Raw genomic sequence first — 144179 nt, 5'->3', positions numbered from 1 at the left:
GAGCGAAAGCCCTATAGTCCATAAGAGAAAACACAGGAATTAGCCCTAGATTAGGGATCTAAACGGCTATGCAGCCCATGGTGGCTGGAGATGTACTGGTAGGCTGTGTGGGGGCTAATTCAGCCGGCAGTGGGAAACCCCACTTTCTGCCAGGTCATAGAGCAGAAATCCACAGACAACTGACAGGAGCAAACATTATGATGTTAGCTGGTGAAAAACATAGATTTTTTTTTTTTTTGGGGGGGGGGGGGGGGGGGGCGACAACGTGATGAATGACATTAATTACTCCACAGTTGAGAGCTGGAGAAACAGCAGAAAACACACTGTGGCGGTGGTGGTGCTTTTAGTGCTCAACATGGAGCACGCAGGCAGCAAGGTGCTCTTCATCCGTCCTCATGCCTCAGTGATGGCTGAGGGAAACTACAATACGGAGCGTCCACACGCATCGCTCTGCAAAGACAACACAAAGACGGTGCAGCCGGCGCACGATGTGCCGCTGACACCCGTGATAATCACGAGAACATCGCTCATATTTAGGTCAGCCTGAAAGTAGCCTAATACCATTTTCACATCAGCCAGCCCCCTCCCTCCTCCGACCCCCACACTCCCCGGCCTGATGGATGGACGGCGAGTGAAGCTGAAATATGGGGGTTCCATTTTCATTCCACGAGCAATGCAAGCGCACCACAGCCCTTTATCGCATCATGCCAAAAGCAAAACAGACACACACACGCGCGCGCGATCCACACCACGCCTCGGAATAAACTGACACAAAAAAGAAAAAAAAACCCCACCAAACATCTGGCACACACTTCGACACACACACACACACACACACACACACAATAAAACATGCAGCCATATTCCCAGCACGCTGCCATGCTCTGGCAACAAACAAAAAAAATTCTAGGCATTTGCACAAATGGGAGGTGTGAGACGAGCGGAAAGAGGACTCTGGAATGACATTGCGCCTGCTTACTGTAAAATAAATTCCCTCGGGGAGGATGGAGAGCCTCCTTTTTTCCCTCTTGACTCCCCTCCTTTCCGACGTGCGAATTTCCCGAAATTCAGACCATGCAAAACAGGTAGTCAGTCATTCCACCCCTCCGAAGTATTTGGTCCTGCTCGGCGGTAGTGCGAAAGGAGAAGGCACAACCAGCATCCGAGAGAGGAGACAGCCAGCTGTGGGGAGGAAATGAGGAAGGAAGGAAGGAGCGGCCGGGCCGGAGCACTGCGCACAGGAGAGAAGGCAAGGAAAGCGGCAGAGGTGCTCTCTCTCTCTCTCGCTCTCTCTCTCTCAGTTCACAATACAACATCACCCTATCCTTGCTAGACAGACGGACAGACGGCTTGAGTACCAGAGTCCGCAGCGACACCCACTGGTGATGAGAGGAACTACAACATGGAGATGATAAGTTCCACGGAAAGGCAGCAGCAGCTGGAAGAGACAAGCATGTCTCACTTATGTTACTGCAGGTACTTTTGTCTTTTAACAGTATATTTCACTAGAAAAGGTCACATTTTATTCTGTTAAATAGGCCGAAGACACTTATTACACATTTGTGTCTTGATTTAAAGAGTTGGCTATTTTGGGGGTAGAAGACAGCCCTAGAGACTGCCATGTATTTCACACTGGTTTTTATTTTTCTATGTATTTCCATAAATGTCTTTAAACAATCTTCCCACTGGCACCCTGAAGCCTGAAAGGTATTAGTCCCAACAAGCTGCAACTGTAGAAAAGTTTAACTGTTTTCATTAAAGTAAACAAAACATATTTTCCATAACTTAAGAACTTCCAGTGGAAAACAACAAGGTCAATGCTGCCTTGGTTATAGAAAAATTGGAAAGATGATTAAATTATAGATGGTAAAGCTGCAGCACAACAAAGTAAGGGTTTATAAAGTATATTTTGGTTTCCTAATCTGTAAAATTGTACATTCATATTGTTCAGTTGTTTACACAGATGCCATTGTAGGAACAACAAGGAAGCCTGCAGTGCGAGAGCACTAATGGGATCATTAAGATAAGATGGGGCCTGATTATTTAAGACCTTGTATGTGAGGAGCAGGATTTTGAATTCAATTCTGGATTTAACAGGAAGCCAATGAAGGGAAGCCCAAACAGGAGAAATCTGCTCTCTCTTTCTAGTCCCTGTCAGGACTCCTGCTGCAGAATTTTGGATTAACTGAAGGCTTTTCAGCGAGTTTTTAGGACATCCTGATAATAATGAATTACAGTAGTCCAGCCTGGAAGTAATAAATGCATGAACTAGTTTTTCAGCATCACTCTGAGACAGGATATTTCTAATTTTAGAGATGTTGCGCAAAGAAGAAAGCTGTCTTACATATTTATTTAATATGTGCATTGAAGGACACGTCTTGGTCAAAAATCACACCAAGGTTCCTGACAGTGTTACTGGAGGCCAAGGTAATGCCATCCAGAGTAAGAATCTGGTTAGATACTATATTTCTACGATTTTCAGGGCCGAGTACAATAACCTCAGTTTTATCTGAATTAAGAAGCAGAAAGTTAGCGGCCATCCAGGTCTTTATGTCTTTAAGACATTCCTGCAGTTTAACTAATTGGTGTGTGTTATCTGGCTTCATGGATAGAAGCCAGATAACACACACCAATTAGATGGGTGTCATCTGCATAGCAGTGAAAATGTATGCTATGCCTTCTGATGATACTGCCTAGGGGAAGCATGTATAATGTAAACAGAATTGGTCCTAGCACTGAACCCTGTGCAACACCATAGTTGACCTTAGTGTGTGAAGAGGACTCTCCATTTACATGAACAAACCACTGCAGCACAGTACCTATAATACCTACAGCGTGCTCTAATCGATGTAATAGGATATTATGGTCAACAGTATAGAACGCTGCACTGAGGTCTAGCAGGACAAGCACAGAGATGAGTCCACTGTCAGAGGCCACAAGAAGATCATTTGTAACCTTCACTAAAGCTGTTTCTGTGCTGGGATGAGCTCTGAAACATGACTGAAACTCTTCAAATCATTTTTTTGATATGAAAGGAAGGTTGGAGATTGACCCGTAATTAGCTAAAACCGCTGGGTCAAGAGATGGCTTTTTAAGTAATGGCTAACTACAGCCAGCTTGCAGACCTGTGGTACATGGCTGATTATGTGGGTCCATTTAAGGGAAAATAAACTGGCTTTCTGACTGTATTAAAACCACTTGCCCCACATTGTGTAGGTCACAGACCTAATAAATAAATTCATTAATTAACAAACAATACATTTTTAAAAATACTTCAAAGTTACAGAGAGAGACTAAAATGGATTATTTCCATTGTTTTCCATGTTTTCCATGGTTTGGTCCTTTGACCTAATCATTAACAACAAAGTCTTTTGTGAAAGCATAATAAACCAATATTGCTCCCATGGATTCTGCATGACTGCATAATTTCTAGAATAAACCTTTGCCCACAGTGCTCTTAAAATATATTCTCCTGTATTAGATTTTATACAGTAAGCGTATGTCTCAAATGTAAACTGAGGTGTGCTAATAAGCCAGCTTTAAAATGCCAATAGTTAATACTGAAGGGATCGTTCACTCACAGTATTGGAAAACAAGAAGAGAACATCTCTAAAAGGCAAGTGAATTGCAGAGAGCTGTCTCATATCAATAAGCTCCTCATTTGCTGGTGCAGCTGTTTTGCACGGCTACGTTTTCCTGGGGAGAAGTCTAATTAGCCAAACTTCATATACCTGTGTGAGCTGGAGTGTAAAAACAGAGCGCTATCAAAAACAGCTTTCAGTCAGAGTCAGGAAACATTTTTAATAAGCTGTTTGTTTAAACTGTCTCGACCTGGCTCAGAAACCGTGGCGAAAAAGAGTGAGATGCAGGGAAAAGGTAAAAAAAAATACTTGAAATACTTCAAAAACATGAAAGCAACATAAAACAAAGAAAAAGTCAGTGTTATTAGTAGTGAGGATGTGTGAGTGGATGGGTTAATAGTGTGGTGTTGGAGATGCTAAGTGGTACAAACTAAAAAAAGATGCACGTGAGACAAGAGCTTCACTTGAAAACTGCTTATTCTAATATTGACTCTTGTTTGGTGTGGTTTGTTGGATTGGATGATTGAAATGAAATGGCAATTTTACTATTAATTCATTAACAAACAGAGGGCACAGTGGTATGTTGAAGAACCACACAGGGCCACAAAAGCCTGGCACCTGCTCCTCACTGGTCACCAGCGTTTGTTGCACACTGCTGTGGGATGACATCCCAGTCTTCAATCAGTATTTGTCGACAATGTCATGACAAGTCAGCCAATGTGGATGTGTTGGTCACTCTTGCATGAACATCACGCCCAAGCTGATTCCACAAGTGTTCAGTGAGGTTGAGGTCCGTGCTAAGTTTACATGGCTAGCATCTACATGGCCTTTGGAATGAAAATGTGTGGCAGCCTGGGCCGGTTCTAGACAGGCAGAGAGAAATGTAAATATTAACAAAACTTAAAAAAGTAGGCCAAGTTACAAAGAAAAAGGCAATAAACCAAGTCTTGAAAAATAAAACTGAAAAATAGAAATACAGAATAAAAAAAAAATCTCCATCCGGATCTTTACAACCAAAAACATAAAATCTATCTTAATTAAATGGCCTAATTCTCAAATAAATTTGCAAAATAAAGTATGAATAAAGACATTCATTTCATGGAAGCTCAAATTAACAGAGTCACATTAAATGCACATCATTGCCTGTTACACTGCACCTTAAAGATAGGTTAATAAATTGAATTTAACTTAACCACAATACTTTCACATGGGTTCTTTCCAGCTTGAAGGCGGTGGCAAGATGAGTCAAAACCCGCGGTCAACCCGCTTCGTTTGATTGTTGTCAAATGCCACCATATAAATGAAATTCATTTGACCTGAATGATCTGTATGGGTGCATATGTTAGAAAAAGGCAGCACAATAATAATATTACAGCAGTAATTAGTGCTATATGACAAACTAATAAAATACTAGAATTGTATCTACCAAAAGTGTCGCAAAGACTTCTTGGTTAGGTTAAACTGCACTATAAACAATGTTATTTGCCACATAATTCCATGATTCCAAAAGGCACCAACACTACAAACATGGCTGAGCGGTTCAGTTCAGTGACTCTGATTCATAAACGTGCAGCCTAAAAGACAATGACCAGCTACAACTGCTGGTGCTGACACACTTGTCAGCCTTATGATGTGCTGGTATACCCCATATGTGTTTTTTTTATGAAAAGGAGAAATATCCATAGAAATCAAAATGGCTTTTTGTGTCAGCTGTAAAGTTTTTGTGTGTGTTTATGGGGATTGACAAACTTTTGAAGCCACTGTCAGTGGCTAAAGAGAGCTTAGTTTTGCTGTAGTTTTTCAGTTTCAGAGGTTGTAGCTTGGACTGAAGCAACCAAAGAGGCAGAGGAAACAGTTTCTTTTAGTGGTTCATACAAGGCACTGCTCTACAGCCTGAACTTTGGCCTTGACAGGACATGCTTGGCCCGTCCGTCTTGTTCGCTCACACACTCATAGTTTTCAAGCTTGAACCACCAAATCAGTGAACAGCTACAGGTTTAAGGTGAGCATCCCAACTGAAAAGCCTTGCATGTCACCAGTGACCTGTTCAGTGAGACAACGAAACGTAGCAGGTGCCTTCCTCAGCCTGTAAGCTACTGGTTAGATAAGGGTGGAAAGCAGAATGGTAAAAACTCTGTGCAAACACTGACAGACCAGGGTTCAAATTCTTGCTGGAGCAGAGAGGTTTCACCTTCAACTCAGAAATCAATCAACAGCCCAGGCAGCGATGGCACTACATCCTGCTCGGTTTCGCTCACCATGAAGCAAAAACTCACATCATAAAAGGCCTCACTGATGCCTCCTTAACATATTTCACCCCACTCTGCATCCCAGCCAGCAGAGACCAACCCCAGCCGCTTTGTTAAATTATCTGTAAAGACTATAATACATGCACAGAGACACATGCCAAATCAGGACAAAGCCTTTCCTAGAGGGAGTTTGAACACAAAAGGAGACTGGAAAAAGTTTGTAACCCAGTTGAATTGAGTGCTGTATATCCCTTCCATCTCTGGGTCTGTCTATATTCGTCTGCCTTTCATTCAGTTTGTCTCTTTATTTTTTGCCTCTGTTCCTCTTTGTCTAGCATTTCTTTGTTCAGTCAACTGTAAGCCATTTCTAAATGCCACAGTCAGCGGCATCAGCAGCAAACTAAATCTCGCACACATTGTTCTCATATGCATCGTTTGCTTCATTGAACAAGAAATTACTTTGGATGTTCAGATTATCTACACGTCACAACCAAAATGTCAGACCACAACGCTTGAAGAAGCAGAAGCACAAAATATCACTAAATAGAATCAATTTATTTAATAATGCATTTATGTTGCCACGATGTTACTTTTCCTGCAATGCACGTTTCCCTTGTAAGTATGTATTTATTCATGTGTTTGCTGTATCACCGCAAGTATGCAATCTATTTCTGCACTACACTCCATCTGAGCTATTCTTATCTGTAGCCCAGCCTCTGCTGCTCTAATGAACTGACATCTCCACAGGGATCATTAAAGTTTCATCTGACCTAATCTAAAAATTGAAGTCCCCTAAAGCAAGGCACTTGTCTGCTCCAGTGGAGCTGCTCGGTGTCCATCAGCGGGAGAATGTGCTGGTACTGAGAAGCCTCTCGCAGGTGTCACGATAAGCATGTATGTAAAGCACGATGCTGAAGGAGGGAGCATACAGACACACACACACACACACACACACACAGACTAAATATATGAACCCATGTGACTTGGACTGAAAGCACAGGATGGTGGTAAGACTTGTGATTATGTAGCCGTGCGGTTTTTTGAGAGGCTTTTGAAAATGGCATCCAAAGTGAACACAGAGTGTGTCCAACACACTGACACACAGTCACATGACAGGGAGACAGAAACTGATACAAAGATACAGATACAAACACAACAATGACAAAAAGATTTATCGTAGCTAAACATTCGTCGCCATAAAGGCCCATTCAGGAACTTACAGATGCACACGTATATGTGTTTTGAAGATTTGATCTACAGACCCTATTTGCATGGCTGTGATACAGACTGACCACATTTGATCACAGGCTTTTGCATTTATGTGGTAGTGATGAGCATGTGCATCATCATCATCCTCATAAGACCCACAAACTCTCCAGTTATCCATTTTAGGTTTGTTGAAAACTAAACAAGCACATTTTTAGACACTTCTTATACGTGCATTTTGACCTCACACTTTTTCTTTGCCAAGTAGGAATAACACATAGTGGGTTCTCTGTTACATAGTGGAAGACACGTGATGCATCTTAGCCAAATTGTGCTATCAGTATGCAGAGCAGGTAAGCAGAGCCGGTGCTGGTGTAGCAGTGTGCAGGTGTGAGAGTCCGCTGTGTGGGCTTTACTTTTTGTCCCTGTTTGAAGCCATGCTACAAACGTGGCTGTACGCCTCTTTGATCCAAACTCAAATCTCTCAACAACAACTAGCTCAATCTTTTGACTTTGACAACTACTTTTCCTCTAGCGCCACCTTGAGTCCTTTTTTTTTAAACATTTTGAATAAAATGTCTCAGCAGCTGTTGGATGGATTGGCATAAACCAAGCAACCCCACCCCCCACTACCACAGGGTAACATTTCAGCTAGCATTTGTCCAATAGCTGGTTTAAGTCCAAATCCCTGCAAAGCCAATGTCATTCTCATCAGCCTCAATTGTATTTTTGTGTTACTGCCATAGTAACACATGTCTAAGATAACCATGATCATTATTTCATGACTATGCCAAAATTATAGGTTTGAACTTTACAAAAAGCAAATATATCTTTTGTACTGCACAGTCCAATAGATATATTTGCAATTTATTTTGGAATGAAAGCTACAACAAATTTTTTTTAAAAGTGCTATGAAGCAAAATGTGCCTTTCGAAAGGAATTACATCACATGTCAAAAGGGTATGGAGAACTCAAAACCATTCCCAAAGGGCTTGCCAAGATGAGACTGTCCTCTAGCTGCCAAGGTGGCCAGCTGGTGTTACCCAGCCAGCCTCTTCACATCTAGTTAGGAAAATGATGACAGCTTTTAGCCTAACTCAAAATCTCTGCCATGGCTGCTGGATGGTACCTTCTGGGAACAGGGAGCAAAAAACACTTTATTTAGACTGGCTGTGGACTATAGTGCAGTTGAAACACTGCATGGGCAGTGTCAAGGTGTCATGAGTTCAGCCAGTAATGCACATTTCCAAAACTATTACACATTCTTAACATTAGCTTGTTAGCACTGAGATTTTTGACCTAAATTTTTGATTATATTATATTAATGATAATAATAAATGATGATTTAATAGCCTGTCAGTCCATTTGACAGTTTTCGGTTAGATAACATGTCTTGGATTGAATTACAGAATGCACCTTTAATTTCTAAGCAAACTAGTGCACTGTATTTGATTCTAATACAATTTGATGATGTTATTTTTTAAACAGGTTTTAATTTAATTCAGTTTTATTTATATAGCCTAGTGCCTGAAAACCCAATCAGACGATCCCTTATGAGCAGGATTTGGCGAAAGCGGGAAGGAAAAAATCCCTTTTAAAAGGAAGAACCCACTGTCAGAGCCAGGCTCAGGGAGATTCAGCCATCTGTCACAAAGATAAAAGGAGAGTAACTTAATGCCTTTATCAAAATATCTGATTTTAAATAAACACTTATATCAGACACCTTTAATCTCCTCCCTTGCAGCAACACCAAACAGCAGCACACTTATAACTGCACTACATCTTTCCATATATAAATATGTATTCTTCCAATTCATTGTAGTGTGAAGAAATATTTTTAAAAAACCCAAACAAACATATAAATACAATATTCATCTGCAAAAATAATGTCTTTTACTTGGATCTATTATCTTTTTTAACCTGTTCCATCTGTGTCATTAAAAATTCACAGAAAACTGAGATACCATAAAACAGTAGAGCTCCTGGTTGCAATTAAAATGTAATAGACAAAACTGGAGAGATGAATGTTTAGATTATTTTTTATCAGCAGAGCTGCTCCTCCTCTGATAAATTCCTGTGCAGGTTCGCAGGTCTACTCAGATCATCGCCAACCTCGTCTTCTGTAGTGAATAAAACATGCCACTGCTTTCACTGAGGTCTGAATTGTGTCCTTTTCTGCGGAAGCAGCTTGTAAGGAAGGTTAACCTCAATGTAAAAAGAAAAGAAAAGAAAGAAGCTCGTGGAAGAAGGTCGCATCAGGAGAGGCTGAACTGCTATCTTATTAAAGATACAGCAAGAAGATAATGCAGGTTTTATTGATCCACTCCAAACTAACACAAATCATACACAGTTGTTGAGATGTGCAAGACAGCAAGCACAGGGACCAGACGTCACTCTTTGTTTCAGGTAACCCGTACAGATTTGGCATTGCAGTTGTCGGGTATGCTTGTTTTTGCAAGGTTTTGACTCTAGTAGTAGTAGAGCAGTATCCATGCAGATTACTTACAACAAAAATCAACTACCACAGAGATGTAATGAACCTTTAGATGGGTTTTGTTACATGTGGTATAAAACTAACACAGAATTCCATAAAAAGAACATCATACCAGCAGTAAAACACAGTGGTGGCCGTGTGACGGTCTGGGGCTGCTTTGTTGTTTCAGGGCCTGGGCGACTCTCTGTAACTGATGGAAACATGAATTTTGCTGTCTACCAGAAAACTCTGAAGGAGAATGTCTGGTCATCAGTTCATGCCCTGAAGCTCAAGCACACATGGATTATGTAGCAGGACAATGATCTGAAACACACCCAAAAGTCCATGGAATGGCTTGAAAAAACAAAAAGGTTTTGGAACGGCCTAGTCAAAGTCCAGACTTAAGTCCAGTTGAGATGCTTTGACATGACTTTAACCTCCTAGGACCTGGTGTCCACATATGTGGACATCACATTTTCGGATGTCTAGACCAAAATACTCAATTTTACAAGGGCCTGATATCCACTTACGAGGACATTATACTGCCACTTTTCTATCGAAATTTTAAATAAATATCCTCATATGTGGATCTAATTTTTGTCAGAAAAAAAATCAGGTAAAAAATCAGGAAATTCTTTGTTTTTACAATCATCGGGTCCCAATATGCCCAAATATCAAAGGGAAATTAAAAATGCATGCCATGGAAGAGTTCGGGTCTTAGGAGGACAGGTCGTTCATTCTTGAAAACACTCCAGTGTGGTGGGCCAAAATTCCTCCACAGTGACATGAAAGACTGAGGGTGGGTTTAGTGATACTTTTTCACATAGGCTAAGGTAGGTTTGGCTGTCTTCCCTGTAGTAATAGAAATATTAATTTAAAAACTTTTGTATTTACTCAGTTTATATTGGTCTAATATTAAACTTTGTTTGATGATCTGAAACATACATGTGTGAAAAATATGCAAGAAACTAAGAAATCAAGAAGGTGACAAATACTTTCCCACAGATATGTAGCGATGTACTTTAAGTATTCTTAAGATTATTAAAGCCGTGCCACAAGACTCTTTTAGGAGGAGGACACTGTCACATCTCATCCAAATCTAGTCAAACATACAATACAGTTGCTTAGTTCAGATGAGGGATTGTTAAAGGTGCTAGACCAGAGAAGAGAGCCCTACATTCTTACATGGTGCTTATGTTCACACCCTTCAGTAAAACCTTTGCTAGGCAAACAGCTGTACCATTCTTTCAAATAAAGTCACATAATGCTTGAGATTTTTAAACGTCCCCTTTCTTTTGAGAATTTGTAAACATACTCAGGAATGTAACTTGTAATTGTTTTTTATTATGTGCAGTCGCTTTTCACTGTATATACAAAATGTGCATTTGCCGTGTCTATTTGAAATTCCCTGTAGGTCCAACATTAAGAGTCCACATGAAAACCCTTGTAGTTGATGTGGTATGAGTTCAGCTTGGCACTACACATTAACAGAGAGAATTTTTAACATGCTCCTCTGAGAATTGTTCCTTGAGCTGGAAGCCCCTGAAGAAAGGTAAAGCGCAGCAGTGCAGACTGTCAGTGAATAAGTGAGCTGAGCCTCTCTTTGCCATCACACAGAAGAAAAAGAGGACTACTGACATTGGTGTCTGAGTGCCAGAACAAACATCGCACCTGATGCATTTGTATGATTTTTAATTTGTATTTATTTATTGCCAAATTATAGATAAAAGCTGATGTGGCATTAAATGTATTTGCTCCCCCAAAGGCAATGAATGCTCCACGTCACTGGTTACATGTTGTATGCTATATGGTCTGTATTTCCACACAGCCTGTTACTCACTGCTGAAATTACTATAGAATTTTAAGAATTCTTTATCTGTTTCATAATGAAGGACTCTTTACTCCCCACTGACACAGTATCAAAGGAATACCTGATGCACATTTGGCTGATTGTAAGGCATCGCTTCTTATTCTCTCTGACAACAGCGCCATCCTGTGGTTTGAACCAAGCATTTCCAACGATTATCTCCTGGCCTTGTCATGTTTAAAGAGCACCTTTCAACAGGAATTACAAAAGTAAAGTTACATCTAATGACATTAAGCTTGCTTCCCATCATGTTCTCTGCACTGAGATCTACTGAATCCAAACTCCATTGTTTGGATTTCATATGGACTTGTTTTTCATCTTAGTGTGGCAGCACCTGCCCAGTGCACATGCATCAGTAGTCGCACACTAGCAAACCTCCTTTTGAAATGATTCATTTAAAAATGGAGAAATATAGCCTGCACTGAAGCATCTTCAAAATCAAATCAAATCACCTTTATTGTCACATCACATGTGCAGGTACATTGGTACAGCACATGTGAGTGAAATTCTTGTGTGCAAGCTTCACAAGCAACAGAGTTGTGCAAAATACAATAATGTAAACAAGCAAAATACAAGAATGGCTACATCTGAAACTAATAAATATATGTACAATATATAATAGTATATGCATTTCTGGATGTGTATACCAAATATTTTTCTACGTGTGTGTGTGTGTGTGTGTGTGTGTGTGTGTGTGTGTGTGTGTGTGTGTGTACACATATTTTACAAATTAAATAGAGTAAACAATAAATAAAATATATAAAATAAATAAAATAAAATATACAGAGTGAGACATGTGCAAAACAGTGGCATTACTGTACAGTATGGAGTGCATAATGTTAAAGTTCCAGTAGTGAAGCTGAGGTGTCTATGAAGTGTTCAGCAGTCTGATGGCCTGGTGGAAGAAGCTGTCTCTCAGTCTGCTGGTACGGGACCGGATGCTGCAGAACCTCCTTCCTGATGGAAGTAGTCTGAACAGTTTATGGTTGGGGTGACTGGAGTCCTTGATGATCCTCCCCGCTTTCCTCAGGCAGCGCTTCCTGTAGATGTCTTGGAGGGAGGGAAGCTCACCTCCAATTATCCGTTCAGAGCACCGCACTACTCGCTGGAGAGCTTTGCAGTTGTAGGCGGTGCTGTTGCCATACCATTTGTTGCATCTTATTTCTCTAAATGTGTTTTCCTAAAGTTCTATGACTCACACGGCATTAAGACTAACTAATGAGTCAGTGACAAGAAATCCAGGGAACATGTTTCACAGGTAAAATATGTATCTATCATTTAAAAAATATATATATATTTTTTTTTTAAAAAACAACAAAAAACATCAGTTTTGATCATTTTATTACACTACACGATCCTAAAATCTTAAACTAATTTCTAAAGTCTTACATAATCTGGCCCCTAAGGCGCTCAGTGATCTTGTGGTTCCCCTTAAAAGCTTTGGATTCAGTAACGAATGGAGCACCTAATGGAAACTGCAAGATTGCATTATACAAATCCTCATTTGGACAGATAGCATTTTCTATTTAGGGAATTGGCCTGATACAGGACCCTGACTGGGATCCTTTTTTAAAATTAAACTTCTTGAAAGAGGAATCTGTCATGCAGTCATGAATAATCTCTGTATCTTGTTTTATGCTACTTCACTATACTGTTTGTCCCCTGTGCTGCCCTATGCAGTATTTATTTTGCAGATTGTAGATCTTATTTAGTTTTGTCTGTATGTGTTTTGAGGACAGGGATTGCAAACTAGATTAAACCCACAACACGTGTCATTTAAATCAGCTTTCTTCCCCATTTTGATGCTCAGATTGAAATTCAGCAGGTTTTCTTGTCCACGTTCACATGTCTACATGCGATAGATATTTACATTAACAAGAAGTTGGACAGGTGTAACTAATAAAGTGGCAAGTGAGTGTATATTTTCAGTATATTTTCTTTCTAGTCTTCACTGTTTAAAATGAAAAAAAAGAGTGCTTTATGTCTGGAAATATTTGATAAATAATATAGGCCATTTACCTTAATAAAAAACAAAAAATTGGACTGCAGCTAACTTTTTTTTTCAATAAATAATTAATTATTTCCATGAATCAATTAATCTTCTTTTTTTTTGTCCATAAAGTCTCAGAAAATATTGTCATTTTTATCTCGGATATGTAAAAGCCTTTCACAACAAAAAGCTTGAGGCATTCAATGTTGCATGATAAACGAAAGTCATTTCATAAATGTTATTCTTCTTTTTTTTTTTATTAAGAATAAAAAATAAAATAATAATTTAAATAACAATAAAAAATTTTATAAAGAACTAACACTGAATAAATTTCGAATGAACCTACATTATAGTGTATTTATTTTCTATGTTAAATAATGGATATATTTGAGTTTAGTGTTTTGGTTGTCATTTTTACGAGGTGACGTGAAACACATCATAAGCATCGGTGCTGCTCAGAGCTCTCTCCTCTCATCCTTTTGTGCCCGCTGTCCAATGAGCGATCAGATACGGATTGCCGTCTGCTCATTGGTCGCGAAGGAGGAAGATGCGGCGGCCATGGAGAATAGATTAAGGACTTTTCAAACCGTCCTGCTGGTGTGATTGATATTCGGTGATTTCAAGCCCGGGCACATCGCGCTATGTAGCGTAATCTCACTGTGTTGGTACCGAAGTCTCGTTGCTTGGCTTCGGTGGTTTTTTGGCCACATATACTTGTAGTTTATTCCTTTGGTTTTGTGTTGTTTGTTCTGTTTGGTCGTTTGATATGATGTCGGGCCCGTTGTGCTGCTTTGAGTGAAGTCCCTCCCTCCCTACACAATGTAGCGCCGAGTTCTTCCAACAGATACGTCATCACTGAAGGTAAGGAAATACTGAGAACCGGACTTAAACGGAACGAAATCCTGTCACGTGTTTTTGTGGTAGACGGACTTCACCTGGTTCTTGACTTGAGGACTTGAAGGCCTGCTTTATGGCCGGATTACCAAAGGACCGAATAGCTGTGCAAATGAATGACACAAGATTGTTCAGGCTTAAGACAGAGAACACTGACACACGTGCCTCCCTGCGCAGGTACAGATATTTAATGGTTGAATTGACTTATTGAAACAACACATGGTATCCTTATTGCCTCTTTTCGTGTCGTTTGTAAAGTAGCACTATCATAATATCACAAGACCTTTCAAGCAACCCTGCATTACACAATGAGTTGCAAAAGTACACACTGTGGTGTGTGTAGGTGAACCACTGAGAGTAAATGTACAGCTGCTCTTCTTGTAGGTGTTGCTGTGTGAACAATGCGTGAGCGATGTCTGATGTTGAGGCCACATACGCAGACTTCATCGCTTCTGGCAGGACGGGCCGGAGGAACGCCCTGCATGACATCCTGCAGAGTCCCACCGACCCTGAGGGAAGAGAGATGCCCCTCACCCTGTCTCTGTCCCAGCTGCACATCAACGCAGGAGGAGGAGGTAATACGCTACACTGATTTGTTTGGGGTGTACCACCCCTGGGATCGGAATCAGAATTTAATTGTCTGGTCGCACAAAATCCTGTATATAAATTCCACTCTGTTTTATTTATATAGGGCCAATTTACAACAAGGTAAAGATGCTACTGTACTACTACTGTAATCAAACAATCCTCTGTGAGCAAACACTTGGCGACAGTGAGAAGAAAGAAGTTCTTTTAAACAGGAAGAGACCTGGCAGAATCAGGTTCAGGGAGGAGAAGCCATCTACCATCTACGCAGGAGTTTAAGATGGTTATCAGAATAATTTTTATTTGGCCTAGTTTGTGCACATAAACAAGGAATTTGACTCTGGTTCACTTTAGTCTCTGTATCCAAAAAAGTTTTTAAATAGGCAATAGATAAATAGGCATATATCTATATATACAAGGAGAACATACATATGAGGACATGGTTAAAAAAAGTAAGGAAAATAGAAGTTACAGAACATCTTAAGAACTTATACAAACTATAACAAATTTAACACCTTTCAATTTCAACGGAAAGCTGAAAAGTAATGCTGCCTTAACACATCTAAAGCCATGCACCATCCCGAGGAAGTCCAGAGGATCTGAAAAGGTAATGCTTAGTCTTCACTGTGAAAATGAGAGCCAAACTTCTGAGGTGGTCTGTACCAAATAGCAAACCATAATAGTGATCAGATAAATGCTCCAAAAGGATACAACAACACACACAGTGAGGAGGTCCAGTCTAAGGACTCAGAGCAGTGGACGTGTCCTAGCAGGCAGCGATCAGCTGCAGCTGCCTCAGTTATGCAGGTGGATGAGTTATAAAATATGGGAAAACTACACATGGAGATCAAAGCCATCTTTGAGTGTACTCACTTTTAGAGTCAACCTCATCTAGTGCCACCTGGAGGAACTGCAGTTTTTGCCACTCCCTTGTTGGCTTCATTTTTCAGCTCTGGAGGGTGCTCCTTGCACCGACCTACACTAAAAACTTTAAAATCATTATTTTTGTACTTTAACTAACCCAAACAAAGGTAGAAATGAGCCCTGCTATACTTCCTACCACCAGGAGAAGTAATTATCTTTTGGTTATATAAAGAGGGCGAGGACAAATGAAGTGGTTGTTCCAGTTGAAGAACACATCTAGCAGAAGAGATAAGTTATTGCAAACAGTGGATGTTATGGTGTATTTTACTCTTTTTTTTTTTCTTTTTTTTTTTTAAAGCAATAATTACACAGCTGATAGCATCCAGAAAGTGTTCAGAAAATATTGTCATTGTGTTAATGTGGTGTTCTAACCTGCTTTCTTTTTTTTTTTTTTTTTTTTTTGTAGATGGAGACGACACTGAGGACAGCCAGAGCTCCTCCTCTTCGGCTCAGAGGGAGGCGGAGCAGAGGAACAGCTAACCTGCAGCACACTCCAGCCCGCAGACAGAGATTTGCAGGATGGAGTGAGGCTCCCACCATGATGAACCTGTTTGTCCAAAGTGGGCTGGTGGCTGGAGGGTAGTACCGTCACTGCTGATATGCCTTCAAGCAGGGCACAGTCTTCCAAATTCAACTCGAGAAGTGCTGTAATGTGAACACCCAGTGTGGCTCTGCTGTGCACTAGAATAACAGATTGATTGCAGGGTGCTTTTCAGAATCGGGGGTAAGCAGAGAGGCCAATTTGTAGCTCTTGTAAAGCTAATTTTATTTTCAGTCTTAGTTACTAAACAATATAGGTTGGGGGACTGAAATACAGGAAGAAAATAGACGTGGCTCCTTTGTGAGTTTTATAGTAGTTGAAGCAATTTGTAAGACCATGTGCTGAAGTAATGGCTCACAGTGGGAGTAGCATGTCTGTAGAAGTAGTGGTGCTGATAGATTGTACTGCCAGTTAATGGCTTTATGCTAACGCTAAGTTGATAATATTGCAGAGGAAAATGGATTGGGCTGAAGTAAACCTGAGAGGACAATGCTGCGGTTTGACTTCTTGTTTATATGCTGAAGAGTGTGTTCACTGTTCTGTACTGTAGAAAGCAGCAGGATGCAACAGAGCAGTAGCCTTGTGGTCTGTTGACACCAATATTACTTAATATTGCACTTTCAGTCAGTTTAAATGTCAGTCGCTCAGTGATTAAAGATTGATGATATACATGTTTAAAAAAAAATGTTTATACTTACAAAAGGGTTTTTTGGTTTTTTTTTAACAATTTCATTATCACGACCTTTGAGGAATGGTTTGACATTTTTGTAAATGCATTTCTTCACTTTCTTGCTAATGAAATGATAAAATGTCTATGTGCTATATAATGCATGTAGCTAGAGTTTGTCTTAATAGCCACCAGGGGGCAATAGATGTGGTTGCAAGATCTCAATCTGATGTCTCTGTGCTGTGTTTTATGTACATCATAATAATATTGTTGGTCCAGGATTAACATAGCAACTGAGCATTCAGTTAGCACTTGCTAAGAAGCTAGTGAATGCTGTTAAAAACTGTCACTAGTAAACCACGAGTCATTTGGCTAACAGCAAACCTAACTTGATAATACAGTTATTATTATAATTATTTAATATATATATATATTATTTAATATATGGTATTTAAATAATAAGTAAAGCACTTGAAATTTTTACCATTTGATCCAAAAGTTGTTTTTTTCTTGACATTGTAAAGCTATGACATCACAAGAACATGACTGGTCAGTTGCAATGTTGATCCCAGATGATGCAGGAACAACACCGACACGAAGTTATGACATACCCCTGTTCCAAGACGATTTCTAGTCCTATTGAGGTCTTTAGTGGAAAATGACCCCCAGACATGGCCTCTAAAAACTTTCCTGCTGTGTTTATGGGCTCAGCCCCTCATATCAGGTCATACCAGATAAAACACTGAGTCAGTTTTGTAAATTATGGTCATTTTAAGTCTCGGAAGGATTATTAGGATCTACTCACTGACTAATAACTCGTTAACCACTGAGTGTTTGCTTTCACACTGACATCCAATCCTCTCTCTTAACCTCCAGTTTCAAAAGACCAAGACAGTGATGACAGAAATGCTTAAAGTAGGAATTCAGACACATATGGGTGATGTTGTCTGGTCTATGGTTAGCGCTGAGGTGGCCTGCAGATGGACATATTGACTAATATGAAGTAAACAAATGAATTAGATAACAGAAACGTCCTTACAGGTTACAATTAAAAGATTAGCATAAAAAAAATTCACCCAAATCTTACATTTTGCTAACTGTCAGATATGCACACAGGTCACTGATAAAAACCTGTTGCATTTGAATCATGTTAAAATAGTATAATGTAATATCATATATGGCATTGATGAGCTGTTTTGTCACATAATGTTGCTTGGATCAGAGCTGTTGGCTTCACATTATAATACACTGGCCCCACATTACCTTCACTTTTTAGCGTGCAGGGGGATGAGAGGCGACGTGACCTCCAGGGAGTGCGTAACCAACTCTATGAGATAATTAAGGATTCTAAAAATCATAAATCTTGCAACACTACTCTAGTGTACCAGTGAGCTGCAAATTAGCATAATAAACACTCTTTATACTTGACAGCTAAGCTAATTATCTGCAGGCTCCAGCTACATTGTTAAGAGATTGATCTTGTCATCTGTCATCAGTTCACTAAGAAAGTGCATTGCCCAAAATGTCAAACTGTTCCTTAAATGTAGATATGCAATACACCGCGGAGCTTCCAGGATTTATAACATTGTTTGTTTGTTTGTTTTCTGACACTGAGCCTGAGCTATGTTCCTGCTACTGTGTGTAATAGCTAGCTGATGTTATCATCTGTACAGACCACCACGCATGCACAAAACTCTGTGTTGTCATTTTCTTCACCATTTTTGCGAACTATAACCTTCCTGTAATCCTCCAGCTTGACAGTAAGTCAATCATACTGAAGATAATGTAGCTATAAATGTTTATTTTGTAATCCTCACTCAATCAGGTGTTTAGATTGTAAACTGCCATGTAACTGTTTCGGGGCTCACTCTGGTTTCAAATTAGACTGTGTAAATGCAGCTGTTCAGCATGTTGGATTTTGGCAGGTGCATGATTCTGTGAAATTTGTAGATGTTTGTCTGAATGTGCATAACCGTATTTTCTACTCTCCGTGTCAAACAAAGTGAAATAAACTGGACAAGAGGGAAAATGCAAGTCTTCTGTGCTGCTGTACGCCTGCGGTTTGACCAGCAGGTAGCACTGTGGGAGAATTTATGAAACGTGCATTAGACTTCAACTGTGAACAACTAATGTATATATATATATGTGTATAGAATGACTTATTTAATTATTGTTTTTTCTAAAAAGGACATGAGAGGAATTTTTAAAAATATTTTTTAAGAGGATTAGATTAAATTAAAGGGATTCTATGACACACTGGAAAATTCTCCCCCACTTCAGGTTAAACGTATAGTATTTCCATACGTGTAGCGCTGAAAGGCCATCTGTCTGCTGTGTCTTTCAGTCTCTTTCACTCTGTGTGTGTGTGTGTGTGTGTGTGTGTGTGTGTGTGTGTGTGTGTGTGTGTGTGTGTGTGTGCAGTGCTGATTATGCAAATAATCATTAGACAATTGTACCAGGAAGTTTCACTAAGAAAGAAAAATCCCCAACCAGTTCCTCATTCACTCATTGGTATAACAGTCCAGGTCGGCCAGCTGACCCACTTGTCAAACCACCTCAACACCAACGCACTGCATGTGTCACCCACTTCCATGTCAAGCACAGAGAGGACGTAGCTGAGGAGTGAAACGGCTCTACATTTTGGATTAACCGTTTTCTTAACCAAGGATACAGACTGAGACAGGTAAGCTGTAATGTCCAAGTGACATCAGGCAGACGCATGCTTGGTTTACACAGACGCATTAGGAGAGGTAAAAGTGTATGTAACTTTTTTTTATTAGTAGGAAAAAAGTAAATGTAAGAAGTTTTATTAAATTGATTTTTTTTTTGTTCTGTGTTTTTGTGGACGCTTTATTCATTAAGCACAATCATAACTCACATTAAGTATAATTAGTTTAAGGAAAATTCTCTACAGTGCAACATGTTTAAAATCAGTGCTTTATTTTCTATTATAAAAGTTTTATTCCTATGGTTTCATGTATGGTATAGCCACGGATTAAACATTAAAATTCACTGCATTTATTGACGTATCCAGACTTTTCCTCAGTCTATTGCAAAAGGAGGAAGTGTGTGTCTGTGTGTGTGTGTGTCATAGTCCAATATATCATGCGTGTGTGCCCTTAAGCCTTTCAGACCCCTAGTTTCCGGCTGTTTGCTGACAAGTTAAAAATATAACAGAGGCACTGAACCAACAAAGTGCAAAACAAGCCTGTGCAAACCTGCCAAACCGCTGGCTAATGCATTCACTGACCTTTTTCTACCAAGAAAAATATGGTTTTACCATTTTCTTTACATTTACTCCCTGCCATCTCAGTTCACAAATGTGTTGTAGGCTGGTTTTCAGGTGTGCTTGCTTTGTATTTGCATTAGGTTAATGGTGTGTCCCCCCCCCCACCCCCTACTCAAACAACTCAATTCAGGCCAGCTAGGTCCAGCAACTTTATTCAGCACTCAGTCTTTCCACATGAATATAAGATATTAACTATTTTTAACGTTATATGGTAGGATAGCTGTGCTTTGCTATCACCGGCAGCCTAGAAGCAACAGAAGTAAATGCTTTTAGCATGCAGAATGCAAGGTTTTGGTGTTGGTAAAGAAAAACTTTGGTATCAGATCAAATATTTCCAGATGAACCCTATTGTTGGGATTTGTCATATTTTCTTCCCTAAAATGTACTACCTTACTATTACTGATAATAATGTTATCAAGTCAAAATTTCATTTAAGCTGTTTGGCTTGGTCGAAAACCTAATATGCCTCAATATAATAACCTAATAATATTTCTGCCAGCCTAAGCAGTGCTTTCTCCAATTAGCATACGTACATTAGCATTAGCAAAATCAACATGTTAGCGCCAGTATGAAGAGCATGTTAGCTAGCACTAAAAAAACAAAAAAAAAACAAAAAAAAAACAAAACAACCCACGCTAATTCATTTTTTGTGGGGGTTTTCTTTCTTGTTTTGTCCTGTTTTATTTTCTGACTTCCCTAACACAATTCATCAAAGAATATCTCATCTCCTTAGAACTTCTGTTCTAGCTTTTTAAAAATTTTAAAAGGCTATTTGCTGACCTACAGGACTAGTTGAACATGTTCCCCTTTTCTCTGCAGTTCAGCTGTGCACTTTAGTTTCCTGGAGAAGGACAGAAGCTTTTTATTTATTTATTTTTCCGTTGTACTTTGAATAACAGATGTTAAAAACCAACGTGCACTTCTGCTCTACAGCAACATGTTTTGTTCTTTTTTTCCCCTTTTTTTTCCCTGTAGGGAAGCACTCAAAGTTGATTTGACCTGGTTTAATTTTAGTGCTTTATATGTTTGTGCTTTTAAGCCATATTGCTTGACAATCTAAGTATAAATGGTTTTAAAGGTGGTGTTTCTCACGCTCATAGGAAGTTTAGTTTTAATTTAGACAGTTACTCATATATAAAAATCCTTTTTATGTTCACACATTACCTTTGTAAAATATTTTAATTGTTAAACTCAAGGTACAAATATCACTTTGTTTGTCCTTAAAACTACAATATAGGAGATACATACTTTTAATGTTTTTGACTTTTATACATTTTAAAACTTATAACACCTCTCTCTCATAAAAACCAACATCACCAGTTAAAAAGATGTTGTTTTTTCTTTGCGACTTTGTCATCTTTGTGGGCATGTGGTCAGTATGTGCGCATGTAGAAAGCAAGTGCACATTGGTGGCGGTGGGCTTCATGCTGGTTAGCTACCCACACAAAAGTCAAAAGAAGAAAAAACAATGCAGCAAACTGCAGCAATACATGTTTGATTTCCCTGAACAGAAACCACCATTGGATAAATTGCAGCCATGTCAGAATACAGGGAAGCAGCAGTGACATTGTGACATATTTTTTTCTAAAGAACTACTTTGAGACATTCACATTTTTATTGAATTTTCGTTGAGTTACAGCAGTAACTCAAAGTTACTCAACTCAACAAACGTAGAATTTTTCACCTGAAATATTAGAGTTTGTGTAAGAAGTGCCATGGCTAATGACATTTAGACTACTGGAAACATTGGTTACCATGGTGTTGCTGAAAGTTAGATTAAAAGACTGTTACCAGTTGTAATCTTGTTAAATATATAGCTGAATCCAGCAAGTCATTAGTCTAGCTTAGCATAAGCTTTAATGGTGAATAATGGCTCTGCCAGAAGCTTGAAGGTGGCATTCAAAGCTCACAAATGAAGATATGCATTTTGGACTTATATGTATTTTAAACCCACCCAGGTCTGATATAAATGATACAAAGCGTGTGCTCAGTCCACAACCTGTGCATGTAAAACCTCATCAGGTCTTGTAAGACGCTAATGCTATGGATATAGAGGCAGAAGTAGCAGAATGTCTCATTCAAGTCTATTTTGGCTACACTGCATCATCAAATCCTCCCTGTTCTGCTTCTCGTTTTTACTGAAAGCTCTTTTCCTGAAAGTGGCAAAGACAGCAGCAGCTTACTTGGTCACTGAAACATCCCTAAAAACAGAGCAAGAAATTAAAATGCATTGTAGACAGAACAGTCTGTGTTTTGAGCAAAATGGTGGAAAAAAACACCCATCGTACTGGACATACTTCCCCATATAAATATGATAAAAGTTGGGTTTTTTGTTTACACCTTTTGATGTATGATTGAAAGAGTATTACTCAGCAATGCCTTTGCACCCCTATTATGTTAACAATCCAGTTAGAGGTCGACATCATTATTTTTATATATCTGGTGCTAAGTGGTGCTGCACCTTTCCTGTGACATTCCCATAAGATGTAAATCAGAGTGCAGTATAAAAGTCAGTACAGTCAGTGGTGTGGTGCGGCTGCGAGGGAGGCAGCTGGACAGCATGAGCAATCACGCCACATTCACTTATAGGTCCTGATGTGGTTGGTGTTAGTGTGTTTGACTGCGAACTGCAAAGCTGCAGCCACGTGCAAGGACAGCAACGGTGATAATAAAGATGCTGAAAAGCATGGAACCGAGGACAGGTCTGCCGTGGAGTTATTACAGTTACATTTGCACATGTGCAGCAGTTTGTTTTTGTGAAACAACTTATTATTCTCACTTCTTGTTATCTTCCCCTTTATGTTGAACTTATAAATAACACTGGAAACATGACACCAGTTTGGATCTTTATTTTCACATGTAAGAACTGAAGAGTCACAGGTGTCTGCTGCCACACTTTATACGCATTGTGTTTTTTCAGCAGGTGTAAATGGTATATTTGTAACAGCTTTTTTCAATCTTTCTTTTTCTCACTTCCTCGTGCAGACAGAATGGGCTGCATGAAATCCACGCTAAATCAAGGTCTGAGCGGAGGTGTGGACCAAAAAATGGGCCAACATGCTGTCCATTCTGAACAGTCACGCTATGTTAGAGACCCCACCTTTAATCCAAAAGTCAACACGGTAAGTAGTAAGACTTGGGTGGACCTTACACTCAAATCTCAAGTGTGGTTGAGTGTTAACAGCAACAAAATCGTTAGATAACAAAAAGTCAAATCATAAATGGAAAGCATGCTATTGTTTTCATTCAATCAAAAATTGACTTATAATCGTCATTTGGTTTTTTCGTCATTATTGTATTGTATGAAGAACAGAATGATTCAGTTTTCTTTACATATTGCATCAAAGATATGACCTTTCTTTTTGTTTTTGAAAAAAGTTGCTCAATGTTTCCTGCCTAATAGAATTTCCCATTTGCAAAAGATGACATCTATTACAAGGAAATGACAAAAGTCTGTGCAAAAATCTCTATGTAAATAATGTCTGCCTTAAAATAATGGAAGTAATGATGATAGAATGACACTGTGTAATTTTAATATTGTTTCCTTTTGCAGAATAACTCACTGTTACCGGGTCAGGTGTTCCAAAAAATGGAGGGTACGACCCTTTCTTCCTTGTTTTTTGTTTATTTATCTGCTGTCTGTTCATTGTTTCGTACTACTATACCGTACTTCTGGTAACACCTGTATGTGGTAGCTTCTAAGGTAATAGGGAATTCACTCACCTCAAAGTATGTATAGTGAAACAGTTAGGCCCCAGAAGTCCTCATAGTCATGAAAGACAAAATCTTCATCTTCTTTTGTTAGTTTTTTAACTTTGACTCATTTTGAGATTTCACCGGCAAATTTTGACTGATTCAAGGTTTATTTACTAATTTAGCAAATTCACTAAGAAAATTATTCTAAAGCTAAACTTTAGAATAAATAAACCAGTCAAATATATGAGTATAGGTTAAAATAGAAAGTAATCTTAGTTATGATAGTTTTTATTTAGAAAAGAGATCCTTATAGGAAGGCTAGTCACTACATTTGACCATGTAATTTTCCGCATTATATTAAAACTCTTTTATCTTAGCAATGTACACAAAGGCGTTTAAGTACATCCAACGAAGTTGCAATTTAAACATAAAATTATCATTAGTCATTACTGATTGAGACTACAGCTACTTATAAGTAGGTTGAGTAAACTGATAAGCTAGGTGCATGCCCTATAATTGCTTCTGTCTGATGTTTCTGTACATGTTGTCCCCCGTGTCTTTACATAGTTTAAAAATAGAACAACCTTTGTATTGATCTATGAGCCTATTTGCATGTGTTAAATGATGACAATTTTCTCTTTCCTATTTCAGAACAAAAGGGGGTGGGTAAAATAGTGGTTGCCCTTTTCCCATATGAAGCTGTACATCCTGATGACTTAGGATTCAAGAAGGGAGAAAAGATGAAAATTCTAGAAGAGTGAGTGTCTGGTATTTATGGTATACTGATTCATTCTCAGAAAATGTGTCATCATTTCTACAAATGGCAAGAATCACTTCCACTGTTATATATAGCCCCCCAGTTTTAGATAGACAAACTGACACCCTTTTACATATAAAGATTATTTTTTACTATTTGAATAAAAATTCTTTGTAGTCTGGATTTTTAATCAGGGGCTAGAAAGTGAGAGCGTATTTCTCCCATATTGGCTTCTCTTCATTGGCTCTCTGTTTAATGCCGATCTAAAATTCTTCTCCTCACATTGAAAGTGCTGGACGATCAGGTCCTGTCTTATGTTAAAGACCTCGTCGTACCACATCATCCCAGTAAAGCACTTTATTGTGGTTCTTAGAATATTTAAAAGCCTTCAGCTTTCAGGCCCCCTGTCTCCCTGTCCTCTCCCCCAGTCCGTCAGATGGCTTCTCTCTTCACTTCCCAACTCAAAAAATTCAAAGCAAAAAATCCCCAAATTTCTTTTTATTCTTTTTAATCATGGCCTGGTTCCTTCCTTCTCTATATTTTGTTTCATCTGTCCAAATTTTGTTTAGCTTTTGTGGCAAGCTTAATCTATCCCACCAGTGACACTCCCTGAGTGTTCTGAACCCTCTATATTTTCATTTAGAAAGCCATTTCTCAATTGCAGACTATGGCAGTTATACAAATATCCTCACTGCGTGTTCTTCTTGACTTGGTTGTGAAGCTATTTTTCTCAACCATGGGAACAATCTTTTCAGCATGCGCTTAATTTAGGATTTAGCCATTGCTAAAGTTTTGTGCCATCTCTCGGATAGGCTTATTATGTTTTTTCAGACTAATGATGGTCTCCTTCACTTGCAAAGACATCTCTTTTGGCTTCATAGTTGAAATTACAGTGACAAAATATAAAAGTTTAACTTGGTAAATCAATTTCAGATATTATGTCTTCTTCCTCTGTGATGTCCAGTAACTTTTGAGCCTCTGAAAATGAGGCTGAGGATGTATGAAAATGACTGTAAACTAAACAGTTAATGCAAAATTTTTGTTATAAAAATATCATATACGTTTTATAAAAGATTTCTGCAATGTGTGAATGTATTTTAGGCTAAATTACTTGCCCATGAGACAAAATAGCATTTCAGTTCAGAAATAATATTTCTCTGAATATAGGAATTACACTAAGTTAAACGATGGAATTTAATTTTAAAAAATCATCTTTCAAGACCTTTTCAGAACATCTCTGTCAATGCAAATGATTGTTCTAAAATGTATATGTATATTTATGAACTGACAGACATGGTGAGTGGTGGAAAGCGAAGTCTCTGGTAAACGACAAAGAGGGATTCATCCCGTCCAACTATGTGGCTCAAGCTGACACCATGGAGACAGAGGAGTATGTACTTGTTTCCTAATATTACTTCATGTTATTCAGATTACATTATTCATTTTTGCATTCAGCATCAACATTATGTATGTTACCAAATATTTATTATGTTTTTTGTTCCGTGCAGTTGGTTTTTCAAGGACATCACAAGGAAGGATGCAGAGAGGCAGCTGCTGGCACCGGCGAACAAGCCAGGCGCTTATCTAATCAGAGAAAGTGAAACATCAAAAGGTATGGCTACCATGGTAGCTCTGAGATACCGACATACATTCAGCAGCATTCTCCACTTTGGACACGTGGAGTTGTGACATTGTGTGTGCTTGATTTGAATGATCATGAATCACCAGTCACTCTTTTTTTTTTCTTCATGATTTTTCCACAGGGAGTTACTCGTTGTCCATCAGAGATGTGGACGCCCAGGGAACAGACTCAGTGAAACATTACAAGATCAGGATGCTGGATAATGGCGGCTGCTACATCTCTCCTAAAATCTCCTTTCGGGATATTAGCAGCATGATTAAACACTATCACAGTGAGTACAGTGCAGCCAAAAGTCTGTTTTCACACTAAAACGTTGTATCTGTGAAATATTATTTTATATGGGAAAATAAAAGATTAATTTCTACTGCAAATCCATTTACAGTACTGACTATTTATTACTGCAAATAAAAATAAAGTAATAATAATGTAAATTAAGCAACCTAATAATGCTATAAATGTAAAAAAAAAACTGTAAATAAAAAATAATCTATTATTAAAATACTGAATACTGTAGAGGAAAAACAGCAACACTGTAGCCACTTTTACAGTAACTTCCTTAACAACCTTTTCACGGGGTAGCGTGCTCATACCTCTTCTAATAAATCTCATATATTCTGTTTGTCCACATAAACAAGTTTTAGAAACATACAAGCTGTGGCCTTATGTAGAATTATGCTTTGTATGTAAATGACTGTATGATTTCTCTGGGTGCTTCCTTTTTGCCTAATAATGTGAAACAAGTGACAAAAAAGAGCCAGCTTTGCTCCCTCCACCTGCTTCCTATGTTTGTGCAAAGCAAAGCTAGTTGGTTTCCAGCTTTTGCTCTACACTTGCTGATCAGAGAACAATGTTGATCTTCTCATTACAAAAAGATTACACATGCTATGTTATTGATTAGGAAGACTGAGCACTGTCTGTGTGTGTGCCTTCCAGACAAACCGGATGGCCTGTGCCGTAAACTTGAGCGTCCTTGTGCAAAACCCAAAGCTCAGAAACCTTGGGATAAGGATGCCTGGGAGATATCCAAAGACTCTATTAAGATGGTGAAGAAACTTGGAGCAGGCCAGTTTGGAGAAGTCTGGATGGGTGAGTAGAAATGACTTTTATGTCCAAGAGTTGACAAGGGAAGAAATTGCCAAAGAAAGGGAACGCACAATGATTTTTACCACTCTAGCCCTTCAAATAAAGACCACAACGAGGTCCCTTTAAGATACACGAGAGTATTGTTTCACAAAGAGCACAAGAGGTAGGGCACGTGGCCTTTTATCACTTTTAATTATTACCTCATGAATTCTATGACATTCCCAGCGTTATTTCCGAGAAGGCAGCCGGCCTGTAAGTGGCAGCTAACATGGATTTGGCACTTGACAAGAGAAAATCAAAGACTGGGAGACAGCAGATAAGTAACAAGGGAGCATATCTTTTTATGAGCTCCTTTATGAAGGAACAAGATTTCTAATTCCCTTCTATCATTTACAGTAAACACAGACGCAGGGAAGTGAGCGTTACAAGGAAGTTCCATTTCCCTCTAATTAAAACAAAAATGACTTCCTACTTTTGTTGTCCATGAGGTACAGGACCGTGCTCTGTTGCAAAAAAAACCCCAAACCTCGACTGCCTGCATGTCTGCCTCTGCTCAGACCATCTCATTGATGTGTCGATGAGTGCTGTCGTCTGTGGAGGAAATGTTTGAGTCCGCGGGGTGATTTGCGTGTGAGGTTTCAGAGGAATGATCACAAACAAATAGATGCGTATCATTTGTAAAAAGCGCTACCGCAGAGAAGGTTTTATTGCACAGTTTCATGAACAAACCGAAGCTGACTTTGTTTTACGGCTTTTAAGTGCTTTTTTCAAAGATTTTTTGTTTTTTGTGGCTTCTGACTTACACAACTGCTTTTTCACTTCGTTAAATATAAGGGGAAGTATGTGAGAACAAGTGTGTTGCCATTTGTGCCGTCTCTGTTAGTGGGAAATTATGTGATAGTTACGTCAATACTTCGAGGTATAATTTTAACTTCAACGACGACAACTGTGTCTGACATCACTAACAGCATCTTTACAATTAGATTCAAAAAGCTACACGTGATGAATTTATAGAGGTGTATTCCCTGTGGTTTGCACTGAGGTCTGGGATAATAGAATAGAATAGAATAGAATAGAATAGCACTTTATTGTCATTGTACATGTACAACAAAATTATGTAAAAAACAAACAAACAAGCAAGTGCTACCATTACAGAAACTCCGCTGACTAAATTTACCAGTTGGCAGTACATCCATAACTGACTCTGAAACAATAAAACTCTGTGAATTATACACAGAGGGAGTTATAATAAAAGTTCAAACTGGCCACAACTCACCTTACATCTTTGCATTCAAACTGTACGTCAGTTTGAATGCAAAGATGTATGCAGTTTACACTCTACAATGTGACATTCAATCAACCCATAAATCATATTATTATTATCATTATGTAAGGCAACAACTTTTCCTTTGTTCTTGAACCAAAGTCACAAAAATGAGGTTTTTGTCAGGATCTTATAACTCGAAGGGAACAAAGCTAACACAACCTGACCCAAGGGTGGCCCAAAGGATCTTTAGAATAGCTCTTCCAACAAGTCATGAATAAATAATGAATGCAATGGAATTTGCGCAGCAGTTGCATTATCTAAAGCAGATATAAGAGATAAGATAAGATAAGATAGAACTTTATTAATCCCTCGGGTGGGTTCCTCTGGGAAATTCGATTTCCAAAAAAGCACAGCACCGACAGAAGTTACAGAGTTATACACACACACATATATATAAATACAGAGACAATATAAATAAAATATACGAAGGGGATAAATAGAATAAATAGGAATAAAAATAAAAATACAAGTGAATTGCACATTTCAAGTATTGAGTCTATTGCACCGTTGACTATTTACAAAAGTATTGCACAAAAGGTATTGCACAGTGAGGTGAAGAGGCACTACAGCTTAGTTGTTCCCTCCTTTGTCCTCCTGTTTCCCCTCCCTCTCCCCTCCAGAGAGGAATTAAACAGTTTGATGGCGTGTGGGACAAAGGAGTTTTTAAGTCTGTTAGTTCTTGTCTTTGGGAGAAGCAGCCTGTCACTGAACAGACTCTTCTGATTGTTTATGGCCGTGTGCAGAGGATGCCTGGCATTGTCCATAATGTCCATCAGTTTCTTTAATGTCCTTTTCTCTGCCACTGTCACCAGAGTGTCCAGCTTCATGCCGACCACAGAGCTAGCCCTCCTGATCAGTTTCTCCAGCCTGGATGAGTCCTTCTTTGCTGTGCTGCTCCCCCAGCACACCACAGCATAGAAAAGTACTCCAGCAACCACCGACTGGTAAAACATCCTCAGGAGCTTCCTGCAGATGTTAAAAGACCTCAGCCTCCTGAGGAAGTACAGTCGGCTTTGGGCTTTTTTATACAGGTGCTCTGTGTTGCATGACCAGTCCAGTTTATTGTCCACCCACAGCCCGAGGTACTTGTACTTGTTGACCACCTCCACCTCCTCCCCCTCTATCTGAACCGGCAGTGGACCTGCTCTAGACCTCCCGAAGTCCACAACCAGTTCCTTAGTCTTTGAGGTGTTGAGTTGCAGGTGGTTTGTGTGACTCCATGCAGATATGTTACTGCATCTGCCAGGATCTGAATAAAAGTTATGCAACTTTCAATCTGGGTGACAGATAATATTCACACCTACCTGAATTACCAATAACAGGGTGTTTAACGGATGGAAAGGGTGTCATGCCTGACTTCGTAATGACACTGAGTGTTATGAGTAGCAGCAGATTCCAACATTTGTTCCGTGGATTCTTGTTTCCTTTATGCAGTTTTGTGGAATATTCATTTACAGATATGCTGCATTACATCATAACTGAAACCAGCTTAAAATGGAAACAAAAATCCACCTTTACAAACACTGTAACATGCAAACAAATGTGTCCAGTCATGCATCAGTGGTCAGCTTTTGACAACATGGCATATTTTTCTCACCTGTCACTGAACGTTAAACAGTAAACACAGTGTTTTCCTTCCCGTTCTTTCCTTTAATTTGCATTTGTTTGGTGTAGTTGTTTCAGTTTCCTCAAAAATTTTTGTGGAAACGTATTTGTTTCCACAGGGAAACATTGAAAACAGTCCAAAGCCATGTAGCAGAGCATATCATGCTTTAAAGTTCTTCTTTCCCCATGCTTACTCTTCACGTTCTCCACTCAGCATACTACAACAACACAACCAAAGTGGCAGTGAAGACGCTGAAGCCGGGAACCATGACGGTTGAAGCTTTTTTGGATGAAGCCAACATGATGAAGACTCTGCAGCACGACAGGCTGGTGCGGCTCTACGCTGTTGTCACCAAGACAGAACCCATCTACATCATCACTGAATTCATGGCAAACGGTAAATGCCAAAAGTCTTTAGAAAAACTAAACTGGTTATTATGAAATTTTGTGGCCTAATCACAGAGTCGACACTCCAGTATAGGCATAGATGCAGACATGCAAAGCACTGACGCTGTTTTCTGTTCTGTCTCGTCTTTAGGGAGCCTGCTAGACTTTTTAAAGAGCGACACAGGATGCAGACTGCAGCTGCCCAAGCTCATTGATTTCTCTGCACAGGTGATTACACCAATATGCTTCTTTGTGACCTCGCTGCTCACTTGTCTCACTACTGTGAACCCTGCATACTTTCACTTTCAAACATGAGGTTGTTCTGTCCCAGCATCACACTGGCAGTGTCCATCCATCCATCCATCCATCCACATAATCTAATAACAGATTGTTATTATTTGCTTGTAATTGCTTGTAACGGGGGTGATTATTTTTCTTTCACATTTCTTCTGTTTTATGTAGGTTTTGATTGTTTTCCCTTTCACTCTTATGCTTAAGACTACACACCTTCCTCTTGCTCTGTTACAGATAGCAGAGGGCATGGCCTACATTGAGAAGAAGAATTATATTCACAGAGACCTCAGGGCGGCTAATGTCCTGGTGTCTGAGAGCCTGCTTTGTAAAATAGCAGATTTTGGCTTGGCGAGAATCATTGAGGATAACGAGTACTCTGCCAGAGAGGGTAAGTGTGTATGTGTGTATGTATGGGTATGTGTGTTTGCGCATATATGTGTATGTGCGTGTATGTTTGTGTCTATGTGTATGTGTGTGCGTGTGTATGAGAATTTGAACACGTCTCCACTTTTTCTGTGGAAGGGGGCTTTCCCAGCACAAATGAGACACTACCCTGGCTTGATGCTTGTGACATAGGGAAACAAAAAGCCCCTTTTGAGAAGTGGAAGCACCCGCAAAAATTTATGTTGAATCAGACACTTTTGGTTTCATGTACCAGTCGCTCCACTTTTGTCTCACTGAAATCACACCACAGTGACCAATACCTCTGATGCCCCCAAACTACACTACCTCCTTTCACACTCTCACAAGGTTAAAATGAAGCAGGGAGTCCTTTTGGTACAGCCAACATTTCCCCATCATTCGATTAGAAAAAATAAATAAATAAAATGTCAAAAATTAAACATAGTTTTAGAACTATTTTCAGTCAAATTTTGGAAAACTGAATTGTCTTTTCATAAAGTTTATACCTACGCAGTATGGTTTTGATTTCACACCTGTAACATGCCACAAACTGGAGGACAGCGGAGGACCGGAACCGAGCTAGGAGACTGATGTGTGGGGTTAACCACCATTTCCAAAACACTGACCATTTAGTGATTGTGACATTTCAAACATTTGGAATGAACAGGGTTCATGCTCAAATTGTGTACTTCAGAAATAAAGTCTCAGTCTCAGGGAGGTGACCGAGAACTGGGCTGCTTCTGCAGCTGAGCTTTAGAAATCGTTTTGATAAGCGGAACCGTATGGCAGAGCAGCTAGACAGAAGCCAGAGTGACTTAAAGACAGCCCACACCCTGCCTTTTTTCATACAGTGCATTTCAAGAATTACAAAAGGATGAGATAAAGATTCTGTCGTCAGCTGAAACAGAGTGAAGTGTTTAGGCAGCAAAAACAAAAAGTGTGGTAAACAACAGACATTCTGAAGAAACATCCTGCAGAGTTCAGAAACCTGAGACTTGGATGTCAGTTTGCCATTTAGCATGGTGGTGACCATTTCACTATAGCCAAGACAAGAGTGAAATGGAGTAGAATTTTTGTGGAAAGATGGCAGATGCTTGTCGTGTGCATTGTATTGGGTGAATCCCTTCTAATATAATGAAGAAAGGATTTACCAAAAGAGTCTGTGCAATGTAATCAATGAAACACTGAGGACGTGGAGTTCTTTTTTTATGAAAGGAGAATCAGGCAACAATGCTAACCACTCTATCACCATGTCATCGATGACCGCTTTCATTACTTAACTTTTAACTTATATGGTGGGAATTTTTCAAAAACCTGTTTTGGCCTTTTTAATTGTGGGGGGAAAAAAATCATTCATAGTTCATATTTTTCAAATTAAAGTAACTGTGCAGTAAAGTGCACGAGGAAGTGTCTGAATGCTATTTCTCAAGTGACTCATGAAACCTTATGAAACCCGTGTGATCACTGGTCTGGACCCAGGATGCTAAAACTATTTGCAATTGACGTTTTGAAATAAATCCAGCTACACAGATAGAATCTAAAACCTCATTTACAAAAACAGAACAGGTGATCTTTGGGATTGTGTGAGGGAATAATAGAATTATAATTTCACAGTGTCTGTTTGTGTGTGCATTCCACAGGAGCCAAATTCCCCATCAAGTGGACTGCTCCAGAGGCTATTAACTATGGCACCTTCACCATCAAATCTGACATGTGGTCATTCGGAGTCCTGCTCTATGAGATTATCACCTACGGGAAAATCCCTTACCCAGGTAAATATTAACTGCAGCACTGTTGATAACTGCTTGTGCATTTTAGTTTTTGGTAAATAAATAATGACATGGTGTCATGCTTTGCTGTTCTTCTGCACTTAAATTTACCTAACTTTAAGACCTGCTGATAACCAGGTTAGTTTTTATTATGTCCTGCCATGTCTTTTTATCATGACTATATAAAATGTAATGCATTGTCATGGATTAAAGGGCCTTGACCTATTAAATTAAAATATTGGGTTCAATAATATGATGGAAATTCTAACAATACAGAGTTCAGATGGAGAACCGTTTGTATTAGGTATGTTTTACAAGTAATATTTATTCATTTATGGTTATTACAGATGACTGAAGCTAAACTAAAAGCTGATACTACTTGTAAAAAAAAAAGCACTTTAAATAACTAAAAATAATGCAAACTCAGAAAAAAAAAAGAAAGCTAATTTAAATCATTGTGCACTTATAAAATGTATTCAGGAAATCATTTAAATTTAGTCCCTTTTTTGAACCCTGTAAACACATAGGCATCACAAGCCAATGTTTATTGAGACTCTGGTATATGTTTGTCGAGACTCAGGTCTCTACATGACTGAGTGAAGTGTTTGTGTTGATATTTTTATTGTATTATACTGGTCTGAACTTCATAAACCTCTCCCCTGACACAGCTAACTGTAACCATAACTTTTATGACCCAGCCTCACTGAGCAGTAAGGCGCTATGCTGAGAAAGACTGCCCTCTGCTGGTGACTTTTGTGTTCTACTTCGGGTTGAGAATGTGACGGCGAGTACAAAAAGGTTCTCATTGGAAGCCTTTCCAGCAGTATTTACACTAATTTGGTGTCTGCAGGCATGACTAAAGGAGAGGTGATGTCCTCAATACAGCGCGGCTACAGGATGCCTCGGCCCGACAACTGTCCCACTGAGCTGTACGATATCATGATGTCCTGTTGGAAGAACAGACCTGAAGACAGGCCTACATTTGACTACCTACAGAGTGTCCTGGATGACTTCTATACCGCCACAGAGGGACAGTACCAGCAACAGCCATAGATGGAAACAAAACTGGAGAGACTTTTGGCACATAATAAACTAATAAAGGTTATCTTATCTTATCTTATAATGCAAGCAGCTTGTAAATAGCTTTATGTTTGGACCTACTGGAGATATGTGATTGTATTTTCTATGTTTATATTCATGTATATATGATACATTCTGCAGTAAGCTGTGTGATATATTCACAGTGGACAAAATATAGTTTGCATGTTCCAGAATATAATTTACTGCAGATTTTCAGGGTGTGTAAATATGAGGTTTTGTGCAGTTAAGCCTCGGTGATCTGGAGGAATTTTACAGAAGTAAAATTGTATCATATTATTTGTACTTTTGACACTGGAGTCTTGTTAATAAGTGTTTCAATAATTAGGGTGTTTGTGAGAGTTACTGAACAAACAGCAGGCATTATACAAAGAATTTGTGAAGCAATGATATGTAGGTTAAGAACACACTTTGCACGCAGTGCAAATTTTAAGTGGTGATATTTTGGGTTTACAAGCGATGGGATGAGTTTCTATGAGTTTTTGAGCATTGATTTTTCATAAATTTTAATTACTTTACAAGAAGAAATGGTAAATGAATATACACATTTTTACTCAGCCATACCACTCTCTTCAAAAAGATTTACATGACGATTATGATTACTCTGCATTTTTATTTTGGCATGAGAACTTACTTCTTCACAAGCTGCTCTTACTAAATTAAAACAACGGTTTTCTTGTTTTTGTTGCTTACTGTTTCAGAGACTTGTTGATGCCCCACTTCATATTGAAGTGCTCTAGCTCTTGCTTGTTTTTTTCTTCATCACATCATCATTTCAAGTAGGCTTTGTTATTAAAAGGAGATTTATGTTTCTTTTTAAAAAAAATAAAGTGCAGTAATTGTTATGCTGTATTGAATGCCTTTGTACAAATGTGAAAAGAGCTTTAATAAATGCAGCAGGTAGCATTGTTTCCTTGGTGACAAATTTATACACTCTAATGAATTTATAAAATTAGAGATAATTAATATATTCAATTATAATTCAGTTAATTAATTCTATATGTGCTTGTCAAACGTAAGTACTGTACCTCGATAAGTTTTTTTTTCTTTCCTTAAGTAACACAAAGATGAAAAGAAGGAGAATTACTACTACTACTAATGATGATAATAATGATGATGATACAAACTGTACTGAAGTTTAAGGGAACAAAATGTAGATAACGACTAAATATGGAAAAAGACTATTATTTTGAAGCGTCATCTCGTTTCCTGCTATGGTCACGTGGTTTTTCAAGATGGCCGCGCCCACAGCGCTGTAGCAGCTGATTGTGTCCATGCGAGCGGGGTTTAAATGACAGTTGAGGAGCAGCAGGTTACAACTGACATCCCCGCAGAGAGACAGAGGAGTTTCTGAAAGGCTGTCCCATCCTCAGCACCGCCAACATGAGCAAGCAAGAAAATCTAATCCTGTGAGTACTTCCTTCTTTGTTTCTCGAAACAAACTGCCGCTTGTTACATTGTTACATTTAAGGTTAGCATTTTGGCTGTTTAGCCGTCTAAAAAGTGACCTTATGAAACCCCCCGTTGTCATTGTTATGAAACATTTCTTCCTATTATGGGTCAGTTATAGAAACACAGGCCTCATTCCTTAAAGCTACGTAATCCAATGCCAGAGCGAAGTCGCTTCCTCTTACAAAAAAACAAAAAAAACTCATTCAGAAATCCAGCAGTCTAATAATCTCTTGTTCATATTTAGAGATGAACTTATTTTGCAACATGAATGAGTGCTTTAAGCAAATTCTGTGGATCGTCTGATAAATTCGGCAGAGCTAATAATGTAAAAGTCTTATTAATCTTTTGGTTTGTTCTATTTAACTAGCTTCAACTCCGAGAAAGCCAGGCGTCATTACAAAACGTATGACGCCTTTTGTATGGCCTGCTTTAACAACGTGCTAACCTTATTTACAATCAATATTGTATGGATGTAATAATGGTGCTAAAGATACAGAGGGCTGTTAAAAAATAAAAAGAAAGTTTATCCAGGTCATTTTACTTTAAGTCAGTTTACTAAAAGTGAGTGATAGTGTCAGCTGAACACAAAAAAAAACTCCTACGGTTCTGTCACTCTAATGGGAATAGTTTTTTTTATTCTGACATTTTTACATATAGTGTGGAAGCTGAAGCATCTAAATGATCCCATACAGAATCCATGACAAACTCTGATAGTGTGTTTTTATAACCCACACGTTTAATTCTTAAGAGTCTAACAGCAGACTTGCATCTTTTAAAGTTAAGTGTAGCAAGCTAAACATAATTGGCTATCTGTGAAATGTTTTTGTGGTCCGTCTAACAGTTTCATGTCAGAGTCTGAATTAGATTAAGGTTGTGATACATTACTGATCCATCCTAAGCACTCCTGTATTTAACTGTCATTTCTCCTGCTGGGAGAAGATAAGAGAGCAGAGGACTGTTATCTCCCAGAATCACTCTTTTGGTGAATGCCCTTCAGCTGGATGCCCAGAGTGATTGCAGGGGAAAGGGAAGGGTGGGCCTTTATTTTTAGATAACTCAAGTTTGCGGCTGTATTGTAAAGAGGTTATGACACTATCAGCTAAGCTCCATTCCCTCAACTATGTAATATAAATTGAAATTGCCAGTGTGCTTTGGCCATGCCACAAATATCTTAAAATTCTGTCTAAATTTGTATTATTTTTTATTTTTCGATTTTTCGATTCTAACATGAAGTGCTTTCTACCCAGCCCCAAAGACTTTCCTCAGCTAAAGAACGACACATTCCTGAGAGCGGCACGAGGAGAGGAAATCGAACATGTCCCAGTCTGGTGTATGAGACAGGCTGGCAGATATCTACCAGGTACAGGCTTCAGATCAGTTCTTTCGTCTCTTGTTTCTGACATGAATAGTAGCACTGTACTATCAAATGTGCTACACTGATTACCCTTAATATTCGTGATCATGTTTTCAGGTTTCATATTGTAGTATTTCACTTTCTGCATGACCATAAGCATGAGATTCACATCCCTGATAACCACTAACTCCCTGTTATTGAGTCTTAATGCTGATCTGTAGTGTTTTTTTGTTTTTTTTTTTACTCTAATCTGCAGAGTTCCGTGAGTCCAGAGCAGGGAAGGACTTTTTTGAGACATGTCAGTCACCAGAGGCTTGCTGTGAGCTCACTCTGCAGGTACAGACCTGGATTCACAGGGGGGAGAAAAAAAAATCTAATTTCACAGTGTTAACATCAAGTCAGCAACACCATTATGTGGTGTGAGATGATGGAGTGGTTGTTACACCACCCACAGGGTACCAACAAGAATAACTTATCCCAATTTTTTTTTCTCTCTCCCCCCCCCCCCCCCCTCCAGCCTCTGAGACGTTTTCCCTTTGATGCTGCCATAATCTTCTCTGATATCCTAGTTGTCCCACAGGTAAGTCTGTTCAGACCAGGCTCAATTGCTAGCATGTATAAAATGTTTACAGCTAGTCTTTTGCTATATTTTTGCCAGATGTACAGTAAAAGAGGTTTTCTGTAATCAGAAAAATATACATTTTGTGAGTAGAAAGTGTGTTTAGGGTTTTGACGTTTATTAATATTTAAATAACCTCTGACATACAGTACAACCAGTGTCTGCTATGTCTTCAGGAATGAGAAGAATTTTCATGTGTGGTAACAAATGGCTATGTATTGATGTAATACATGTATGTGATGTCCACATGTTTTAATTGTTAATTTAACAAATTACCATTAGTCAAGTATTAAGTATTAATTTTTCAGTTTGGTTCAAAACCCCCAACAATCAGATTACCCCCCTATGACCAGCACTTGGCGACAGTGGGAAAGAAAAACTCCCTTTTTAACAGAACAAAACTTCCAGCAGAACCAGGCTCAGACTGGTTGGGGGTGAGGGGAGGGTGACTGTACAAAAGACATTCTGTGGAAGAAATAGAGAAACGGTGTTCCTCCACAGTGGACGCAGTGTCTCAAAATGTTTTTGACAAAATAACTCTTTTGATGACACTATTAATTAATTAAATAACAAGATATATTTTTCATCTATTCAGGTGTCCTGAATCTGTTTTCCACTCATTCTCTGTACAGCTGTGACCCTCCCTGATCCTTCCTTTATACTCAAAGCCTTCTTCCTGTTAGCTGGGAGTTCTTCCTCCCCACGCTTGCTATTATTTTTTTTCTTAGAACATCAGTTGATAGTTGGGTTACCCTCTTTAATATGTCTTACAATATAAAGAGCCTTTGGATGGCTTATGTTGTGAACAGAGATGGGCAGTAACGCGTTACTGTAATCTGATTACTTTTTTCAAGTAACGAGTAAAGTAAGGGATTACTATTGCAAAAACGGTAATCGGATTACCGTTACTTTCCCGTAGGAACGCTGCGTTACTGCGTTACTAAAACCGTGATTTTTTTTTTTTTTTTTTTTTTTTTTTTTTTTGCAAGAATGTCTCATGACAGTGACGTAAGCGAGTGCAACGTGTGACAACAGCTGTCTGCAGATCAACAATGGATCATATATCGAGTGCGGGAGAGAGTATGAGCATCAGAGGCGGAGCCAGACATTTGAAACACCCGGGGCTTAGCCCTAAAGGGTAGTAAGCATGTGGGATTTTTTTTTTTTTTTTTTTTTTTTTTTTTTTTTGGGGGGGGGGGGGGGTTAGAAATGACTGAAAGATTAATTGGCTCTGTTTTGAGTTTTGTTCAAAAAAGAATGACTTCATATAGGGAAATATATATATCACATGTGCAGGACACCTTAAACTAGTTTTTTTATTAAGCAGCAAGGCAGAACAAAGTCGGGGCTGTATCAAGACACGAGGACTAAACCCCGATTCAACCAGACCCAGAACTGATCCGGAATTAAAACAGGACTGCAACAGTTCAAAATCAGGACTACCGAGGACTTAACCAAGACAGAACCAGAATCAGAACTAGATGATAGTAGCACTAAAAATCATCATAGACCTGCACTACACTTGTTTTTTTTTTTTTTATTCTACCAAAGTCCACTATTTAGATTGAGAAAAGTTTATATAATTATTTAGCCTTGTTGTGCAAACAAGCCTGCATAACTTAATAAATATAGAATTTGAAAAATAGCAAACCTAAAAAGAAACACTAGGTACGAGATACATGAGGACCTATGATACGGTGATACTTTTGGTAAACAACCATTTGACTGACATGTGTGTCTCACCTGCTCTTGTTCCATCTCTGTTCTGTCCTCATTCTCCATCTCCCTCTCTGTTCCTCTCTCTCCCTCTTTGTGCTGATAATCATCAAATATACAGTTGAAACCAGATATTTATGTACTCTTCAGATTAGGGCTGAACGATTATGGAAAATAATCTAATTGCGATTTTTTTTTTTTTTTTTTTTTTTTTTTTTTTTTTTTTTTTGCCCCAATATTGCGATTGCGATGCGATATGCGATTATTTTTTTAAGGTCTTTGTCTTCTGTATTATTAAACAAAGACAAGCAATACATCATATAGTATGGCCAATACTATATTACATTAATTTTAAACTGTTCTTTCCTGGAAGACAGACCTCTGTTATGATGACATGAGGTGATGCATGAATTGATGACTGACATTTTTATTTAACTTCTTCAATCACAACAGTATATTTGAACATACACAATAGTTTATTTTTAGCTTACAAACATCTGAGCATAAAGTGCTGACAAGGAACCCTGGTGTAAACATTAAAATGAAAGTCAGTACAATGTGCAGATTGCAGAAATATACATAAACAAAATCAGTGGCTTTACCACACTCAGTTTTTCGACATCTGTGAACTACTAGACAGTCATTCAATTAAAAAATAATATTAAATAAATAAAACTAATAAATAAAAAATACACACATCTTACTGATCTCTGCAGTCAGTAACATTACACATAAAGTGCAAACATAATAGCAATTGTATAAACACACACACAAACACGCCTTTAAAATTTAAAGGCGTGAAATTGGACGGTCTAGCCTTCTGAATCAGAAGGCTAGTTCTGATTAGCGTCACCGCTGTCTCGGTGGAGTTTAATAAACTCGGCCGTCTGCTTCTTGCTATCTAAAATATAACCAGACACTGGTGTAAATTCTCGACTGTCTCATACTTCTGTTTAATAAGTTTTCTGTTTGACGTTTAGTCAGCTGTGTGAAAACCAAGGAGGAACCCACCCGGGGGATTAATAAAGTTTTATTTTATCTAATCTAATAATTTTAATCTCAGCCAAACCGATTTACTCACGAACAAACAAAACACTGAAAAAAGCCCAACAATAACATTTTTAGGTTGTCTAAATGACTTGTATATTACGTTTAACCCGAGCAGCGAAACTCCGCGGTGATCTGAAAATGATGTGCCGGGAGTTGTGCCGTTCTCGGCCGCATCAGTAACCCTCGAGCTCCCGGCTAGCTGTCGAGCTGGTGGGTAGCAGACGCCTCTGAAAACGTCAAAGCACTTTTGCAAATATGGGATATCTTGATAAACCGAGCAGATATTCGATGTTTACACAACTACTTTCTCGCCTGAAAATATGTTAAAAGTTTATTTTGTGACCCAGAAAGATTAGTATGAGTAATTTTAAAACTTAGTAGCGGCCGCCATTGTTGGAAACTGGAGTTTGGCTGGGATATGAATTCTGGGATATGGTAGTAATTTGGACAGCCTTCGGCGCGTCGCTGTGACGTAATCGGTCTACAAATGCGGCCTCAGGAGGATGCAGCCCATGAATTTGGACATGTCCAGAGTATAATCGCAGCCTTTGCGGTTAGAAAATTGCACTTGATCATGTCGCGATATTATCGCAAATGCGATATATCGTTCAGCCCTACTTCAGATCAAAACACAAACACTTTTTTAATTGTAACATCAAATCAGACTAAATGTTTATTTTTTTAGATTGATAAATATAAAAAACATATTTGTTAACTTTAAGAGTAAAGAGAGAAACTGTCTGTATTTCTTAATTGCAAATGGCACCAAATTGTATTCAAACTGAGCCACACTTATGGAGCTCCATAGTTCTTTTCCTGGTGTTTTGGTTGACATCTCTTGATTTTCCCATGTCAAAGAAACAGGCTCTGTGTTTTGCCTTATATGCATCCACAGCTGTGCCACCAATTTACTCACATGGACTCTACGAACCTATCAGAAGCTTCTTCAGCTCAGAATGGAATCGTCTGGAGTTTCTTATTAATTAACAAACTTAGTGTACATGTACTCCTAAATTTGATCAAAGTGATAAAAATAGACAGCTCTGTCTCTCTTTATTCTGACATTTAACTAATTCAAAAGATATTTCAATATTTATCTAAAACAAAAGTTTACTCTAAATTGATGTTGTACAGTAAAAATGTTTTATGTTTTCTCCCTAAAGTGTATGTAAATATCTGGTTACAAATGTGAATATCCTGCTGTGTACTGAAATCCCTCTTGTTTTGCATAGAAATATACTGAACAACATACAAAGCATAATATATAAAATAACATTTACCTGAGTTTTTTCTTTGAAAGAAGCCTCTAATGTCCATTCTTATATTTCAGTACATAACTGAAACCGATTTAGTCGGGGAGGGTAAGAACTGAAAATATGAAATAAACACACGTAAGATAAGACTCTATTTTTAAAAAAAAAAAAAAAAAAAAAAAAGCATTTGTTCGGCTTTTCATTTCGCCATTTGTTGAATAACTTGAAGAGCAGGTAACGTAATATTGGTCAAGTGATCAGTTTGATATCAATCTTTCGTGATTCACCGTCATATTTACATTATTTGTACGGTATGAATGGTTTGCTTTGGTATCTGGTCAAACTTAAGCTCTCCTTAGTATGGCTGGCTCCGTTTCTCCAACAGCGCACTCACAGGCGGCAGCTGCCCCGCCCCTTCGCTCAGTCGCTTAGTGCCTGAGCTCGGATCATACCAATATCAGGGGGGATTCACGCACAGTCGTAAATTCCCACAGTGTGCACTATGTGCTTCGAATATTGTCTGTACTTTTTGTTTTATACAGTTGTCAGCCAGGCATCTAACTATGAAAAAAATTACACTCCAAAAGACTCCGGGCTTCTGACAAAACAACCCGGGCTTAAGCCCAGTAAGCCACCCCCACGCTCCGCCCCTGATGAGCATGCAGCATTTAAAGCTTGGAAGTACTGACCTTACTTTGAGTTTGATTCCATAAAAAGTGACAAAAACATTAGCATCTGTTGTGCGTGGGAAGAAAACTTCTTTTTACTCCGAAAAAAACCCCTAAACAAGCTCCGAGTGCGCAACGACGTAATGGGAAATTCACAGAGAAACTCGCGGATTCTTCCACTGACTGCTGCGCCACACCTGCACTAGAGCACACCTCCGCCTACCCTACTCCTGCTTTACAGGTGAAAATAGAGCAACAGGACTGCTAGTCTTTGATTTTATTTACTTTCTGCTGTGTTTTACTTGCATCTATTTGAAAGACTGAGTGTAAACACACAAAATATTTTATTTTATGTGCTGGAATGTGCAGAAAATAGGTTTAAATGTTAAACTAATTTCTTCAAGCCAGAGAATGGTGCATATAATTTAATTTTTGCTTGATGCATAAAGTTAAAAGATTAAAACTGATAAAACAAGTTAAAAAAAGAGACTTTTCCATTTGATTACATTTTGTATGATGGATTATGCAGAAAAAGTAGAATTGGGTTGACAGATCTATTGCTTTATCACCTATTCAGGTTGTAAATCGTGTTTTTAAAAGTAACTATGTAACTAAGTAATTAATTACTTTTGAAAATAAGTAATCAGTAAAGTAACGGGATTACTCTTTTGGGGAAGTAATCAGTAATTAGTTACTGATTACTTTTTTTCAAGTAACTTGACCAACGCTGGTTGTGAACACATCATAAATAAAATGAGGCCTGTGATGGACTGGACACTGCATGACTGAAAGCAGATATATTAACTTGTTTGGTTTGTCTTTGTTTCTTCTTCCTCCCTCCAGGCCATGGGTATGGATGTCCAGATGGTTGCAGGTAAAGGTCCAACATTTCCAGAGCCTCTGAAGGAGCCAGAGGACCTGCAGCGGCTGCAGGTCAAAGTGGACACTGCCAAAGAACTGGGCTACGTCTTCAGAGCCATCACACTGACCCGACACAAAATTGAGGGCAAAGTGCCACTAATAGGATTCAGCGGGGCTCCGGTTAGGCGCGCACATGTTTAAACATTTATAGAAAATAATGCTTCCATATTCTAACAGCTCTCTGTTCATCCACAGTGGACGCTCATGTCCTACATGATAGAAGGTGGAGGCTCCAACACTCACTCTAAGGCAAAGCGCTGGCTGTATCAGCACCCCGAAGCCAGCCACATGCTGCTGAAGATGCTGACAGATGTGATCGTGGAGTATCTGCTAGGACAAGTGGCAGCTGGAGCTCAGGTCAGACTTCCTTGCTTTCTGTGTCTAAACAGACTTCCTCCATTATGATGTCACTATATATAAATCTTTTTATCTTTAGCTTATTTTAGTTTCCCTTGAAAAAAAGAAAAGATGTAATAAATAAATTAAAAAAAATTCACAGGACAGAGTCAGTGTAAGTCATATATGTTTGAGTCAAGGACATAAATAAATGCTGACAATCTCTACGTCAGTGCAAAATACAGCTGAGGCAGCACAAATTATTCCAGTAAGTTTACCCAATCCTGCAATTTTCAGTATTTGTACAGAACATAAACAATGGTGTGGGTGTGTGGTCCTCTCTCCCCATGCTCCCTTATTTCCTCTTTCCCGTCACCTAGCCGATCGATCGTAGCAGATGGCTGCCTCTCCCCGGTGCCTTCGTTCTGCAAGAGGTTTCTTCCCGTTAAAAGGGAGTTCTTCCTCTCCACTGTCAACAAGTATTGGTCATAGCAGATCATATGATGGTTAATATTGCACAATCTTTGTCTTAAAATATCTTGACGGGATTTTTTTTTTTTTCTTGAGAACCGGTGCTGCATGAATAAAACCGGACTGAACTGACGTAACAGCACCATCTTTTAACTGTCTCATTAATCAGTATGTGTCAGCGTAATGCAGACTTGAACAAATGTGTCCAATCTGAGACAGCGACAGAGCTCCGGGTCTGTGTGCTTGCTTGAACGAAGTGCTTTTTTTTTTTTTTTCTTACAAAAGAAGAGAAAGTACTGAAGAAGTGTGACAAGTCTATGAATGTAGCAACAAAGTCAGTTAACTGGCAACAGTGACGTAAATTGAAGTGTTGTCATCACTGCTGTGAGTGGGAGGGATGTCAGTCAGACACGCTGAGACAGAAAATGTTTCCAAGTTAAAAAAGAAAAGTGGTCAGCACGGTCGCCTTTCAGGTTTCAGGTATTTTAATTCATATATTCTACATAATACAGCAGAAAAATACTCAAGTTGAAGGGATTTGAAGTTGTAAGTGAAATGTTAACACAAAGACAGCCCTTTTAAAGTGTTATATTTCCTTTTTTCTTTGTTTTTTATTTTATTTTTTTTAACCCCACTGCTGGGCGCCGCACCTGTGAAATCCCAGTGTTTATAACAGTGACGTCTTGGGTCACTCTCAAAGTGTCACTGTCACCATTCACACAATTCTTGTGTGTTTTTCAGGCACTGCAGGTGTTTGAGTCCCACGCCGGCATTCTGGGACCTGCGGAGTTTAAAGAGTTCTCGCTGCCTTACCTCCGAGACATCGCTCGCCGCGTCAAAGATAAACTGAAGGAGGCAGGACAGGATGTCCCCATGGTGAGAGGGACACCTAACAGATTCACACACAGACATTTGTCCCTCAGTGTATAATCAGAAACACATTTCCTCCATCCACACATGCGTAACACACGTGGACTTCTACACTTACACATCAGCATGAATGCACTGCAAAGAGAGTCACCTGACATGCATATCAGATGCTAAGCTTCAAACAACTAGTAGTAAAAAAAATGATGTTCATTGTTTTGTTTGTTGGGTCATTAGTAGCTGCTATATTTGTGTCAGCACTCGGCTCTATTCTTATTAGCACTGTGTTGCCTCCCTGGAGGGATCATTAAGGATTCATGCAGTGTAAGGAGAACCACTGTTCTGTTGGATCTACCTGCAGGTGGCAGCATTTCACCAACAATGGTTCCTGAAGAAGTTGATTTGAAAATCTGTTGTTGTTTTTGTGTGTGTGTGTGTGTGTGTGTGTGTGTGTGTGTGTGTGTGTGTGTGTGTATTTAGATTGTATTTGCAAAGGATGCTCACTACGCCTTAGAGGAACTGTCTCAGTCTAATTATGAAGTGGTTGGCCTGGACTGGACCATTGACCCACTATCCGCACGGTAACACAAAACGCACACTGGTTTGTCTTTGCATGCAGCACCAGACTCTGTGTTTTAATTGTAAGATTTAAACCAGCCAAACATTTTTGAACGTGAGCCTGAATAGAGAAGTAGCATACAGTGAAAAGCCCACACAGAATCTACAAATACTTGAAGCAAATGTAGGCGGTCATAGCAGTGATGTTGGGCGTGATGTTGGCCATTGCTGACCTCTCTCTTGTTGCTGGGCTGATCTATTCATCAAATGCTTAAACCGCTGGTTGAAGGATTAAGTCGTGTGTCCTCTGATGTGTATGTTTGTGAATTCAGGGAACGCACAGGAGGGAAGGTCAGCCTGCAAGGAAACATGGACCCCTGTGCTCTGTATGCTCCAAAGGTAACTTCCAATTTCACTGTGCTTTAAACCGACACATAGAAATCTGAAACTCATACTTAGGTAATTCTCATAAAAGTGACTTTCATAGGTTTTCATATTTAAGAAAACTTCATTTTGACCTTTGATTTTTGCCATTTGCTGTTAATGACTTTAACCTGCTAATCTGGAAAGATTTTGTCTTTGAAGTTTTCCATCTTTTGTGTTTTTTAAATGATACAACTTTAGTCTGACCCCAGACTGACATCCCCGGGTTGTTGGCTGTGGTGCTATCCACGTCAGCTGCTGTGGTCACAGAAACATCAGACTGCTTTGGCAATTGGATTATTGTCATCCCTGCAAACATCTGATTTTTCTGCTCAGTGTGGTGCACAAGATGACACCAAACAGCACAATGAAGACTTTTCTAATAATCAGTCACCATCTGCGGTGGTGATTAAAGAAAATAATCAGCTTGAAATATCCCTGTTAATTTAGCAGATCATCGTTGAATGTGTGATTTAAGAGCTTTTAATCACTATATATATATATATATATATATATATATATATATATATATATATATATATATATATATATATATATATATATATATATATATATATATATATATATATATATATATATATATATATATATATATATATATATATATATATATAAAAAAAGTATGAGCTGTTTCATTGAAGTCTATGGGTAACAACACAAACCTGTAATCTGCGGTGATAATCATAGGAACAAATTTTAATTGACTTATTTATACTTTGTTAAATAAGCACAAACTCCAAATGTATCAACATTATAGCTGCTAATTTTTTAATGTTTGTTTGAACAAACTGAAAAAAAGCCAAATTAATTGCAACCCTGAAAAGTCCAGACTCCTGCACCCTGTATCGTTACACCTGCCAAACATTTAAATGGTTATCTTCTGTTTTTTTCCCCTCTAAACTGTAAATAAGGAGGCTCAAACTTTGTATTGTTGGCCACATAGAGCCCACTTTGAGCTTGAGTGGGTCAGACCAGCCAAAGTCCCATTTCTGTCATTGTAGAGATGTTTGACTACACATTGACTCTGTCAGATATCCTAATATTAAAAAAAGAACAAGTCTATAAACACAGATGTTCTCTAAATGAACTTATAGGATATGATCGCTGGAAGAAAAGCTCTCCAGTCTCCTGGCAAAGCGATGACCTGAAACGTCTTTCTCTTGATTGTGGTGGCCACAGACAATCTGCTGAGATTAGCTTGCACTCCTTGTCCTGATTCCCTCATTATCATTCAGTGAGCATGTTCCCTCACATTTGCGCTAATTTCATCTAAAATGACACTGCACCACCTCTCTCACACACTCTGCCTCTCACACAGCTTCACCCTTCAGCTCACCTGTGCACTGTGATCTGGCGTATGTGTCACGTCGTGTCGCTGATGGCGAGCACAAACAGTTTTGCCTTCATTGTAGGAGATGATGTCTGCATTTAACTTCGGCCACCTGCTGTTGCCGTTGAGCGTCCTAGTTAAAATCAGTTTTACTGCGTGAGAATGCGTTTTGCCGAAAGAGCGTTATGTTGGATCGTTTCTTTGTGACGGTGACTGACGTGAACCTGCTCTCTTTCTCTTCAGGAGCGCATTTCAGACATCGTGAAGAAGATGTTGGAGGGTTTCGGCACAAGGGGCTACATCGCCAACCTCGGCCACGGCGTTTACCCCGACATGAAGCCGGAGAACATAGGTGCCTTCGTCGAAGCTGTGCACCAGCACTCCAAACAGATGATCAAACAGATATGAAGATAAATGTCTTGTATGAAGAACCAAACCTGGCCTTATGATGGTGATGCAAGAAAAATGTATAATGAGGCATTATTTTATTAAAAGCTCTAAACAGTAGTAGATGTGTCCATTTGAATATAAACAGGAAATCCTAAAACAAATTACTTATTTTTCAACACATGAAACACAGAGAATGCTTTTCCTGTTATTTTCAGAAGGAGGCTGATTTTCAACAAAGGAGGAGAAAAAATAACGTGAGGATATTAATTTAAGATGGAAAACATCCAGATCAGCATGTACTGTACATTCTCATCTGCCACAGCTCTCCACAACAAACATTTTCATTTTTTTTTTGTTATTATTTTGAAGACCAGATTTTCTCTTCAGCAGTAATGTTTTTTTGAGCAGGACTGGATTATGTGTTTGGACTGAAAAGGACTGAATGAGATTGTGTTTGTATTAATATTAGATCTAAAAGGTCTAAAGAGCTTTGACTAGTGGTGTGTACTATGAAGCGTTTTGATGTTTTTATTCTCTAAATCCAATCACAATCCTGTAAAATATCCCTGTGGCACTTTCAAAAAAAGGAGACACATTTCTGCATCTGTAAACATCTTTAGTCCAAGCAGAGCTCTTCATCAGTACAAGGAGTTTCATTCTCAAAGGCTGCCAAAGTAAAAAAAAACAACAAAAACATAAAAGATCCAAACTGCTGTAAAAACAAAAACGGGTGATTTGGCAGAGAGTTTCATCAAGGGACACTCTGCTGCAGTTATAAAATCAATTTTTAAAGGAAAAATGTCAGCACCCGGCAGTTGATCATTCCTCCATCTAACATCTTAACTGTGAACAAATCTCCTGCTGGATCTCAGCAGGAAGAGTTTTATTTTTACTCCTGCTGATAGAAGATCTTTTAACAAATGCGCGCTGTACACGAAGACGCTGCTTTGCTCTGATTTTCACCCTAAATCTGAATTTTGTGTAGAAAATCTGGTTTATTAGGAGAAGCAGTCTCTTTTTCCTCCCATTCATCATTAGATAAAGATTTAATCTGAATTTATATTCTATTATGTTTTTAGATTTCCGTTACATGAGAAATATCCAACCCATAGCCACTCAGCCTGTCTTTGACAACCACTACATGCCCGTCTCAAGATGAATTGTACTTACTTTGATGAGCCCTTAAAAACGGTACTCCTGACCAAATGAATATAAATATGTTTTGCACATATTTATACAAGGAAAATCTCTGGCTCTCACAGACCTGTAACGTCTTCTGTAAGAAGCTTTTGTGTTGAGGGCTTTCTCTTGCACTGGCAGGATGTTGTTACAGTTTTTCTAGAGAATGTAGCACCAGTAAAGTCAAGTCTAGGTACAGTGGGGCAAAAAGGTATTTAGTCAGCCACCGATTGTGCAAGTTCCCCCACTTAAAATGATGACAGAGGTCAGTAATTTGCACCAGAGGTACACTTCAACTGTGAGAGACAGAATGTGGGAAAAAAAAATCCATGAATTCACATGGTAGGATTTGTAAAGAATTTATTCGTAAATCAGGGTGGAAAATAAGTATTTGGTCACCTCAAACAAGGAAAATCTCTGGCTCTCACAGACCTGTAACGTCTTCTGTAAGAAGCTTTTCTGTCCCCCACTCGTTACCTGTATGAATGGCACCTGTTTGAACTCATCATCTGTATAAAAGACACCTGTCCACAGCCTCAAACAGTCAGACTCCAAACTCCGCCATGGCCAAGACCAAAGAGCTTTCGAAGGACACCAGGAAAAGTATTTTAGACCTGCACCAGACTGGGAAGAGTGAATCTACAATAGGCAAGCAGCTTGGTGTGAAAAAATCAACTGTGGGAGCAATCATCAGAAAATGGAAGACATACAAGACCACTGATAATCTCCCTCGATCTGGGGCTCCACGCAAGATCTCATCCCGTGGGGTCAAAATGATCATGAGAACGGTGAGCAAAGATCCCAGAACCACACGGGGGGACCTGGTGAATGACCTGCAGAGAGCTGGGACCAAAGTAACAAAGGTCACCATCAGTAACACACTACAACGGCAGGGAATCAAATCCCGCAGTGCCAGACGTGTTCCGCTGCTGAAGCCAGTGCATGTCCAGGCCCGTCTGAAGTTTGCCAGAGAGCACATGGATGATACAGCAGAGGATTGGGAGAATGTCATGTGGTCAGATGAAACCAAAGTAGAACTTTTTGGTATAAACTCAACTCGTCGTGTTTGGAGGAAGGAGAATACTGAGTTGCATCCCAAGAACACCATACCTACTGTGAAGCATGGGGGTGGAAACATCATGCTATGGGGCTGTTTTTCTGCCAAGGGGACAGGACGACTGATCCGTGTTAAGGACAGAATGAATGGGGCCATGTATCGTGAGATTTTGAGCCAAAACCACCTTCCATCAGTGAGAACTTTGAAGATGAAACGAGGCTGGGTCTTCCAACATGACAATGATCCAAAACACACCGCCCGGGCAACAAAGGAGTGGCTCCGTAAGAAGCATTTGAAAGTCCTGGAGTGGCCTAGCCAGTCTCCAGACCTCAACCCCATAGAAAATCTGTGGCGGGAGTTGAAAGTCCGTGTTGCTCGGCGACAGCCCCAAAACATCACTGCTCTCGAGAAGATCTGCATGGAGGAATGGGCCAAAATACCAGCTACTGTGTGTGCAAACCTGGTAAAGACCTATAGTAAACGTTTGACCTCTGTTATTGCCAACAAAGGTTATGTTACAAAGTATTGAGTTGTATTTTTGTTATTGACCAAATACTTATTTTCCACCCTGATTTACGAATAAATTCTTTACAAATCCTACCATGTGGATTCATGGATTTTTTTTTCACATTCTGTCTCTCACAGTTGAAGTGTACCTCTGGTGCAAATTACTGACCTCTGTCATCATTTTAAGTGGGGGAACTTGCACAATCGGTGGCTGACTAAATACTTTTTTGCCCCACTGTATAGTCAGCTGATCATGGGTCAGCAACTCAAAGCTTTTATGCAAGAAGAGATGGTCATGACAGCCTGCTGAACTTCAAACTGAGGATCAGAATGGGGAAGAAAGATGACTGAATGTGGGATAGTTGATGCAGAATAGGCTGGTTTGTGGTTTTCTCTGTATTAGTGTAGGATCTTTACCTTACAATATAAACTGCCTCGGGGCAACTGCTGATGGGATTTGGCGCTATATAAATTGAACTGAACTGAATGATCTTAGAAAATACTGAAATATTTCATTTTCTGTGTAATGTACAGGGTGGGCCATTTATATGGATACACCGTAATAACATGGGAATGGTTGGTGATATTAAAGTCCTGTTTGTGGCACATTAGTATATGTGAGGGGGCAAACTCCTCAAGATGGGTGGTGACCATGGTGGCTATTTAGAAGTCGGCCATCTTGGATACAGCCTTTGTTTTTTCAATAGGAAGAGGGCCATGTGACACATCAAACTTATTGGTAATGTCACAAGAAAAACAATGGTGTGCTTGGTTTCAATGTAACTTTACTCTTTCATGAGTTATTTCCAAGTTTCTGACCACTCATAAAATGTGTTCATTGTGCTGCCCATTGTGTTGGATTGTCAATGCAACCCTCTTCTCCCACTCTTCACACACTGATAGCAACACCGCAGGAGAAATGCCAGCACAGGCATCCAGTATCCGTAGTTTCAGGTGCTGCACATCTCGTATCTTCACACCATAGACAATTGCCTTCAGATGAACCCAAAGATATAAGTCTAAGGAGGTCAGATCAGGAGACCTTGGGGGCCATTCAACTTGGGGGCCCACGACGACCAATCCACTTTCCAAGAAACTGTTCATCTAGGAATGCTCGGACCTGGCACCCTTAATGTGGTGGTGCACCATCTTGCTGGAAAAACTCAGGGAACGTGCCAGCTTCAGTGCATAAAGAGGGAAACACATCATCATGTAGCAATTTCAAATATCCAGTGGCCTTGAGGTTTCCATTGATGAAGAATGGACCCACTATCGTTGTACCCCATATACCACACCAAACCATCACTTTTGTTGTTCCAACAGTCTTGGAGGGATCCACCCAATGTGGGTCAGTGTCAGACCAATAGCGGTGGTTTTGTTTGTTAACTTCACCATTCACATAAAAGTTTGCCTCAGTATTGAACAAAATCTTCTGCGTGAACTGAGGGTCCTGTTCAGAGATGGGCAGTAACGCGTTACGCGTTACTGTAATCTGATTACTTTTTTCAAGTAACGAGTAAAATAAGGGATTACTATTGCAAAAACGGTAATTAGATTACAGTTACTTTCCCATAGGAACGCTGCGTTACTGCGTTACTAAAACCGTGATATTTTGCGAGAATGTCTCACGACAGTGACGTAAGCGAGTGCGCCGTTAGTGACAACAGCTGTGTGCAGATCAACAATGGATCACATATCGAGTGCGGGAGAGAGTATGAGCGTGCAGCGTTTAAAGCGTGGAAGTACTGACCTTACTTTGAGTTTGATACCATAAAAAGTGACAAAAACATTAGCGTGCATCGTGCGTGGGAAGAAAACTTCTTTTTACAGCGAAAAAACCCCTAAACTTCCGAGCAAGCACCGAGTGCGCAACGACATAATGGGAAACTCACAGAGAAACTCGCGGATTCTTCAACTGACCGCGGCACACCTGCATCAGGGTAAACCTCCGCCTACCGCAGTCCTGCTTTACAGGTGAAAATAGAGCAACAGGACCGCTGAGTCTTTGACTTTATTTATTTTCTGCTGTGTTTTACTTGCATCTATTTGAAAGAGTGAGTGTAAACACAAAAAATATTTTATTTTATGTGCTGGAATGTGCAGAAAATAGGTTTAAATGTTAAACTAATTTATTCAAGTCAGAGAATGTTGCATATAATTAAATTTTTGCTTGATGCATAAAGTTAAAAGATTAAAACTAATAAAACAAGTTTTAAAAAGAGACTTTTCCATTTGATTACATTTTGTATGATGATTTATGCAGAAAAAGTAGAATTGGGCTGAAAGATCTATCGCTTTATCACCTCTTCAGGTTGTAAATCGTGTTTTAAAAAAGTAACTAAGTAACTAAGTAATTAATTACTTTTGAAAATAAGTAATCAGTAAAGTAACGGGATTACTCTTTTGGGGAAGTAATCAGTAATTAGTTACTGATTACTTTTTTCAAGTAACTTGACCAACACTGGTCCTGTTCCAATTTTTGTTTTGCCCATTCTGCAAATTCTGTGCGCCGATCTGGGTCATCCTCGTTGAGATGCTGCAGTAGCTGGAGTTTGTAAGGGTGCCATTTGTGAGTAGCTAATATCCGCCGAAGGGATGTTTGACTAATGCCACTCTCCAGTGACATGCGGCGAGTGCTACGCTGTGGGCTCTTGCTGAATGAAGCTAGGACAGCCACTGATGTTTCTTCATTAGTGACAGTTTTCTTGCGTCCACATTTTGGCAAATCCAACACTGAACCAGTTTCATGAAACTTAGCAAGCAGTTTGCTAACTGTAGCACGGGAGATGGGTGGTCTCGTAGGGTGTCTTGCATTGAAATCTGCTGCAATGATGGTTACTGTGTTCACCAGATATCAACACAATTTCGATCCACTCCTCACGTGTTAACCTGTTCGACATGTGCACAAAGAGAAACTTTTAAATAACTCATGAAAGGAAAAAGTTAGATTGAAACCAAGCACACCATTGTTTTTCAACCACTTATACACCTTATGTTTGCAGTGATGACGTACACAGACAGCGATTCAAGGCTGAGGTCTGAGTTGGAAAATGGGACAAAGACATCCCAGTGACTGGTTCTTTAACTGGGACAAAAGTGAGACAGTATCCTGCCTGAAGGTGTGGAAACAAGTTTTTATGACAGTCAGGAGTCCTTTGAGAAAAGCTTTGTAATGAACATCTTTATAAATAAACAGCTTAAGCAGTACAGAACAGTGTGGCCTCTAGAACACAGTAAACTGAATTAGTGAGCTTCTAAAGAAAAAAAGTTCCACTCAACACATCGTGAGTTTTGACCTGTCTGAGTTTTCCACTCAGTTCCAGTGGGCCCGGTTAACAGCTTGACCCTGATGAAATCTTCTGACAGTGTTCTGACAACATGTTACAGTTTCTCAGACTTGGCGTCTTTTGGAGTTTCTGCAATTTTTGAAGTTAAATCCAAGTGATAACCAGCACAGCTGAGTGTTGTTTTTCAAAAGGCCCGAGACAAGTCCAGCTGTCTGTGTCTGCTCTCCAAATGTGACCTAAATGTCTGCCTGCTCATCTTAGACTGCAAATGAGCGATGGAAGGAAAACCATCAAAATAAATATGCCGAGTGTCATAAAGGGAAAACCTCTCGGATGGCCACGGTGTTCAGCTGGCAGGAATGTGTGCCCATGTGTTGTGCCCTTATACCTTATGGATGCAGCGTGCTAACCAACCTTGTTAACATTAGCAAATAGCTTAGCACTCCACAGCCACTGGTCTCAGTCACTTCTGGCTAGGGATGTTTGATTTGTCTAAATCTCCTTTAGCAAGTTGCACCTTCACTAGATGCTTTTGGTAGTTCTCAAAAAGCTTATGGCATAATTCTCACTGAGTTTTTGACCACTCTTCTTGTAAAAATTAGTAGAGTTCATTTAAAAATAGCTTGGTTTTCTGACACATACCTGGCTTTAAAGCATACTCAATAAAGTAGGGGCAATGTCAGGGCTTTAGTAAGGCGTAACGTTAGCCTGCTTTGTCCATTTCAAAACCAGTTTGATGTGTGTTTTGGATTATTTAGCTGCTGGATCACCTGGGTCTAAACTAAACTGTAACTGTTGATTTGAAGTTAAAGAGTTTGGTGGTAGTCCTCTGTAATTGTTCTAGCTATTTTACACCACAACCACTGGAAGCACAAAAACCCAAGAGCATGATGCTACCACCACCATGCTTGATAGCTGGTACAGTGATTTGAACGGCTCACTTTCACTCCTCCAAACCAAATAGATGACCAAATGCTGGATTTCTCTGTCATGAAGTTGACTACAATTTTACAGAAAAAACACTGCCATGAAAAATTACATCACTCAACAGTTAACGATCATACCTTTAATGAAGCTTCACCCTCTGTTAATAGAACTACAGGAAGTCCAGAGAACTGTTAGGAATCTTTTAGCTGAACCGGCTTAGGCTTATTTCATTCCAGGTTCAAATGTCACCTAGCGACAGGCAGTGGTGTTAAAGCCAAGCGTTATCTCCACCAATCAGGTGTCATCCCTCTGAACTGTTTCCAGCTCAGCTGCCAAACAGGCGCTTTACTAAAAGAAACAGAAAAAAAAAAAAGCTAAGCATTTCCTAGCCCTCACGTCATACTGGGCTCTTTTTGTGCCACTTTTTCCATTCGTATGAAAGCCATTTCCGCTGTGTTGGGTGTAATATAGCCAAACTTGCCACCCGGTTTCGTTTTTGTAAAAAATTCAAAATTTCAGTCTGATTTTCTTACATCAGCCTAACACGGCTTAGCAGCAAAAATACTCACACTTGACACCCTAGGGACCGTTTTGTGCCCCATTGAAACCCATTATAAACGCTATTTTTCACGGCAAAAAAATTACGGTCAAATCGATCGTGATAGGTAATGCTTCCGTTTCCGTTTGCAGTAGTGGCCTTAGAGTTGTAATTTTTTTATTTGTCCACCGGGTGGCGCCCTTGCTCCACATTTGACCCCGGGCTGGAAAACAGCGGGCTGCTTAAAGAGACCTGCGGGAAACGAAGCCTCATTTCCGGCGTGCAGCAGCGGCTTCGCCCGCTGATCGGGCGGGACCATTTTCGGCCCCTAGGACCGTTTGAGGGTGCTTTTTTTTTTAATCAACAGGAAATGACGTATTTGTTGTGACGTGGTACCGGACGTGTGTGTTGGAAAAAGGGGTCCGACGCAACATGCCCCGGTGATCGTCGCGACTTATGCCGGGGAAAGACACTTCTTTCGGCTTAGAGGAGCAACATTGGCCGCCTGGAGACCATTTTCTGCTCCTGCAAAAAAAAATAAAAGTCGATCGAAATGAAGGTTGGTGCTAATCTTTAGTCCATCTAAAGGCCTAATTATAATAACAATCAAATATTACTTCAAATGTTGTTTTTTTTTTATATTTCGTTTTGTTTTGGGGGGCTAAAAAAAACGGTGCGCTCATGTAATTAAACTGCGATTAAAAGGGTTAAAACCCCCGAAATATAATTAAAACTTTACATGAATATTTCAGGGAGAAGTAGTTTTAAAAGACTGGCTAATTTAAAGTGGAAAAAAATATGGATATATAATCTTTTTATAGCATTTTTCGGGCGTGGCAGAAAACGGTCCCCAGGGTGATGAACGTAAGTTTTTTAAAGTATGACGTGAGGGCTAGTATCCAATCACAATCTTCAAGGTATTCACTCTCTTAGAATTTAACAATTTAGTAAATGGGGGCTAAATACAAAGCTACATTTTATTACACAGAAATCACAGGCATCATTATTTAATCATAACAGGAGCTCAAAGGAGAGATCAGTTAATCCAAAATTGTGTTTTTGTCCAGGAGGCAGCTAAGAACGTCCGATAAGCAGATTCTAGTAAATCCATTTGTTGTTGCTGATGCTGATGTTGTTGTTGTGAAGGATTCCAGCAAACATCACGTGACCTGACTGAGCGGTTTAAGGGTGCTGACTTCTGGGGTTTCCTTCAATCCCATGTCTGGTTCACAGACAGGACACCAGGTTGTTGTTACTGGGATTGTGGACAATCCCAGTAACAACCATTTTAGATGGTATTGGTTTGATATAATTCAAATTTTATTATGAAAAGATTTCTGGCACTTTAATGGTGTATTTGAAAAACCACCATTTAAAAGCAACTCTGACCTTTTCAACAAATTTCCTTTGTTTGTCAATAAGAAATATTGCAATTTGCCTGTTTTTTTTATTAGTAATATATCAAAAATATTTAGGTGTATGCATGCTTTATTCTAAGAGCCAAGGATGCAAGGGATTTGATCATTCAGAGGGACAGATTCCTTGCATTTTGGGGAATTTGATCAAATAAATGATTGTTGGTGCTTAAAACACCCTTTAACTGTACATTTAAAGCATTTAAGACAAAATCTGTTAATTTGTCCATTAATAAATTTTACATTTGGGCTGCACTTTAAATAGATTTTAATTTTCCCAGAAAACACATTTTAAAACATCCACTCGTGTAATTGTTAAATGTAAGTTTGCTCCCTTCCATAACCCAAAGTGACCTAACCATAATAACAGAAATTGATGACAAATTAACCGTTAATATTTCAGACGAACTTCCAAACTAAAGGTTCTGGAAAGTTATGCTGACATTTATATTATTTATTAGTTAAAAGATTCCCATTGGGTCAAATCAAAAAGATGAAGAATTATTTAGCCATCAAACACTTATATGTTTGAGATCATTTTGATGAAAAACAGTCACAGTTTGTTAAAAATTACAAATGTTACTTCAGCAGCAGCTAAAGAATTTTAACTGTCGAATAATACAAATTTGTTGAGCCTGAGAGCATTTACAGCAGTACAATGGTGCGCGAGAGGCTGGCTGAAAACATGCAGAAACATGTCATCCAGTACAGAGCGCCAGTGTGGACGTGCAGCAGCGAAGCAGCGCCTTTGTTGTTAAAATGGAAGCTGAATGAAAAGTAGAAATCCAGCTTCCAGATAATTAAGACTGTTCAGCAGTGAGTGTTATTAATATGTACAAAAATACACAGAGCTCAAAGCAGCTGATGAGAGGGGGAATAGCAGCAGGCTTTCATTCATCTCACTCCTTTGTGTGGGTGCGGTAGTAACACACTCTCTCTCCCTCTCTGGCTCTCTCTCTCTCACACACACACACACACACACACACACACACACACACACACACACACACACAGAGGCTTTTGTTGTGGCCCCCGTATTGCGTAAACAGTGAAGACAAATGAACAAAAATCACCGCTGATTGTCGACAGGTAAGACTAAAGAGGCTTGGGCTGTGTGTCAGTGGGCCATCTGGGAATAAAGTGATAGGCTGAGAGAGAGAGAGAGAGAGAGAGAGCGAGAGAGAGAGAGAGTGTGTGTGTGTTTGTGTGTGTGTGTGAGAGAGAGAGGGAGAAATAGAGAAATAGACAAAGAGAAAAGGTAACAATGAATCAGTGCTCTTTAGAAATGGAGATCAATTTCCACATGGTCGCTTTAAAGGCTTTGGCAGGAGAATAATATATAAGTGTGTGCGCTTCTGTGTTCATGTTTGTGTGTCCATGAATCATTTCATCGTGCATTTGTGTGTGTTTTATGTGCTTATTTTGTGCACAGAGATTGAACAGGTGTGTGTGTGTGCGTGTGTGTGTGTGTGAGTGAGTGAGTGAGTGAGTGAGTGAGTGAGTGAGAGAGGGTGCCTTTGAAGGAGGTCCCGGCTCCATCTCTCAGCAAATCAGCAGGCCAGTAAATCCAATCTGCCTGGAGAGACAGCAGGCTGTACATCATCTGCCATGGATGGACACTATCAGCGCTTTATCAGTGACCACCCCCTTACAAATACACACACACACACACACACACACACACACACACACACACACACACACACACACACACACACACACACAATTTTTCAATAAGCACATGCATGAAAGAACACACACAGCCCACTGTGACAGAGACTGATGGGCGTTATTACCATAGTGGTTGTGTGGAGGGATGGAGGGAGGTGGAGGCAGGAAGTGAAACTCTGGCTTTAGTCCGAGGACCTTGAGACGCTAATGCAGATGCTGACAGCTGTGACAGTCTCTCTTTGCCGGTGATACCTTAGTATTCCAGCATGTACGCTATGTTGATATTAACCTCTGCTGTCACTAAATTACTCGCAAATGATCCTGTGTCATAGCGTCACACTCATTTGGATAAGAGTGGATGGGTCCCCAAGGACCTTGCACCATTGATGGAATTGAAGAACGGCGGGTGTGGGAGGAGGGGCTTTCCAAAGCTATGTGACCATTAAAGAAACCGCTCTGATGGTATGACCTTTAATTGTGTCATTAGGACTGAATAAAATCCCCCCCAGAATGGAGAAAAATAAATAAACTGAAGGTAAAAAAAAGAAAGAAAGAAAAAAATGAGCCAAATGGAAAAACTTTCAATGTTCAGGTCCTCAGTGTGCTCACTATAGTTCTAACATGTTTTTCTGTTTACACTCAAAAGCTGTCATGTGCTCTTGCTTTGTCACGATTCAAGTTATGTTTGGACAAGTTAGAGGACCACCAGTGTATATGTGGCACTGCCATATACTGTATATAAAAGATGGACATCATTTCTGACTGAAGTCTAATTAAAATACATTTTTCTTATATATTACCAAATCACAACAACAGTTGCCTCAGGACATTTTGTATTGTAGAATAAAGATGTACAATATTACAGAAAAAAACAACAACAATTTTAAAATAAAATAAAATTGAAGAAAAACAATTATTAAAGTAAGTTTGTGGTCTAAAAAGCTAACTTCATATCTCACAGAAGGTGGTTGCTGAAAATCTTGGCTGTTCAGAGTGCTGTATGTGTGTATTAATGGAAAGTTCACAAGGAGTCAGTTTAGGCTGGTTTCAGTCTGAGCTAAAAAGAACAACTGTTGCTCAGTGGTCCAAACTGTTGCAGATGAAAGCGAGTTTTGCATTCCTTTTGGGAACTAATTTCCCAGAGCCTGGAGGAAGACTGGAGAAACATACAATCCACAGTGAAGTTGGGTGCCACGTCATCTGCTGGGGATGCAGGTTGGTCCGTTCTGTTTTATCAAGTCCAAAGTGAATGCAGCAGTCTACCTCATGCCTCCATCTGCTTTATGGAGATGCCGATTTCCTTACTTAGCACCTGCCCACAGTGCCAAAACTGCTACCAAACAGTTTCCTGACTGATCAGACAACTCGACTGGCCTGAACCCCACAGAGAATATACAACAAGAGAAAAATGAGCTTAAGGTTGCTATTAAAGCAATCTGGGCTTCAGTAACAGCTCAGCAGTGCCACAGCTGATATCCTGCATGAAACCACGTCACACTGATGTAATAGTTCACGGTAAAGGAGTCACATCCAAGTAGTGAATGTAGAAGCTTGCACAGACTGGTCTTGCTGTTGTGCTCAGGACAGGACGCGCACTTAGTTTAGTTATCCAACAGGATAAGTGTATGCAAAGGGAAAAGTACACCAGAGAAAACGTGTGATTGGTTAAAACGCAGCTCGTTTGCTCATGTGTTTAGTGTTTCTGTGTCTGAGTAAATATAAGTATGAGCAGGAGGGGCAGAGCGAGGCAGGCTGGGTGGGGTAGGTTGGGGGGGCAGTGGAAAGTGAGGCGAAAAAAAGATTGGGCTTATAGCAATCACTCCTCCATCTATCTGTCTGGATAATTAATATAAATCTGCTCATTTGTCTTCAGCCAATCAATCTAGATTTACACTTGCACATGCACACACAGGGACGTGCACACACATACATGGAGTTACGAGCACACTTAAATGCTTCTTGATGCCCTGATTGTCTGCTTATATGGCTCTGCAGAAATCTGTAATGAGAGAGAATGAAGCAGTGAAGGCGGGATAGAAGAAAAATATTCTGATTAGAGAAAAATGAGTGAAATATTGATGGAACTCTATCAGTCTCCATGTGCTTCATTTGCCACTCTGGCAGATTGGTTGGATGGGTGAAATTGTAAGGACTGCACCACAGCAGCTGGGAAGAATGCAGGCTTTTAGCCACTTTGGATCACTTGCTGTCACAGAGTTTGAGATTTGTTAAATGTAATTCAAGTTTCTTACAAGTTGGGTACTATAAATTCACAGTTTTGCTCATTATCTGTGTATTTCAAGTTTGAAATGAGTTAAGGGAAAACAAAAGTCTAACTGGAAAGAAAGGAGAGATGGTTAAAAGAGTAGTTAAATCACATTGCATGAGAGGTAAAAAAAAAATAGAAGGAGAAGTTGGTGGGGGAAATACTGAAGTCTTACCACTTGTTTCACTTCCGGTCCATAATATCCACCCACGAGAGCTTTGCTTTGGAACTGAAATGAAAAAACATGATGAAGCAAAACTGGAAAGAATCAGCACAGAAGTAGAACAAAGATTAATAATCAAATGTAGCCTTTTTGAATGACTTACTTTTTTCTTTTTGCCTTATTGTTATTTTTTTATTCTGCTGTTTTTGATGATTACGACACATTCTGTCCCATGTTGATCAACCTTTTTGAGTTCAGGTCAGACCAGTTTGAATGGCTCATTCATTAGAACCTGGTGTTTGGGGGGGAAATACATGAACATAATGGGATTTCTCTTAGGAATAACCTCCAAAAACAATTTTGTGCAATTTCCAACTAGTAAGACGATATTAGTACGGAATTGAAAATATTAATTAACCTGGGCATGTATTGGTAGCAGTTCCAGGTATAAACAATTTAAGATGGTTGGAGGGTTTTTAAATATCACCAAGTAATAATTTAGGATCAAATAATACACTTTGTACAACTAAATACATTGATCTAGCTTCATCATAGGTGTAGTAGGCAGTAATTGATTTGTTGCTAGACGAGTACATTATCGAACTGGTTAACTTTCACTGAGACTCCGCCATAAAGGTTTCCATGATTGTGTTGACGATGTCCTGAGGTCAGTGAAGGGGATTTTCCACTAACAGGGCAACCTTTAAAGATGGCTGCGCTATGCCGAGCTTTTCAATCTTTTGTGATGTATTAAATAATTCAAGAGTGTCTGCCGGCAAACTTTAAACTAATGTATTTTGGCTCAACAAACAACATCCTGGTAATGTGTTTCACACTTTATTCATAGAAAAGCACTGAGATTCCAACACAAATCAATATAAAATGGTAGTAGCGTTACATAAATAGTAATAAATTCTCGCTTTATAGACAGTAGCTCAAGAAGTCGCACAAAAAAAAAAAATTACAAAAAAAGAAAAGGTGTTGATGATAAGCTATGATACTTCTGTGGCAACAAATACTGGAGATACCTTTTCATAATCAGTAGCACAAAGAGGCAACAAACACTTTCAAATATCCCTTAAAGTTGGAAAGAATTCAAAAACAAAAACTGGGAAAACAGTAGGTGAACTAGATCTCTACCAGCAAACAGTACTTCTCCTACAAACCAAAGACAGACGGGGACAACAAAGAAAAACGCCCAGGAACTGGCTGAGTTAGTTAATAAAGAAGGAAAAGAAAAGCAAGGAAAACTTTGCTGCAGTGAATGCATCACATAAAGGCAGCCGACTGGAGCTCCCCGGCGAAATTATTTTCCTAATATATTATCAAAAAAAAAAAAAAAAATCAATGTATCATTTCATTATCCTCATGTAGAAACCTCGCAGCTTTATTTCGTTTTCTGCAAGCTACTGTAGCGCACTGATGTCAACGTGTTTCAGGATAGTCGCACTTAAACGCAACTGGCTTTAAATCCAACGTCCTCCTTGTGCGAGAGGGATCGAGGTGTTCAAGAACATCGGGGGAGAACAAAACTATAGAAGACCTGAACTCAGCCAGTTTAATGAGGTGAAGAGGAACTGAGAAAGCATTTTTTTTAAAAAGTTAGAAGGAATGAGCACGAGGTCATCCACAAGCCGTCTCTTTTTTTGTTCATACAGTTGCCGTTTCTTGACATTTGCGTATCGTTTCGTCTCACCACAGTGTTGCCGCACAATGCGACACCTCTGAGAAGACACTGAAGGCTTTAGTCCTGATTAAAGAAAACCAACAAACAAAACAAATAAAAAATCAACAACTTTTGTACATTGATCGACCAGAAAGGCATTTTCCACCGTCTTTCGCTTTTTCGTCTCCTCTAAACGTTGCAGCGGAAACAGGCCGGCCACTGTGCACTGTCCGAATATAAGCGTGATGGGTCTCCTTTTCGTCCGCAACACCCCCGTCCTCATTAATAGTGGTTCAACCCACTGGGTCTCTGCACTCAGTTTTAAGGGGGTATATTAAAGAGGGGACAACACCATCGAAGTGGTTCTGCATAGTCAGGTTTAGTAAGAATCCGTTTACAAATGAATGCCTTCCTCATTTTACTCAACTTCAAATAACATGCTCACTTTTGGAAAACACCCCCCATCTTCTATAAAATACAAATAATAATAGCTATTATTGCAAAAAAAAAAAAAAAAAGCAAAAGAAAAAAAAAAAGCCAAAAAACAAAAACTGAAAGAAATGTACACAGGAGCACCTGAGAAATGCCTTGAAGTCTTTGCTCTTACAAAACAAAAAAGGGAAAAAAAAAAGTTGTCAAACACCCCTGTCCAAAACAATTCAAGTACACCCCGTCAAAATCATAAAAACAAAGAACAAAACCATAACATACATCATAAATAATTATAACTTTACAATTTTTTGAATTGACACTTTAGTATTTACAATATCTTAAATGCTAAATGCTACTACTTTTTGTTTTGTTTCTTTAAGTGGTGTCCCTGAGAACTGAGTTTAGCCTCTCTTCTTTTTGCTCAGTTTTCCTTTTTTCATTCCCATTCTTCTATCTGCATTTCTTCAGATCCAAAAAACAAAACAAAAACAAAACAAAAAAAGACAGAGAGAAAGAAAGTAAAGGCCCAGAGTTGTGACTGACTACCCAGGTTTTGGGTGAAGGTAGCTCTTGTGGAATGTAAAAGCAGACAGGAAAATGTTCCTCCATTCAAAAAGTGTTCTACCAATAAATAAATGCTGAAGCAGGCAGGAACGCACTGAAGAGGTATTCGTGTGAAGTGCTTTAAACGATGACATTAAGTCTGACCAGTAAAAGATTCAAGCTCTTTCTGTACTGCATTACTGCTGGTAACAACAACACTTTGCCACTGGGTAAGAAAAAGGGGGTGTGGAGATCCCCCATAAAGAGAAAACGGCTTCCTGTGCCAAGATATGTGGTCTCAAATACATACAATGAAGTCATCAAGTAAACTCTAGTCTTTGAGTTTGCACTGCAGTCCTGTGAGAAAGTCAAGGAGGACTCATCTTCACTGTTGATGATGATCATGACCAGCAGCTTTCACAGGTGACTTTGCGTCTTTTCCATCACAAGACCGAGAAACTGAAGGAAAGATGACGGGGCTAGTCTATTTACTGCTGCTCACCTGATATTTAACATTTTACATTTATGTCTTTTTAATTTTGTTTATTTAGGTTTTCAGTGGTTCTGAACACACTACTTGAATACCTTTAATATTTTTGTCCATGAAGCGCCTTGAGGCGACTTTTGTTGTGATTTGGCGCTATATAAATAAAATTGAATTGAATTGAATGTGGGACCAGCAGAGTAAGCTAAAAACAAAGCTAACTAATGACGCCAATGCAGTGGGGCAACAAACTGCAGATCCACGATAAAATACCCAACAAGCCAAATATTACATTTAAAATTAGTCTGTTGCAACTCTAGTCTTTCTTTTTTTTAAAATTTTGCTTGGACTAAAAGATTCTGGGGAGTAGATTTTGTTTTCATTTTAATGAATGCATGCCGCTAAACCAAGCTAGCTAGCCAGTGCTAGCATAAGCAACTTCCTGCTCTCATCCAAAGAGGGTCACATCTGGTTAAATTATTATATATAATCATAAAATTTTATACAATTATTGAAATCTCTTTATCATCAAGCAGCAATAATAAGCTAACAGCACACTGACATTAGCACATTATATGCGTTCTCTGTTGCCTGGGTTCTCTCTGGGTGGTGTGGCTTCCTCCCACAGTCCAAAGACATTAATTGGTCATCCTGAAATAGCAGTTAGTGTGAATTTGAGTGCGACCTGTCCAGGGTGTGCCCCATCTATCACTCATGACAGCAGGGATATGCTCAAGCAACCCGGCAAACCTGAAGTGGACAAGTTGTTATGAAACTGCATGGATGGATGGATAGATGGATCCTCCCACCCACTTGGCTAAATTGTATTAAATTTTCATTATTTTTTCAAACCCCATTTAAAGTCCCTTTCAAATTTGTCATAAATAACACTGCTAGTTTCTGATAAAGTGACACTGTGGCGGCTCTGTGTAGACATAGTCATTGCATGCATGTCACATTTACTGTATGCATAAATTAAACTGTATGTTAATTAATGAATAATGTGAGACGTGTTCTTACTACAACATGTCACTACACGCTCTTACTCCCAGTATGTTCTGTATCGAACCTTTGGCATCTCTGCCTTTAGTACTTTGCTTCAAAGTGGAATGTGTTGTTAGTGGAGGTATCTGAACCCAGACCACGATGTTCATCTAAACCTAAACAGGTGGTTCTGGTGACTAAACCCATTCAAATAGTGAGCTGAAATGATCGCAGTGAAAAACCAATTGCTAAGCCAAATTTCACAATGAGACATGATGCCAAAGGAAACATTTGCAGATGTGTCTAAGCCCAACTTAGCAAAACTAGCATGGTGACATCTACAAGAAATGCACTTCATGTTGGTTAAGACACATGACCACAGAACTCAAACTTCATTCTGCGGTTTTAAGGATTACTGAGCCAGCATCATGAACCAGCTGAGGATGCATTCCTTTGAGGTAATGCATCTGATTTCCAGTTCTTGTGATGGAAAAGGGACTTCGGCGACATGCAGAACTAACAGTCAGTGAAATCAACAAGGCCCCAACAGGTTCCAACGCTTCTTTGCACAACACCAGAAAGTGAACTTGTTTTTAGTGATAAAAACGAAGCAGAGGCTTGATTTATATTGCTTGCTGACTAAATCTCAATGTAGTGATGGTAAAGTGGGTGCTGGAGTCTTGCACGTTCAAAAGGTTTTGGCCACAAATAGCTGAAGAGCAGTGCAGTGGAGGAGACTCCACCGGTTCTCACAGTTGTATTTTGTCACTGTAAATAAGCTTATAGGAGGGCATAACAGATATACTGTATTTATATATAGAGACTCGACTACCCTACCTTAGCTAAAGCAGCAGCCTGAACGTCACTGTCAGACGTCTGGATTTAAAAACACACACTCTGTGAAGCATCGTTGGACTTCCTATTTTAGATATTTGTCAGAAACCAGCAGGTGAAGGTTTTTAAATCTGCAGGTACTGACTTCCCCCACAGAGAGACCACATGGGGAGTTCTGTATTCTGCCCTCTCTACTCTAAAATGCCCTGAATGAAACAAAGAGGCCATTTCTGATCAAGAAGTTAAAGCTGACAGTACAGTCGAGGTATGACAATAACACTATGTGTGTTTTTGACCTCAGTGGATTTTTTTTGGGAATAACATGCTTCTTCCACTCTGAAAACCTCTCCTTCTTCTTAACCCCAGCTGAAAGCATCTTCTGGCTCAACAGTACATACAGCTAAATCATTTGGTTTTCATATCATCATGTACCCCCACAAAACTAAAGTTTGTTTTGCTTTTGCAGTCACATTCTTTTGACTTTTTTTCCTTTTTTTAAACACTAAATTTAACATTAGTAGGAGGGCAAAATGCTTTGTTTTTCTAGTTTTTCAAACCTTTCCCCCCCTTTTGCAGTCTTAATGAAGTAGAGCAATGTACTGCGAACACTTCCTGGTTCACATTCAAGAAAGAGAACAACAGGATAAAACCTCAGTCAGCAAATGGCTCAAAATACATGAAAATAAAAAGAAATAAAACTTAAATTAGAAACACAGAAGTGTAACTGCTTCCCCCAAGAAGAGGGTCTCTGTGAGAGAAGGTCAGTAAGGTCAGCCGAAGCGCTCCCTGACCAACATCATCAGTTTCTTCTTGCCCTTGTAGATCTGTTTCAGGTTGTCTATGAACTGGGCAAACTGAATGTGTCCGTCCTGTGCCAGCAGAAAAGTCTCCCGCGCTTTGCTCAGGAACTCTATGAACTCTCCATAGTGCCGTGGACTGATGTGCGTCAGCCGAGAGTGCGTGGTGTTGATATACGCCGAGATCGTGGCGTCCAGGAGCTGGCGCAGCGGTGCCTTATCCGTGGACATCAGCTTCCCAGAGTTCCTTCTCCCAGGAATTCCAGCGAGACCCGGCGCAGTCATAGTGCACCGCCGTAGAATGTCAGACAACACTGTGGCGCAGTGCACGCTCTTCACCACCAGCGGAATAATAGCCGCAAGCTCATTCTTCCCCAGTGAGTGGCTGAGCGCACAGGCCCACAGCACGTCGTTAATAGCTGGGTGAGTGTCTTGGTTGTAGGCCAGGTTGAGATGTGTCATGGCCAGCGAGGCCAGCTTGAACGACCGCAGGGGGTATCCTCTGTGCTCCATGTACCTCGCAATGGTAAACAGCTGCGAGTAGGTCATGCCCGTCGACGCCGCGTCGATCACGATCTGGTAGGCCGTCTCGAAGGCGATGTGGTCCTTCTCGCAGAGCGTCAGAGCTGACAGGGCGCAGTTCTGTGGGTCCTTCATGGCACACTGCAGGGCCAAGGTCCTTGCGCAGCTTGCAAGCTCCTCCCGCTGGGGGTAGTCGAGGCTGAGGCGCAGGATGGTGTTATGGGACATGACGGTGGCCGCCACAATGCTGGTGGCTTCGGTGGGCGTGAACAGAGTATACCAGCTTTGTAAGATGCTCACCAGCGCCCGCAGACCTGATGAGAGGGAAAAAGAGATTTACCATTCAGTGCTTGTGACCAGAATTGCTCACTATTCACATCAGCAAGCTCGGCACTTTGAAGTGCTGTCCAGATGTAGAGTGAGCACTACTATAGCTTATATGGTACACTCAAATTCCTCATGAACAGCAGCCCCTTGGTCACTACCAAACGACTGTATAGCACCTTGCACTGAGCTGAAGGATTAAGGAAAGAGAAAACAGAGCAGCACTTCACACTCAGCTTTTCAGTTAGGAGGACTTGGAAAATGAAGCCATGTGTACCTCGACCTATAATCGTCCCAAATTGCTAAAGTTACTAAAATCATTAAATCATTTCATTACACTTGGTATAATTTGAGTCTCTATTCTTAAAAAGATTATGGAGGCATAAATTTGACTTCTTAACTGATGGTGCAACATGTCATGCAGCCCCTCTTGTCTTCAAAGATCAAATGAGGGAATCTCTTTTGGGAAAACATCGTTCATCCCTCCTCATTTAGACTAACAAGACACTTCAGCTCAAAAGAAACTGTAAAGCTGAACTTACTGAAGATCACAACGCAGCACGGAGGCTGTAATTAGAGCATGAATCCGCTTTAAAAACGGATGCACATACCGACTTCAGTGGCGCAGGTTACCAGCCAGCGAACCATCTCTCTCCTCCTCCAGTTCAGAGTGGACAGAGTCATCCTCATCACCTGCAAAACACACATGGAGAACATGATGCGCTCTGTTAGCGCCATTGAACTGTTACACATTTCTATACCCTCTTGGCAGTTTTCATGAATACGTGCATTTGGAAATCAAAGCATTTTTGTGTAGTGTGTGATTTTCATAATTTAGCTGTTTGCATGGCACCACATGGCTCCTCTGATGACAGATGTAACCAGAATATGCTCATAATTGCACAGATGATGATTTGCGACCCTTCCATTTTGAGCACTTTATTAGCAGTTTTGCTGACAGGAATTCAGCCGATACTCTAAATACCAGCAGAAAGAGACGGGGGAAGCCACAGCGTCACTGCAGCCTGATGATCTGAGGACTTTTCTGTGTTTACTGTGGGACCCAAAAGGTTTAATTATGTGGTTTCTTCTCATCAACAACAGTAAGACTCTGTGTGATGTTTTTGCTGTTAATTTGTAGTGGGGCAGCAGAGGGCTGGAAAAAATGACAAGGTGAAGGAAACCGTTGCATGTTTTGACTGGCGATCGGTGCTCTGATTTGATTTTCTTTGCTGTGGTGAAATGATCTGTGAAAATTACTGACTTGCCCTCATACTTCGACTGCACTCTCTCCATGCACACACACATACAGTACCTGCAGTCCTAGCTCCAGCGCCACGTTGAGCAGGGTTATATCGGGTGGGCTCTCTGCGGGTGTTGCTATCTTAAAGGCGTCTTGGGCCAGTTTGAAGATTAAGGAAGAGGAGTGGATGTTTTTCTGGATGGCCTCAAGCACCGTCCGCAATCTCAACATGTCGCCTGCAAGCAAAAAACACAACGCAAACTAAGATCATGATGGAGAAATGCCTCAATAGCCAGCTTTGCCTGTTTGAGTAACATCTGAGCGGGCATTCAATAAGCTGGCATTACCTTTAGCAGCAGTGAGCATGGTTGAAGCCAGCTCACACTGCTGTGACTCCAGGTGGCCCAGTGTGAACCAGCGTGGGTATCTGCTCGGAACTATGGAGATACCGTGATGAGGGTGGCCGACATCCCCAGAGCCCGCCGATGACTCCAGAACTGGCAACCTGGCACATGTAGTAAAAGATCTGTTTTAGACAGATGGCACTTTGTCCTGATGTTTTATTTATTCCAAGAGTAACACTAAAATATGGATCTGAGTATGCATTCAGTTACAGCTGCAGTATGTGCAACCGTATTACTTTTATGTCAAACTTTATGCTGGGACACATGGCAATTTAACACGACACATTACCAAAGCATCACAAATACAATTACTTCTGTACACACACCCAATACAACAGCCCTATAAAAAACTTCAACTTTCAACCCAAATGTTCACCAATACCTCTAAAGAAGTTATAGCTACACAGAACAGAGCTGGCATCAGTGACAACAGATATGACACAGAGTACGTCAGATAAAGCATAAAAGAAGGTGTCGAGGTGGGTTGCAAAGCATATTGCAGATGCATAGCAGCTGTGAGCAGGCTACACTTAAATAGCTAGTTGGCTATTTTATATGTGGCACTAAATCTTTGGCTGTCACAAAGTAACCGTTAGGTCATATCTTCTGAATTAATTAGGAATACTATTCAGATTAAAAAAGCCATGTCATGAAATAGAGGCCCTTATTCGTTTTACTGTGGCCCTGTTTGCGTAAAGGCAAAATTACCATCATTTACACACGCAACATAAAATACTTTTCATCAATAACTGTTTGAAGCTGCAGTGAAAGGGGAGTCTGACCTCATGGCGCGGAGAGCCACTTTATAAGCCAGGTCTGCGTCATGCGGCAGCAGGGCAGAGAACAGGTACTTGGCGAAGGTGTGCATTGGAACACTTTCCCTGTGGATGACCTCACCCAGACCGCTGAATGGGCCAGCTGGAGCAAAGAGAAAAACAAAATATTCTTTACCTTCTGTCTCAAGAACGTGCCACAAGAGACCACTGTGCTAGGTATGGGCTCCACTGCCCGATTGTGATTTGCACTGAATAAATATTGAAGTCAAAGCTTTCAAGCTGCACTTTACAACCGTCACAACAAAAACCTTTCACGTTCTGGACTCAAAACCGTGCAGGTTTCAATATCTGATGAATGTTCTTAATATTGGACAAAATAAATAAATGAAATTTATAAAATTTACTGCAGACACCGTACCTTCTAGTAGCTGTATGGCCTGCTTCCGGAGGGTCTGAACCAATAGGTCGTCCAGCTCCAGTTCCTGAAGCTTTGCAACAATCTGCTCCTCATTACGACACACCTAGAACATGTTGAAGACACAAATAGCATTCACTCTAACTATAAGAACATTTTCAGTTCTGAAGTAGCCATTTAGCTATTAAGTGTTTTCAGTGAAATTCAACTACTTTCAAGAATTTCAAGAAAGAAAATGTGTATCAACCCACCAGCAAGAAAAATGATACGACAGAAAAGATCAAAAGAGTTTTAATACCTTTCTCAGAAAGGGTTTTGACCTTAGGACATTAAATGACCAGTACGTTCTTACAAACTTGCATCTATTCACATCTGTTGTTACAGCACAGATGGTAAAAATTTATTTTGCTGGAAAAAATATCTAGTAAAAGGTCTGTGTGTGCATGTGACTGGTTTTAAATGCAATTCTTGGTTGAAACATAGAGGCTGCAGCTAATTCCAGTGACATTAGGAAAGGTCTGTGGCAGTAGTGTTAAGCCCTCTAAAGCAGATTAGCATTTACACAAAGAAATGTTCCATGGATTTATTTTAAATCACAGTGAACTTAAGTACTGTGGCTTTCTGCTTGTTTTTCAGGAAACAAATGCTGCGACCTTTTCCCTCTCCTTCCATGACATTTACTTTAAACAAAATCATAAATTACAGTGATTTACTGATGGCGAAGGTGACATCTACAAATTTACACAAACCTCTTTATATAATAAAAGTGTGCCATAGGTGTATTTCGGTGTTCACTAGCAATTCAAGGATCCTCACTCTACTATATTCTCTATGATTTTAAGGTGATATTAAATTATTACCTTATCCTGGGCATACAGTCCCTCGGGCATGATCCTCTGCTGACCCATACCCATCAGAGCCACCTCTAAGGCCAGAGTCAAGTAGGACTCCCCTGCATCTGGACTGCCCCACACTGGCACATGATGGTAAACTGGAGGTCTGGGGTCACAGTCTAAAAGGAAAAAGATTCCCCCAAAAATGTAAGTCATTAACTTCACGTCATCTATACTGGTTTCAGAATGATAAGAAATCCAAGGAGACAGAAAAACAAAGACACCAACTCAGCAAAGATTCCTTTCATAACAGCAAAGTTTCAGAAGTCCACCTTATCCAATACTGACATGCTGCCCTAGCAGCTTCCAATCACCTTGTTTATAATCTAAATGGGAAAAAGCTTTAAATATAGTTTCTTCTTAATTTTAGCTTTATTACTTCAAAGAGAAGATTAGGTTTTTGCTATGGTACACTACCTTCACAGCACAAAAACATCCCAAACTGCCTCAACAAACTCACTTTAGAAGTCTACAAGCTATTTAATTTGGCTAATTCAGAGAAACTCCACTAGACCCCATTAGTGTATTAGCATAAGCAAAAGTAAAGTACATAATATTGCTCTGGTTTTATCAATACAACAACTCCAACAGAAGGATTTTCATAAAACATAAAAGATTGTTCTGGGATGCTTTTAACCTTTATCTAAAATGTGTAGAAAATAGAAAATTATCACAATATGAACCAAAACCACTTTTATCTGCCTAGTAGTATATAAAAGATTACTGTTAAGGATAGTCAGAGCCTGCAAGCTTAGCACATTACTAAACCATACAGTTAATGGGTTATAGGAATGGCTACATGGTGCATATATAATGGCTCTGCCATATCAAAAAAAATTATAATCTGTTGTAGGACTAGCATTTGAAGAGGAAAATAAAACAACAGCAGAAAAAAATACAACAAAAATACACAGATATTTGTGTGTGCCATATAAGCCACACTGTATAGCATTTATATCAGTGTGGCTTAGACAGTAGGTTGTTCATATATGTAAGATGGCTGCTTGCCCTACACTAATGCTTGACAATTATAACTGAGAACAGATGCCACAAGAGCCTCAGCTGTTGATTGGTGCCCATTTGTTCTCTCTCGCTCCCCCTCCCATCGTTCTGCTTAAATCCCGCCTGAGCAAGAGATCCCCCCCCGCCCCCAAATCCTGTTTATTCTAGGGATGTGTGTATATATGTGTAGTAATCTAGAGAAAAGTGGAAACTGGGCTTACAGACTTAACCCCTTAGCCAACTTGCTGTTGTTTCCTCTCCCTCTAGATTGATTGGTTGATGTGAAAAGGCCAGAGAAGGAATCGTATTTCGATTGGGTTAGACATAGTCTAGATCCACCCACTTTACAACAGATGTTCCCAGCTGTCTCACATGGGGAATGAAAACATGGTGACCAAGCTATACTCCCAAGCACGCAAAATTATCATACCACTCTCCTCAAATTCCCCAAACAACACAAAACAATCATTCTTTCTGTTGTTCTATCTCTCTCTCTCACACACACACACACACACACGCGCGCGCACATGCACACGCACACGCACACACACACAGATGAGTGTGCCAGTGGTCAGCATTGTCTGAACTGACAATAGTTCCCTGTAGCCTGGTAACAATGAGAAAACCCAACCCCTATTCTGTTCAGTTGCAATAGCCACTGGTGCAAAAAGGGGAAAAAAAGAAATCCCTGGGCAGTGAGAAAATGCAAATGGTGATACATTCTATACATACCCCACACACACAAATACATGAACGCACAGGAGTGTGGTCTGGACTAAATGAGCAGGGTGTTCCAGCCCAATCCATTCATGCTCTCCTAGTTTATGGCTGCCTGCAGCACAATAGTGCCTAGTCCTCATATAAGACCATGGCGTCTGTTGTGTGATGAGTCACTGCTGGTGAACCCGATCACCTCTGGTTAGGATTATATACTGCATCAGCTGGTGATGTGGGCCTGAAATTATACCTTGGGTTTTGTAAATGGGCTCTTTGTATAGTTGTAAGAAACCTGGGCTCTGACTCATGGGTATGTATGTATTTTGCTAAGGTGCATGTTAAGACGTTGGTTTGCTGTGTAGATGTATTGGACAGAAGCTTGGCTCAACAGTGATGCAGACTAAACAGCAGACGCAAAGAGACTGAATCTTTTTTCAAATGCATGTTTCAACATGAAAGCAGAGGTTTTCTGAACTTCTCAGCCAAAAAAATTAAGAAATCACTAATTAATGTAAAACTATGTGCCTGTATTGACTTCCTACACATATTACAGCTACAGTACACAACTGCCGTCTCCAAACTGGATAAGAAACAGTTGTGTGCAGCGTAATCTCTGAAGAATTTGATATGACTGTCCATCATATTTTACACCACAAACTATAACTGGTTTTAAGGAGAACATGCAGCTGTTGCTGAAGCTATCTTACAATCAAAAATGGGATGCCTCAGGGTTCTATCCTAGGTCCACTGCAGTTTATATTATGACTTCTAAGCTATGTTTCAGTGTATGCCTTCATTCTTTTTAGTTTTAGTGATGTGTTTTATATGCCCAAGGCTTTAACCTTCAGTCTGCAATCTTCAGTTTCAAGTCATCACTCTTTAATCACAGACTTGTTTTAGATCCACAGATAATGATTAGATTATCTACTTCTACCTCTGACTCTTCAACTACCTTGCAATTAAAACTGTAAATGGCACCCATGTAACTCTTTCTGAGCCCTACAAATACCTAGGAATTTGGCTTACAGAAAAGATATTTAAGTTGGGATGGTTCAGAAAATTAGGGGGGAAAAAAGTCACACTTGGCTTTTCATTCAGTATTAGCAATGTCTGTCTTCTAACCATATAGGAGTTCACTTTTATAGCCCTTGACTGTAAAGATATTCTATGCAATCATGCTGCCTCAGCAGTTAAACTCTGTACACCACAGTCTAGTATACTTTCAACAATAATGACTCAGCACCTTTCTCTGTATGAACAGGTTTTTAGATGTCCTTGTAGTGAAAAATATTTAGCCATTACCTGTTTATTAGCCATTTTATCATAATTATTAGCTATTTTTTGCTCTTACTTATTTAGAAATAGTGTCCTATTTAAATCCAATAAGTAAAGCACACAAACCAGTAAAAGCTTAATTTGACATGTTCCTCATATACTCAAAGATATACTTGTATATCTTTGCAGATCTTTGTGATCAACGAACTGCAAACTGCCATCAAACTAGACACCCAGCTGTGATGACCTCTTGAATACAATAAAAAGGGTAAGGACGGTGCCTTTGTTTTCGTACCTCCAGTGTCCATGGTGTTGTCGTCATCAACACGGCACGTTTCTGTGAGCGTGATAAACAGGCAGCCAATCGGGTCTAACGGATGGCCCACCCAGCCTTCCAGGTTAGTTGTGGAGGTAACACCCCTCTGGAGAAGTTCTGAGAAAGGTACAGGAGGGGGAGAGACCGACATTAGAACCACCAGTTGAGACGCTGCACTTTCTCCAGAGAGCCAACAATGCCGTTACCTTTCTTTTGGTGTTTGTAGATGTCCATCTGCCTCTGCTGTTGTAGGCGGAGGGTGTTGATGATGGCGACGGCCAATCGCAGGGCTTCTCTGGAATAACCGTGTGAGCGCAAGGCGTCGACGCGAGCACATGCCGTTGGGACGTGGTCTGTGTGGTGAACACAGAAATAAGATGAGGTCAGGATACCTTCACAAGCACACAAACTCCTTCCTATACACACATTGTACTTTAATCACACACGCACACACACACACACACACACACACACACTACAGGATGTATGATGCAGTTAGTAATGGCATGCGCAGACTCAAACTCACATCCAAACTCACAGTGCAGTCTCAGCAGAAAGCCTGTGTGTCTGATAGCTGGCTTAAGTTGCAGAATCTGACAGATCTTAGCTGGAAGCTGCTTACTGCAGATACTGGCCTCAATATCAGCAGAATTACTGTGTGTGTGTGTGTGTGTGTGTGTGTGTGTGTGTGTGTGTGTGTGTGTGTGTTTTGGGTTGGCTTTTAGCTGAATCTGAGATTGTGTGTGTACAAGCTGACACACAAACACTGTCATTCGTCCTGAAAATGATGCCTTGTAATGAAGAAACTGTCTGCTCCTCAGTGCATGTTTGTAGCCTATATTATTTGACTAAATCATGAATGTGCACTTTTACACATCACAGACTGTAAATGATGCAAAAGGTAAATACGGTTGCTTTTCCTGGACCTGAGTAATGAAACCCTACCTAGCCAGAGTGGCAGGCCCTGCGGGCTGAACAGCAGGCTCTCCCCTTCTCTTTGGTAGGACGGAGACATGTAGTAGTCGCTACTAATAATCCTCTGCAGGTGGCTGTCCTGCCAGTGGAGGTCGCAGGCCTCGACAGCCCGACTGAACACAGTCCTCCGCGGCCTGGACAGAGAGTCTGATGCGACACACACAAAAAGCATGGTTACTGGTAGAAACGAGGCGCGTGCAGTCTATATTGTTTAAGTTGTAGAATCTTTCTGCTAATTCAGATCAGTTCTTGCTTGCAATTGCAGTAAGCTCAGAATTTAATGTGTGCACATTTGTGGTTTTGGTGCTGACCCTGGGCGAGGTTGCTCTGCGGCAGAGCGTTGGTAATGTTGGGAAGTTCGCTGCCATAGTTGCCGTCCTCCAGTGGGCAGATGTCCATGTCCCCCCACTTCTTCAGCTGCTTCAACCAACCACTCTTCTCCTCGCTTTTACAGTGAGGATTTAGCACCACACACACCCACAATGCACCTGTGAACAGTAAGGGGATCAGATGTCAGACTCTTAATAACAGAAGCTTTTAAGAGGGGGGGTGTATCCCTAATATGGTCACGTCTTTGAAACTATACTGACCAAATACTCAAATATTTTGTTTACCAGGTGCAGCCAATCAGAAGAAAGTAGGCTTAAGGTGATCTGCACTAAGACCGAGTGTAAATTACTTGATAAGCTAAGCAAGAAAATGAACACTGCATTAATGATTCAAAACTATCTGGGTGGTTGCTGTCCTGAAAAACTTTACCAGCTTTTTAAAAACCCAGCAGTTCTTCTTCTGCAACAATTCTCAAAAAAAAAAAAAAGAAAAAGAAAAAAAAATTAAGTAAATCTGTGCGTTTTAACTGGCAGGCTTTCACATATTAGAGAAAAATCAGGCAGCACACTCAGACTGTCTGTCTGTTATTCTTGTCTGCGTCTGTGTCACGATCTCCCCAGCTCACCCGGGAAGTGTTCTTATTGACCTCCTAAATACTGCGATTGATTGTGGAGAAGCTGAGCAGCCATATTGATCGGCAGCCTTTATCATTCACTCAGTGCAGGTGGAGAGAGAGGCCCGGGCATGAGGAGGAGCAGCTGACTGGATAACCTAATAGCTTACTGAGTAGATGGATGTTTACCTGACACAGTGACTAGAAATTTGTCAGAACAACAAAAGGAAGACTTCTTTAGGGCTGTGACTGCACCAACTACACAGCCGATCCCTTCTGATTTTTCCAAACTAAAACTGTCAGACATCGCACTCTCCCTGTGTGTGTGTAACTGTTCTTACCCAGCTCATCCCAAAGCTGCCTGCACTTGTCCGTCATGCCTGTGCCTTGTTGTCTCCATAGTGACAGTCGGGGGTCTGCCATGAATTGTTCCGTTATGAGCGTTAGCATTCGGGCACCGTTGGAGTCCCGCATTCGCAGCATCTCTCGCACCTGGAAAGAGCATGGGCTTGGTAACTGTGAGTAACACAATAGTCTGACTGAGCAGCATGTACCTCCTGCACCTTAGAATAATCACACAGGCTGAAGCAGAAGGTGGAGGCAAAGAAAAAGACAGAACACATCTCAAGTTCACATACTTGGCAATAGAGAAAAAGTTTGGACATTTTGTGCACATTTGCATTCTTACTGGAAAGTTGGGTATGAAAACCACTTACTACTTTCAGTTTAGAACATTAAACATAACATTGTTTTTACATTGTGTCGGGGTGGCTGTGGAGGCGGTAGAGCAGGTCACCTACTAATCAGAAGGTTGGTGGTTCGATCCCCGTCTGCTCCAGTCTGCATGCCAAATATCCTTGGGCAAGATACTAACCCCAAGTTGCTCTCTGATGCATCCATCGGAGTGTGAATGTGTGCGAATGTCGGATAGAAAGCACTTGCATATTAGAAGCACAGAAAAAAGTGCTTGTGTGAATAGGTGTGTATGTGTGAATGAGGCAAGTTGCATAAAGTGCTTTGAGTGCTCATTAGAGTAGAAAAGCACTATATAAGAATCAGTCCATTTACCATTTCAGATGACATCATATGCCCCCCCTCGAATTTGAAATTCGAACTAATACAAAAGACAGAACATGGCTTTTGGCGATTCATGATGCATGTATTCTACAAAACATTCTGAATACCAATTAAAACCAAATAAAAGAAACAGTTTGGCCCTGAAATTGAGAACTTGGCCTTATCAGAATGTGTTAAGTGGGCTTGTTTCAGTCAGGAAAGAGAAAGCATAGAAAACATCTGCACCGACTCATATTTAACCACAACTGGAAAGCTGTTCAGGCCTAATTGAGAAAATTAAGATACTGTCAAGCAGATATTAAAAGGTTATTCTCAGGAGTTGCAGGCACATAGATTTACTTGAATAGAACATTTTTACATACTTACAAACCACTAGAAACTAAATGCCAGATATCAGATTTCAGAGTGATGATGAAAATTAGTTCATGTCTTTGTTACTTTTAGGCTGGATTGTAATTCATTACTATCGTCAGGTTGTTTTACAAGCTCCCTGACAAGCCTTCACATGGTCCCAGTGAGATTGCTGACAGGGACTAGAAAGAGAGAACGTTTTTCTCCCGTATTGGCTTATCTTCATTGGTTCCCTGTTAAATCAAATTTATTCTTAGAGTGCAGGCTTAGTTATGGTTCTTAGGATATTTAAAAGTAAAATCGGAGGCAGAGCCTACACCTTCAGTGAATCCAGCCCTCAGTTTGGATTCTGGAGACAGACACGGTCTTAAATTTTAAGTTCAGGCTTAAAACTTTCCATTTGATCAAACTTAGTGATGCCTGAACCCTTCCTTAGCTATGCTGCAATAGGCTTCCCAGAGTGTTTCTTCTTCACTCTGTGTTTACACACACACACATTCATTCATTTGTTCTTATATCTCTGGTCTCTTCCACAGTGTGTCCTTTGTCCTGACTCCATCCCCCCACCCCCTAACTGGTCAAGGCAGATGGCTGCCCCTCCCTGAATGGAGTTTTTCCTTCCCACTGTTGCTAAATGCTTTCTCATAGGAGTTGTTGGGGTTTTCTCTGGTGACACATTTCAAAATTGAATTAACTGCCGCACACTTTTTATTTTTAGCGATTGCCCACATTTAAGTAGGTGTGGATAAATTGCTGTCAAATTCTCTGCTATGTTCACCATCTTCTAGCCAGCTGTTATGGTAGCAGTGGGCAGATTTCCACTATGTTTGCAGAGAAACGTATTATTCATGTAGTTATTTTCCTGCTTAGATTTGCCAAAACAGAGGAAACAAATAAATGTTCAAACGATGCAGAGGAAGGGAGCAGTGACACCAACCTTAGCGAACATGGAGTTGAGCTGTTTCCCAGAACCGTAGTAACCTCCCTGCGACAGAAACTGCTTGACTTGCTCCCTGACTTGATCTTCATCCAGATGCCAGCAGTTATCATCATCAATGCTGGCGCCTGCAGTTGGGTCCGGGGCACCTGAGAGCGCACAGACACACAACACACACAAATAAATGACAGGGCCAGTGAATCCTACAGTGGCTGCAATACATGCACACAGCAACAATACAAAAAGAGAGCACATGGATTCTAACAAAAGCCCTGAATTCATATGAAAACTTCATTCCTTCCTGTCCTCAATCCACACCCCGGGATGAAAAAGATAAACAGACAGTGACCATGGGAAAGGGAGTTTACTTAAAGACAGCCTCAGCTGCAACAACACCATTTTCTTAGGTCAGTACAAACACACTACATCTCAAATGTAATCCCTCAGTGCTGAAGGATAGTTGGAAATTTTTATCCTGAAATAAAGTTGAATTCTCTGAATCTTGGCACTGATCCTCTCTGCTCTCAAGCCTCTTTGTTTAACATTTAACTTGCAGCGCCCCTACACGACACCTAAGAAATGCTGCTTGTGTTTGCTTTTCCCCCCCGAGTGCATGATTAATCAAACTTTATTTTTCTTCTGTGTGTGTCTGACTGATACCACAGGGAAATGGAGATATGCACCAAATTGGGGGGGGGGGGGCTTTGATCTAGCAGGAAGTGAGCTGAGGAAAGCCCAGAGATGCATTTCCAACTGACTGGAAGAACACCGCGGCAAACAGCAACATTCCTCCATCAAAGCCAGACTCACGCCTGGGATCAACTGAACTTCAACCCCCATGATCCCCCTTGTCAAACACAGGAAGCACAGCGCGGGGCTTCCTGGACGAGGGAGCTGGAGTGTGTCAACATTTAGCGGGCAGGATGAAATAGAGAAGGAGATAAAGAGGTTTGTTTGGCGAAAGGATGTGTAGAGTTTGTCGTTTCCCCGACGCGGAGCTGGTCTGGCTCTCCTAGTTTTTAATCTCCCTCTACTTTCTCCGGCCCTTTCATGTTTCCTTCTCCTTTCCGTCTCCTCTCTTCCATTTCCCAGAGTGCCATCGCTTCTGTCTCCTCCTCTCAATGTCCCTTTCCTCTTCACACATCTCTCCCTACGCTTTCTCCTGCATCCATTTCATCATTCGAGTCCCTTTTTCTGGGCTTCCTTCAACCTACCCCTGCCAGTGGGAGGAGGTAGCGACTGGAGAGTGAGAACAGAGAAATCAAACGAGCCATTTGAAGCCTGCCTTGCTGCTTCGCCGGAGTAATCAGGGGCTCTGACGTATGACAGCCTGTAGGCTGGCGTGCAGCATGTTTCAAGTTGCGAGGCTTTTAAGTGTGGCCTGTTGCTGTGAAGATATCGCTGCAGAGGGATGGGCAGCACCTCCACAGAGCAAGAACTTTTTAAGAATTAAGGAAAGAGCTGTAACTTTCCGAATGACTGTCAGGAATTTACGGCAACCTTGAAAACCTGGCGTGGAATGTGGTTTGTGGTTTGTGCTCTCACCATGGACCTGGTTGATCTCAGAGTTGGAAGAGAGAATCTCATCGGCCAGTTTCTGAGCAGTGGGCAGCACCTCGGTGTGGTGGGCTGTGATCAGATACTGCACCAGCTTCTGTAGTTGATCTCTGTTCATCTGGAACAAAGTCTCTGAGATAGGCAGCCGTAGCTTCACCTGCAACAAACACAAGTGGGTGTCCAGTGTGTCAACTGCATGTTATTACTGTAAAGTTTTCTAAACGCAAAGTCCCAGGTGGAAACATAATTTGGTCTTTGAGCTCATGAGACATGATTTATGTACCTTAAAATACAGTTATCCAGTTGTACTATGAATGTTCAGGGCAGTTTTTAATAAACTCAATTTAATTTGGTCCGTAGAACATATTAAAAAAGATGGATGAAGTGTTCTGAAACCTCGGGATGAGTGTTTTAAAACCACATGTGACGAAAGAGGAGCAGGTCCGACTATGACACTTTGTTGGACTAAATGTTTTATTCAATATATAATCAAATTCAGTGATTGAAGCCATAAACTTACTAGGAAAGTGTTTAAAGAGATCATGTTTCTGAGGCGTTTGCACCCATTAAAAAAAGAATACAGGTTTAAGATATTTCGGCACTGGCTTCACTTTTCAGACCTGGAAACTCTGTCCATCTTTTGCTCCGTCTATGATCTGGACACAAAGGTACGTAGAGCCACGTTGTATTAACTGTGGTGGATGTCTTCTTGGATTTCTCAGTTATTTGCACAATGTCACAGTGATGGATGCTCGTGTTAAGCTTGGAAAAAGTTTCAATTAATGTGTACAAATAATCCCGGTGAATCAAAAGCTTATCAGAAAGTTTATTTTTCCAACTCTTGGCTCTGTATGATGTCAGAGAGAGAGTGGAATCCCTAATATGGTCATCACAGGCACATAAGCTCAGGCTGTGAGCAATGCAACTCTACACAGCTGCTGCTCAAACCTTGTGTTTTTGTAGGGGAGCCAATCGGAACAAAGCTAGCCTAAAAGTATAATCGATACATTTTGACTGGTGAATGATGCAAAGCTACCCAAGTAGAGTCCAAATTTAAGAGCACAGAGCTGAAAATGTGCATAGAGCCACTTTGATTCATGGCACTACAGCCTCTACTGTGTTTTGAGTGATGTAACCAGCACTGATAAACATAAGAGAAACCATCACTGATCGTAGCACTAACGGAATGTGTTGCATATTTTGGTTAAGGAATGTTAACCCAATGGAAAGGAAGCATCACAAAGCTGTGGTTATTACCTGTTCGGGCTTGCGAATCCGATATAGTGAGAGCGCCACGACATGCGCGCAGTAGAATATGTCTCGGTTCCCACAGCCACAGGTGACAGAGGTGATCTTGCACCGGTCGAAGCTGATGGCTACCTTGTGGGTGACCTCCGGCTCAGACGATGTGGCGGGTTCGGTCACTGTGCCGCTGAGGTGAAATCCTGCAGGGACACAAAGGAGGGACGATAGAGATGGGTGAGCTTTAAATGGTCTTACAAAAGTATGATAAAATGCAATCAGACATTTTTTTTTGAGTAATTCAACTTCATTGCAACTTTTACACAGTTTAATTTGTTTAAGTTTTATGTTAAAACATAAAGATGTAGAAGGAAAAAAAAAGGCAGGAGAAACTGTGGTAACCTGAGCCTCTACAAACACACAGAGTGAAGACTGAGTACAAAACACACATCTTCATCAGGCTTCAACAGGACACTGAGCCATCTGATACTCAGGGTCTCTCTGTCCAAGGCTCAGTGCATCTGTGTGTGCGTGTGTAGTAGGAAGGTTGCTAGGGTGGGATCGTTTCCTGGCCCCACATACACACCCAGACCTACACCCACAGGATAGCAAGGCAGTTGGCAAAATAAATGTCCACTTTGCATGGTTAATCTTTAGCCCTGACACACCAGGCCGACCATTTAGTGCTGGCCTTTGTTGTCGGCTGTCTGCAGATGAGCATTTCCTGTACTTTTTAAAAGGCATTTCAGGACTCGATGTAACCATTTGGCCAATTTCACAAACAAGTTCCAAACCTGCACTTAATTGAGTAGCATGAGGCTAAAAACAACTGTACAAGCAATAAATGACATCACTGTAACCACTCATGAGATTTTATTGATTAACCCCATGTGACACCCAGAGTCTAGATATAAATGAAAGCAAGAGCAAGTCCAGGCTCCATCTTTGGTCCTCTTCTGTTTCATATTTCAATGCTTAAAAAAGTCTTTTAAATACAACATAGCTGTTGCAAACATATCCAAAGTCAGGAACTACAACCTGACTAATGTCAAGTGTTAGATTGAGATAAAGGTGGAGAAATTTGAGAGAAGAAAAGAGAATGGAGGAGGGGAAAGTATCTGTTCTGTCATGTCATTTCACTCTGACAGGTCAATTATTTATGAGGTAAAGAGTGTGTGCAGGTGTTTGTGTGTGTGCATGCACTTTGTCACAAACCATAGCCTACCGCTTCTTTTACACATAGAAGTTCAAAAGGCAGAGACAAAAAAACAAAACATAAAGGGGATGCCAAACAACCTAAGTGCAAAACAATAGTATGGCTATTTTAGTCATGGTGGTTTATGTGCAAGGTACATAACTAAAACTCTGACACACCAACAAACATCAGTGCAAACACAAGGAAACACACACACACTTAATTCTGGGGTGTGGGCCAGCATGGTGGAGTGGCCTAATAAGCTTGTTTTAAGCCATCCCCTGGCAAAAATCCCACAATAGGCTTTTCCAAACCAAATGCTGTGAGCACAAACACAAGGTAGCTCACAGACACACACACACGCAAACACAGCCAGAGCCAATCAACTGTAAACTGCTTTCACCAGACAAAGGAAGATAAGGAGCTACGAGAGAGCGAGTGAAGAGAGTGACAACGACACTGACAGCGCGTATCGTCTCGCCAACCAACTCACAAAACCGTCTGAACCAAAATGAAACTGGTCAACTCACCACATCCTCCAAATGTACAAGCTAACAGCCTTCTCTTTACGCCGAAATCTCAATCCACAGCCAAGCTGCTGACAAAGGACTACACATGTTAAATGCAGACACAAAGCCACAACACTTAATACTGCAATCCTCCAATGTTCAGAGGCCTTGAAACAAAAAAACGATGTAATCCTGTGCTGCCCTGCAGGTTCTATTTAAATGTACATTCCAGGTAGATTACCTCAGAGTATGAAAAGTGTATAAGTGTACCAGTTACACTCAAAACTGTCAGAAAGAAAAAAGGCTGATATTTCTGTCCATCTTTACTTGTCCTAAGTGCGTTTGCCGTCTTAATAATTTTCTTGAGCGGCCTATTTCCTGGTGTCTACTGTTACTGGACTGTATTTTCTCCTTTCAAGACTTGATCAGACTCTATATAACACGACTGCTTAGTCATTCCTGTTATATTTATTTGAAACTGTGATAAATTCTCTGGACAAGTCCACATGGTGTGGGAAACAAAACAAAAGTGCAGGCATATGCACAGACCCCATACTCACTGATGACGGACCAGAGGACACAAACTACTAGTACTTACATCAGAGGTGTCTCTATGACAGATGGTCACGGTCATGTCGGAATAGGTTCAAACTTCATATTTTTGCCTTTGCCATCTAGCACTTTTATAAGCAGATGTGCCAAATGCGGGGTGGATCTGACTGAGAAACTGAAGGAAAAATTACAAGATGCCGAGCAGGCAGTTGACAGTCGCACTCCGCTCTATTTGACTTCAATAGGGCCTGTAAGTTACTAAATTAACAGCCTGCTGCACTCAATGAGACTTTGAAATGTCATTACTGACAGCCATTAGGAATAATGCAGGTTTGAAGCATTTCTGCATTGGCTTCACCTTTCAGACGCAGAACCTACATCCATCTTTGATATACAGTCCACGGTAGCAACACACTCGTGCCAAAGTAGCCCCCTGCGGTATGTGCAGTGCAGATCTACTTTCAATCTACATGTGGCCAAACCACTTGAACTACCCACATGCATATACCAACACACCCAGCAACCACCGAAGCCACGCTGATTAATCTGACACAGTGCCCTGGATGGCTACAAACTAGGGCTGCTCGATTATGGCAAAAATGATAATCACGATTATTTTCATTGAAATTGAGATCTCGATTATTTGACGATATTTATTTAACCCTTTAAGACCTACTATAGAACCAAGTCCGCCAGAGCTTATATTATTTTTTTACATGTTGTAGTGCCATTTATGGGAGCATTTCAAGTTGCTATACAACTGTTATAGCCCATATTTTAATAATATGTATGCATTAAGTCCATAGTAACTACATTAATTGCAAAAAAGTGCAATAAACTACAAAAAAAAATTGAAAATCGTTTTTGTTTGTTTTTTTACATATATTTCTACTTGGAGAAATTTAAGAGGTTTATCCCTCAAAACTTTAAATACAAAAAAGTTGCAAAAAATAGTTTACAACAACAGGAAACTTATTTTGAGTGTCTTCATAGTTTTATTTTGGAGATACACCAATTTTTATATACTGCAGGAAAAACGAAAAAACAATCCTATGATGCAAATTTGCAAAGAAAACAGCATGTGCATCAAAATAAACTATTTCCAGCAGTGCAATTCGAGTTCTAAGCATCCCAGAAACTATTCAGAAAAGTCAAACATGACCAGTAAAGGCCTTTAAGGCCTACAAGTAAAAAAACTACATTTCCGCGAAAATGACGTCACTTCCGGTTTCGGCCAGGACATGGCGGACATGTGATAGTTCGCGCTGACGCCTGTTTCACTGTGGGAAGTGTTACGAACAGCTGATCGGATCAGCGAAGCATGTTTCTGGAATATTATGTTTTTGTTCCTGCAAGCGCTTTTTATGCAATTTTTGCAAAGCTTTATGTGGAAGGAAACCGTGACCGAAGACAAGCTGATGGCATCAGATGTAAGTACAACTCCTCCGGTTTCATATGCAAAACAAATTATTGCGCTAGCTTACATGGTCCAGGTTCTACAGGGATTTAAAAATAGTTACACAAAACGGAGCGTGCTGCTCTGACGGCTTTAAAGGGTTAACAATGACTTTAAAAAATAATATAAAATAGTGTGCAACACCACTGAAGTTTTTTGTTTTTTTTTTACCTCTCTTTTCAACCAACAGCAGTCACTCTCCTCTCCAAATAACTTCTGCTTAGCTTTCCGAGCTTCCCTCGGGTCCTCTTAATCAGCGGTCTCCAACCTTTTTTGCGCCACGGACCGGTTTATGCCCGACAATATTTTCACGGACCGGCCTTTAAGGTGTCGCGGATAAACGAGGGAGGGGCTAATAATCGGCTCAGTCATTTTTAATGATCGTTGAAAGCCCAGATCGTAATCGTGATTAAAATTCGATTAATTGAGCAGCCCTACTACAAACCATTCAGCCCGCTTACTGCCTACTGACCAGTCTTAATATTGTCCACTGACCAACACAGTGACTGATCTAAAAACTCTACATGACTGACCAAACTGTCCGCCGAGCCAAACGGGCCATCTGACGATGATAGGAAGGACAAGTGACACACTGAGAACAGAGGGAAGAGCGAGGCTGATGCATCTGTCAGTGATAGACATGGAGAGTCCTCCAAACTGTTGAAATTTCTCCCTCCCGCTGAGTCCGTCTGTCCAACCAATCTTGGTGTCTTGCAGCGCAGTAATATTGTAAATGTCAGAAACGGCTTGCTATTCCTCCCCTCCGTCTCTATAATGGACATACCTGTAAAATCAATTTGCACTAATCATAGCTTAGTGTCAGGGAATCCAAATTTGATCGTCCAGCGCTGAAATCATTGCAGCGGAGCGCCAAAGACCAGGCAAAAATCAGGGGAGCGCATTTCTTAAAAGCATTGGGGGGACATTTAGAGAGCCATCTTCCCCTCTGAGCTGTCTAAACAATGCCTTGTCAGTCATCACTGACTATTGCACTTGTCTCTAAAAACTCTACTCTTAGCATTTCAGATGAGGAGAGAAGTTTTGATGGCATGTGAGATTTGGTCTTTCCAAATCCGGCCCGCCTTATTCTTTCTACGTCTGTCAGGTTAAAGCCTATTGTTACTCAGCCCTCTGGGATGATTGTGATGGTGACACTGCTGCTCTTTTCACTTTCAATCAAGTCTGAAATGGCTGACAAACAGGTCACAGTCTGTCTATCTGCCTCTTTATCTTTTGACAGTTTCTCTCATCATTGTTAGGTTTAATTACCTGGCTAAGTTAGATACTTCTGGGGCAGTCGCACCTTGCTACGGCCATCGCAACAAAGTAGGTAAAACTCACGAGAGATTTTAACACTCTTGTGATTGGTGGATTGAATAAAGGAAAAGAATAAATCCCTAGCAGTCCTTCAGCAAATTAGAGCTCCTTAAGAAGTAATTGCTTCTAGTCAAGAGTCGAAAAATTAAACATGATAGTGTATAATAGCCAGGCAAATTTTAACTCAGTTTTTCTCAGTTTCCATGGCTCATGTTGATCTAAGCCTTTTATTTAAAGTATAAATGTGATCTGGGCAAAAAGACCACAGCAGTAAACTGGGAAATCATTTTCCAAACATGTCATCACCATGAGGTTTAAGTACCCCTAACCCTAAGCTATTAAAATATGTGATTCCTGATTTCTCCCAGTCTTGGCAACAGGATTGAAATGAAAACAGTGCGAGTGACTCAAACCTTACATTAACCTGATATTTTGGCTTACAATTTCATGAAAGCAAAAGCTACATGTTCTGAATTTCCATGTATTTCTTCTTCAGTTGGAAACACCAAAGCTACATCTCAGCTGTAAATACCTCAGAAATCTTTCGCCCTAACTACACGTCAGGTTGACGCAGCCTGCAGCTACTTTGTGGCTGGCCTGTTCAGCACTGTCCAGGGCATGTTGGGATACTTTTTTTCGATGCAGTTTTTCAGTACATCAGTGAGAGAATAACAATCATCATCTCAGCATAAGGAAAAATATTAAACAATATGGGGACTCATGTGTCAAGGAGATCGCTGAAATTATCGAAATGAATGATAATATATTTTTAGCCCTGAAAAAGTGACCACAGCGTAGAGCGGAGATCCTGGAGGGGAAAAGTCCCAGCTGGCTGGTACTGCATATAAAACACTGGGACAAAACCACACTTTAATTAACAGATAACACACCCGCTCGTGCATAAATGTGGGCAACGATGTCGGCCACTTCAGTAGGTTATGTCGTCAGCTCTACAAAGATTCCCTGCAGAAATCTAAATCAGGCTGCAGAGTTGGGGTCATCGCTGATGATGACGACTCAGACCTCGGAGGGTGAAGTATTGCTTGGTGTACCCATTTTTACCCCAGTTGCTTTCACATATAGAATCCTTTGTGTGTGACACTGAGGGTGTCTTCAGCAGATGGGCATGCAACGATACTTGGTACAAAGACGCTCCATCAGACCGTCTGCAAGAACACACAAACACACGTAAACACGGTGAACAAAGCAACCTTTTCAGAGCCTGTCTGCTTTTGTTCTTAATGCCACACTGAGCACAAAGATGAAACGGTGCAAACTACTCAGTGATATTCACAGAAGATATTGCTAATCTCTCTCACACTCGCGTGCGCGCACACACACACTTCATGCATGCTAGTTGTGAGCCTGGATCAGCAAAACAGATGAATTTCTAACAAGGTGAATCAGGAGTGTGATGTGTGTAAACTGGGAATGTTGCCAACTACAACGATCTGGCTGAATCCTCAGGGGGAAGAAGAAGAGAAAAAAAACACCTCTGTGGATGTATATATGTGTGCGTGCCTGTTCTAATGTAGGTAGGCGCACTTGCCCCAAAACCCCACAGACACACACTCTACTACTGACATCTTTCATGCTTGAAAAAAAAAAAAGAAGAAGAAAAAGGAAAAAAAAAGTGTGTCTTGTGTGGCATTTGTGGTTATTAACACTTTGATTGCGGGCTGTGCTCGTCTAGAAGGGAGAGATGAAATATGATGAACTTAATATGAACTTAATTTGGATTACACACAATTCCATCACCATGTACAGCATGTGTGTAAGACTTCAGAATTCATAGTGTTGGTTTGTTTATAGTGTGTATGCAGAGTTTTAAAATGATTGCTGCGTAAGAAAAATAAAGCGTGAAGAGACTGGAGGGACCTCCATTGTACATCTTTCCATTATACTTGGAGACACCCTGTAGCTATTTATATATTATATGTATATATTTTACACACGCACGCACACACACACCACTGCGCCTTGCCTCCCTGTTATACACCATCTGTCACTTGATGACAACCCCACCCACAGAAACAAATCAGCCAATCAGGAGGCCAAGAGCTCCCTATGCTAGGCCATTAACCCTTAATCAGCTGGGTTTATGGAGCTGTGAGCCGAGCCAACGCATGCATGTACGCTCACACACAAGCACACTCTAGCCGTATTCAACCAAAAGCCTCGATTTAGATAGATGGGGGAAAAACCCCACCCACCCCTCCCACCGCACTTTAAAGCTGTGGAGGAGACCATCCTTGATTCCATTCATCTTCTTTCCCCCAAAGCACTGTGCCGACACTACAAACACTTTAACAAATTTGGGGGGGTGGGGTGCAGTAATCCTGTGTGGGCGTCAAAATGAAGGCGCAGCATTTGGCAGAGTGATATTGATGGGTGGCTAATTAAAGGGACCCCCCCCCCAAAAAAAACAAACAAAAAAACAACAACCCTTAGATGCCCTCGACTCCATATACTAACCACCACCACCATATCAAACAGCATGTCTCTGTGTGACTTGGTGAACAGACTCGTCTCGGACAGGAACAAGCAACGGTGGTCCTCGTACAGGAGCCTGCAGAAGGTGGAGAAATGTTTGTCATTCACGCTTACTCCGAGCTGTCGGAGGCTGCTGCAGAGCAAAAACACAGACTACCACTGGCAACAGCGATGCAAAAGAGCAGAGCTTCCACAGGAAGCGGTACTTACAGAAAAAAAATAAAAACATTTACAGGAAAACTGGAAAGTAAATGTTCAAAGGCTCAGATATGGACGGCACCCTGCCACATTTGACCACCATTTATCACTAAAGCGCTTTTAACATAACTGCCTTGCGACAACATGCCATTTCATACAAGCATGAAGAAGCATGGATTAAAAGTTAGATAAAACATCCAGTAGTGTCAGAATTTAAAAACAGATCATTTTTAGAGCTTGAGCTTGCATTTCTAGTCTGTTCTTGTACCGATTACTGCTGATGAGCATCAGCTTGATTTAGTTAAGTAACCATCTTAACTATTGTTTTTTTTTTTCCTTTTTTCTCTGCCACCCACAAACTCCTCGTCTCTTCATGCCAACTGTCCTGTGCTGTCATTTCTCACTCTGCTTTCCAGTCACGGCTGCTATTTGCAACTTTTATCAGGAAACTGCATGTCAGCAGAAGTATGCTCTGGAGAAGAAGAAAAAAAATGCATGTTGGTGCCACCTTTCACCCCCTGTGCCATCTTACTTCCCCTTTTCCTAAAGTAGCCAGGATTCGTCCTCCTCCACCAGACAACACATCCCTCTCAGCCTGTGGCCCTCCCCATTTCCCATCTGTTCTGACAGCTCCAAGGTTAACACAGCTCCCCCCTCCTGCACACACACACACACACACACACACACACACACACACATGAAGATCTTTTCAACCTGCCATCTATCTTTGCACAACACACACACACACACACACACACACACACACACACACACACACACACACACACACACACATACACAGTGAGTACACGATCTTCCCCTCTGCCTATCAAACCATCCATCCATCATTCACGCATGCATCCTTCCATCCCTCCCTCTTGCAGTGTTTGCTGATGTGATAACAGCTGATTGATTCATTTGTGATTTCCCAGCAGCTCTGTCCCAAACGCACACACGCACACACAGACACAAGCGTGCACACGCACAAACACGCACGAACCGCCGGGACTCATTTGTCATGATTACATTGAATTGATTCCCTGATTTGCTCCATTCTGTTGCAACTTGTGGGGGGAAGAGAGAAAGAGGAAGAAAGAGAAAGACGTGGGAGAGAAAGGTTTAATCAAGTCCTTTTCAGCTGATGTGTCACTGTGAAAACAAACAAACAAAAAAAAAAACAGAAAAAAAAACTGCAGATCTGACAGAACAGATGAGGGTGGAAATCAGCTGACGAGTCCTCAACCCGACTGAGCATAGGGCAACAAAGACAGACGGAGGAAAAAAAATTGAGGAAGAGAAGAAATTCAGGGGGAGGAGAGGTAGCACTTGGATTGCTCCGAAGGGACGAGCATGTTCTGCAAAATACTTGCCGAAAAGAGATAAGGACAGACAAAGACCGGTCACAACCATCAGAATGAGCAAGAACACATAAGGCAGAGCTTGCGCGTGCTATTTTAGAGCCATCTTGACTGAGATAAAAGCTTGTGTGGATGGATGGCTGACATCCTTTGCTTGACGTGCGTGAAATTCAATCAAGGACTCGATTTGTCTACTTTGAAAGCAAGCTGAAGCGGTCCATTTCAAGACTCTAACACATTCCACTTTTTAATGGAGAGTCATTTGGTTGATTCATAGCATTGTGAGCGACACTAGAATGAAGGTTACTTGGCGAGGAGAAATGCTATAAATGGTGCTTTCAGCTTTTCAGGAGGATACAGGACCAGAAACCTGAGAGCAGAAATGCACACATGTACACACACGCACACACAACCATTGTGGGGAAGACAAAGCTGAAGCTGTGTGGAGGTGAAGCAGAGTTAAAGGGCTTTAGTACAATGTCATACACTGCAGCATTCCCAGTTCACTCAAGGCTACATTAACGATAAGGAGGGCACTTTTTTTTTGTTGTGGCCTGTTGTTTCAGCATAGAGGCATTACTGTGCCGTGGCCTTGTCTTACAAAGGGCAGAGCAAAAGCAATTTATCACGCTGCAAACACTTAGAGAGTCAAGTCACTTGCTTGCATGTGGTGAAGCCTACAAATCTGGGTTAGAAGAAGCAACAGATCCTTCAAGTCCTGTAAGTTGGGAGGTGGGGCCTGCACCTCCCAACTCAGGATCGGACTCGTTTGTTCAGCATATCCCACAGATGCCTGATTGGATTGAGACTTGGGGAATTCGGAGGTCAAGTCAGCACCTCAAACTCATTGTTGTGCTTCTCAAACCATTGTTGAACCATTTCTGCTTTGTGGCAGGCGCATTACCCTGCTGAAAGAGGCCACAGCCATCAGGGAGTACCATTTCCATGAAAGGGTGTACATGGTCTGGAACAATGCTTAGGTAGCTGGTATATCTGTTCCTTCTTTGGACCACTTTTGATAGACACTGACCACTGCAGACCGGGAGCACCCCGCAAGTGCAGCGGTTTTGGAGATGCTCTGACCAAGTCGTCTTACCCTTACAATATGTCTTCTTGTCAAACTCGCTCAAATCCTTACACTTATCGTGCATTTTCCTGCTTCTAACATCAACTTTGATAACAAAATGTTCATTTGCTCCCTAATACATCCCACCCACTAACAGGTACCATAATGACGTGGTCTTAATACTATGACTGATCAATGTGCATGCACCGAGAAGAGCTACAGACTCCGTAGAGGGACTAACCTGCAACACGAGGCATCGGCGTTGTAAGGATGCAAAGCAAATTTTCCCCTTACACAAGGGTCCCACAGCACACTGGGCGTCATCTCATGTCAGACTTGCGTTGATTCCCACAGAAACTAAAGCACCCAAGTGTCACATCAGCCACTCAGAACTGAATATGTAAATGAGCTGCTCAGTGCAATCTAGAGTGGAGACGTGCCTAAAGGGTACAAAAAAAAATCTGTCAAACAGCCTCCTTCGTATCTGTTCTGCTAGTAGCCACTTCCCGTGAAACCCATTGTACAGAAATTCAATTAATTCCACTTGCTTCTAACACACACACACACACACACGCACACACACACACACACACTCCCCCACCATTTGACCTTAGAACTGAAGAAGCTTCTCGGATGAGAGGTGAAACGTCTTCAAGCAACTTAAAGAAGTCCAGGAAGTCTTTGCAAGCTCCTTTGACTACAATGACCTGGATGACTGAGAACCACAGACATAACTACAACGGTCTGCTCCCTTTTCTACTTGCTTTTCAAAACAAAGCCATGCACAATGGGAGACACACACACACACACACACACACACACACACACACACGTTAACTGTTACTGCACTGGATTCACCCTTTAGTTACCATTGACGTATACACATTCTGTATATACTCGTGTACACATGTAGCACAGGTATGTTGGACTTATGATTTGGATTACATATACGGGCTACAGGCGTATGGTCAACCTTTGCCTGTAGCAAAATTTGTGAATACTCGTGTCATACTTTTAAGTAAATTCATAAAAATGTGTGCACGTAGTATTAATGCACACGCGTGCACATTTAAACAAGCACGGGTTTCCTGCTCGTGTTTACGTATGCAGAGGCCGTTCTATGCGTCTCTCCCTCTGTTGCCCTTTTGTCTCTTCTTTCTCAGTCTCCCTGCGCACTTTGCCCTTTTCCTAAACCTGCTGTGGCCTTAGCCACGGTTTTTGTTTATTATGGCGGCATGCAAAGCAAAGGAACAACCATCTGCCATATGCATGCAGCGGCTGTCTTAGGAACAACAAGGGCTGGCATCACAATGCCTCTTTAGCTTGTGTGTGTGTGTGTGTGTGTGTGTGTGTGTGTGTGTGTGTGTGTATTTGTTCTTCATGCACAGTCTGCAGGGCAAGATAAGTATGCATTTAAGAGGCTTATATTTCATTTCAGGAACTGAAGGAGACAAAATGGCTCCATTCTGAGTTGGCGAACACAACACAAGGAACGGTGGGGTGGCAAAAGAAAAAAAAAACAGAAAGGGAAAGAAAAAGCTTGCTGTGATGCCATTTGTGTATGCACACACAGAAGGAACAGAGGCACAAAGCCGAGCATTTGTAGCTAGCGCACAAACACAATTGAGCACAAAGCGGAACATTTCAAATACAAATCCAGCTTTATTAATCTGTGCGTTTTGTTTACTGTACGGTTAAAAAGCCAAAAGTGTGACGGGAGCTGCCAGATCGGCGTGTGAAGGCTGAGCAAAAGTAACTTTTAGAAGTGGTGAGTGTTGACCCAGGCTTGTCAAACACATGTCACGCTCTCATGGTGCTTCTGAAGCAAAGTGTGCTGGATACACAAGTGCACAAAATTAGCAAAAAAAACCCCCAAAAGCAAAAACTAAACACACACAGTATGAATACTTAAATACGTTTTTGATGCTTTGCATAGTACAGTACAGCACGTCAACAATTCAGGGCAAACGCTGCTGTGTTTCAGCTTTAATTCTGACAAAAACGGTGCAAAATTGCTCCGACTTTGAAGCCAGTCGTGTCAGATAATTTTAGATGTTAAGATTCAAAAAATCTGAATTTGGATCTGAGCAAGCCAAGGGGAAACTAGAAAAATTTGCATTTCCTGCGAAAATGCAGTGTGGATGCTTTAAAGCTGAAGCTGTATGCAAAAAGTAGCTGAAAAAGCTGAAAAGTTGCAGAAATTGTAAAAACTTTGCAGAAGCAAAGGAACTTTGCTAAAATGGAATAACTTAGCAGAACTGCAATATCTTAGAGGAAACATAATACTTGGCAGAAATACAATAGCATAGCAGAACTTAGCAGAAATATTGTAACTTACCAGAAACATAACTTCTCAAAAATACAAGAATTTAGGAGAAATAGTATAAGATAACAGAAAGAATATATTTAGACAAAAATACTTAAGCATTACAGAAACACTATGATTTAGAAAAATAGTACAACATAGCAGAAATACTGTGATTTACCAGAGACACTGTGATGAACTATGAATATTGTAATTTTAAATTAAGACTATGTTTTAGCACAAATATTATAATTTGGCAGAAATACTATGATACAGCACAAATACTCTGGTTTAGCACAAATATTATAACATAGCAGAAATACAATTATATAGCAGAAATGCTATATTTAGAAAGAAAAATATAATATAGTAGAAATAGTATGATTAAGCAGAAATACTACAATATAGCATAATAACAATAATTTAGCAGAAATACTATGATTGAGCAGAAGTACTAAGATGTAGTAAAAGTACTTTGATTTAACAGAAATACAATTATGGAGGAGTAATACTTTAAAATGGGAGAAATATTGATACACACACACACATACACAGAGCCTAAAGGTAAGAGTATTTGTGCCATGGAGTGTTAAGAATGTGAGGTCCATATTAGAAAAGCTGGTAAAATCATAAAAGTTTGCAGAATTGTAATAAATGATGAATATGAATTACTGGTCTGTGACAGTGTATTAATTTGTAGGGAAAAAAACATGTTGACCAAGGTGGAATCGAACCCACGATCTTTGGCTTGCAGACCCGTGTCATTACCAACTGCGCCACTGGGAAAGAGAGGAGCCGTTTTGAAAAACAGGGTGATGAGCAGTCAGAATTAGATCCCGGTGAGAGGCGAAAAACGCCGTTTTTTGGAGTTACAAAACGTTGTGTAACTCAAAAACTAGGTGGACTAGAGGCATAATTCTTGTACTGGGTGAATCAGCGGACTTTGGTGTACTTTGACTGCGATTTTCATTGCTCTTTGTACAACCGTTGCTGAGATATGACGAGAGAGGAAACGGAAGACCTCAGACATGATTGGCTGGCTGGGAAGCCGTGCAGGCCCTGATATGTGATATGTGTCTGAGTCCGCACAGAGGATTGGCTGCCTGGCAGAAATATATAGAAATAGTATGATTAAGCATAAATACTACATTTAGCAGAAATACTATATTAAGCACAAATCCTATAAAAAGCAGAAATACTATATTAAGCACAAATCCTATTAAAAGCAGAAATAGTATATTAAGCACAAATCTTATAAAATAGCAGAAATAGTATGATTTAGCACAATAGTAATAAGTTAAACAGAAAAATTGGAAAAGCAAAATGGACAGCTGAAGAAATGCTGAACATGCTGAGGGTCCCTCAAATATACTTGTTAAATGAAAAAAATCAGCAAAAAAAATATATAACAGCCACACAATCAGAAATATGTACACATAAGGAAACACACATGCACAGAGAGACACACACACAAGATCCAATTCAGTCAACCAGTCTAAATATATTGAATTTGAATCTTAGAATGAGATCATCCCATTAAAAGGCCTTCTCTCTCTCTCTCTCTCTCTCTCTCTCTCTCTTTCTCTCTCTCTCTCACACACACACACACACACTGCTGAATTTGAATCCACCAATCAGAGAGCCTGTGCACTTTTTCCTGCCAAAACAGGTGCATCTATTTACACACGCAGCACAGAGAGACACAGGATTATCCGGTTGTTCAGTCTGACGTCACTAGCCGTGTCTGGGTCTAAACTCCGCTGCAGGTCCATATATCAAACGATCACTATGGCATTACTGTGAGTTGAAAAACTGTCTAAAGTCTTTCATCTTTAATAAAATGATCAGCGTTCTGCTCTACCAGGTGTAACAATTGAGTTTAACATCCAGGCATCCATGAAAACAGAATTTATGACATTTAACGGAGTTAGAAGTTAGCAGGGAGTTAGCTCGCTAGCTTCTATCTAAATACAATATAGCATGTCCTGACTGCGGGGTTTTGGAAACAAATTAAAACGTACAGCTCTGTTATCACTTCCAAGACAGAAAGCTAAACAGCAGTGACGTTTGTAGGGTTACTGAAGTTTGGCTAGCTGGTATATAATGATGTGCTACGTGACCGCTAGCGACACAGCTATGTTAGCATAATATAAACAAGCTAACTTTTTTTCCACTTGATAAAAGTTACCGTGAGTGTTCTCGGTGGTCAGGAACAAATGTAATCGCATGGCAGGATGCTGTAAACGGACCAAACTTCAGCCAGGAGAACAACTGAGATAATCCATCCACAATACGAGGTTAGTCATTCATATACTGCTGCATGGGCTGGGCTGTAGTTACATCCTAAGGTTTTAAAAACTGAGCTTAAATAAATGATTAGTGGTAATAAAAGCCGAGGGAGGTCAACAGTGATCGCTGACTGTTTTAGGAGCTTTTTGAGATCAAATAGAAGAAAATACATAACATTAAACATGTTAACAACACAAATGCCATATTAAACGCAGACTACTTTAGACCCGGAAGTAGGATTCGTCGCGTCATCACTGAACAACCGGATTGCAGTCTATTTCTCATAATGACGACTCCCCTCAAACAAATGACCATAATTTCCTAACCGTAGGGGCTAGAGCGGTCATTCTTACACCGTTTTGTTCAGAAGAGATGGGGGAATCTTCAAGTGTTGACAATTTATCATTAAAATATGAATTTTTAGAGATATATGACATGGATGACTTGTTGACTTAGAAGCCACGAATTCCCCAATATGCAAATTTGAATGCCTCAGACCACATATATGATTGGCTGGCTGGGAAGCCGTGCAGGCCCTGATTTGTGGATTTGAATTCCTCAGCCCTCAGATATGATTGGCTGGCTTAGAAGCCATGAAGGCCCCAATATGCAAATTTGAATGCCTCAGGACACATATATGATTGGCTGGGAAGCCGTGCAGGCCCTGATTTGAAAATTTGAATGTCTCAGTCCTCACAGAGGATTGGCTGCCTGGGGACCTGGCAGAAATATATAGAAATACTATGATTAAGCATAAATACTACATTTAGTAGAAATACTATGTTTTAGCACAAATACTATAAAAAGCAGAAATACTATAATTTAGCAGAAATACTATATTAAGCACAAATCCTATAAAAAGCAGAAATAGTATGATTAAGCATAAACACTACATTTAGTAGAAATACTATGTTTGAGCAAAAATCCTATAAAAAGCAGAAATAGTATGATTAAGCATAACTACTACATTTAGTAGAAATACTATGTTTTAGCACAAATAGTATAAAAAGCATAAATACTGTAATTTAGCAGAAATACTATATTAGGCACAAATTCTATGAAAAGCAGAAATAGTATGATTAAGCAGAAATACTACATTTAGTAGAAATACTATGTTTTAGCACAAATCCTATAAAAAGCAGAAATACTGTACTATGATTTAGTAGAAAAACTATAAATAATCAGAAATACTATATTTGGCAGAAATACTATATTTTGCACAAATCTTATAAAATAGCAGAAATAGTATGATTTAGCACAATAGTAATAAGTTAAACAGAAAAATTGGAAAAGCAAAATGGACAGCTGAAAAAATGCTGAACATGCTGAGGGTCCCTCAAATATACTTGTTAAATGAAAAAATCAGCAAAAAGATGCACAGGGAGAGAGAAGTAAGTTTCTAGGTCAGCCTGGGAGCTGCTGAATTTGAATCCACCAATCAGAGAGCCTGTGTACTTTTTCCCGCCAAAACAGGTGCATCTATTTACACACGCAGCACAGAGAGGCACAGGATTATTGCAGCCTATTTCTCATAATGACGACTCCCCTCAAACAAATGACCATAATTTCCTAACCGTAGGGGCTAGAGCGGTCATTCTTACACCGTTTTGTTCAGAAGAGATGGGGGAATCTTCCAGTGTTGACAATTTATCATTAAAATGTGAATTATTAAAGATATTTGACTTCTAATGCACCATAACTGAGTAGAGCGAAGCAAAAACTGGCTTGACTTGCCCTCAAACAACGCTTTGTAACTCGAAATCTATTTGGAGTATCGATATCATTCTTTCACCGTAAGAGACAGCAGGCTTTGGTGAACAGTCATGGAAATTTTCAGGTCTCTGTGGAAATCCAACAAAAAGTTATGACGAGAGAAAAAAGTGGTTCATTTCCAGGGTTTGAAATTTGAAGAAATCTGAGCGACGGACGAATTTCCTACCCTCAAACAAGTCCAACTCATTTCAGAACGATAATACGTGAGAAAGAAATTCTTGAATTGTGAGCGTCACGAGTGTCTGAAGATATACCGGGACAAGCCTCATGTCTTAACTTTGCTTCGTTAAGGAGATATGACGATTCGAATATGCCTCTCATTACAGAAATGCAGCGGTGATTTTGAACAAACTCTCCATTGACTTTATATGGAGAGTTTTCCGACATTGTGTTGGTCTGAGGAGATTTGCGAAAGTTCTATGAATACCACAACAATGATAGTGACATTTTCGGAAACCCAGCAAAAATACCTATGTTTTGATGTATAATTTGTGGAAGTTGAGTGAAGATTGAGCAAGTAGCAAGAAGTTGTTCGGACATGAAGAGAAGACTGCAAAACCTTCAGTGGCACACTGGAAGCCAAGTGCATAGCAACCATAACAACGCATGTATTTTGTGAAAAATCACAATTTTGCAACTGAAAACTTTAAGAGGCATAAAGGTAAAACGGTAAAAGATTTGAAAAAGCTGAATCATACCTGAATAGCCCAATAATTTGAGAACATTTTAAAGTTTGAATGGTTGTTCTACGTGAAAATATGAGGAAGTAGTTAAGTTTCAGAAACAAGCAAATTTTAGCAGAATTGCAGAAGTTTCCCATTCATTTCAATGGGACAAATTAAGCTTAATATTTTAAAAAGTATAATAGTGAAAAATACCAAAAGACATAGCAGGAATTAGCAGAAATTTGAACGGTGAAAATCGGCTGAAAATTGTGGAAGTAGTTAAGTGCCAAAAAGTGTACGGAAGTCCCAAGAGGAACTCAATAGTGTGGATGCATCCACACAATAAAAGTGAGTGCTGCTGGTTTACTGGTTAATTCGGTTGCCCATTTACCATAGTAACAAGCTAGTCCCGCTGAGGCTCCTATCCTAACAAAAGAAATTCAGACATGGACTTGGTTCAATCCCTGCTGGCGCTGTAGGTTTTCGCAAATCGGAAAATAAATAGTCTCTGTAGTTATGTTCGGCTTCAACTTCTGCGAGAAGATTTTCTTCGGTTGTGTTGGAAAAAACGAACAATTTTGTCTCACACAAAAGGTCATGACATTTGTGGTTTTGTTGGACCGTCTCCACATCTGAGTTTAGAAACCTTTCCAACCCCCCTGATTAGCCTCCACCCCTGTGGAGCTGATCACTGCTCGCCATGCACAGCCATGCATGAAACATGAATAATGAAATATAATAATTAAAAAACAAAAAAAAGAAAAGAAAAACAGCTTGCAAGCCAGTATACAAGCTGACGACTCACACACATCCTTCTTCTCTTCATCTCTCTCTCACTCACTCACTCACTCACTCACACACACACACACACACACACACACACACACACACACACAGGTGGGGGGACTTCTGGTTGACTTCATCAAGCTCTCATCAAGCCAAGCCACCATATGGGGATGGGGCCCAAAACAGAGGGGAATTTGATTGTGATTGTGTGTGTGTGTGTGTGTGTGTGTGTGTGTATTGCAGAGACCCCCCAGCCACCCACCCCTGCACTCATCCCCAAATACAACACAAAGGAAGCATGCATCACCAAATCAGGTTTGTCTTGCATGAATTATGACGCTACTGCTGCCCCATTAAGACTCCCCCTAGCGCGGACACAAACACACAGACACCCTGAAGGTGTGTTGAGCTACAACAGCTGAAACAAGACAAACAAGGAGGTCCAGACACACTGATTGCTACCTCCTCCTCCCCTTTCCATATTTCCATTTCCACAAAAACATACACATGCACTTCTCCTAATTCCACTGTTATGTCTCCATTTCTACTCCTTTAAGTTTTAGTCTCATGTCCCTCCCTGTTTTCTCTCTCCTTGTATCCAGCAAGCCAGCATGGCACCCCGAACATCCTGAGAATCCCAGCTCCCCTTATCTGTCTTCTCCTGCCCACACCCACCACCATGTACCCGGGGCCTGCTTGCTGACGTAGGCAGACATTCACATACATTGAATCTTAATCTGGGCGTGACCTGCTTTTTCTTGGCTTCCCTCCCCTACTGGCTGCCTCCAAAGAGTCAGCCTTTCACAGGCAAGCGCACACCCCTTCTCCCCAAGCACCGTCTACCTCGACAACCCCCTCTAAAAAAAAGGTCCACATTGCAGGCCTCGAGGCTGGGGCCTCGCCTGCCATTGTTAGCCCACAATGGGTGAGAGGCGGCTGGCAGGCAGGCAACAGCCAGGAGGCCTTGTGGAGGAAGCTGGGGGAGAGTGTGAGGCAAGCAGTTACTAAAAGGGAGGAGGATGGCGAAAGATGGGCTTCTTGCTTTGCAATTTAAACCAATTTTCTCAGATGAACGAGAGATGAAAAGAAAATTAAAAGTGGAAACTAAGTACCATAAACATCATATCAGAAAAACAATATCTAACAGAAGAGGGGGAGCAGCTTAACCACCTCAAAAAGGATGTGTGAATGATGCAAGCTCTGTTCACAAAGCCACTATAGCATCATACTGGACACAGGCTGTCTACTCTATTGAATCCGCCATCTAAAGCTGGGATCAAGCTTAACAAAGTGAGCTTTATCCTCCAGTGGAGGTTCATTTATTTATTTCAAATAGGAGCATCTGTCAGTGCAGCCGGGCTGCGTCTCTGAGGTTTACAGTGTTCACACCGACAGCAGCACTGTTTAAGAAAATTAAAAAAATAAAAATACTGTCTGCTATTTCAGCAACACAGCAACCTTTGCTGAAGTTTCATGTGGCAGGGCCGAGATCAACCAAACTTTCAAGAGCCGCAAAACTTTATAGACCATTTATAGTTATAAAGTACTTCTTATTATGTTGGTGGTATTATGTCCGTGGGTTTGTACAATTATTTTGAACTTCTAGACATGGTGGATTATACATTAAAAGATCGCTGTGAAACAGTTAATGCAGTACTTTTATTAAACTGCTCATATAAAAGCTGAAAGTCTAAGCCAAAAATGACAAAAACTGTCCAAATAGTTATGGAGCTACATACTGTTACAGTGGTGAAACCAAGGTTTGAAATAATGAGCTTTGCTCAAGTACAAGACATTTTCAAGCTTCAGACTGCTTTAAACATTCTGCTTCATGCAGCTGTTTTTTCCTTCTGCTCTGTGCTATGCATTCAGTTCAGTTATATTTATACAGAGGCAAGTCATAACAACAGTCACCTGAAGGTGCTTTGTATTAAAGACACAACAAACATACAGACAACCCCCAATGAGCAAGTGCTTTGGTGACAGTAGGAAGGAAAAACGCCCAACAGGAAGAAACCACCAGCAGAACCAGCCTCTGGGAGGGGCAGCCATCTGCCACAACCAGCTGGGGGTGAGAGGAGGAAGACAGGATCAGCATATGATGTAACAGAGAGGGGATTCCATGAATATGCTCATGTCAGAGAGACAGCTCTACAAACACAATGTACAATTGTTACAAATGTCTTGAAATGCAGTTCTTTCCTTATCCTTGTGTTCAAGTCCTTTCAGCTGCGACACATTTTTAGGCTCTACCCTACAATCTAAAAACAGGTCTATTGCTTTGACTCAGGTTTGGCTGCAGAGCACAAGCTTTGAATGAAAAAAGCATTAGAGATTTACATGGATTAAAAGAGCAAAAAAAGCCAGTGGGCACCAGACAACAGCCACCACCGAGTTTGCAACACAAACTAGAACCATTTGACCTGCAGCACGACACCGCACTAGAGTTTCAGCTCCAGCAGTACCATGTGTGACACACAAGGTAACTCTTACTCTTCATTTCAGTGTTGAACCACAAGCCACCATTGAATGGAAAACAAGCACACATTTACACCGGCAGTCGTGCAGTAATGTCGACCATGACACATAAAAGCATGCAGCTGTTCATGGACACACACACACACACACACACACACCAATCCAATAATGTCTGCCGTCATATACACAACCACAGGCATGCTTGTGCGTGAACACACACAGCTGAGCCGTGGGAGCAATCATCTGATAATGTCAACTGTCACAAGAATACACAAAGTGCGTGCACACGCGCGCAGACACACATGCAGAAAGAGAGGCAGAACAAAGAAGTGGAGGCTGGCAAACAATGCGCCACAATGCTCTCTGGCAGGGACTTGAGTTTACAAAAGAAAAAGGTTTCCAATCACTAGACATTCATTCACACACACACACACACACACACACACACACAGAACTGGGGTGCGAGAAAGGGACACAGACCTTTACGATACACACTGAGGGACACACAATGCCGGGCAGACCATTCTCTCACTTCCTCCATTCAGTCATTCAATTGCTCTTTTTCGTCTTGTCCCCCCTTTCCCCATCAGCGTGCTCTGAAATAAACTGTTTCCCAGATTACACTTTGCTCTGCTTTCTTCACTATGAGGGTCTCATTCATTTTCCTCCAAGCTGGTAATATAGGGCAGATAGGAGAGATCGGGAGCACGCCTGCTGGCCACACTCAGTATGGCACCACACACACACACATACACCAACCCATCACAATAGCTCGGATTCACACAGTGCACGGATGGGTTAAGACTGAACCAACAGTGATGCAAACCTTCCAATTGGCTCCGTACAGACAACGCAGGGCTGAGAATAACAACGTATCGACAGAATGCATGTGAGCATGTGGGCTGCTAGTATACAAGGTTTTCATTCAAACAAAGCTTATATAAATTACATATAATTATAAATGTAATATTGGGAGAAAAAAAAACCTCCCTGCAACGTGAAAGGACAGATCTACGTTTCCCAGTGGCTAAAAAATAAATCTCAGCTCAAATCCTTCTTCTCTGGGCCCAGACCTGCAGCAAGCTTTTTAAGAGTGTTCAGTTGTCAAGAAAATCAAGAGCAGGTATTTGTCAGCCGTCCTCTACCCTCTGCTATTTCCCTCTGGCAATGAAAACTGCTATTGTGAAATGTCTTTAAAAAAACCCAACCTGGACCTACATTCTTTTACGCTTCAGCGATTTCTTTGAAAGAAATGCCTTCAGAAAAACTGTTGAAAAACTGCAGGCCTAGCTTAATTTAACCTGTGACTGTACTCTGCAAAAAAGGGAATGTACAAATAGCTGTATGTTCCCTTTAGTACTTGATGAAGGCATAGACCTTTAATCACTTTTACATATTTTTATAATATGGAATCCCCCAGGGCTCCATTCTGGATCCTGTGCTGTTTAAAATGTAATGTACATGCTGCCTGTTTGAGTGTAATTGAAATGTTTATCTTTTTAAATAGAGTGCACAGAGTAGATGGACTGCATCATGGTGAGCAAATCTCAAAAAGAAAAGAATAACTCAGTGTTTCTAACAAACTGTTTTTGAGTGAAGCCATCCAAACATTTCACATCCCCTCCCATTAGATCTCTCCCTTACCCTCACTTTCAAAGTTCATCAGCTGCTAATCACCTAGCAACTGCCATTCCTGTATCACATTTGTTCACAGGTTGCTGCTGTGGCATTTCTTGATGTCACCAAGCTGCTCTATGCATGTGATCCAAGCCGCATACTTCAAAAGGACTTCAGTAACCGGAATGATGTTGGGTTTCCACTTGGGCAAAGCATAATAGACATTAGATTGGAGATGTCATGCAATGTCTTGCAACTGATTGTGAGGCCAAAGATAAATAAATAAATAGAAATGAGAATACAAAGAATTCAGGTGTGAATGCAGATTTGGTTTAGTTAAGGCTTACAGGCTGACTTGTAAAGTAGCCTTACTGGTGATGGTGAAGGAGAGGAGAGAAGAGGGACTGACCATGGTTCTTCATTCTAGCCAATCAATATCTGGAGTTGCATTCGTGTGGTTAATGGTAACCAATCACAGATGGAAACTTGACATGGCCAAAAAGACCATGGAGAAGGTCTGTCCACTCTCAGAGTTTGGGGCTACAGGATACTGCATAGACAGAGTAGGCGTGAGCATGTGAGCTACTGGTACAACAGGTTTTTTTTTTTCATTCAAATAAAAAGCTCAACCAATCAAAAAATCTTAAAGTTGAGATACATTACCCATGTGCTCTCTCTTAAAGCGATCAGACACACCAGAGAATAACTAATTGCACGGATGTGCATGGAAAGGTTCAACATCTTGTTTTCTAAAACCACTGTGGCAGTTTGCTCTTGTGGTTGACCAACATCTCACCATGTCAGCGGGTTTTGCCTTTTTAAGCCATAATGTAACTTCAGCACGAGTCTTCCTCATCTCATTTGACATGTAACTCCGTCTCACTCTACTTGGGTGCAACTTGCTTTTCCTTTCTTACTAACTCCTTCTCTGCAGCCACCTATCCTTGCTCACCGCTGACACAGACACACACAGGCGTATACAATAAGAGGCTGATTAATAAGTGTGTCTCTCCCTTGTTTTCAAAGTGTTGGAACAGGGAAGGCCATCTGAAAGGCACTTCAACCCAAATTATGTAGATTTAAAAACAGCTTTGGACACATGAGGCGGCAGGAGGTGGGAGGGCGAAGGGGGTTGCAGGATTGCACTCTCACTCATGAATATTAATGAACAGACACTTTAAACATATCCTCTCATGGTTCACCACATGGGGAGAACCAGCCAATCAACTTCTTTTGAGACATTCTCTTTCTACCACCCCAGTTTAAATCTGTCAAGCCAGTCTGTATTTTTTTTTTTGTTGTTTTTTTTGGCCTCAATGTGGAAACGGCAGTGCCAGAGCATTTAAATGCTGTTCAATAAAAAGGACTTAAAATAGGACTGTTGCATAACACTTAAAAAGAAAAAAACCTTCTTGTCTATCAAACAAAAGCCTGAGACCGATGTGTTTTCATAACTAAAACTGCCATGCACAAAAGAACGTGATATGCAACTTATTTTGAAAGGCTTCAGTCAACAATATAAATGCATCTTTTCAATAACATGCAGTCCTGTTTACAATCAGGCTCCCAGTTAGCTAGCTTGGAGAGTGTTTCTTCCCCTAATTTTTTTGTATGAATAATGCTTTGTAAAACCCAAAACATGACGGGGAAATAAACACTCTAGTAAAAACAAAGGCTGCTGATGAGAAAGGAAATAGTGTTAACAGTAGTCCCAATGTAGCTCCCATTCTAAAACCACATGCTCTGTAATGGCACTAGAGAAAAAACAGAACCTTCTCGTGAGTGGGAAAACCGGTTGTGATTCTTATGAATGTAAGTAGTTCAATTCAGTTCAGTTTTATCTGTATAGCACCAAATCACAACAGTTGCAGGAGCTCTTTAGTGTAAGGTAAAGACCCTGAGATAAAGTCTCTTTTCTACTAGTACCTGCTTGGCTCGGCTCCATACATTTTACCCATAATAATTGAGTACCACCAAACATGCTGGGGGTTGTTATAGCAACATGGCTGAAAGTCCTGTGACGTCATTTGTATGCAACACAAACAACACAACAATGGAGGACGTTGATGGGATGGTATACTTGCTGCTCAGTCTGTGGCTTTTTGTCAGACTCGGGGACCACTGCATTTTTTGTGTAGCCATCTCCCTCTACTCAAAAATGGCGGGTTTGGCTTTTGTGAAGGAGTCATCGACTTGCATGCAGTCTATATACATCACATATTTAGAATGAACGAGCTCGCTTGGAACCCAAGCTGGCCAGGTACTAAAAAATAACTTTGAGAAAAGCAGAGTAGGTATTAGTAGAAAGGGGCTATAATAGAGAGAAAATCCCAGCAATCAAACAATCCCCTGACAACTGACCCCTGAATTATACTTCTGCATCAGATCTTAGTTGATACATCCGCAATAACTGGAACCTCATTTTAACCCTACATTGTAACAACCTACGGAACTACACTGCCTTTTATCTCTGCAGTGTAGGGATAAAAAGAGTTTCCGGTTGCTCCACAAGTTAGAACGTAGATTTCCCGCAGAACTCTAAACTTGAGCTCGAAGCTGATGAGTTAATAAGAATGGTCCCAGACCTGGTCCTGGTCTTCGAAGGCAACCAGATCGTATGTACTTTGCACACGGTCACAGTAACTTTGGTCGTGCTGCAATCTCCAATCAACGTTTTCTCCTAGTGTGACTAGGAGACCCTCACTGTGTCGCATGGTTGGAGTTTAGACTCTGATGTGTTTAAACTGGATGTTTTTGACCACATTTGACTCTTTGTAGAAGAGCTAACACATGTATACATTTCAGGTTACAAATCTCTATTCTTTTATTAACTTTAAATACAGTGACATGAAGTGTGGATTCACTCTTTTACTTTGCTTACAGTCAAGAACTGAGAGAAGTTTACTGTAGTGCTCCAGCACTGCCACTGAAGAAGCATGTGTCATTTCAGAGCTTCTCGTGTTAATACTCTTTACACAATTTAAGTCACGCATGACCTTTCACCTCTTTGGTGTAGCACGAGCAGAAATCAGAGGTACTGTATGTCCGAAGTTAAACACCAGTGGCAACTAAGCTGGCAATTACATGCAGCGGTGTTTGATTTCTAATTCTTTTGGGCTCACTCGTGTTTCTAGTTTACGCCACATCAAGGTCACGGCCATAAAGGACACACATGCAGAAACGCACACGCGAAAGAGGACGACGAGGGAGGGAGAGTGAGTGAAAGACTCCTCACAACAATGCGTGTTGTGGGCTGAATACTGAGCATAGCACAAAACAAAAGCATGAGCGACAGCCAGCTGGCTTGGCACCACTTGGCACGGGACAAGCCCGCTTGTCCTTGGCATGACAATGAAATGCACAAACACACACACACACACACACACACATAAAAAGACACACACAATTTCTTCCTCTCTTCTCAGGTATAAAGAAAAGTGGTGCTACAAAGACGCCTGACACTTAAAGAGTTGTGATCGTCAGATTCCAGTGAAGAGAGCCAGTGCCGGGCTACAAAACAGAAGCAACAGAATTCGCTTTTCATCTTAGAAATAAGAGTGGGATAAGAAACACAGAGGAACTTGAACAAGACTCAGCTGGCTGCTGTGGAGAGAGCTGGACTGATATTTGGGATAGGCTTCTTTTTGTGTGTTTTGTTTTTAAACCTCACTTGCAGTGCTGGGAAGTAAGTGGATGGGTTCATAACAAGTTTCAAGTTTTTTGAGTCAAGGCCTGGCAAGTTCTAACCTCACGAAGGGCAAACACACCTCAATCAAAACACTTTCCATTATCCGACAAACCTTTGTCTTCCATCCTTAGCAACAGAAGTCAACCAATTACTGATGCATCAGTTTTAGTCACTAACTTTAGTGGCATACATTTTAACATGAGTTCATAAAGGAAAAACAAATTGATACCTTTGAGAAGAGGAAAGCAACATTTGGAACATGACCAGCAGCTGAGTCATAGATTAGAAGCTCAGCTTTACTGCAGATTACAATGCCTCTGAAGCGGCACCAGCTCCAATTATGCAGCATTAAACAGTGCTAGTATCAAACTAATCAATATCAAGACCCAAACCATAATCAAGTGTAGAACATTGTACAGCTGTGTTTGACCACCATGTTCAGTAAGACTTGGATCCAACTCTGAATTCATACCTGATATAAAAGTAGCCAGTTTGTAAAGGTCTGTACAGCTGGTCAATCGCACAGTTGTTCCAAGAAGAAATGGAATAACTGGTGGAGCCAACACTGAAAACAGCCTTGATTATCAAAGCAAATCACAGCAATACAGAGGAGAACAAACAGGTTCCAGTTATTGGTTATTAGAGGGGTGACTTTCTCGATAAGTTTGGCCACTTCCCCCCTCTTTATAGGTTTGTTGTTTTTGTTCTTTTCCTCCAACTTGAAATGTGCTTTTCTCACTGTGAGAAATGGGGAGGCATGTAAGGGCGTGCTTTAGGTGAAAATGCAATTGCCTGGAAACTGAGCGTAAATGTATAGACCACAAGAAAAAAAAAGACATGTTAGATCTGAAAGAATGACTCAGTTGGTGATGACTCAGTGAATGGCTACCTCTTAGGGGCCCATTATACTCTTCACATTGGTCGTGTTATGTGCAAAGGGTGATGTCAAAGCTCTGTACCATTCATACTAGCGCTAATGGTGCAAGTACTTGCTGCAGTACTCTCCTGAATCATAGGTGTCATCACTCAGACAATACCTCGAAATCAGCGCTGGAGTAGAAATCAAAATGAAAAGCCAAAAACATTAAAGTGGTGATAGAAACCGACAAATCAACCTGTTTGCTATATGGGGGAATAACACTTCATGCCTTACACGCGCCTTCTCCTCGATCCCTGCAAAACTTAACATAGAATGAACTGAGAGGAGTTCTGCCCATTCCTCTCACACCACAGCTATGCTTTCATATAGTGTTAGTGTAGTTAGTGCATAGGAGACAGTGCCACGGTTTAAAGAAAACACACTGTGCCCTCTTTTCACTAGCCCTAAATACTGTTATTATCTATATGGCTTACAGGACAGTAGTGATTGTATGAAAAGCAGCTTAACAGTTGTTCCAGTGACTCAGATGCCATTCAGAGCACAAATCCTGTAATCAAGAGTCAGCGTGCATGCTCAGTGTGTTCCCCCTAGCGATGCTAACACAACTGTTCCAACATATAGACGTTGTCCATTTTAAGCTAACTCTCTTTTTTGCAGCAGCAGCTTCCATTGATAACTCATATGAGTCACAATGAGGGGACCGGGCAAGCCCGGCTATACACTAGCTACCATTGTGAAACACTGCCTGTAGCTTAAGGTTAAATGTAGCTGCCTGAATCCCAGACGCCCCACCTCTAATTCTTATTTGTTGAAACATTACTGCCGGCAGGAGAATAAAGACGTGACTAATGGCCAGAGTTTAATCTTCACATCCAGTTACGATGTGTAAATTCAAAAGGATGCGGCGGGGCTTAGCGGTGCTGGAAAATGGCTGACGGTAAAACCTTTTCAAGGGTTTGATAAGCCAGAAACCGGCATCAGGAAATAACGGGTGAGGATGGGAGTGCCCTGGGTTTACTCATTCATTCAATCTGCGTGTGGTTGAGGACATGTTAAATTTGTAGGAAGAGATGAGGGAACTGCACGGACCTAGAGAGAGAGAGAGAGAGAGAGAGAGAGAGAGAGAGAGAGAGAGAGAGAGAGAGAGAGAGAGTGCAAGGGCCTCCTTACTCAGCAGGAGCTGTCTGCCAAGGCAGGAGTCAGGCAGGGGGCGACTGTGTGTGTGTGTGTGTGTGTGTGTGTGTGTGTGTGTGTGTGTGTGTGTGTGTGTGTGTGTGTGTGTAATTGTGTACATATGAGAGAGACAGAGCGCGAGAGAGAGAGAGCGAGTGAGAGCGCGCCCACGTGCCAAATACAATGACCCCGCAAAGCTGGCAGGGCACCGGGTGGTTGTGAGTGTGTGTGCGTAGGAATGTGGTGTATGCTTGCATTCCTGGGATGCATGCTGCTAGATTCTCCACAGTAACAGGGAGAGGAGTCTGTCTCAGCAGCAGGAAAGAAGGGGTGGGAAGGGACTGGGATTGTGTAAGAAAGGGTAAAGCGCTGTTGCAGAGAGAGAAAAGAAAGAAAAAACAAAAGCGCAAACCAGCAAACAATCTTTAACTCATAGTTTTTGCAGAATTGTAAGAGGTACCACATTGGGTATCACACCATTACAAACACATTACATACCATTGTTATGTCAGCTTGTCAGGTAGAGAGAGAACAGCTGTTTTCAAGATACATTAAAAACTGTTGAGAGCCACATAAACCCCAAACCAGCCACTGATGTCCAAAGAGGTCTGTTTATGCTACATGGAGAGTCTGCACAGTGAGTCGCGACCTTCATTAAATTGTGTAATTTATGTAAATAGTAAATGGTAAATGGCCTGCATTTGTATAGCGGTTTTCTAGTCCCTAAGGACCCCAAAGCGCTTCACACTACATTCAGTCATTCACCCTTTCACACACACATTCACACACTGGCGGTGTAACGCAATTACTCTAAGGAACTATTGAATAATAATTTCAATACTAATTCCAATCTATGTTTCGAACACACTTGGATGCCACACAAACACTAAACAATGCCAATTATGACTTGTTTTTTGTTTTGTTTTTTGTTTTTAAATGACCAACATCAATCAGACTAATAAATAATGGCACATTACAATAATCCCCAGCATCCAGGAGATCCCGTGGACAGGCCTAGGAGCGCTTGCAAGCTCAGTGCAGAGGTGCACGAAGCAGTCGTGGACCTGCTTCAGCCCCTGCTTTGAGAACCCTTCCAGCTTGCAGCACATCTCGAGAACAGAACAAGGACTACCGTGGACAGGCGGAAATTGTGACCTATGACTGCGTCACTGAGGTCTGCAGTATGGCAGGAGAAGAGAGCAGACCAGCAGAATGATACTGCAAAACGCCGCAACACTGAAGTTTAAAAAAATACTATTAATATATCTGGGAGGCCTACCCAAGTAACACATATAACACTGATATATGACTCAAAGCTAAAAGTTCCACCTCTGAAGACTACATAACAACTAAATAACAGGTTTTCTTGTAAGTGAACCTGCTGTCATAATTCTATTAAATATGTCATATCATCAAGATGTTACTAATTTTCTGCATCCAAATCAATCATCTCTAGTATAAAAGCAATACTTGGCCAAAATGACTGATGCTTGGTTGTGTCAACAGAGCCCAGCTGGAAGCCAGCAGACAATGGAGAGGAGTGGATGATTGGACACCAACCAAGAGAAAGATGAGGGCTAGAGAATACAGTGTGTGTGTTTCTGATTTTCTTAGTTAAAAGAGGCACTGGTCCCATCTGGCAAGGACACACACACACACAGCCATTGTCTGCAGCAGGGAAGAGGGTTAAAGGGTCCCCCTCCCTCCCTGCTGACTCCTGGATGCTTGGAGCACTAATCCTGTTATCTCCGTCCCAATAAGAAATGAATTAATGAATAGAGCTTGGAAAGACAGTGTAGAGAGCTTGGTGATGGCCCTGCATGGAGGCCAGTGAGCTCACAGGTCTCTGCATGCGCATGCTTAAATTAGCAAAAAGCACTGGGAGGATTCTCCAAGCATACTTAAACATTTTCTCCCCTGATCAGTTCAAACAGATGTGAAGGCAACGTAGTTTCTTAGAGGGGGGGAAGGAAAAAAAAGTACTTTATATGCTTATGAAAACCTAGTAACGCTGGTACAGGTCTCCCTGGATGAAAGCCTCTGGTAAATGCTAAATTTAATATAATGTAGAATGATGCGTCGGGTAAATTTGTGATCATATCCACTTTCCCCACAGGGGCTATTAAAGTTTCATTTTATCACACTCCCACTGGAGATTATGGGGAGCTTGTACAAACGCAAACTTTGCTGAGAACTAGACTTTTAAAGCTCACAGTTCTTTGTATAATTTGGGTATTCAGTTCAGGATTCCGGTTTAGTTTCATGTTCAGATGTGGTTCCAGGCCGGTTCTAGGAACACTAGGAAAGCTTTGCTCATTTCTCGAGAATTTAGTCAGATCAAGACTTATGTAACCAGTCTTTTACTTCAATCTGGCTGTGTGTTGGCCAACTTTAGTACTGTGCTTTAAAATGCAGATGGCATTGACACGACAACAGATTCTCCTACAGTCTTAAAAAGAAAATCAAGTGTGCAAATCCTCGACTCACTGCTGTATATTCCATCCTTTGACCACCGCTTTGATCCAAAGCCTATTTTGTTTTCACATGAAGGTCTAATGTGTGCTGTGTCTATTATAAAAGGGAAGATTAAGTTTTCAATCAGTGCCTGAGAAGGGACAGACAAGATCTTGTGATTTTTGCACGCAACACAATCCAACAGTCAGATGAGAAATAAAAAAAACCCCTTCAAGTGTATACCTTTACTTATTTACAGTTTTAACAGAGTAAGAGAGAGAGAGATTTAGACTGAGAGTCAGTTTGCCACATACACTACAGATGGACTGAACTGAGTAACTGCCCTACAGGACTTTTAAGCATATTAATTGTTAAGAAGAATCAAAGCAAGCAAAAAGATAAGGGTAGTGAATGGAAGCCCTTGGCTGGCACTACAGACATTAAAAGAAGGATTTGATAATGGTGTGGATTTTCTCTTTTTGGTGCCATCATCAAAAGGGGAAGCGCACACATGCTTGCAAACACACATAGTGACAGACTAGACTTCAGTGTGTGTTCATGCACAGCTGCTGTGCACATAACGTTCCAAACCTGCCAGAGTATGAATGAAAATGCCTTTCTTATGACACAAAACCAGCCCGGTCTCACTTTAAAGCCACAGGGGGAAAAAACGTACGATCAGTGCTGTGAATACATATGTTGTGTGTGTCTGTGTGTAAGTAAATGTAGCCCCGTTCGCGGCTCGAATATCTTCCATTGTATTGCATACTGCATTTCTACAATGAAAAGTCAATGTGAGGATCATTAGCTAGGCATGAAATATCATACAATGCAGTGGCACAAGACAAGCTCTAAGATTTCAAGCTTCAGGGAGAGGCAGGTTCCAAAGTGTGTGCATGTGCGTGTTTGTGTATAGAGTGACATATTAACACACTGAGATCTTATAGTTGCATCCTTCAGTCAAACACCCCCTCTCTCTGCTTTGAACCAGCAGAAAAGTGTCACTGCAGTCTCTCACACACACACACACACACACACACACACACACACACACACACACACACACACACACACACACACGACAATGGAAGAGATCCTTTCAAAGTGGACCTGAGGGAGAAGAAGCAGACCAATGGGGAAACTCCCCCTGAAGTTAGCAGACACCAATGATACACTGCTGTAAGGAGCAGAGAGAGATTCAACTATGATGACACAGAGGGGCCGACAGACAGAGAGAGCATAATGGATCTATTACACCACATTTATCATACTGGAGGAAACTTGCACGTATGCACTTTAACATTATGTTAACATTAACTCACCACATCAAGGTAATAGTCACCCTTAATCATCTTTACAGTAACTATGTTGTCCTTTTTTTGCACATCTGAAAGATGCATTTCACAGGTTACACTAAGAAAATTTTTCACTCACTAATCTTCATTCCTACCAGAGACGCCACTTGAGCCAAGTCTGTGATATCGATATCCACCTTTTTTAAAAAACTCAATTTTGGTCACCGCCAACTGCTGGAAAGAAAAAAATAAACAAATCCCCTCCCCCACACACTCATTAGCTGGAAACTGTTCAGCCAGTTGTCTGTCTGTAGTTATAAATGCTTTATCAGAGCTTTGTCAGTGAATACAGCTTCCTGCTGCACCAGGAAACTAGGCTGGCAGGAGCACTTGGCTAAACCAAAACAGGAACATTGCAATTCTGCAACCAAACTGACTAACAGAAAAATGAGAGCTATGTAGAGCTGACGGTTTGATCCTGGTTTTTAACTTTAAGAAACCTCTGTTACAATCACATGGCCTTGTTATTTCATTCAATATTGCTGTTTAAGAAAAAAAAAAACCAATAAATTGGATTTTCGTAAGCTCAAGGATAAAAATGTTTATTAGCAAATTTGTTGTCATTTCACTTTACATCAGAAGACAGACCGATCAAATTATTTAAGCTCAATTCACAATCAATCAGAAGAATATGTGAGTGCTAAACAGGGAGAAAAAAGAATCTAGCTGTGTTAATTGGGTTATGTTAAAGAAGATCATGAGCTTAATGCAGTTAAACTAATCCAACAAACACCTCTGCACAACAGCCAGTGTTGCCTTAATCTGATTGTGGTGTAATTTCTGACATCCTTGTTAAATGTACTCATTTTTTAAACAAAATGAGCAGTTTGTCTCAGAATAAATTAGATCAGAGTTTGTCTGCTCTGCACTCAGACTCTGTCAGCCTTTGGTCTCTAGCCGACATGGCCAGCAGGGCCACACCTCTGGGGTTTATAATGTTGCACATCATTTCTGGGATTCGTCTCTGCATCTTGTTGTCATGGGGAATGTAGCTCTCTACTACAAAGTAACTGGTACTCACTGAGTGCAGCATTTAGAGCTGGTTCCAAGCAAGCCCTGAGTGGCTTTTCTCCGCCTTTGGGGGAAAAAATGATAAGGGAGAAAAAAAGAAGAAGAAGAAGGAAAAAAGAAGACTTTCCCCCTTCTTTGTGGTATTTGATATCAAAAGCATTCTTCAGTCTTCTGCTCACCAGTCAGCTACTGCTGTTGGGCTTGGTGAATCAGTCACCTGGCAACACAGTAAAAACTAGTGCCCGGTCTCCCCTCAGCTCTTCAATTTAAGTCAGACTACCAAAGCTTCTCCTAACTAGCATGCACAGCAAACCCATCGATAAAACAAAAGCCACAGTGGGCTGTTTGTGAGTGAACAAATAAAAATGCAAAGTTCTTTAGGGAACAGTACATCTTCAGCTTTAGTTTGAACACAATATAGTCGGGAGGTTGGAGAGAAAAAAACAAACAATAAAAAAAAGAGCAAGAACTGGAAAATTGACAAGGTTCTGATCACGGTGCCTTGGCTTTCCCACCATGGCACACACACACACACACACACACACACACACACACAGTGCGCCCCCAGGCCTCAGTAACCACTGCCTTCCAATGAAATGGTCTTTGTAAGTAAAAGGTGTGCCAAGCTAGGCTATAGACCGGTCCAACAAAAGCAGCGGTTAAATAGCATGGGAACCCCCCCCCCCTAGGGTGTAGGCCAGGGTCACTTAGTATATGCACAATGTGTGACAGTGTGTGTTTTTAAGTACCATCAGTTTAGCGTGCAATAGGAACAAAACAGAGTCTGTATCAAACTACCAATGTAGTTAGTGTGTGTGTTGTATGATATATGGATTGCGTGGCAGCCACAGGGGAAGCAGCTAATAGTCATGAATGTGAACAGGCATCTGTTACTGTGGGGCCTTTGCTGTTATCTGTCTCATGGCCCTGAAAACCAAGGGAACGCCTGCCTGCTGCACCCTCTACAGCTACTGCATATGGCATGGTTAGGAAAGATGCTTTAAAGTCTCCAGTTTCACAGTTTGGTTACATTTGTAGTTTTTCCTTCAGCATCCATCACTTTCTAGTACTTCTGCACTACTTATTTTTATGTATTTGCAAAAAGATCAGCTGGCTAAGTGTACTGTGCAAGGGCCAGAAAATATTAAATCCACAGAGAATTATCACATTGATTTAGTAAACGTTGAGCTGTCAGCCCACTAAAATGCCAATCTTGCAGTGTCATAGACTGACTGGTGGAGCTGCATACGTGCAGCTCTGCACAGAAGAGGAAAGACGAATGACAGAGAAACGATCTATTACATCCATTACACAGGACACAATAGTTACACCGTTTTGCACATCCTCTACAGTGAACATAAATAGGAAAGTTATACAGTTTAGAGTAAAATGTCAATCATATATATCCCGGATATTTATATCGGAGCTATTGTATATATTAGAGCTATTTCTTATATTTTGTAACTTTTTGTATTATTTAATTTAGTTCAGTCTGTTACTGTTCTTATTGGTGCAAATGTAACAACATAACTCCCTTAAAGATTAACAAACTATTCTGATTCTGACAATGTCACTGTTCACATACAGCACTGAATGATTTCGCCTTTTGTTTTTTGTGGACACACATGAATGGTGTTGGCTTTATGTGTGTATGTCAATAGAAACAGCAATCTACAAACTCACATTAACATCTGTTGACTTTGTGCACCAATTCAGACCCAATTGTGTAGTTCTGGAACTTTACTTATCGTTCTGGTTTTGCCCAAGAATTCTAGATTTGTGACAAAGTTCAGAGGGTTCCAACTTTTGACCTTTTTGTAAACGTCATTCACTAAAAATATGCAATAGATGGATAAATAGATAAATAGATGAACCACAAAGATAACAAAAATGTATTTAAAGAGGTGAGCCACTACTTCAGTTGGAAAGCAGAGTGTTGAAAATCCTTAACGTTCCTGTCCTTAACCAGCTCAGACATGTACACAGGAAGCAATGAACAGAACTGTCAGTAACCCAAATTACACTTGTTCATGATAACTGCCAAATTTGCGAGTAAAAAAACAAAACAAAAACAAACAAACCAACTCCTGATCCAAAAGGCATAACAGCTGAACTCAGACTTGACTGAATAACTTCTGTCACCATCGGCTGGAGATCAGAAAGGGAGCGGTTTAGAGCGCAGACGTCCCCACAGTTCGATCTCCAGGGTTCCTGGGTTCCACTGCACTGACCTGCTGTTTGCAGGCAACCACACTGCCTCCAGTGATCTTAGTTCTCACTTTCAGTTTGACTGAAAATTCAGATAAAAATGACTTGTTGTCTTACGCAAGCTTATCTGTTGATCTAATTGAACTTAAAACCAACTACGAAGAATAAAAATAAATCAATTACATAAATATATGGAGGACATACCTTCCCTGAAAGCCACTTTTATGTTTGACTCAGGCTTCAAGGACAGAGGAGTAGAAAAGAAAGAATGAAAACCAACACAGAGGACAAAAAGACCAACTTCAATCTAAGTAGCAGCTCAGACGCTCACTGCGGCCAATCCGCCATCAGAGAGAATTACCCTGACAAACCCTCTTCAATCAGCCATCCAACTACCCCCACCGCTACCCCTCTTTGCTTTCCTCTCATCCATCCTACTACTCAGAATGAAGAGGTGAAAGATGATTAAAGGTAATAGCTGTGAGTACACCCTGTTACACCCCGACTCCCCACCCTCCACCACCACCAAAAAAAAAGAAAAAAGAAAAAGAAAAAAAGGAGAGCATCAGAAAACATCTAATCAATCCATTTTCTTCAAAAAATTTAAAATATAGCATTTTAAAAATGTACAGCAGTGCAGTGTGTTTGACTTCACACAGCAGCTGCTGTATCGGCATTTTCAGTGCAGCCTCCGTTTTGGCAAATCTACATCCATTTTAGATTTCCTTTAGTAAAAACACAACCATTGTTCTGGTGAAGTGAAAGATATGTCAGCAACAACAGATACTCACATTACTGTAAGCCCAAACCCAATGTTTATGGGTAAAGGGGTGATAGTTCGTCACCACTGGCTCAATAAAGCTGGAGCTGTAGAAAAGTTCTCTTTATAAATACTCCAATCTAACACTGGTGAATTTTACCATCACAGCCTTTGTTAGGCTGATTGGAACAAGCAAAAACTAAAGCAGTCCGCATGCAGACACTTAATATTTGCATTACTGTGTCTTCTAATTTTGCAGATCCTTACACACAAAAGAAGCCAGCAGGTCTCTCTAGTAGCAATAACTGACACAGGAGCTGCAAGTGTCAGTCAAACGGCTACATGAGAGTCAGAAAAAATAATTAGAAACAAAATTAATGGAAATGGTAGTTCTAGGTGCTAGACTCTGGATTACATCAGCACGCTCAATGATGACAAGTTCCAGTTTAAACAAAACTGTTTTTGGGGACACAACTTGGTAGAATAACGGATCAACAGAATAAATAAAAATTACATGTTTGCAAAGTGTGTGCAGCTGGAAAAATCAGACCAAAGGGCAGTTATGTTGTCAACCAATCAGCAGCAGTGTCTTCCTGGAAGCTCCATACACTAACAGACACAAGGAAGAGGAGAAAACTTGAAAAATATGAACTAGCTTTTTGGTGTTAGAAGTAGATGAGATAAGATACCATTTAATTGCTTCTTTCATAAGCTCAGCTTTAATCCCATTGTTACCGTGCTGGTGTTTCATCCTTCTGATAACACACAACACTTTAAAACACTCATTTACACACACACACACACACACACACACACACACACACACACACACACACACAATATATATATGCATATATACACGCACAAAGATGTCCTTTCTGCTGCTGTAGCAGAAAAAGTGCTTAGCATGCCACATGCTCTCTTTTTTGTGGGGGGCAAACTTTAACTAGGTGAAAATTAGACTTTAAAATAATACGGTAATAAAAAAAGTATACAGATCAGGCTTTGTGTGTGTCGAGAGGAACAGAGAGTAAAAAGAATGGAGGATTTCAGATACGGTGCTGGATCTTTTCTTGAATTCAACACTATTCCCATCAAGGTCAAGACAAAGTAAAACCAAATAAACAACAGGAAGTAAGCAAAAACTAGAAAAGGCACACGCTAAACAACAACAAAAAAACAACAACAACAAAAAACAAGAAACAAAACCAAACACACGACCTGAGTTTACAGGACTCCAAGACTACCCACAGACAACACACTACCAGTGGACCCCATGTGCACACAGTTACACCACATCACTGTGGGGTAAGGCAGCGGAGAAGGCACCTAATCCTATTACACCATGACAACTACTAGAAACCCTGCATTTACTGACAAATGCCCACACACACACACACACACACACACACACAAACACACACACACACACATACACACACACACAGAGGGGACATTTAGTATCCTTTGTATGCCCCTGTGCTGGACAGTTTACTGTGCCTGATGTGAGCTGACAGTTTAAGTGGTCTGGGTTCAAACATCTTGAGGCCATCATACAAAGGTAATGCTTCAAACAGCAAATGGATTCTGGGTAAAAACCCAGAATCCATTTCCTCATTACGTTAGCTGTAGAAATTTGTTTACAGCTGCTAAAGACTCTAATGCTGCCCATTTACTAGCACTCAGGCCTGTGTGTAGAAGTGTAAGGCCAAGGGGTAACTCACAGTGCTGCTCATGTTGTCACCCAGTTCTTTTCTGTAAAACGACTGACCGTTACAATTTCAGCATTTCTTGTTTTTGCTTAGAAGATTTTTGTGGTGATTTCTAAAAAGATTGCAGCCACAGGCAAAACACCAGTATTTCTGTTTATTTACTGAGAAAAATGAAGATTTTGTGTATAGACTGTACATAAAAGATGGAAACTGCCACAGTAACTCATTAGCTTTTGGACTTCACATGCTAAAAACCACAATATTAGCATTTTGCTGCGGCCATGGCAGATTTTTGAAGACCAGGTTACCTTATATAGATGAAGAGTGTAGTGTTAAGATATGAACTAGCATTAGTAAGGTTCGTTAGCTACATTAAACCACACACACACACACAAGCTCATCTGTTAAAACAGACAAGTGAATCTCTTCAACCATGCATCCATTCGCTCCATCCATTCACTTCCGCTTATCCTTTTCAGGGTCGCTGGAGCCTATCCCAGCTGTCATAGGGCGAGGGGCGGGGTACACCCTGGACAGGTCGCCAGTCTGTCGCAAGGCTAACACACAGGGACAAACAACCGTTCGCACTCACATTCATTTGCACATTCACACCTAGTGACAATTTGGGTTATCCAATTAACCTATCCCTACAAGCTGCATGTCTTTGGACGGTGGGAGGAAGCCGGAGTACCCGGAGAGAACCCACGCAAACACGGGGAGAACATGCAAACTCCACACAGAAAGACCCCAGCCTGATGTTGGAATTGAACTCAGGACCTTCTTGCTGTGCGGCAACAGTGCTAACCACCATGCCACCGTGCTGCCCTTTTTTTTTACCCATTCACACACACATTCACACACTGGCGATAGCAAGCTACATTGTAGCCACAGCCACCCTGGGGCGCACTGACAGAGTCAGTCTTATAATGATCAAGTATACCCTAAAACCTTCAGATTTTCTTCTTACAAATCTACAAATGATACACTGTAAAAGTACCCTGAAAGTACCTAAAGAAATTAAGTAACGTAAAGTTTTAAAGGTTCTCTTCCAATTGAGTTAGCTTGACTTATTATTTTTGATCAACTTCTACTATTTGGATATCAAGTACCTGCTACTTATAAAAACATAATTTCATTTTACTAATTTATTTAAATTACATGACAGACATGTTTGGAATGTTTTGATTCCTGAGGTGAATTTGACACCAAACATAAAAGATTAATATCTTTTATGTTTGGTGTCAAATTCACCTCAGGAATCTTCAGTCTGATATAACAACTGGATTGATTTCAATTCTGAAGAGGACAATGGAGTAAAAGTAAAATGTCTTTGTCTTAACATTATGCACAAAGTTTAACAACTTGTTTTTTTAGTTGTTTTATTTCTTACTGAAACATTACATAAACATTTATAAATGTGATTTCAAAGTTATGAATTTACTGTAATTTATCCATTGGGCATTAAAAAAAAGCACTAATAGCAAACTTTAAAAACGGTCAAGTGAGCTTTTCATTTTGATTTTTTTTTAATCTATTTTCTTCTAACACTTCACTAGTGAGGTTATTTCCTGTCAAATATGGAGGTCCGTCCACTCGGTTGCAGGTGTTCGTTTTTGAAATGTGAGCAGGCGGGATTGAAGATTCACTGAAAAGCTAGAGACATCAGTCTTAATGCGGCTGTCTTCATCACTGCTGACTGTGAAAATGTGTTACATTAAAGCATGCTCATTCAGTGGCACTGTTAGCTAAAAGCTAATAAGCTAACACAGCCACTTTACTAAATTAGCTGACCGAGTTCACAGCTCAGCAGTGCAGAGGTAGCCAAGACAGGCTTAAGTTTTTAAATTACGGACAATGTGTTGTTCTGAGGTTTTCTCCCCTTTTTTGATGCAATGCTCTCTGTAATATACCGACATTATGATGAAGTCTTTCAAATTTAAGGGGATGAAGTTAATGAAGATTTCAGAACTGATGAAAAAGCAGCAGGTCAAAACTTGGAGTAACTCCTACACTTGTGTGGAAGAACAAATATCACTGTATGGAGAAGAGCCAATAACTACCATTTCATCATAGTCAGTTTAAAATTAATTTACCTAAGTAGTTTGGCTGTATTGTATGATTACGATAATGAATTGGAGAGATGATTTGCTATAAAATGATCTTGTGAATTAGTGGATTAATGTGTGTTTATGCTTTTGTTCATTCATGTCTGATGAGCCAGATCTGAGATGATGCAGTGGCCTTGGTTATAATAATCCATGACAACGACCCAGTTCATCACCAGTCTGTGAAATTCTTTTAAAGTGACTTTGTGAAGGTCTCCCAAGAACTGCTGATAAACTTCTCGGTATGTTTGGAGTGATCTATGCACTACATCTACTACTACAATAATTACAAGGAGCAGAACAGCACTGTATTCATTCAGAGCTGCTGAAATGGTCCCAACTTAGAGACTCACGAGTCTGGATCACTGTATCACAGCACAGCATCCTGTTTTGTTTGTTGTTGTTTTTGGACTACAAGAGATTTCTGATAGTCATTGTTTTGAATATGAATGTTAACCAAGCAGGTATTGAAAAAAAAAATAACAGAACCAGGACATCGGTCTATGTACGGGAGTATGGGAAACAAATGAAAAGTTTGTAGTTACTAAATATTTTTGAATTCATTAAACATTTTGCTTTTATTTTAGTCAAAAGGTACACGTCAAATATAATCAAAATACTGGAGTTCTGATAAGCATCAACTTTTAAGTTCATAAACTTAAAAAAAAAATTAAGGCAACCAATAGCAGAACTTCTTTGGGTTTACAGTGTAGACAACTGCAGTGCCTTCATAGCATCCAGTTACACTGAACAAAAGCTAATGAATCAAATGCATTTAAGTTAGAGGGACAAAACAAAAACACACACTGTGTCTGGCTCGTCTCCTCCATCTTTGTTTGGGTGAGAAGAGGATTGAGACGGCTGGTTGGGGTGAGCAGGGTGTGTGAATAGGAGGTGTGTGTGAGTGAGAGAGAAAGAGGGTGAGAGGTCTCAGCTACACTGATCCTCACAGCTATTGACCACATTAATCATGTTGCATATAGAGGATGTGTGCGTGCGATTGTCCCTCCTGTCCCTGTGTGTTGCTGCACTTGACTGCTCCTATCAATTCAATTTCATTTCTCCCCTCCCTCCCTGCCTCTCCAAGCAGCACCCACCCCACCACCACCAGTCTGTGAAGCCTGTAGTCTCCCTCTCTGTGTGTGTGATGGACTGCTGAGAGTCTAATGAGGTCCCTCCCTCCCCTTTGGCTTTTTTGTGACAGGAGTGTGTGTGAAGGGGGGGGGGGGGGGGGGGCAGGGAGCCAGAGGTGACAGGTTGGTTATGTACTTTGTACATTTGCCTTTCAGCTCTCCTCTTCCTCCCTCCTGTCGCTTCTTCCTTGCTTCACACCTCCCCTCACCCCCCTTTCCTTCCATTTCTCCCTTCATTACATCCTCTCCTACCCTCCCCATCCCCTCCACATTCATCTCATCCATCCCATCTCTGCCCAGACTCCCCCCCCCCCCCCCCACCCACACACAGCTTGTCCTCCTCCCCTTTTCCTCCTCCACTCTCTGCAGTCGTCTTACCATTCATTTGTCGGTGAGACTGCGGCCTAATGGGCCATAGCAGGCCTTCCACAAAAGAAACCCACACAGAGTGCTGTTATTAGCAGATAGGGAGAGAAAGAGGAGGGAGGCAAATGGACAGGCGTAGAAAAGAGGGGAGGGAGAAACACAGCAGAACTGTGAACAGGAGAGGAAGGAAAAAAAAGGGTGGGGGGGTAACTGGGGTGATTCATTTTAATGTGCTGTTCAATTAACAAGTGCTGAGGAGGCATCTTCTGCTCTCTGGCCTCGTTTGACTGTGTCTGTGCGCTCTGGCAGTTAACTGACTGGCTTGTTTAGAGGAGCAGAGGCCAAATAGTGGAGCAATATGACCCAACAGCATTTACACGGCACACTGACAGACATGCAGGGAGCGTTCAAAGCCTCTGCTTTGAACGCCCCAGGTACACATGTTGCTGTGTACCTGGGGCAGGTACACAGCAACGGTTTCAGTGCAGCGTTAACACACAGAATTAAATTTGAAAAAACATCTGCATTAACGACATTGGGCTATGCACGTTTCCATAAAAGCCTTTTATTTTGAGAGGATAAACTATGGGCTACACAGAGACAAACAGCAACAACACACATTTTTACCGATAGACAATTTACAGTCAGTACAAGCATGGCTTTGGACTGTAGGAGGAAGCCAGAGCACCTGTGTAGACCCACACAGGGCCAGAACATGTAGACTCTACATAAATAAATGAAATAAAATAAATTAAAACCCATGATCATCTGTGATGTAGCAGTGCTATTCCAAGCACCACTGTGCTGCTTCAGATAATAATTTCTTTATTAACTGAGATTTACCTGTGATTTCTCATTAAAACAAACACATTCATTTGTTATTTTTAATTTATGACAGTGTCACAACTGGCCATTGTTACTTTTGTGTACTCAGTTTGCTGTTAGTTTGTTTCAGTTTGCTGCGTTTGACAACGCAGAAAGTTTTACAAAGGAAAGCTTGCAATTGGGCAAGACAATTTTTTGGGGGGATAAGTCTAGTTTGGTGTTCTGGTCACACTGGGGGTGGGGGGTGGGTGGGGGGGAGTCAGCCAGGCCCATTTACTAATGCAGTCTGACAGTCTGAATCACCATAATAGGCAGCTTGGTCCCTGAGTGATACAATTATTTGTAGTTTTAGAACTAAGTGCTTCCTTTTAAAACCTTGTTGACACATATGGCAGGATGAAATAAGAAAAAGAAAAACCATGACCAGTCTTCAAAGCCTCAAATCATGTTAAGAGGTCAGCACTGATGAATTACATATCAACGGTTAACAGAAGGCCAGAAAATGTTTTCATGTGAAGGGAACAGAAAAGAACTATGGTGAGGAGGAGGACATCTGCAGGCCACAAGAACGCCAAGCGGTGCAAGAAGAAAGATATCCGGCATGCTTGTTGACTTCCATTTCCCGAGATCAAAGTCTGAAAGTGTATGGAAATAGTTTATAATCCAACTCTAATGGCTGTGTCTCACAACAGCCTCCTATGGGCCCCTTTCTGTCTTGCTGGCAGTTATAGCGCTGTTGTGAAGGGCTTTCAGTGCCTCTGAGACTGGAAATGCACATAGGATAGAGGCACTCGCTGCAATACACAGCTGTGTGTATTCAAAAGGAGGGTGGGGAAAAAAACGAAAAAGAGGGCGATTATTATCTGTGCCTGAAATCTATGATCTACGAATGGCCATTCCAAGTGGAGACGGGCAGCACAATAAAGGGCCAAATACACTGCGTTGAAAAGAAAGATTGGAGCATTAGCATAGAGATCAAGAAACAGTCAGTCCTGGCTAACACAAAGTGAGGCGTAATGGGAGCAGAAAGAAGGAATTTTCTTTCACACTCAAAGCCAGCAGAGCGCTGTGCTCAGATCGCTACAGATGTGGAGCTCAAAAACATAAATCATATTACTTTAAAAGGGATTCCTTTCCAGCTGTTGCATTTTATATACGTGCAGTGCAAGTTTGCATTGTGGACTGTGCAAACCCAGAAGTGGCCACAGCTACAGAAACCTGTCAGTGTTAAAAACAAAACACACAAAAATAACAAACAAACCCTAATTTAATTGGCTCAAAGGATCCCAGATCTTACAAACAGATTACACATATGTATGATATGGAGTATGATGATAGAAAACTATACCACATCAGTCTTTCTATCAACAACCAAACCAACAGTATGGGGGGAAGACCAATTTATGGCCAATTTGCTAATACAAACACATTGTTTTCTTATGATTATAAACCTCCTTAGTCATCACCACAGCATTCTCAAAGCCATGACTAATATGGGAGTCATAATTCCACATAGTGTAGGTCTTCCGTTGATGGAGAAGCTAAGGAGAGGCAGTTGCTTTAGACTTCCAAAGAGCCAATGGAGAAAACTGTGTGCATAGGTCGAACCCTCAATGGCTGAACATGTGGTTCACTACGTATAGAAAGATGACCAAAAAAAAAAGCCAAAACAGTATCGAAGAGAAACAAAAAGTGGCTGCAGTGGACAATTAAAACAGTTTTTAAAGCCAACTGGAAGAACGATGACTCATATTGTTACGCTACAACTCACACTGACACAACCTAAAGTCATTTTGACTCGTGAAATAGTTTGAACTATCCCTTTAAGCTTTGAAGGCAACAAAAAGGGGGGGGGGGGGGGGGGGGCACCTTGAATGAGAGTTCTGCTTGGTTGACTTCTATCCAACCATCAAGTAATCAATAGGAGGGCAGAGATGAAGAGAGGAATTCTGCCCGTTTCCCACAAAGTTAAAGACAGGAGGAAGGATAATGGGTTTGAGGTCAATATGATGAGAACATCTTTTAATCTGGGGTAACATTACTCTGTTGGGTTGGTGTGCATCCCAAAAAGAAAACTCGAAAAGGAATCCCATCCTCTTCAGACGGGTCTAAACTCAGGAGATTTATCTCATTCCCCCTTTAAACAATGCTACCTGTCAAAGCATTTGTTCCACACTTCAGACATCCAGGATTTCCACTCCACAGGCATTACTTGTACTTTTAATGGAAATGTGTAACTTAATCTTATGTGGGAAGGTTATGAGCTTATACTGGGGGGGGGTTTCTGTTGCAAGAGTGTAACAACCTGTTTGTAGGACTGCATTCATTTCGGGTCTCCTTTGCATTTCAAATGACCCTTTACTCGCTGTCAGCCCATTTTTCTCCTTTCTCCCCAAAATTTGTTAGGCAATTACAACCAAACTAAGACATAAGTCCAGCCTGCAAGCATTAATCTTCCTTTTCAAGTTCAGCCTCTCTCAGAGACAGGGACAGAGGCCAAATGTGCACAAACAACCATAGTAAACATACGCTTGTGCACATACAAAAAGACAATAAAGGACAGGTGTGGAACAGCGCAATAACTGAATACAGCAAGCCGTCAGCTTCAAGAGCTAAAAAAAAAAAAAACAGGACAAGGCCACCATTGATCTCTGCTGATAATTGCACACCCATCTAAGGTAAAAGCACTAAAAGCTAGGTAGGAGGAAAACACACAGGATAGGGAAGCATGAGAACAGGACAGAAGCAGTAAAAATGTGTTTGCACTGCATTTTATTTTACACAAACACACACACACACACATACACACACACACACATGTTGGTACTGTGACAAAAAAGTAAGAAAGGAGCCGTTATTGAGGGACAGAGTAGAGCAAACAATACCAACGGCAAAGAATGCCATCCTTTTTTGCTACCTACTGCAAACATGTCCTGAGTGGAAACAGCAAAGTAAGAAATCACAGTTAAAAAAACAAAAAAAGTTCAAGTGGCATTTTTAGTGGTTCTTTGTGTTTAAAGTGAGGGCCATTTATTCTGGTTACAGTGTAACAAAGCTGGTTGTAGCCATTCTCTCATTAAAGTGTTTCCATTAACTGTTCATTGCTCTGATCCTTACAGAGAAACACGTCTCCTGGGCAAACTTTTGACTCACACATGTCTGAAACACACTAGTTTGTGCAATACGCTTTTAATTTATGTATAAAAGCAAAACTGGGAACCAGCACCACCACAAGACCACGGCCAACCCCTCTGTTTTCTCAAAATAATTCATGATGTTGCACAAAAAAAAAATAAACTAAGTAATTGTGTATAACACATGAAACATGCCCTGCCCCACAGGAAGAAAAAACAAAAACAAAAAAACAAGCACAAGTGCAAGGACACTGAGATGTCAAGGAGCTTTCAATGTCTTCTCTGACTGCAAGAGCACCCTTCCTGTGTGTCAGATGTAAATCAGGTATCCACTACATCTTTAGTAAGGGCTGAGCACGAATGCATGTACACATTAACAGTTGTTGACAATCAACACAAAGCCATGGAGATCATGTTGAACCCTTACGCAGGTATAATAGTTGCAACATCTTTTTAATTGCTGCATGTGCTATAATTGCTATCCGGTTGTTCAGTCTGACGTCACTAGCCGTGTCTGGGTCTAAACTCCGCTGCAGGTCCATATATCAAACGATCACTATGGCATTACTGAGAGTTGAAAAACTGTCTAAAGTCTTTCATCTTTAATAAAATGATCAGCGTTCTGCTCTACCAGGTGTAAAAATTGAGTTTAACATCCAGGCATCCATGAAAACGGAATTTATGACATTTAACGGAGTTAGAAGTTAGCAGGGAGTTAGCTCGCTAGCTTCTATCTAAATATAATATAGCATGTCCTGACTGCGGGGTTTTGGAAACAAATTAAAACGTACAGCTCTGTTATCACTTCCAAGACAGAAAACTAAACAGCAGTGACGTTTGCAGGGTTACTGAAGTTTGGCTAGCTGGTATATAATGATGTGCTACATGACTGCTAGCGACACAGCTATGTTAGCATAATATAAACAAGCTAACTTTTTTTCCACTCGATTAAAGTTACCGTGAGTGTTGTCGGTGGTCAGGAACAAATGTAATCGCATGGCAGGATGCTGTAAAAGGACCAAACTTCAGCCAGGAGAACAACTGAGATAATCCATCCACAATACGAGGTTAGTCATTCATATACTGCTGCATGGGCTGGGCTGTAGTTACATCCTAAGGTTTTAAAAACTGAGCTTAAATAAATGATTAGTGGTGATAAAAGCCGAGGGAGGTCAACAGGGATCACCGACTGTTTTAGGAGCTTTTTGAGATCAAATAGAAGAAAATACATAACATTAAACATGTTAACAACACAAAAGCCATATTAAACGCAGACTACTTTAGACCCGGAAGTAGGATCCGTCGCGTCATCACTGAACAACCGGATTGTTAGACAATCCCTCATGTAAAGAACTGCTCTAACTTCCAGTCATTTTCTCCTCATTCTTGCTGGTTTTCATGTGGTGCCTTGACAACACATTGCATGTGAACAGCATGAACGGCTTGACACTAACATTTCAAAACCATGTGCTAAATCAAGAAAAAAAAGTAGCACTGGATCAGCTGTTTAAGTGAAAAGCGTAGAGCACTTGGCAACAACAGTGAGACAAAAGAAGGGGTGGGTTAATACTTCCCTCTATTCTGCTTCCATCATTCCTTTCGTGCCTTAAATGTAATGTACAAATAGTGGAGGAAGCTCTCAAAGAACAACAAGCTTTGATTAATGATTTTATGTAATCAGGACATGCTCTCTCTGTCTCACACAGACACACACACACGTACAGGTGGCTGGCCCTTTGATGAGTACAACAACAGAGAGTCCTCCTAATGGCCTCATCTTTCACGAGTCTCTCCAAGAGCTAATAAGAGTGTGGGGACGATTTGTCTTACCAATTTTCCCTTTTCAAGTGTGGCAGGCGTGGAATTAATTACACTGATTAAATATTGTCCGTCTGATTTTTAGCTCTTCCCCAATGCATTGAGTAGCAAATAGCCAACTGGCTAAAGTTTGGGCTCAGTCAAATAAATCTACAACAAAACGCATATGACGCGAAAGAAAATCCTTCTTTTTCTACAGTCACCACTGCAGTGCAGGCTAAAGCACTTTACATGAGAGGGATGATGAGCATTTAAATAAGAGCTTTGGGATATTTAAAAAACAAAAAAAGACTTTCGCCTGGGAGATGAGGGTTTGAGCCCCTGTGGGTCCAGTATTTATTTATTTTTTAATCATTTGATGAGTTCCCTTTTTCATGCAGTTTTGTTTTCATTAGCAGTTTCATTGAACCTTCCTTTGGTTAATTAAATGGGGTCACCATGGTGGAAGTACCCACATCAGATTTAGACAACTTTTTTTCCACTTTTTAAATGCCCTTCCCATTGAAACCCTCATTACTAATGTTAAGGGAAAGCTTGTGTTTTTTGTTAAACTAGAGCCCTAGACAATGTTTATCGCAAGTCTTTCTCATTCCAAATGGCAGACAATGAGAGTAAGAGTAGGAATTTTGCATTCATTCTTTCCACAATCAACTGACCAGTACTACCCCTTTTTCTTCTTTGGTGATGTTCTGTGATATGAGAGGGGTGAGAAAAGGGCAAAAAAGAAGAAATGAGGACAGACTGGTTGGTCAGGGTTTCATGTTACAGCAAGATAATGACCCAAAACAGTTTAACTAAAGGCTTTAAATGCTGGCTGACCAGCACCATAGCCAGACATAAATCCCATCAAACTGGGTCAGAAAAGGACAGAAAGTGGGAATGAAAAGGAAAAGAAAAGTGAAACAACCGTGGGAAAGTCTGCAGAGAAAACTTTATTTAAACTTCCATAGCAGGAAGAATGCCACAAGCCTATATGGCTGGTGAATGAGTCATCCTTTCAAGCGACAATAAGACAAAGAATTTCAGCAACAACTTCAAGTTTATAACAGTTTAAAATCGTCAAACCAGTAGTGTGCATAAAACAGGATAAAACAAATGTGAAATGTCCTCAGAACAAGACTCAAAAGTGCTGGGAAGCAGTATGTGAAGGACATTATAGCAAGCATTTGAAGTTTTAGATTTGAACACAATCACTGAAAATATACATAGAGTCATCATCACTGGGACGGACTATTAGCAGATCCCACACCATTCCACGTACTGGGGTCTAAAGTTTACTCATGATTAGCCAAAACATGAGTCAACATCCCGACACAGCAGAAAAAAACACCGCTGAGTCACAAACCCAGATCATCGCCATCGTCATAATCAAATGTATGACCTCTTTCTTACTCAGTCATACCTGACTCTTTCCAGCTTGTCCCAAAACTTGCAGAAAAGTGTGTGTGTGTATTGGGGGGTTGCAAAAGAGATTAAAGAGCCTGATAAATGGAAAACACACGGAGTTTTATGAAAAACAAAAGAACAGTAAAGACAGAGTGCTCATGGAGATGTGGAAGGAGAGATGAAAAGCGAGAGGTGTCAGCGGACTTGGGGCCTGAGACTCGAATCTGGAAGAAAGATGGGAGATGAGGCAAGCGAAGGATGAGCTCACCAACCCCCGTCTTTTATCGCAACGTGTTCTTGAGAAATCCAAGAGCAGGTTTACACCAGAGGCTCGCAAGCTCTTCTACAACAATGAACCCCACAGCCATTCTGCCAGGAAATGACATCTGTGGAAATACTGGCAGGACACTCACACTCTGCAAAATGAGAGTGTCCGTCACTGCCTAAACAGTGACGGACAAATATCATCTTCCTGACCACAGAACAAGTAAAGGAACACAAAACAGAGCCAACTTTTCCGTGAAGTATCGACTTTTGGTTCTTCAATAACGGTTTTCAGTCCACTGGCTGTCAGTCTCTACACTTTAATCCTGTTCAACTTTGCTGCCGAGCTTTGTCAGAGTCACTGGTGCTTGAAAAGGCGTCGGAGACCCATTACAGTTTTATGTAACGTCACGGAGACAGCGATGTGCACACACATACTACTAAGCACCCCCCTTCCACATACACACCACACAAACACCCCCTTTCTGTGAACAAGGAGTTTTTCTACAGCTGGGTAACAAAGCATGACCCAATAATCCCAAAGCTTGACTCAAAGCTAAAGAAGCCCCCTCCCTCCCAAACACACACACACACACACACACACACACACACACACACACGCGCGTTCCCCCTCCCTCCACTTATATCCCTTCCTCCCGCTCTCTGAGGACTTTATAAAGGCTGTGGCATGGGGGCTTCAGGGCGACTTTGCAGTGTAGGAAAGGGGGGGTTACAAAAACAAGCATGCTTCGCTTTGATTATTGAAATTATGACTTGGAGCAAGGAATACATTATTATAAACACATGTGCCAATGAGATGTTGATGAGCTCACGTCCCTTCAATCCATCACTATTACTATTAAAAGAGGCTCTTCCACAAAAGCCCTTCACTTGTAGTGTACTTTTTTTGGGGGGGGGCTACTAAGGAACAATACCAGCCATTTCATTTCTAAATGGTCAATGCATCAATCAATGGGTGTCTTTGGCAATAAAGGTTATCACTTTCAACTGAAGAGATCCTTTTTTTCTCCCCTTCTCTTCTCATTTCATTATTGCGCTCATCAGTCGAGGGGCCGTTACATTACGCAAGCTGATAAAGCAATAAAAGCCCAGCAGCTAGAGGCAAGGGAGCAGCAAAACACCATGTCCGCTGAATATTGCCCAGCGCTGTGTCCCAATAATTATTACCTGAGAACACAAGAACGACTTGAGAGATTGCTCTAGGCGCACCAATTCTGAGAAACATGGGGCAAAAAAGTCAAAAGATGAGCAGGAGATTAAAGGAATAGGAGCTCCTGCTGTGCTTGTAATAGCTGTGAGGAACAACAACAACAAAAACAATAAATACAAATAAAACTGCATATCTCGTGATGGTTTAGCTTGTGGGCTCATCACATCTGTGCTTCAAAAAACAAAAACAAACCAAAAGAAAAACTCGATTACACTTTAAATGCACTTAATTTCCATAAAAGAGCCCAAATCTGGTGACCCAGGCAAACAGCTGACTCAGCTCTAGAAAAGTCAAACGCAGACACGAGGCTGCACGGCTGCAGCACAGTCTCACCCTTCACATAAAAAACACCCAACTGAATTACTTTGTTTTGGTGTACAAATAGTAGCTCAGAGTATGTTCTAAACCATTAATATGCAAACCATGCGGTTCAGAAACTGAATAGCAGTTCCAGACTGCAATTCCCCAATACACCTTTCCTCCTCCCCTTTTCCCCTCCAAGCCATGCAACATCAACATGCATGTGTCAGCACGCAGCTCCTAATCACTCACCAGCAAGTTGCTATTAAAGAATACATGAGCCACGTCCATCTCCCTTTCCTATAAAACAAAAAAACAAGTATGACCACTATAAGTGGCATTTAGAAACACGCCACGCATCGGGCCAAAGCAAGCTCTTGAAACTTGCACATTTTTTGCGGCTGTGCAACGCGATCCTTAACTATTCTGTGTGAGCCAGCCCAACCTATCCAAACCTAGCTGTGAAAAACAACCCGAAGACAATTGTACTCCTGTTAAGTCAGTCAGCAAAAAAAAAAAAAAAACTTCCACAGTTACCGGTTCCCATGCTCCACACAGTGACGAGCAAGCCGAGTCTTATCTTGATGTCGCGCAGCTATTTGGCCCCAGTCTTGTGTTTTGTTGACAGAAAGACAAAACCATGTGCCTGCCTGCCTTGACTGACCTTGGGAGGGGGAGGCTGGGTAAGAGGAGGAGGAGGATGGAAACGATTCGCCATGGAGCCAGGTAAGACTTAGTAAGGTGTTGTGTTATGGGAATGTACTCTTTGTTTTGACTGTTGAACTTTCAAAACTCAAGTTTATACCAACAAAATTCACAGTTACTGTAATTGTATTCCGTAGCTGCAGACGGTAGACCTGACAGGATCCCCTTCACCCCCTTCTACCCAGACTTTCACCTCAGTGGTTGTGTTTGTAATGGCAGGAAGTGATAAAATAGGTCATCACTCAGAACTTACACCTTTAACTCAAGACTGCGGTTTGCTGACAATCTTTGCAAAAGCACACACTTCGAATCCCTGAGGTGAGACCAGCCTCTGGGTCCTCAACTCTCTTTGGAAGAAAAAATAAGAAACTTATCAAAGCAGACTGCATCCAGCTTCAGATTTCATTTAGTTCAATGAGCATTTATGAAATGCAATTAGATACAGCAGTCAGCAAGAAAAGAAGCAGCCAAACAGTTTGTAGCTTTCACCGCCCCCCCATACCTTGGAGCAACATGAACCCAGACAAGCTTCAGTGGCTCTCACACCATATGGTCTAAGAAAAATCCTTGCAGTTACCATAAACGACTTTTTTCAACATTATCCATCGGCTTCATCGGATCAATTTCGCCAATGTTCGAGCTCAAATTCGTGGCCGTGCACGAGAACCTATGAAAAATCTGAGTGGAGATGGATGCTTTGCGGAATGGCCCTTTGTTTGGAAACAGCCTTCTCTGCAGCGCTGGCAATGCGAGACGCTTATCGATCATTTCAACTGGAAACCTTTTGTGTTGCGCGCGACTGCGAGGCTGCGGGCAAACGGCATCGGTAATAACGAAAATTAATGCCGTACTGCGTCTGCTATTAAGGTTCTCTTTAATTAGAGAAACTACAAAAATACTCCCAACGTGGATTTTTATTATTCCACGCTGGTGGCGTCGGAGCTCTTTGTCCGGTCCGAGCAGCAGCCGCAAATAAACAAAAAGCAGTCGGGGGATTTTTTCCCCGGATTAACACCGGATTAATCATAGTAAGAGACCCAATAACCGTCTTTGTTCCTTATTTAAGCCACCCTCAACCAGTGTTGCGTTGAGTAGGAAAAACAAAAGAAAAAAAACTTCTGCAATAGGGAATGAGGGGGGGAAATGATAAAGCCCAGACGCTATAACGTTGGGTCCTTTTGTATCCGCGTCTGTCAAGCCCTCCTCCTCCGCCTGTCTCACGACTCCAGCCACCTCCGGCCGTCGACGCTGACCCTCGCCGAGGCAGAAAAGTGCTCATAGTTGCCAAGACATGGCTTCCGCTTTTTTTTTCTTTTGAAAAGAAAAAAGGCAAGTTGAAGCTTTAAGCTAAACAACGCTGGGTAAAGTGGCAGTAGCCAGCGGTACAGCTACAGAGTAACGCAATAGGAAGCCCTTTAATTTTTAAACAGCAGCTGGTCGGCTAACCTAGCAAGCGCCCCTTTTCCTACGCTTCCCTTTTTCATTTGGGTCCCATAAACCAAAAAAGCGTTAAATTCGACAACAAATGCCTCAGTACGATTGAAACGAACTAAAAAAAACACGAAGTGTTTGTGTAGTTTTATGTGCGCTGAAAAGAGGCGCTTTGCATACTTTCCGCGACAGCAGCAAAAACTTCCATCAATCATCCGCCGTAAAAGGTCCAAGAGCAGCCGCAGCGGAGACTCGAAAAAAAAAACAGTCCAGTGTGTTTATGCCAGGCAGCTTTTGCTTCGGTTAGACAGAAATATTCCACTTACCGACTTGTAAAACGTTTTCCACACAACCGGTTTCTAGCAGTCTGATACCCCGACGGAAAGGCAGTCCGTCTCCCGTCCCCACTGCCCCGGCTGCCCCAACGGTAGCTGTTGTACCGGCGGCAGATCCTCCACCGCCACCGGCGGTTGTAGCTCCGGAACCAGCACCCCCAGCCCCACCGGGAGTCGCCGACGGACCTTCCTCCCCGGCGACTCGGCACTGAAACGACGAATACATGCATATCTCCTTTTCGTTGCGGGGGAAAGACCAGTAGACGATGCGGCGCTGGACGGGCTCCGGGATCCTTTCGAAGCGCTCCTCTACTCTCTCGAAGGCCCACTTTTCCGCTACTGCTTTAGCAGCGCAGTCCAGAAGAGACTCGGGAGAACGATACCGGGAGCTGGGCAACCCGCTGCCGTGGCCGGGCCCCGGCCCGGGACCTCGGGGTGCTGGGCGAAGGCAGGGTCGCTTGCTGGCCGGTGGTACCGAAAGAAGAGGATGAGGCGACTGTTCTCTGCGTCCTTCCGCCATGGTGAGCCGATCAACACTAACGAGACGGACGGTGTGCGGACACCGAGCAGCAGCAGGAAGCCAACAACTCTCACACACACATACACACACTAAGCTCTCTGTGCTCCCAGAGCACTCTAAATAGGGGCTCGTGTCAAACTAGCAAGTATTTCAGGCAGAGCTTCCGGTCACAGCTGTCAAAATAAAACACGTACGCAAACGAGAGAATCTGCCCATTTAAGTCATAACACGGACCTGATGCTGTGAATTTCCATCAAAATTAGGCTCTTGTGATCTGATATCAATGAGACATTTCTCAAGGTCTTTTACGCCTACTTTCCAGGTGAAAAATACCACAATGAGCTCATATTTAGATTAAAACGTCACAAACGGTGAGGGGATGCCTGGATCTGTCTATCCATCGGATAGCGGCTGTAAAAGCAATTTTGGCAAATTCAGCTTTGTTTAGCTTAACTCATGTTTGTCATTCTGATTTCCCAAAGTGACATCAGGTCAAGACCTGAAAGTTCGTTGCACACATGCCATTCATTCATCTAAAGTATTAATTATCTAGGTCTTATTCTGACACATCAGTTCCAAAGACTGGTGTCATAAACTTACCCTTAATATCAGTTATTATAGTATATTATCAAAACTAAGTTAAATAACACATTTACTGATGTAATATAACCACTAAACAATGACAGCCAAATACCTTTTATCATTAATATTTAACTTAGCTAGCTGCCTTTCCTCTAAAGCTTTTATTATTTCTTTCTGATTCATAACAGAAACATTTTCCACATGCTTAAGAATTGGAAGATTGCTTTGGAGGTAGCAGTCTGACAGTCAGTAATGATACCTGATTTAGGTGCTTCTAGTTCCTCAGCTTCTCTGGCCTCTTTTAAACGTTTTAAGCTGTAGTTCTTTCAAGGTCTTTGAACTCTCCACTGCTGGTGTTATTTTATTCCATCCTACTGATGTGTTGGTAGTTGCGCCTCATTCCCTTTTGTCTCTGCATGTATTCCAGAGTTGTAGAAACTTTGCTTAGCTGCCTCTCATTTCTCTCCTCTCAGATAAAGCTCCCCTAGGATGTATAAAGGCTTGCAGAGGTAAATATTCGTCCTATTCTCAGTTAAGAAGTCGATGCTGACATTGCCTCTGAATTTGAAAATGCAGTGTCTTTTGGTCTTTTATTTTAAAACTCAAAACTCTGGATTTCCTGTCGTTTTCCTGGTAAGTTTGTGTGACTTGATCCAGCTTAGCTGGCACAGAGGGCAACAGAGCTGGGAGAGAGAGAGAAGGATTGATTACAGGTAGAGAATGCTGCGCATCATTAATCAGCACAATGACAAGAAAATAGCTTAGACTCATGTCCCAAACCTGCTGTCTTGCTTTCAGACAGTAATTATACAAATGACTGCAAATACACACATGGAGGAAGAGAATAAAACAACAGTAATAAGTCATATATATGGATGACTTACATACATGTAATACTCACTGAAGTTTGGCTTTGATGTTTCTTATAACTGTGAAAATACATGACTATTAACTGCTCAGTCTCTTCCTTCACTCTTTCTTTTCAAACCACAGCACACTCCTTGATGTGAGCATTTTCCACCAGTGGAGAAAGCGATTTCAGCTTCTCCACATGAATAACAAAGTTGCCATTTTGCTAATTAAAGTCACAGTGTTATGTGTCCCATAAATATCAATTACCGCCGATCAGCAAATACACATTCATTTGAATGGGTCCAGCATGCAGTTGCGAGTGTGCCTCCCACAGCAGGACACAAAGGGTTTAAACTAATACTCTGGCTAATGCTCATTTCACATCACAATGGAGCCTGCTGCTCATATACCTGAGGCCATACCTGGATGTTAAGGACTTTAAAAGGCACGCAGTGGGGCTAATATCTTCATCGCGGCATCATTTTTGAGAACAATAACAGGAATGAATTCTTGTCATTTTTCTGTCTGTGCCTTAAGCAGAAGTTGTGGGTCTGTTCGTGCAGTTATTGTTTTTGTGTATGGAGTTCCTTGTGAGATCGTAGCAGATGGCTGATGCTAAATATGAGTATGACGTTAGACAAAACCACTCTTTGCCTTACACCGTTGTGAATATTATTTATATTTAACTTGAGCTTTATAGTCTCGTGGGCTATACATTTGCCCCCACAAGCAAAGCACTCCCCTGTGGGGGAGACATGAATCCCTTGAGAGTTGCTTAAAAAAATCTGCCAAATAAAAATATGCTCGGCTACCTGCTGTTGTGAATAAAGGATCAGCCAAAATTAGCTACATTTTTCTGAATTCTGAATGTGTGATATGAGACAAGAAAAAGTAACAGTTGGATGCAGTCAGGTTTTGACCTCTGACATCTCCCTTGTTTGTTTAAGAGTGTTTTGCACGTCTGTGAATCACACTAAAAGTATGTGCATATGTCCTGCGAGATTATCAGCTCGGTAAGTGACGAAGGCTGGCCTGGGAAGCAGCTGTATTGATAAAACCACTTTTGAAAGTTGCTCTTATAGAGTTTTTAATGAGTAAAAGCAAAGACGGGCACAAGATACAGGCTAAAATAGACTTTTTTCTTTGTATTTTTTTATTTCTTTGTTTCAGCTTTCCTTTCATGTGACATATTTATATTCTTGTGACAAAGATCAACAATAGGTTGGTTTATCTTGTCTAGCCAACAGCACAACAGCGCCAAATGAAGCCATTTTCTCGTAACCTTTGGTAGACACATGCTTTTATTCACTTTTACAATGATCACTGTAAGCACATTGTTTCCATCGCTGCTTGCTTTCATGTTGTTGAGTCTTTAGTCATTCTTCCTCTGACCGATCTCTTTATGCCAATAGCTATACAACATGTATAGTTTGAGAAGGATGAGATTTGGGACGTTTCTCATTGAATGCATACATGTCTCTCATGAGTTATTGTGACCGAAATGCAAAATGCTTTACGGAAGAGAGAACGTGCCAGAGTTACTCAACAAAGATGCACACAGAGATGTAGTTCTATCAGCTTCCCCAGTGAATAACAAGCCCTGCAGAATTACAATGAAAATACAAAAAAAATGACACATTAGATAACCCTTTCAGATTCTGCAGTGGTCCTCATGATCAATGTGGGTCTGATGCAGATTGATTTTTTCCATGATTGGGGGTACATGAGTGCATAAATGCTTAGATTTGAAGCCGATTCTGTTTCAATGCTTGAGGGATGCTTTGATTTGAGTTTTGGATACTTGCACAAAACAGACAAAGCTGAATTTCATCGAGCTCTGTGAACTTGGAGTGTAGAAAAACCCTTTCAGGTTAGGTGTGGCTGCCTTTTTTTTTAAACGTTCAAGATCAGACACGGACGTTTACTTCCTGAGTTGCTGAAATGTTTCATAATGTACTTGTATAAGAAAATACCTACCAGGTGTTGCTGCTCTTTACAAAGGAGACGCATCATCAAGTATTGATGCCATCAGCTTTTCATTCCCCAGGTGGAGAAGTGGAGGTAACTTGGGATCTTGTCCGCAAGTGGAGGGGTGAGAAGAGTGGAACTCTTCCTTATTAGCAGATGGTTTAGTGCAACATCTCTAGTGAAATCGATGCTTAAGGAGCCCTTTGAGGTAAAGAGCCGAGTGTTAATTCAAAGCTGTTGGTTTACTGGTAGATCCCCGCTACCACCAACACCTGTGGCCATAAGCTGGAGTGACTGAAAGAATAAGCAGTCATAAATGTTTCCCTGAAGGCCGTCTTGGAGCGTCGAGGAGCGTGTCAGGCTACATTTCACTGTGTGTTATACTTGTATAACTATGCATGTGACAAATAAAGAACCTTGAACCTTGAACCTTGGCTCATCTTTAGGGTGAGAGTGAGGAGTTGAGGTGATGTAGTGTGGGCATCTGTATCCTCGATGACTCCTAGATGAGGTGTTTTTCGACAGATTCAACCACGAGGAGATGCCAGGCATGAGACAAAGCATCTCAGAACAACCGGAGCTGAGGGAAAGGGAGGTCTGGGCACCTCTGTTTTTAATGCCCCCCCACACACACAACCCAAACCTGGATAAGCTGTAGAAAATGGATTGGCAGATGGATTAGTTTCACAATACAGGAATGCTGTAGAGTACTCAGGCTGGATCCACATCTTATGCAAACTACCAGTTCCCAGCAGTCCGGCATGAATGGCTTGAAAACCGGTTGAACACGCACCACTATCTGCTGTTCAAAAGTGCCGTTTACTCATACCACAGAAACTAAAGCAAGAACAGAATTTCAATCCTCAAATGAAGACTTGCCATCAATTTTGTTTCTTCAAAGTATCATAATATGCATGGATCCAATAAATGAAAGATTGAAAAAGAAAAACCACCTTGTGTCATTTTAATTAGATTCATTTTCACTCTTGACAAAGTACCTTATATTAGAAAGGAAAGAGAACTCGGCACACATGGACAGTTTTGGTGCTGATGTCAGTAGACTGATTGTATTACCTCAGAGGCTGGGAGGAATTTAGTGCTCTTTGGGTGAAAAAAGTGGTTCTTTTGTAATTATGTGGAAAAATAAGAAGACAAGCCTCAGGCACTCAGAATAACCGTGTCCATTAACTTATAATTACAAGTCGCTAAATGAAACAAAACCACCTTAATAGATTTTTGGATAGCCGTGTCTCCCATTTATTTCTACCAAATACATATAACTATTGTTCCTCACTGACCTTGCACGGGCAGTTATACTTCCTCATTTTCACAATAACTGACAATTGCACAGGCAGAGAAAATGTTTCATCAGCCTGGGATGAAGCCAATCCACACATAATGGCTGCTAAAATGCCTGATGAATGGATGCCATGGTCAAAATTAAGCAGATGATCTGCTCTGAAGTTGACTCTTTGGAGATGTGGGAGAGACATTAGTCACTGAGCACGGAGACAATATCCAGATCTGTGCCTCTCTGTGTATCCCCTTCCCTCTTTTAAAGACTGCTTTTTGGCGTGCAATTATATTGAACAATAGGCCGAAGCCAATGGAGGATGCGGCCCGTTACCATGGAAATGATGATGATGGATTTGTAGATAGACAGAACAGGTAATTGGAAAAAGATTGATGGGTGACAGGGTGAAACAGAGAGATAGAAAGGGATGGAAAGAGAGAAAGAGAGAGGGATAAATTACCAAAGCAGCAGTGGGAGGAGAGAAAGTCCTATTACACCCTATCTTTCTGGGATTTACAATTATATAATGATGCTTCCGCTCTCATCAAGTCAATAGGCAATCATTCTTTTTTGCTCTTGCAGTCACTCCCACTCCTCTCTTTCTTCCCCTTGTATTAGCCCTTCTTTCCCCTCAGTATTCTGTTTTCTGTCTGCCTGCTCTTCTCACTATTTCTCCCTCCTGACTCCAAAGAGAAAAGTGGATCCATTGTGTATCATTCTCAATATCGCTCGGTTCGGGAAAGTGCTGTAAAGGGTTTGAGACATCACATGTACAGATGCAGGCAGCGTCCAGGGAATGTAAAGGCGCAGCGTGTCTGTAATGACAGGTTTGCAGTTATTGTGGAGGAGCCTCGCTTGAGGTTTGAGAGGCTGGTTTATGACTGGAAGGTCAATTCTCATCTTAAAATGATTAAAAAAAAACAAAAAAAAACAAACAAACAAACATGCTTTCAACTTACCCGTGAGCAAGGCAGTGAACTTTGTGTTTCTGACTCACCATGCGCACTAAGACTGTACATAAAAGAGAGAAGGAGCCACCATAGCATTAACATTTGTTTGAAGCCTGAAGACGAGTGTCTCTGCTGTTTCCATCCACAAAAAAAATTATGTATCAAGGGTGGGGGTGGTGGGGTGGATCTGACTGTGAAATCACACACTCATTGGCTAATGACTCGTGATTGAAAATTCATTAGCCAGTGAGTCTGTGGTTTCACAGCTAATCCTCCATTTTGAAACATAGTATAGCCAAGATTTATGAGATCGATCGATCGATCTATCTATCTATCTATCTATCTATCTATCTATCTATCTATCTATCTATCTATCTATCTATCTATCTATCTATCTATCTATCTATCTATCTATCTATCTATCTATCTATCTATCTACCCTTACAGCAAGATGGCGGCGCGCACAGACGCAGCGGCCCGGAGCTCCTACACTTTTGTACTTTTGGTGGTACTGTGTATTATTTCACACAGTCTGGGGTTACTTCAATACAACAGAGATGATCTACTACAACTAAGCCGTGGAGATCTTCAACTAACATCCGAGTATCTCATCCCCCCGGAGATCGTTAAGCAACCCCCGGGGCTACCCGCAACAGCAAGCCGCAGGAGGAGACGTTGCGAGCGGAGGCAGAAGAGAGGCAGGCGGGGAGGCCTGTGGGCACGGCTAAAGACTAGTCCGTTTAAACCACCACTCCCGATCATATTCCTCTCCAACGCCCGTTCAATCCGTTACAAACTGGATGAAATACGACTGCAGATCGCCACTCGACGGACTTTTAATAACTGTTCGTGCATGATTTTCACTGAAACCTGGCTGGACAGCGCCATTCCCGATGCGGCTATTGATCTAGCAGGCCGCACCGCCTATCGAGCCGACAGGTCTGCGGACTCGGGTAAGAAGACTGGCGGGGGGCTGTGCATCTATATTAACAACTTTTGGTGCACGAACGTCACGGTAACGGAAAGACTGTGCAGTACAGAGGTAGAACTGTTGGTGTTAAAGTGCCGTCCATTCTAACTCCCTCGGGAATTTTCTGCCGTTTACATCAGCGCTGTTTACATTCCACCAGATGCTAATGCTAAGCTAGCGTTAGCACAATTGAGCAGCAGCATCAATAACAGCCTGGTAGCACACCCGGACAGTGTCTTTATTGCGGCTGGGGATTTTAACCACGCGGACCTGAAATCTGTACTTCACAATTTCCACCGTAATGTGAAGTGTGCTACCAGAGGAGATAGAACGTTGGACCAGGTGTACACCAACATGGCGAATGCATACAGAGCCCAGGCTTATCCCCACCTGGGTCTGTCAGACCATCTCTCCCTTCTGCTATACCCAATATACACACAAAAGATCAAGAGCACTGGGATTACAACCAAAACCGTGAGAACATGGCCGCAGGATGCTATTCCGATGCTTCAGGACTGTTTCCACTGCACAGACTGGGATGTATTCAAGGTGCAGGACACTGACAATCGTGTCGCATTGGATAGTTACACCTCCACTGTCTTGGACTACATCTGTTTCTGTGTGGACAATGTAACAACTTGGAAACGATTCCGTGTGTTCCCTAATAATCCACCCTGGATGACACACGGAGTTCAACAACTTATTCGAACGAGGAACAACGCTTTCAAATCCGGGGACCAGGAGGCATACAGTGCTGCCAGGGCCAACCTGAGAAGAGGCATCAAGACTGCCAAGCAGCAGCACAGGAGGCGTATCGAGGCCAGGTTTGAGAACAACACAAACCCAAGGCAGGTCTGGGAGGGCATCAGGGCTATCACGGACTACAAAAGGAGAACACCATCACCCTCAGCCGACAGTTCTACTCTGGCTGAGGATCTAAATCTCTTTTATGCCCGTTTTGATAGGGAGAACACCGACCCTGTCCTGTCCCCTCTCCCCTCAACCGATCCTGCTCCAGTCCTGAGCACTCATGAGCTGAGGCGTGTGTTCCGGAGCATTAACACCAGGAAGGCGGCCGGGCCAGATGGAGTGCTGGGCCGGGTGCTAAAAGACTGTGCTGCGGACCTGGCGGACGTCTTCACCTCTATATATAACACCTCGTTGTCCTGTTCACTGGTACCATCCTGTTTCAAAGCAGCAACCATCGTTCCCATCCCAAAACAGTCAAATGTCACATGTCTGAACGATTTCAGACCTGTGGCACTCACTCCCATTCCCGCCAAATGCCTGGAGAGACTGGTCATTAAACACATCAGAGCTGCTTTTCCACCATCCCTGGACTCGCACCAGTTTGCATACAGGGAGAACCGGTCAACCGAGGATGCGATCGCCACAGTGCTGCACACATTACTGAAGCACTTGGAACACAGGAACACCTATGCACGGCTCCTCTTTGTAGACTACAGCTCGGCTTTTAATACCATCCGGCCATACAAACTCCGTCCCAAACTCCACCAACTGGGACTTAACTCCTCTCTGTGCAACTGGATTGTGGACTTCCTCACTAACCGTAGACAGAGTGTCAGAGTGGGTAAGAACACCTCTTCCACCCTTGTGGTCAACACCGGTGCCCCTCAGGGGTGTGTTCTGAGCCCTCTGCTATACACTCTCTTCACCCATGACTGTATTTCCTCCTGCGCGTCCAATCTCATTGTTAAGTTTGCCGATGACACTACAGTGCTCGGACTTATATCCAACAACGATGAGACAAACTATAGGACAGAGGTGCAACAACTAGAGTCATGGTGCCACGACAATAACTTGGTCTTAAACACCAAAAAGACCAAGGAGATCATTGTAGATTTCCGGAAGAAGGGTCATAATAACCATCTGCCTCTCTTCATTGGCAGTGAGGCGGTGGAGAGGGTGAGCAGTTTTAAATTCTTGGGGGTAACTGTGACCGAGGACCTGTCCTGGGGCAACCATATCACCTCAGTTGCACGGAAGGCCCAACAGCGCCTCTACTACCTGAGGAGACTGCGGAGTGCACACATACCCAGATCTCTGATGTTGAACTTCTACAACTGTGTCATCAGCAGCGTTCTGACGTATGGATTTCTAGTGTGGTTCCCCAGCTGCACCAAGGCCGATCAGCAAGCACTCCAGCGGGTGGTGAAAGAAGCTGGCAGAATTATTGGAACAAGTCTGCCAGAGATCAGCAATATCTTCCCCACTCGCTGTCTGAGGAGGGTGCACAGTATCCTGCGGGACCAACATCACCCTGCGCGCCACCTTTTCCATCTGCTGCCCTCAGGGAGAAGGTACAGGTCTATACAGGCCAGAACATCCAGACTGGCCAACAGCCTGTATCCACAGGCTGTGAGGCTCCTGAACTGTCTGCCCCCCTCTCACGGACAATAACCATATCCAACTTCTTAATAGCAATGAACTGGTCTGCATTGGTGCATCATATCTTTATTCTCTTCCCCCTCCTGCCCCCCCCCCCCCTTTCTTAAATAGATAACTATCATATCTGATATCATATCTCACAGTACAATAATATTGAATGGGTTGCATTGTTGTACTTTGTCATGTTTCTCAGGTCTTTGTCTGAATTTCTACGAACACTACTTGTCATGTTCTCATGTTATTGTTAAGGATTGTCTTATTGCATTGGAGTCACACTGGGTTAAATATGTACACTTGGGTTTTAAGGGGTATTTATTATTTTCTTCTTTTTTTGGGGGTTGTATGGAAGCCCCAAACGCAATTTCATTGTTCTTGACAATGACAATGACAATAAATAATTACTATCTATCTATCTATCTATCTATCTATCTATCTATCTATCTATCTATCTATCTATCTATCTATCTATCTATCTATCTATCTATCTATCTATCTATCTATCTATCTATCTATCTGTATCTGTGTGTGTGTGTGTGTGTGTGTGTGTATGAATGACATTACAGAGGTCAGGGCAGAAAGGTATTCTACTTTTGAGGTCCAAAAATCTATTTTCAACCACAGCTATTGCTGTCTGGTGGCCTTCCAGAGAATGCAGGGTTAAGACACTTCTGCACTGTCTTCATTTTTTATGACCTGGAAGCTTCAGTATAGGCGGCTGCATAGTGTAGTAGTAAGACTACAGGCTTTTGGAGCAGGAGTCGCAAGTTCAAATCCAGTAAGGGTCCTGACCAGACCCCCCCCATGCTGAAATCAAGCCCTAGCTACGTCT

General features: G+C 41.0%; 4 protein-coding genes across 7 annotated transcripts; 3 read left to right on the top strand and 1 right to left on the bottom strand.

Moving 5' to 3' along the window:
* The first annotated feature begins 13839 nt into the window (after positions 1-13839).
* On the top strand, positions 13840-17884 carry LOC309694680 (cAMP-dependent protein kinase inhibitor alpha-like). Of its 2 annotated transcripts, none has more exons than XM_082514892.1 (3): positions 13840-14227; positions 14645-14835; positions 16176-17884. In XM_082514892.1, exons 2-3 carry the CDS (start codon positions 14673-14675, stop codon positions 16247-16249), a joined length of 237 nt encoding a protein of 78 aa, XP_082371018.1. In that variant the 5' UTR covers positions 13840-14227; positions 14645-14672; the 3' UTR covers positions 16250-17884. The 2 variants fall into 2 exon arrangements, with proteins under 2 accessions (XP_082371018.1, XP_082371019.1); XM_082514893.1 differs by lacking the exon at positions 13840-14227 and adding an exon at positions 14237-14437.
* A 1555-nt stretch (positions 17885-19439) lies between these two features.
* lyn (LYN proto-oncogene, Src family tyrosine kinase) lies at positions 19440-35229 on the top strand. Its single transcript, XM_082512642.1, has 13 exons — positions 19440-19660; positions 23252-23388; positions 23820-23862; positions 24614-24719; positions 26011-26109; positions 26228-26331; positions 26483-26632; positions 27295-27447; positions 30591-30773; positions 30915-30991; positions 31292-31445; positions 33100-33231; positions 34079-35229. The coding sequence occupies exons 2-13, from the start codon at positions 23257-23259 to the stop codon at positions 34279-34281; spliced, it is 1536 nt and encodes a 511-aa protein (XP_082368768.1). The 5' UTR covers positions 19440-19660; positions 23252-23256; the 3' UTR covers positions 34282-35229.
* A 309-nt stretch (positions 35230-35538) lies between these two features.
* Positions 35539-47872, top strand: urod (uroporphyrinogen decarboxylase). Its single transcript, XM_082512643.1, has 10 exons — positions 35539-35735; positions 37026-37138; positions 37389-37468; positions 37650-37712; positions 43282-43479; positions 43555-43716; positions 44908-45042; positions 45514-45614; positions 45924-45990; positions 47609-47872. The coding sequence occupies exons 1-10, from the start codon at positions 35710-35712 to the stop codon at positions 47771-47773; spliced, it is 1110 nt and encodes a 369-aa protein (XP_082368769.1). The 5' UTR covers positions 35539-35709; the 3' UTR covers positions 47774-47872.
* A 13708-nt stretch (positions 47873-61580) lies between these two features.
* Positions 61581-135958, bottom strand: zswim5 (zinc finger, SWIM-type containing 5). 3 transcript variants are annotated; one of them, XM_082512625.1, is made up of 16 exons: positions 133797-135958; positions 81490-81677; positions 80221-80389; positions 78676-78824; positions 76652-76802; positions 75679-75855; positions 75338-75514; positions 74599-74745; positions 74372-74509; positions 71050-71201; positions 70193-70295; positions 69781-69916; positions 68942-69099; positions 68667-68830; positions 67963-68044; positions 61581-67341 (listed from the first exon to the last, which is right to left on the bottom strand). In XM_082512625.1, exons 1-16 carry the CDS (start codon positions 134323-134325, stop codon positions 66479-66481), a joined length of 3483 nt encoding a protein of 1160 aa, XP_082368751.1. In that variant the 5' UTR covers positions 134326-135958; the 3' UTR covers positions 61581-66478. The 3 variants fall into 3 exon arrangements, with proteins under 3 accessions (XP_082368751.1, XP_082368753.1, XP_082368752.1); XM_082512627.1 differs by lacking the exon at positions 133797-135958 and adding an exon at positions 131872-131981; XM_082512626.1 differs by lacking the exon at positions 133797-135958 and adding an exon at positions 96112-96696.
* Between the last annotated feature and the right edge of the window lie 8221 nt (positions 135959-144179).

Source organism: Aulonocara stuartgranti (genome assembly GCF_965226115.1).
Source record: "Aulonocara stuartgranti genome assembly, chromosome: 18".
Classification (NCBI taxonomy): Eukaryota; Metazoa; Chordata; class Actinopteri; order Cichliformes; family Cichlidae; genus Aulonocara; species Aulonocara stuartgranti.
Note: the sequence above shows the minus strand (reverse complement) of the source record. Positions and strands in the feature narration are given on the sequence as shown.

Coding starts and splice junctions, on each gene's coding strand:
- lyn (XM_082512642.1), top strand. CDS start 23,257: ATGGGCTGCATGAAATCCACGCTAAATCAAGGTCTGAGCGGAGGTGTG. Junction 30,992..31,291: donor TCATTGATTTCTCTGCACAG/GTGATTACACCA, acceptor GCTCTGTTACAG/ATAGCAGAGGGCATGGCCTA. Junction 31,446..33,099: donor CGAGTACTCTGCCAGAGAGG/GTAAGTGTGTAT, acceptor TGCATTCCACAG/GAGCCAAATTCCCCATCAAG.
- LOC309694680 (XM_082514892.1), top strand. CDS start 14,673: ATGTCTGATGTTGAGGCCACATACGCAGACTTCATCGCTTCTGGCAGG. Junction 14,836..16,175: donor CATCAACGCAGGAGGAGGAG/GTAATACGCTAC, acceptor TTTTTTTTGTAG/ATGGAGACGACACTGAGGAC.
- zswim5 (XM_082512625.1), bottom strand. CDS start 134,325: ATGGCGGAAGGACGCAGAGAACAGTCGCCTCATCCTCTTCTTTCGGTA. Junction 75,856..76,651: donor GCAGCTTTGGGATGAGCTGG/GTAAGAACAGTT, acceptor TACTGTTCACAG/GTGCATTGTGGGTGTGTGTG. Junction 74,510..74,598: donor CTACAAACACCAAAAGAAAG/GTAACGGCATTG, acceptor TACCTTTCTCAG/AACTTCTCCAGAGGGGTGTT.
- urod (XM_082512643.1), top strand. CDS start 35,710: ATGAGCAAGCAAGAAAATCTAATCCT. Junction 43,717..44,907: donor AAGTGGCAGCTGGAGCTCAG/GTCAGACTTCCT, acceptor TGTGTTTTTCAG/GCACTGCAGGTGTTTGAGTC. Junction 45,991..47,608: donor GTGCTCTGTATGCTCCAAAG/GTAACTTCCAAT, acceptor CTTTCTCTTCAG/GAGCGCATTTCAGACATCGT.